This window comes from Mytilus galloprovincialis, chromosome 3, assembly GCF_965363235.1.
Source record: "Mytilus galloprovincialis chromosome 3, xbMytGall1.hap1.1, whole genome shotgun sequence".
In the NCBI taxonomy this organism is placed as follows: Eukaryota; Metazoa; Mollusca; class Bivalvia; order Mytilida; family Mytilidae; genus Mytilus; species Mytilus galloprovincialis.
In genome coordinates, this window is record NC_134840.1 from 111,895,022 (window position 1) to 112,039,200 (window position 144,179).

At 34.4% G+C, this 144,179-nt stretch overlaps 2 protein-coding genes and 2 long non-coding RNA genes across 6 annotated transcripts in view; 3 read left to right on the top strand and 1 right to left on the bottom strand.

Moving 5' to 3' along the window:
* Nucleotides 1-13,090, top strand: part of LOC143066720 (uncharacterized) — a 14,351-nt gene extending 1,261 nt beyond the window's left edge. The window contains exons 2-4 of the long non-coding RNA XR_012975764.1: nt 7,005-7,076; nt 11,271-11,416; nt 12,510-13,090. This is a non-coding gene — a long non-coding RNA (uncharacterized LOC143066720). The remainder of the gene's footprint in view (nt 1-7,004; nt 7,077-11,270; nt 11,417-12,509) is intronic.
* Nucleotides 13,091-34,622: 21,532 nt separating this feature from the next.
* Nucleotides 34,623-52,813, top strand: LOC143069803 (uncharacterized). 2 transcript variants are annotated; one of them, XR_012976498.1, is made up of 10 exons: nt 34,623-34,796; nt 35,822-35,893; nt 37,186-37,257; nt 38,766-38,837; nt 39,608-39,679; nt 41,710-41,781; nt 43,871-48,205; nt 48,480-49,558; nt 51,943-52,032; nt 52,476-52,813. It is a non-coding gene; the product is annotated as an uncharacterized LOC143069803 (long non-coding RNA). The 2 variants fall into 2 exon arrangements; XR_012976497.1 differs by lacking the exon at nt 48,480-49,558.
* An 11,782-nt stretch (nt 52,814-64,595) lies between these two features.
* LOC143069804 (uncharacterized) lies at nt 64,596-77,154 on the bottom strand. The gene is made up of 5 exons (XM_076244610.1): nt 77,060-77,154; nt 72,664-72,703; nt 70,399-70,515; nt 66,447-67,154; nt 64,596-65,654 (listed from the first exon to the last, which is right to left on the bottom strand). Exons 2-5 carry the CDS (start codon nt 72,692-72,694, stop codon nt 64,738-64,740), a joined length of 1,773 nt encoding a protein of 590 aa, XP_076100725.1. The 5' UTR covers nt 72,695-72,703; nt 77,060-77,154; the 3' UTR covers nt 64,596-64,737.
* Nucleotides 77,155-77,349: 195 nt separating this feature from the next.
* Nucleotides 77,350-95,627, top strand: LOC143069805 (thiosulfate sulfurtransferase-like). 2 transcript variants are annotated; one of them, XM_076244611.1, is made up of 8 exons: nt 77,350-77,477; nt 88,275-88,449; nt 89,351-89,546; nt 91,323-91,418; nt 92,249-92,390; nt 93,039-93,137; nt 93,799-93,923; nt 95,335-95,627. In XM_076244611.1, the coding sequence occupies exons 2-8, from the start codon at nt 88,286-88,288 to the stop codon at nt 95,371-95,373; spliced, it is 861 nt and encodes a 286-aa protein (XP_076100726.1). In that variant the 5' UTR covers nt 77,350-77,477; nt 88,275-88,285; the 3' UTR covers nt 95,374-95,627. The 2 variants fall into 2 exon arrangements, with proteins under 2 accessions (XP_076100726.1, XP_076100727.1); XM_076244612.1 differs by lacking the exon at nt 77,350-77,477 and adding an exon at nt 83,793-84,014.
* Nucleotides 95,628-144,179: the final 48,552 nt, after the last annotated feature.

Below are 144,179 nucleotides of genomic sequence, written 5' to 3' on the forward strand. Positions count from 1 at the left end.
TGTTCCAAACTTGATTCAAAAACTTACTTATTTTTTTTAGTACTATAAAAAAAAACATTATTTATTCAAAAGTGAGTGTTGAATTTCACAATTTTTCATCAAAACAAAATATTTGTGTTAATTCACTCCTGATTTATTTCTCAAGATATCAATTACGTAATTAAAATGATTATTTTCATTTTCATCTATCAACACACTTTTTAGCTCACCTGGCCCGCAGGGCCAAGTGAGCTATTCCCATCACTTTGCATCCGGCGTCCGGCGTCCGGCGTCCGGCGTCGTTAACTTTTACAAAAATCTTCTCCTCTGAAACTACTGAGCCAAATTTAACCAAACTTGGCCACAATCATCATTGGGGTATCGAGTTTCAAAAATGTGTCCGGTGACTCGGCCAACCAACCAAGATGGCCGCCATGGCAAAAAATAGAACATAGGGGTAAAATGCAGTTTTTGGCTTATAACTCAAAAACCAAAGCATTTAGAGCAAATCTGACGTGGGGTAAACATGTTTATCAGGTCAAGATCTGGGACAACATCCCTAATGCGCCTCGAAATGAGGAACTCAAAAGTCACGTGTAAAGAAAAACTCTCTGTGTAGTGATATTGGACATGTTTCTATTTTTAACAAATGACTGAACTTAATTATTTGTGGTGATTAGGAATGTAGAGGAACATAGAATAAATGTGTTAAAACTATGGAGCTATTGAATGTGTTCAAAGTATTAAATTTTCAAATAACTTATTGTGTTAAAAAGGGGATAATTTACCACAAGGAGCCGCATCACAAAAGGATGTTCGGGGTTTGCTAATTTACGGAAAAAGTAATCTCACTTCGTACCCCGAAAATTTAACCACATATGTGAAAATGTCACAGCTTCGAAACGAGCTATCATACATATTCAAGTTAACGATATGGACTGAGCTACAGGAAAAAACGTTACCATTACCGCCTATGTAAAAACAATTAAAGATATTGACCCATCTATCTGCCCTTAAATTTCAGATGAATCAGACAACCCATTGTTGGGTTGCTGCCCCCAAAGTGGTAATTTTAAAGAAATTTTAATATTTTTGGTTATTATAGATAGAGATAAACTGTAAACAGCAATAATGTTCAGCAAAGTAAGATTTACAAATAAGTCAACATGACCGAAATGGTCAGTTGACCCTTTGAGGAGTTATTGCCCTTACTAGTCAATTTATAACCATTTTTCGTAAATCTTAGTAATCTTTTACAAATATCTTCTCCTCTGAAACTACTGGGCCAAATTATTCCAAACTTGGCCATAATCATCATTGGGGTATCGAGTTTAAAAAATGTGTGTTATGATCCTGCTAACCAACCAAGATGGCCGCCATGGCTAAAAATAGTAAATAGGGGTAAAATGTAGATTTTGGCTTATAACTCTAAAACCAAAGCATTTGGAGCAAATCTGACATCGGGTAAAATAATCTTTTAGGTCAAGATCTATCTGCCCTGAAATTTTGAGACAAATCTGACTACCCGTTGTTGGGTTGCTGCCCCTGAATTAGTAATTTTAAGGAAATTTTGCAGTTTTTGCTTATTATCTTGAATATTATCATAGATAGAGATAAACTGTAAATAGCAATAATGTTCAGCAAAGTAAGATCTACAAATAAGTCACATGATCAAAATTGTCAGTTTACCCATTAAGGAGTATTGCCCTTTATAGTCAATCATTAACCATTTTTCTAAAATTTTAGTATTCTTTTTAAAAAAAATTTCCTCTAAAACTACTGGGCAAAATTTTACCAGACATAGCCACAATCATTATTTAGGTATCTAGTTTTAAAAATGTGTGGCATGACCCTGGCAACCAACCAAGGTGGCCGCCATGGCTAAAAATAGTACATAGGGGCGAAATGTAGATTTTGGCTCATATCTCTGAAACCAAAGCATTTAGAGCAAGTCTGACAGGGGATAAAATGTTTATCAGATCAAGATCTATCTGCCCTGAAATTGTCAGACAAAACAGACAACCTGTTGTTGGGTTGCTGCCTCAGAATTAGTAATTTTAAGGAAATTTTGCTGTTCTTGGTTATTATCTTGAATATTATAATAGATAGAGATAAACTATAAACAGCAATAATGTTCAGCAAAGTAAGATCTACAAATAGGTCAAGATGACCAAAATTGTCAGTTTACCCGTTAAGAAGTTATTGCCCTTTATAGTCATTTTTTACAATTTTCATAAATATATGTAAATTTTTGTAAATTTTTTAGAATATATTTTCCACTGTAATTACTGGGCCAAGTTCATTGTAGTTAAAGATAATTGTAGCAAGAAGAATGTCAAGTAAAGTAAGATCTAAAACACATCATGGTCACCAAAACACAATTCTGTCATGAATGTATCTGTGTCCATTGTTTAATATGCACATAGACCAAGGTGAGCGACACAGGCTCTCGAGAGCCTCTAGTTAAATTGTAGTAGCATGCTCAGTTAACTGATAAGGTGCATGGCTGATAACAGGTAAAGCAGTAATTTTCAATATAACAGTTGGGTATACCCTGGGAGTTGAATACCTTAATTTTATGGGGAACATCCTGTCAAGGTGTAATACTTATTATAAAAAATATATATTGCAACAGATGACATTACACAAAGTTTCTTCTGTTTAATCAAGGATTTGTATAGTAGGACTATACATATCCTTAAAAGAATAAGGATACCATAATACTTTGCTATTGATAAAAACCTCATTTTGGTACTATAAATCACCATATTAACATTGAATATTATGCATGTAGAATGAAATATGTCTACAGTATAATTTTAAAAGATTTAGCAATAATTTATAAGATTTAGGAATAAATGTTTGTAATTATTTAAAAATCAACATTTTGATTGTTTTTCCAACATATCTATAATATTATTGTTTATACTTTAGATTTCATAGCCATAAGTGTATTTGTAAAAATATTTAAATAACAAAATTTTCAATTATCTAACATGCCCAAATTTTGTTGTTTTTCATATAAAGAGAAATAAAAATTAAGTTATATCATGTATATCTGTAATGATTTGTAAAACTGAGAATTTTCGAGTAAATTAAATAGACAATTCATAATGTTCAGAATATGTTAAGCTAAAAAAAAGAATGTCAAGAATCTTTCGAGAAATTTTAAGACAGTATTCAAATGTCAAGAATATGACGACACATTTTAAGACCATACTCAGAATGACGAGAATTTGTCGAGTAAATTTCATACAAATTTATTATAAATCAGAATTTGTCAAGAAAAATTAAAACACAAGTCATACTTTTGGAGAATGTCGCGAAAAAATTCATGCTAATAAAGACAAAAATTGGCCTTTTCAGACTTTTAGACTTTTGTAGTGTTGGCTGGTGTTACCCTTGGGGAATTTAAAATCCACCATTTAAGCACAACAAATTGACTAGTGTAAAACAACTTATACAGGAAAACCAACGGTCTAGTCTATTAAAAAAAACGAGAAACGAGACACTAAGTCTTATAAACCACATCGACAAACAACAACAAATGAACAACAGGTTCCTGCCTTACGACAGGCGCAAACAAATGCAGCCAATTTAAACGTCTTAACAGGCATCAACCTTCACCCTAACCTACAACAACAGTAGTGTTACATTACAACATAAAAAGACACACTTTGAATAATAATGAAAATGGCTTTACTCAATTCAGAAGACATATTAACAATAACAATATATTACAATTTAGTTTATTGATCAATATCTACATCTTTCTGGGGTTCAGCTCTTAAAACTAAATAACACGTGATACGCTTTTCGTTTGACTTAACTGGATTGAACGATGTGGAATGTTATAGTCAGATAGATTTATAGATGCATATATAGTTTATTCTCTTAAAACCATACAATTTATAGATGCATATATAGTTTATTCTCTTAAAACCATACAACAAACCATAAAACCATAAAACCGTTGGTTTTCCCGTTTGAATGGTTTTACACTAGTAATTTTGGGGCCCTTTATAGCTTGTTGTTCGGTGTGAGCTAAGGCTCCAGGTTGAAGGCCGTACTTTAACCTATAATGGTTTACTTTTTAAATTGTTATTTGTATGGAGAGTTGTCTCATTGGCACTCACACCACATCTTCCTATATCTAAGTACAAATGTTACCGGGAAGTTAAAAGATAATATACACATACATGGAAAAGTATGACAATAGATTATATTGTTTTATTATAACTATAAGATACTTTGTCTTAACATAATATGTTTTAACTTGTTGTTGAAATAATACTCAATATGCTTTAGACTTAACTGATTGATATTTTGATATTACATGATATGGTTGTGCAATGAATTGATATGGTTCTGGCGTTACTTAATATGATTCAATTATTTAAAGTGGATGTGCATTAGGCAGTGTGGTTTTAAACTGATCTATTTAAAACCGATTTTAATGTAATTTGTTGTATAATCCGCGGATGGAGGTGCTATCCATCGAATTTTATGTTTTCGCTACAAATAGAGTTAAAGTTCGAGTAAGAATTAAGTTTACAGTTACCATTCGAGTAAAATATCAAGTTTTAGTCACATTTTAAGGTAGAGTTCTTGTTACAGTTTTTCGAGTAACATTTCACTGTATTTAAAATGAATGCGTATTTTTAAATCTTGTCATAGATTCATGTTAAAGGTTGGTTTTCCTACGAGGACATGAGGGCAATTCGTCAATTAAAATCTGAAAACGAATTTTATAACAAAATTAAAATTAAACAAACTATTATTGTTATATACATATACACATTCATGGATTTAAAATCTGTCGATACCAGTATCTTGTCATTGCACAAGGTCAAGGTTTTCTCTGACTGTCTATGACGTCTTTACGCTAACTCAATTGGATGTTGGGTGTGTTCTGATTGATGATTTATTCTTAGATGCATTGGTTTGATGTTGGGATATACAAGTACCCAACCACGTCCACTCTGTGTTTTGTTATATGTATTTCTATTTGTATATATCTAATGAGTTAGCCTTTTTCAACTGATTTCTATAGTTCATTCTTATTCTTATGTTGTACTGTTATACAACTGTCCCAGGTAAGGAGGAGGGTTGTGATCCTGCTTACATATTTAACCTCGCAACGTTCTGTATGTATGTGCCTGTCCCAATCAGGAGAATGTAATTCAGTGGTTGTCGTTTGTTAGTGTGTTACATATATATTCATTAACAACACAATTATCATGATAATGGAAACAACAAAGATGAAAATTGGACACAAGTTCAACCGAAAAAAAAACTGACTCAACCAAAACAAAGGCTTCTTTTAACAAACCTCAAGTCCTACTTATAGGTTACTCAACACAAAAGGTATTCAGCCTGGTAAATTCTCTAGCTCTTACATCTTGCAAAAAAAGGCCATGACATTGGCTGATTCTTAAAAAAACAATAAGCCAGATTGGAGATCCATTAAATATGCTGGTGCTGCATTCGCTAAACGATGCTCTAAGGGAATCTACACCAGTATGTGTAAGTCATATGAAGAACTTAATATATCATATGCATGAGTCAATGCCAAGGACTAAAGTTTTTGTTTCATAAGCCACTCCAATGGTAGATAATAATAGATATCCTACTAATTTCGCACTTGTCAATGCAATGCTAAAATTTGAATATATGGAATATGCTATTGTTACCACTTGTGATAATGGTAACTTGTCATTTTAAAAGAAACCAGTTCCCAATTATTAAGCAAGGGAACATTATCGCTTAGTTAAAAGATGGCACCGTCGTCTTTGCTAGTATTCTTAGAAGGACCTTGACTCGTTATCGGATATTAATCAATCAAGGCGTCGTAGTTTTCTAAAAACTGAGAATGGGAGAGAACAATGTAATATCAACCAACCCACATACGACCAAGAAAATAAACATATTTTATGAATAACATTTATTGACATATTGTTAATTAATCAGTTCTCGTAGTTGTTTACTTTATTTGGTTTTCTTTTTTTTCTTTTGAATACATGTACTATTGGTATAAAAAAAAAGCTATAGTAACATATATGTGTTACAATGAATAAAGAACAGAATAGAAATACCTATTTTATTTAAGGTAAAACAAATAGAACATTTATATCTTACATAATAATTTGCACATGGAACATCTGTGGCCCAATGTCAGCAATTATTTTTATTTTACGTGCACACGAATACAAATTACGGTTTTTATCCAACGTTCTCATATGTTTGGACGTTGTTTTCAATTTAACCTGTAAATATATATATAACAACTTGTTTTAGAATAAATGTGTCTATTTATGATGCAAAGACCCATGACTAAACCAACATTCATACCAAAATATGCGATCTTTTATACCTCTCAACATGTGACAACTTTAGCTAAGCCGTCGGATAACCAGTAGTTACGCAGGTCTATCACCATAATAAATAAACTATTCCTCTCAAATTTAAGACGAGAATGTATGATCTGCGGCGATATTTGAATCCCCGCTTTTGTTTCATATCGGCAGCACTAACTGTTTGGTCTCATACTTGGTACATGTCATATCTACTTCAAGGCAGAACAATATAACTTTGTATCGAATGAACACGAAAACAGATTTGTTTTGGCGGAACAAATCTTCGATTTTTTAAACAATATACCTATAATAGTTATTTAATCTATATATCTCACTGATATTGAAATATAAAGTTCTTGATATAGGAAGATGTGTTCTGTAGTATTTTGTACGTGCTGATTTTACATGTTATATGGATAAGAAAATGCCAAACTGAATTGTTTACATAATGAACTGTTTATTTGGGTCAAATTAATTTAAAGATATAAAAAATGTATCATTGTACTATTACTTGTTAATCGGTAATTATTCAATGTGATGGCAGTTTGTCTTAAATGTAGTGCACATACAATTACCTGATAAAATTATAAATGTTTATTATATTGTACCTTGATTTTGCAACTATTTATCGATTCACGAGATAAAGGGTTTTGCTTAATTTTTTTTCAGAGATCTGAGTGGAAACAATCTGACATTTGTCAAGAATAACACTTTTGAATATAACATCAACTTACAAAATCTGTAAGTAAATATATGTTTATTGAACGATTGATAGTCTTATGATGTTAACAACCGACGTTTTAATACAGTATTATATTATCTAGTTTCTAATTCATTGTGAGACTTTGTGAGATTTAGCAATTGAGAAAAGAACCTAAACATGTAGTTGAATCTAATCTTACCTGTTGACAAGGTGAATTGCCGTACATAACATTTGATCATTAATTAATATAAAAAGTTAAGATGATAAAGAATATAAACATAACAGTATTTGATATAAGTCTAGCAAAACATCTCAAAGTTTCAGAAAATTTCAATAAAATGTTGTTACGCAAAGTTTTTTAACATGCAAATCAGCAAGTGTAGTTATAAATAGGGGTACTGTAACAAATCATTTGAACGTTTGCAAATGTATCACAGGGATGCATATATCATACATTAATGAAACAAAGTCTCAAATCAAATTATTCTTACGTGTTTTAATGCAGAAGCATATGTAACAGTTTGCTAGTTGTTGCACAAGCCTGTAAAAGTTTGTATTTGTTGGAATTGTAATAGCTATATAAGATATAAGAGAAAAAGCAGTGACCAGTATAAACGTAAATGTCTGCATAATGTCCTCATTTGTTAATTCATTTATTATGAAGCCTATTGTAAGAAGCAGCGACATTTTTTTGATTTCCTTTTTTATGCCCAAAAAGAAAACAAATAATACTGTCAGTCAATTGTTTAATATCCATATCAAAATTCAAATAATAAATTACATTTTGCTGTATGACATGTTATGTACCTCTATCACCTGTTTTGTGTTGTGTTCGAATTCACAATCTTAATGATGTCAAACAGATCATTCCTTGCATTTAATTAAATTACAAAGATCTTAAAAGAAATTAAAACACATGAATCAGGCAATTAAAACAAAAAATGGGAAATATAATTCATGATTTATGTTTCAAAGGGTATTAAACATATTCGGATTGCAACAAACGACATTCTAAATGAACTGATTCAAACAAATTTAATACATTCTTGAAAAAAGGGGAAAGGGGGTATCAACGTAAAGATCATTAAAATATGTTGATTGCAAAATTCTTAAATTATTTACATTTATAACATAATTAAAAGCACATACTTTCTATTTTGAACATTGACAAACGTTCCGTTGCTTACTTACAATTCATTAATTGTCTAATATAAGGAACTTACCTGTGCAATTTGAATGTAAAAGAGGAAGGTCGTAGATTATATATTTATATATATTGCTGTATTTAGACCCTTCTACATGCGGTTTTTATCCAACGCAATCATAGGTTTTAACGTAGTTTTCAATTTAGACTCGTTTATATTTTTTCGTTTGGGCTTGTATCATATTTTCCCTCCGGTTTATATGATCCGTTCATCCTATATTGACTCTTAAAATTCAAGAGTCTATCTAAAAATTAGGGTACATTTTATGTGGCCTTCCAAATACCGTTTCGCTCTCTAACATCACTGAAGTGACATTTATTGTCGAAATCCGGATCTGGTGTACCAAAAAAACATTGACACCTTGATTTCGTTGGATAAAAACCGCAATTTTTATACGTGTGCATGTAAAACAAATTTCGTTGTAGAAGGGTCTAAATACAGCACAAACAACATTTTCCAAAAGAGCAAAAAAGTGAAAAAGTATATTTAAACAAAACGCATTTGACTAACAGGTCGAACAACTGATGTTCTTTAACCCTGCTGACTGCCAGTGGCAATTGCTAAATAAAATTGATCACAAGATTTAACAAAATGGATCTTAATATAAATTTAATACTAAACAGAAAACAATCAACCTGGGCCACGATTTTATGCCACAAACATAAGGTGTCAATATTTTTTTTTATTTTTTTTGTACACCAGATCCGGTTTCGATATATATATATAAACAAGTCTAAATTGGAAACTACGTTCAAACCTTTGATTGCGTTGGATAAAAACCGCAATTTTTATACGTGTGCATGTAAAACAAATTTCGTTGTAGAAGGGTCTAAATACAGCATAAACAACATTTTCCAAAAGACCAAATAAGTGAAAAAGTATATTTAAACAAAACGCATTTGACTAGCAGGATGAACAACGGATGTTCTTTAACCCTGCTGACTGCCATTGGCAATTGCCCAAAAAAATTGATCACGAGATGTAACAAAATGGATCTTAATATAAATTTAATACTAAACAGAAAACATTTAACCTAGGCCACGATGTTATGCCACAAACATAAGGTGTCAATATTTTTTTATTTTTTTTTGTACAGCAGATCCGGTTTCGATATATATATATACTAGAACACACCCATGATATCGCGGGTCCGTGACTGAATTAAACATGTTAAAGTATATAACTATGCGCAAACCTTATTTTAGTATTAGTATTGTCATCTGATAAAGTCATGCCGATTATAAGATACACAGTTTTCTCTGCTTTCAAATCTTTCTGTTTATACCCGTCGAACTGGAACTTATTAATTATTGGTAATATTAATTATTTGGAAAACAAAAGGTCCTGGAATGGAGTATTTTTTAATCAACAGCATTGTCCTATATTAGTTATAAATAAAGTTGAATTATTGTTTTACGTCATGGCTGCTAACAAATTGAAAACTGTACGCTTTTTAGTCCAGATTTTTAGTATTCGTATTGTAATCTTAGAAAGTCTTACTGATTAAAATACTACAATAGGTAACAATTTGACAATTTAGTAGTGTCAACCCTGTGATTATGACCCGTGTATATAGCATATTAATTAATCCTAAATACACCGTTTGGTGGTGCGTCTGTCAGATGCGAAACGTACAGATAAGGAAGAGAGTCTTACTGATTAAAATACTACAATAGGTAACAATTTGACTATTGAGTATTGTCAACCCGGTGATTATGACCCGTGTATATAGCATATTAATCCTGAATACACCGTTTGGTGGTGCGCCTGTCAGATGTGGAACGTACAGATAAGCTAATAGGTAACAGGTGAATATACTATTGGTATCGGTATCGGACTCGACCCGGAACTTCTTAATTTTTGGCAATATTAATTACGTGGAAAACGAAATGGCCTGGAGTGGTGTAATTTTTAAACTTCACCTTTGTGCTATAATAGTTATATATAAAGTTGATTTTTTTTAAATTCGTCGTTTTTACGTGATGACGGCTGACAAATTGGACCTCGTCATTTTAGTATTATAGATATATATATATAAACAAGTCTAAATTGAAAACTACGTTCAAACCTATGATTGCGTTGGATAAAAATCAATATGTCAATTATTTATTTTTTTTGTACACAAGATCTAGATTTCGACAAAAGAGGGACGAAAGATACCAAAGGGACAGTCAAACTCATATAAGTCTCTTCAGTGATGTTACGTATCGAAACGGTATTTGGAAGGCCATATAATTTACCCTCAATTTAAGATAGACTCTTGAATTTTAAGAGTCAATATAGGATGAACGGATTATATAAACCGGATATATATACAACTCGTCTAAACATCAACCCAACAATGTTAGATCAAATCGACTGCACTGTAGCCGTCCCGCTAGACCACACGACCACCTGGGCTTCATAAAAATTAACCTTTCGGTGGCCGGGTGTTACATTTCTACGTCAGTTTTAATCGAGCGTCGTACTACAGTACATGATAACTAATAAAGGCATTGACATGTTATTTAACAGATCAGCTGAATTATCTATAGTAAAGAATCCTACAAAAAAATAATTATATTTATAAGTACGTCTGAGCCAGTGACAAGTCTACAACAGATTAATCCACCGGATCACCAACAGTGATGGTTATACATGGCTGTGTATATTATGTGTATACAACTCGTCTAAACATATATACATGTGTACAGTGGCGGATCTAGGGGGATGCGGGAGGATAGTATCCCCTTTTTTTGGACGATCAATGCATTTAAATGGGATATGTGGTTGGACCCCCTCCCTTTTGTCCTGGGTTGAGAACCCCCCCCCCCTTTTAAAAATGGCTGGATCCGCCCCAGGTGTATAGTTTTAATCAATGTTAATAACCATGTCTATTCGTGATTTCATCCTTTTATCAGTTCTATAATATTTGTTCGATCGTGTTATATTTTGTGTTTTTGATTAGAAATGTGATATCATACAAAGCTAGACTGTAATCAAGATTACATAACATACACTAAATGCATTCACTTCAATTTCAAACAGGCATCTTGATCTAGTATGTGATTGTAACTTTCCCTTTTGGTCCTGGCTTAAATCAAAATCTTTGCTAAATGATCAAGTCATCTGTTTGGATCGGGATAATATTATGATGTCAAGTCTTCAAGAAAGTGATTTCGATAATTGTACCTGTAAGTATTGTATGATAGCATATAATTATAAAGAGAAAAAACAATTGTAATAATACATTTTCGCTGATCATCGCAACGAGATATATTTTCTTACTTGAACCGTAACGGCGAAAGGAAGAAAAGCAATCGAATTGTGATGACCAATGATAATCTATTTATCGCTATTTTACCTATGACGACAATGTCAATGTCATGTCAATGTCATTGACAAAGCCACAATCCCCGAAGATTTCAGCGAAAAAAATGCATATCAATCTACTGTACTGAGAAAGGAAATTATCCGGAAGTAAGATTAAAAGAACACTTCATAAAATAGCTATAATTCAAAATCCATCGATTAAATGGAATAGTATGTGTTATTAAAGCGTTTTGAATATTTTGACTCAAATACAAAAGACGTTATAACGAAAACTGTTTTTACTTTAAATTTATGAAAAAAAATGATACTAGTAAGTTTTAACCATACATTTGGATGAATCGTTAACCTGTCCAAATGCATACAAGAACAGAAATAAAAGTTAATATTCTTATACTTGATATGAATCATTTTTTATGAAAGATCACTCTTCTAAGATTTTAGTTTTTGTTGGATAAATAAAACTTTCCATAGATTTTTTCGTTGGAAAAAATATTGTTGCTTGCTTCATTTCTTTTAAATTTAGTAGATAAATATGGGATCTAACATCTGCCTTTCCTTCTCGTCTATGTGTTTCTTATTCTCTAACTACAATTGATGATTACAGATTTTAAGGTTTACACTGTGATTGACTAGAATGTTAATTTGAAGAGAAGACGCATCCGTCTATCGTATATTAAATTAACAATTAGTATACAGATTTTTGTAATAAATGGTTGGTAACACAAAAGCCAGTAAATAACTAACACGACGCGAGAAACAGAACAGTGCATTTTTTTTCGACAAAAGGGATAGGAATACAATTGACCTAATTACCCTAAGCACCCATTACTAATTTGAATGCTTTTTTTTTATTATTCCTTTATATTTGTTCCTTTTTTTATCATTCCTTACCTTAATTAAATCCTTAGAATTGTATATTCCAATTCAAGTTGTTTATTTTTGCACTAACCACAGACGATTCATGTTTTCCTGACTATTGTTCAAATGGTGGATCTTGTAGTCAAAACAGCTATGGTGACTTGGTTTGCTCATGCGTCGGTGGATGGACCGGTACTACATGTACAGGTAAATGGAAAATAATTACATGTCGTAAAGATTTTATAAATTTGAGAAAGAAATAGGAAAAGCCTCAAAGAGACAACAAACCCGACCAAAGAGGAGAAAATAGCCGAAGGTCACAAATGGCTATTCCACACAGATAAAAAACAAATCCCGCCCCCGGAGTCAGGCTTCAGCTTGCTCCATAACAAAACTATGAACTAGGTCAGTGATGATGGACGTCACACTAAACTTCAAAGCATAAAATGAACTAAAATTTAAAACGAACAAGACTTACAAAGGCCAGAGGCTCCTGAAATGCGACAGGATTAAACATGTTGTTATCTCAACCCTTCCACTAAACCTCTAGCCAATGTAGAATGTTATACCACGTTTCTATGTCAATACATATTAAACTACAAAAATAAAAAATATAACTTCAATCATTTAAACAAAACTACTATTTGGTAAATGCAAACAAAGAACTGAATTTTCTAGCTGATACTGATATGATTTATTTATAAATAAAACAGACAATCTATTAACTTTATATAATATGGTATGGTCAATGTTTAGTGTATACTATAATGTTAACTTTAAAAGCAATTTGTATTTTAAAGAGAACGCAAAGTTTTACATGCATACCTTATTTATTTAATTACTTTCTATTATCATAATTTTAACGTTTGTTTTGCACACCTGTGTTTGTTATTATATAGACAAGATATATATTGCTTGTACAATTTGGATGAGAATGAAATAAAATAATTAAAAGATTTTTGCTAGACACATGTATATAATGTATTATTAAACGTTGTTTTGGTAAAGAGAGGCCATTAGCCCTATCGTTAAAATCAGTAAGATTTTAAAACGAAAATAAAAAATTAAAGTTAATCTTTATCTAGTATGTTAAAAGTTCCCATTTGTTGCTTCTTTACTATATAACTATCATAATGCTTTATACAGTCTAAAATGTTAATGTTTGCAAATTGCTTTGTTATTATATACGCATTTACTAACTTTACCTTTATAGAAACAGAGTATCAAATTTAATGTTCTCGAAACTATCAATCCATGAAAAATAACTGCTATTTATTTAAACACTGATTTTGTATTTCAAGTGAATATATCGCTTAGTTCATGATATTCTAGAACTTAAACTTCTTTTTATTACATCTAGGTTAATGTAACAATTAATAACTGTAAATACTTTCATCATCAGTAAAGCAAATTTAAACAATGCAACAAGATTATATCATTACTATCTTTGCAAATATCTTGTAGGCTATTTTTTGTTACTGTAAACAGATATATGAAAATGTGTTATGCATGAGGTCCAATGAGACAATTCTCCATCCAAGTCACAATTTGTACAAGTGAATCATTATAGGTCAATGTGCGGTCTTCAACACGGAAACAGCAAGCTATATATAAAGGGCTAAAAAAATGGCAGTTGTAAACCCATTCAAACCGGAAAACCAATGGTCTAATTTATATACAAAAAAAAAGAAACACATGTGAACCACATCAACATACGACAACCAGTGAATATCAAGTTCCTGATCGTCTTCAACTTCGCTAGCCAAGGGTTACTATCCACTCCCGTTCTCTCCACCCTTGGCAGATTAAGCCAACATTTGTGATAACAATGTTGCGCCTTCTATGGGATGATTGAAATCACGCCCATTCCGAGTACATTATTCTTGACCAATGGTAGCACTTAAACTCTTCAAATTGGATGTAAAACACGGTAGCGTCTAGATTCTACACGCTTGGTAAAGCCGGAAACGAAAACATACGCAACATTCATGCATTTGCAAGATTGATCGACTTAGAACATGTGTAAACAAATGCAGCGGGTTTCAATTTTTTTATAGGTACCAACATTCTCATTTTCCTGAAACAATACCGTAGCATCACAACATATAAAGAAACACAATGAAATATCAATTGAAATTGCTGAATTCAATCAAAAGATATTTTTTTACAAAAACAAGTGAAATAAACTCAACGAATTATTTTGATCTATGACACTATGTAAATACAATTTAAATGAAAGATTAGTGTGTTTGTATTTCAACAGTATAAATATGGTTGTGATTATTTGAAGAAGAAAAAAAAACAATATTTCATATATTATAACTGTTATTCAAAGTAATTTCTGTTTTACAAACTACAATTCTAATATGATTTATAAAAAAACTATCTACACCAAACGTGGAAATGATAAAGACAACATCACTGTCATTTCAAGCATGATCAATAAAACAAAACTCTAATTTGATGAGCATGAGTCCTCGAAATTCATGCGCGCCAAACCTGTAAGAAGTCCCTCCTGCACTGACACAAAAAGTTTGTGATAAGTCGCATTCTGTGACGTCACAACCTAGAAAACGTTTACGGAATTGTTGCTATGACATTGAACATGTCCGTAATCATCTTTTTAAAACTCAATCTTAATCGGTTAAAGAAATTCGCTATCGAGATAAGCAGTTTGTGAATATTACTATCATAAGCTCGTTGTGTGTTTATTACGCTCTGTTTGAGTGTAGTTTGTTGGGTTTTTTTATTATCTTTTCAGCTGTATTGAAATCGTAAAGACATTTGTTTGTTCATATGTATGTGGTATAATGGCTAATGAGACAACTCTCTACAAGAAACCAAAATGACACAGAAATTAACAACTATAAGTAACCGTAGTTAACTTTAATATTTTGAAGTCTTCAGACCAAAGGTGAATTAACAATATAAAAAGTTTTGATTATTTTCGACAATATCCTCTGAACTACGTTTTAACAAAATATATTTAGATCAATAACATATAGCTTCGAATAAAAAGAACATATTTTAACGTCATGTAAGATGTTCACCATAGCTGCAATAAGTAGGTACTCTTTTTATTTACAATGATATATTCTGAGTTATTATCGTACCTTGTTAAGTTGATGATAATTGATAATTGATGGGAAACCATTAAATCAACATATAATTGATAGTTGCTCTTGAATAGTGTAGGTTATGTTTCTTCATCTTGGTCATTCTACATTTTTGTTCAATTACTTTCCTGTTAGATAAGTTGCAGGTGAAACTGCTAAACAGTTGTTTTTTATCTTTACATTTCAATTCTTCTTGTTAAAATACACCAAAATATTGAGAAAAAAAGAATGGGTGTGTGTGTGGGGGGGAGGGATAACATATTGAATTTTAGATACAAGCTGTTGAAAGTAGATGAATGATATGACAATAATACAAAGAATATATAGGGGGAAAAGGTAAGTATTGTTTAATAAGATATATAGGGGAAAACGGTAGATATATGGTTTAATCAGTAGCAATAAGTCCACATATTGATTGTTTTTTTTTTTATTATTATTGATTTCCGTTTACAATGAATATGCGATCATTGGTGCAAATGGAATCCTTAGCAAACTTATCGGTTTTTAAGCTATATCATGTGAAAGTGTCAGCTTAAGCAGAAAATTAAAACAAAAACAAATAACGACCAGCATAGTTATTAATATTTTCGTTGTAAATATCAGAACTTATAAAGGTATAGATTTTTGTGTGTTTCTGTATATTTCTTTTAACAATACAAACCTTGAAATGTACTCAAATGAAAGGAACATATACTCACTAATTGTCAAATAGTTATCAAAGGTACCAGGATTATAATTACAAAAGCATCCTTTAAGACACAAATTCACCAACAGCAAAATAACTGTACTGTTACCAACATACATGCCTATCAATATCGAATTCGAGTTGAATTTAGTCACGTTAAACAACTTTGACAGACTAATGACATTTTTTATCGTCCTTCCCTACGCCAATATCACCCTGCTCTGTCGCTACGTAATTCTCGTATCAATACTTCAAAACGAGACCAGGCATTATCAGCGACGTCACAATGTGAGAGGAGAAGTTATCAAGCTTGCTTTTTCGTCAAGCTAAAAACTGTCTTAGGGAGAAAGAAAAGACCAGTAATACAACGATAAAAAGATAACTGGGTTTTCTTCGTAAAGATATCGTAAAATATCAACCGCTCGACACAATGTGAAACTTTTTAACTCGTTCGCTGCGCTCAGTCGCCAACAAGGTTCACATTGTGGCTCACGGCTGATATTTTACTGTATCAATGTGTAGAAAACCCGATAATCTATACTTAATCGGTTTTGAAAGGGGAACACAATGTGGCTTATAAACTACTTTTTTTAATTTTTACATCTATGTATGTATTCATTCTTAAAGGTAACCATCATCTTCTGAATCTCATCTTCTCAATTTCCGTTGATTTAAATTACAGTGTTGTCTACGCCAAATTCCTTTTTACGTTTTTTGCATACACGAACGCATCCAACTCGGCAATTCTTTATCAACAAATGATCTGTTTTGAACGTTTTCAGTTAATGACAAAGCAGACAGTATAACGTTTATTGATTGAACGGAGCTTTAGTACAGACGAAAATAATTCTGAACTTCTTCTTTTCTATTTTTTGCTACTGGAAGACTAGCTATTTACTTTTATGGGTTAACAGACCATCAATACTTGAACAAGGTGAAGGTTCATAAACGGATATTAACGGGCTTGTTAGCTGAGATGATATGAGAACAACAATACGTAAAATACAAACATTATACAATGAAAATTGTATACAGGACTAACTTCGAAATAAATGCATTTTGCCTTTCTATTTTGCAACAAATACATCATCAAAAGAATTATATTGTGTACGCTAGACATGCATTTTTTCTGCAAAAACTAATCGGTTACACTCGAATCAAAATATTGAATAGGCAAAATCAAGTTTTGGTTATATTCTTTAGATTTTTTTTTACATGTTTCACTCTCATAATTTACTCTTACTCGTATGGAGGGCATTATCTAAATAATAGTTTATTTCATTTCCAGATAGTTTGATACATTACCAGAAACTCTCATCGAAATATCAACTTGATGTAAATTTCTGGAAAAGGAGTTGTGCTTATTCCTTTTTTTTTACATCCAAGGTAAAATTATTAAAGGAAAGTCCCTTTCGGGATAAGTTGATTGTTGATGTGCTTATTCGTTGTTTTTTTTTTACATCCAATGTAATTATTATAAAAGGAAAGTCCCGTAAAAATGCACTTAAATTGACGACAATCTTCCCTGAACCAATCAAAAATAAATGCAATGATAGGAATATATTTAAGATGTGTATTGTTAACAGTAACACGAACCAACACGTCTTTCTCTTTTTTTTTTCTTACTACGAAAAAAATCCACTGCATGTAGACTGCAAATATATTTTGTTATTTTCCTTCAGTAAATGATACGACAAGGTTCATTTCACATTGTTATAAAGGATGTTTATGTTGGAGAAGTCTAACAATTTTCTAAACATTACGCTTGTAAGCGCCGAACAGGAAATTAAACTATTCCTGTCTGCTCCTAAATACATATATAATTCAAATCTCAACGTCTAAACAGAAAGGATGAGGTTCTATTTTCACTTTCGAATCCCAGCATGAACAATTATTTATCAATCCATACAGTTATCTAAAACTTGTGTTGTCGCCTTTATGCAGACCTGATAAATATGTAACCACGTCAGATTCCTACGCAAATCACAATGGCGTATGCTCATATTTCGATGACTTCAACTTTATCTTTCGGAACCCTTAGACAATAATGATTAAATCGCAAAATCTACAATATATATGGTTCTGGGCGTCCTATTTTCTTCGTGTTATAGGCAACATTTCATAGTTTTTTAACTCTCATAACTTTTAAGAATTTCAAGCATTACCTTTGTCATTGTTTTTTAGTTTGTTTTGCTGTTTACACAGCTCTAGATGTCTACAATGTAGTTTACTTTACCATTAATCTCATGTTAAAGTGATGTTTCTTTTAATTCATTCGCGTCAAATACTTTTTGGGGGTTTCAGTCACCATTTGAGCCAGAAAGAAAACTTTGTTTTAAATGAAATCATCTGTTTATACGGTAGATGAGAGGACCAGTAATAAGAATTGCAGATTAACTTGATGTTACCGTTGAAGAGAAGAACTTGATTCTGAGTGATGATGCTGATACAAAATCGTTGCATTTAATGAAGCGAATATTTTAGTCGCATTTTAGATAATATTCGACATAAATCTTTTATTAATTATATGCTTAGTATATGTATTAATACGACCTATACTGAACCCAACCTTGAGTAACAATTAAAATAGTAAAAAACAATTGAGCAGCCTTAAGGTGAACATCATGATATACAGTAAATATATTATCATGAAATAACCAAAGCTTACGTTAATTAAAGGCTTATTCTATAATCCTATTCAACGCAATTGTGATACTCAATATCTTTTACAGAAATTGTAAGACAAAGTTGGATAAAATTTGAATTGCTGTTTTAAAGGACTGAGGAAACAAGACGTATTTAACAAAAAGTACCAGCGCTACAACCTTGGCAGATTTTAAATGAACGTCGAACATTTTACACAATCAAAGTTTCAAACATCTGACAAAAATGAATCAACGTCCTGAAAAACATCATCAGAACCGTGTGACCTTTAAGTTAGTACTTTGGAATGTTATACTTTCATTATCTGTTATACTTTCATTATATGTTATACTTTCATTATCTATTATACTTTCATTATCTGTTATACTTTTATTATCTGTTATACTTTCATTATCTATTATACTTTCATTATCTGTTATACTTTCATTATCTGTTATACTTTCATTTCATTATCTGTTGTCCATTCGTTTGATGTGTTTTATCATTTGATTTTGCCATTTGATAAGGGAATTTTCCTCGGAGTTTAGCATTTTTGTGATTTTACCTTTTGTTAAACGTAGTTATATCATTTGAAAAAGTATAAAATAAAAAAATAAATAAAAAAAGGTTAAAAATGTTTTCAAAAAACTGAAAAAAAAAGTAGAAAAAAAAGAAAAAGAAAAAAGAGAAGAAAAGAAAAGAAAAGAAAAGAAAAAGACAAAAAAAGACAAAAAGAAAAAAGTAAAAGAGAAAAGGAAAAAAAGAACGGCTTAAATATTGATATACGGGAGGGAGGTGGGTAATGCAGCCAAGATTTTCTTGCAAGTCGCCAGCCTGGATGAATGCAGAGTGACCACCTTAGTGTGAAAGTCCAGTATTTATAAGGCTATGAAAAATGTCTTTTAATCCTATAATCTTGTTTATTAATTCACAATTACAAATTCTACTATTATCTAAAATATTTCAATCCAAAATGTGATGAATGTATCATGAATCGGAGTACCCTTCAGATAACAGGGGGAAGATGATATAAACGTCTACAGTCACCATGAATAACAACAACTCAATGCTCAGAAGTGAATTGTGTACAAGTCCTTACTATAATCAGGTGCTAATGGAAGGCAACAGTAAACACATTTTTAAGTCTGCTAGATATTTTTAGTATTGTATAAAGTGATTGACAACCACTGTGATGAAATATCCGATCAACAAATCCTTTGTGTCATAGTCATGAAATTTCATATTTGATTTCTCTGACTTTATACTGATATAAAATTACAATAAACACATTAACTAGAAGTATCTTTATCTTTTGCTTATTATCATCATTGGTTTTTTTTTTCAAAATGTTAATTTTTTTATTTACAGTTTGGAGTCGAGGTATGGTTTGAAATAGTTGACTGTCGGGGTTTTTTTTTGTGTTATATATTTGTTGTTCGTTGATTTTTTTGTATAAAAATAAGCCTGTTAATTTTCTCGTGTAAATTTTTTTTCACATTGTCATTTCGGGACCTTTTATAGCTCACTATGCAGTGGCCTATAGTTGTTAACTTCTCTGTCATTGGTCCTTTGTGAAGAGATGTCTCATAGAAATAATACCGCATCTTCTTGTTTTTTATATTAAGGTTAATTGTTGAGTTAAAGTAAAGGTAAGGGCATAAGTGAGAAGTTTTGATTTTCAAGTGCGATGTTTGCATGCATCACTTGTCGAAATGTGAACCTTGTGTAGTAGTATCAGTTCTACAATGATCATTCAGAAAAATCATCAGGGTTCCGCTTAACCCAGTGTGTCGTCTACTTTCGATGTTAGTCGCATGCTAAACAAAAATGGAAAAAGCTGCTATCCAGGATTATTAAGAAAGTTATTCAAGTTTCAAAATGGTAATTGCAAAAAAAGGCCATTTCATTTTCTCTCATAAATCGTGTTATTTTGTCATGCCGAATCTTTTAAAGTGTATTAAATAATATTAAATTTCCTAACCTGTAAAGTTAATGCTTCATGGTAATCACAAAAGCTTTCGTCTCTTTCTTTTTCTTTTTTGTATATGGTTAACTATATCAATTCCTCGTGTTCCTATTTTGTTCGTTTACTTATTAATTATTAGAATAAATACGTTTTATGATTTTGAAAGTGACTTAAAGACCCAAGGGGTCGCATGTATTTTTATTGTTTATGTAATATATTTGTATTTTATAAAACTGTTATTACACATGTCAATATAATAAAAATTTACTTACTTACTATTAATACAACTGTATATGTCTGTGATAAATTCATGTTCCCTTATTTTAAGAATCCTCTGTAAAAAATGTAGAATATGTCGATAATAGAACAAATATTTATGTTTTAATACTGATAAACAGACAAACTCATGTGCATGTCCAAAGCAAAAGCCTGTAATTCAGTCGATGTCTTTGGTTCATGACTATCATATTGGGTTTTCGTAAATTGTCCTGTTAAGTTAGGCCGTTTTTTCGATGAATTTAGTTATATTCATTATGTTGGGGGCTTTTTAAATTGGTCATACGGTATAAGGGAATCTAATAGTTGATAGCTACTTGCCTAATTCAGCTTCAATTGAACTTTGGTGGATATATGTCTTGTATTCAATCATACATCATTTCCTTATTCACATTTTTTAAGTCGGATTTGTGTGATTCTCTGCTGGATTAGGACCTGTGGCATTGCAGGGCTAGCCTATTCAGCTATGAATCTTAAATGCGTGCAGATATTCCATTGCAATGTATAACATTAGATACAAAGGGCAGAAAAAAAACCTAGATTATTTTAGATCTTCTTCAATGGCAATCAAAATATTGATTTTGTAAAAACTTACATACGATGACTACAGTAGTTTGGAGGATTTATATTTCAACAGACAGTCGGTATTCCAATGGGTACTAATTGTGCACCCCTGCTGGCTGATTTGTTTTTGTATTCGTATGAAGCAGAATTTATTCAGAACCTTCTAAAAGACAAAAAGAAAAAGCACCTTGCGAAATTCTTTAATTTTACTTTCCGATATATTGATGATGTTTTATCATTGAACAACCCATACTTCAGCCAATACTTTCATCTCATATATCCCAGTGAACTTGAAATTAAGGATACTACTGATACTAGAAGGACTGCTTCATACCTTGATCTTTTCCTCAATATTGACGTAGATGGACGACTTCACACGAAAATCTATGATAAACGGGACGATTTCAACTTCCCAATTATCAATTTCCCATTTCTCAGCAGTAACATACCCTCTGCCCCTTCGTATGGTGTTTACATATCACAATTGATACGTTATTCACGTGCTTGTTCACACTATACGGACTTCATATACAGGAGTGTGCTCCTTACGCAGAAACTGCTTCAACAAAGTTATGAGGAGGACAGATTAAGATTGACACTCCGTAAATTTTATGGACACCATCACGAATTGGTGGATCCATATGATGTCTCTTTAACCAAACTAGCTAAGGACATTTTTATCACATGGTAGATTGTGGTTTGTCATTATGTCGTCTAACCTTTAAATTACCAAACGTGACTTATTCCCGATTGTGACTGTTTTGCTGAATGTGAATTCGCATTACTATAAGACGTGTTTCTGTACTTGTTGATCCCAAATTCATGTATTTAGTTTACATGTTTAATGTTATATTTGTAATTCTCATCGGATTTTGTCAAATGTGTTGACGTCTTTTTATTATATTTAGGTGTTACGGATAGAAAAATTAATCACCGCCTTTATTAATTATATTAAATTTTGTACGATTATTTACGTTTGAAGTTGGATTCATAACAAACTGGACATATATATATTACAGTTAATTGTTATTAATAAGTATTGCAATATGCATTTTGTTTAAATGAATTATCAGTATTTAGTTCTAATATAATCTTAAATCAATCCTAATTCTATCTCACTTTGATAGTTTTTTATATGTGACGTCATGCTGTTTCTAAATTTCATAAATTCAAATGTGGCATAACGTTTGTGCCTTTTCGCCATCGTATGTGACGTCACATTTTTTTAATTACGTTGACGCCTGGACTGATTCGGGTGTGTCTATTCTGTGTTAAACTTTAATAGCATTATGTATTCGGGTTTAGTTTTCTGTAATTAGTTAATACTTCAGTTTCATTATGTATATCTCTTTCATATTCATTTGTTAAAATTTACTGTTTGCAATAGCATGAATTGTTCTATATAATAAGGATGTTCTTATCCCGGGCATAAAAACAATGCCGTATTTGGCAAAACCTTTTCAACTTTTTATCTTCAGTGCTGTACAACTTTGTACCTTTTTCACTTTCGATCTTTTATGTCTGGGCGTTATGTATTCGGGTTTAGTTTTCTGTAATTAGTTAATACTTCAGTTTCTTTATGTATATCTCTTTCATATTCATTTGATAAAATTTACTGTTTGCAATAGCATGAATTGTTCTATATAATAAGAATGTTCTTATCCCGGGCATAAAAACAATGCCGTATTTGGCGAAACCTTTTCAACTTTTGATCTTCAGTGTTGTACAACTTTGTACTTTTTTCACTTTCGATCTTTTATATCTGGGCGTCACTTGTAAGGCTTGTGTGGACAAGGCGCGTTTTTGGCGTATTGAATTTTAAACCTGATGCTTTTTGTTATCTATTAATCATGTTTTTTTTTTGTCTAATATGTTCTATTAATTTGTATTGTAGTCCTGTAATATTATGTTGTCATTTCAATGTTATATTTAACTTTGCCATTAAAGTGCGAGGTTTGGCATGCCACAAAACCAGGTTCAACCCACCACTTTTATTCCCCTTTAAAAGTGTCCTGTACCAAGTCAGGAAGATGGCCATTGTTATATTATTGTTCGTTTCTGTGTGTGTTGCATTTTAACGTTGAGTCGTTTGTGTTTTCTCTTATTTTTGAGAAATTGAGATAAGACGTGGCACGGTACTTGTCTATCCCAAATTCATGTATTTGGTTTTCATGTTATATTTGTTATTCTCGTGGTGTTTTGTCTGATGCTTGGTCCGTTTCTGTGTGTGTTACGTTTCGATGTTATGTCGTTGTTCTCCTCTTATATTTAATGCGTTTCCCTCGGTTTTAGTTTGTTACCCCGATTTTGTTTTTTGTCCATGGATTTATGAGTTTTTAACAGCGGTATACTACTGTTGCCTTTATTTATCACCACCGGACCGGAATCTCTGCTGGTGGACAATCTGTCCCCGAGGATTCTACCAGTCCGGTAGTCTAACAGCATGAAAACTAGTAGAACAAATAATATTATACTGGATGACACGACGCCCAGGATAAAAAGGTGTCAATCGGCTGTTGTCAAGGACACAACAACACCGATTTTATCAGGTGTCCCCAGGATCATCTTAAATGATGTTATGAAAATGACACATGTGCAGTCTTCTGAATCCTCATTGTACTATAAAAATTCAGACAAGTTTGAATATATTCGGCCGTGTACTGTTCAACTTTCAGATATTTTAGATTTCAATGACAACCATCAATATTGCTCTATTTCCAAATGTAACCGTAAAAATTGTAAAACCTGTGATATTCTTATAACTGATACCCACTTTCAAAGTAATTTAACCACCAAAAATTACAATACACATAGCCATGAGGATTTGAATTGCACTGCCTCCAATATTGTTTACGGTATTGAATGTACTCTTTGTGGATTGATCTACGTCGGGGAAACTCGACAAAGACTCAATTTTAGGATGAATGATCATCGGTCTAATGTTAATGATCCTAATAACAACAAATTTCTCTATAAACATTTTAATCAGTCTGACCATTCTATTGTTTCAATGAAAGTCTGGATTATAGAGAAAATATATCATCCAACAAATGACCCCATATTGAGTACACCATATCGTTTACAAAGAGAAGACTTTTGGATTAGAGAGTTGGGAACAGCCATTCCCTATGGATGCAATGACAAAATTGATGGTGTAGGTATTTTATCTAGTCCCAGGTGTAGTACTGTCAATACATTAAAATTATTTAATACTTCTGCTAGACGAAATAGAAGTCATGGTCACAGAAAATATATACCACCTGCTGTACACACCGTGACAATTGATAGTCTATTAACGTCTGTTCAAAAACCTTTAGGAATTCATCATATTAGAACTAAATTATACTCCATTCCATTGTCAAAACTTTCTTTACTATTTCAAGATGCCAAAAATACTTCCGTTACTGATTCTCGTTCTGTTTTGTATAGATTAGTTGCAATTATCATGGACATTGCTAACCATAGACTATTCAAACCCGTATTGACTACATCCAATAGTGAGGAAAAACGTTACTTTTTTAAGGTAGAATTCGCCAATAAAGGTTTAGATGCTGTAAATATTGGCAATATTTTCCATCAAAAATCTGTACAAAAAACTATACCTGATTACTTCAAAAATAAAGCTACACCTATTATTTCTTATACTTACACCAAGTCTATTGCATCAAAGATTTTCAACCACAAAAGAGTTTTAGAGGCTTTTAACCTCAAAGATACAAAATCCAAGCCTCCGGATTGCTCATGTACATCTTCTCAATACAATTATAGTCCAGCTGGTCATATTATTACTGGTGACCTTGGTATTGTTACCAATGAACAACTAAGAGAGTTGCTAGCCAAGGGACCAAAGTATAGAATCCCTAGGCCATCAACTGGAAAAAGAATTTCAAGTTACTGATGGATGCAGTTGAGGACTATGCAAGAAAATGGATAAAGCGCGAACCAGACGAACCCGACCTGGACACTCTGTCTGAATGGATCAAAGCTATTCGATCATGCATTCAGAGGCGCATACAAAAACTAAGATGTAATATGAGTACTAGAGTTTCTAACCCTTTCAAGAATCCGGAGGTTGTGGATGCTTTATCCTCTTTGCATGACAAATATGTCGTTGTTCCGGCAGATAAAGCCTCCAATAATATTGTCTTCATATGTAAAAAAACATTATTTGCAATGTCTCACTACAGAGCTTGGAATTGATAAAACTACTGGTAATCCTACATATCTTTAACAGCATTTACCAAGGATGAAATTTTACAAAATCATAAATGTCCTTCTTTCTTTTGGTATCGACATCAAAGAAAACGAAGAAAACTTGCCCTCATTATACTGGATACCTAAATTACACAAAACTCCATATAAAGAACGATACATAGCTGGGTGTTCAAAATGTTCGACTAAACATCTTTCTAAAGTATTGACTACTATTCTTTCTACAGTTAAAGATGGGCTTCAAAAATATTGTGAGGAGATATATTCTACAAGTGGTGTTAACCAGATGTGGATTTTCAAAAATTCGAAAGATCTACTGCTTAACCTTCGATCACAATCATTGCAATTTTGCAGCAACATAAAAACTTTTGATTTTTCTACGCTATATACTACTATTCCCCATGCTCAGTTGAAAGATCGACTTCACCATCTCATAAAACAGAGCTTTTTCTATAAAAATGGGAATCGTAGATACAAATTTCTTGTTTTGGGATACAATAATTCATATTTTGTTAAGAATTACACTGAATCTTCCAGAAAATATACTGAAGATGATATTATTAAAATGCTGGACTTTTTGATCGACTATATATTTGTTGAGTTTGGAGGATTTATATTTCAACAGACAGTCGGTATTCCAATGGGTACTAATTGTGCACCCCTGCTGGCTGATTTGTTTTTGTATTCGTATGAAGCAGAATTTATTCAGAACCTTCTAAAAGACAAAAAGAAAAAGCACCTTGCGAAATTCTTTAATTTTACTTTCTGATATATTGATGATGTTTTATCATTTAACAACCCATACTTCAGCCAATACTTACATCTCATATATCCCAGTGAACTTGAAATTAAGGATACTACTGATACTAGAAGGACTGCTTCATACCTTGATCTTTTCCTCAATATTGACGTAGATGGACGACTTCACACGAAAATCTATGATAAACGGGACGATTTCGACTTCCCAATTATCAATTTCACATTTCTCAGCAGTAACATACCCTCTGCCCCTTCGTATGGTGTTTACATATCACAATTGATACGTTATTCACGTGCTTGTTCACACTATACGGACTTCATATACAGGAGTGTGCTCCTTACGCAGAAACTGCCCGAACAAAGTTATGAGGAGGACAGATTAAAATTGACACTCCGTAAATTTTATGGACACCATCACGAATTGGTGGATCCATATGATGTCTCTTTAACCAAACTAGCTAAGGACATTTTTATCACATGGTAGATTGTGGTTTGTCATTATGTCGTCTAATCTTTTAATTACCAAACGTGACTTATTCCCGATTGTGACTGTTTTGCTGAATGTGAATTCGCATTACTATAAGACGTGTTTCTGTACTTGTTGATCCCAAATTCATGTATTTAGTTTACATGTTTAGTGTTATATTTGTAATTCTCATCGGATTTTATCAAATATATCAAATGTGTTGACGTCTTTTTATTATATTTAGGTGTTACGGATAGAAAAATTAATCACCGCCTTTATTAATGATATTAAATTTTGTACGATTATTTACGTTTGAAGTTGGATTCATAACAAACTGGACATATATATATTACAGTTAATTGTTATTAATAAGTATTGCAATATGCATTTTGTTTAAATGAATTATCAGTATTTAGTTCTAATATAATCTTAAATCAATCCTAATTCTATCTCACTTTGATAGTTTTTCATATGTGACGTCATGCTGTTTCTAAATTTCATAAATTCAAATGTGGCATAACGTTTGTGCCTTTTCGCCATCGTATGTGACGTCACATTTTTTTAATTACGTTGACGCCTGGACTGATTCGGGTGTGTCTATTCTGTGTTAAACTTTAATAGCATTATGTATTCGGGTTTAGTTTTCTGTTATTAGTTAATACTTCAGTTTCATTATGTATATCTCTTTCATATTCATTTGTTAAAATTTACTGTTTGCAATAGCATGAGTTGTTCTATATAATAAGGATGTTCTTATCCCGGGCATAAAAACAATGCCGTATTTGGCAAAACCTTTTCAACTTTTTATCTTCAGTGCTGTACAACTTTGTACCTTTTTCACTTTCGATCTTTTATATCTGGGCGTTATGTATTCGGGTTTAGTTTTCTGTAATTAGTTAATACTTTAGTTTCTTTATGTATATCTCTTTCATATTCATTTGATAAAATTTACTGTTTGCAATAGCATGAATTGTTCTATATAATAAGAATGTTCTTATCCTGGGCATAAAAACAATGCCGTATTTGGCGAAACCTTTTCAACTTTTGATCTTCAGTGTTGTACAACTTTTTACTTTTTTCACTTTCGATCTTTTATATCTGGGCGTCACTTGTAAGTCTTGTGTGGACAAGGCGCGTTTTTGGCGTATTGAATTTTAAACCTGATGCTTTTTGTTATCTATTAATCATGTTTTTCTTTGTCTAATATGTTCTATTAATTTGTATTGTAGTCCTGTAATATTATGTTGTCATTTCAATGTTATATTTAACTTTGCCATTAAAGTGCGGGGTTTGGCATGCCACAAAACCAGGTTCAACCCACCACTTTTATTCCCCTTTAAAAGTGTCCTGTACCAAGTCAGGCAGATGGCCATTGTTATATTATTGTTCGTTTCTGTGTGTGTTGCATTTTAACGTTGAGTCGTTTGTGTTTTCTCTTATTTTTAAGAAATTGAGATAAGACGTGGCACGGTACTTGTCTATCCCAAATTCATGTATTTGGTTTTCATGTTATATTTGTTATTCTCGTGGTGTTTTGTCTGATGCTTGGTCCGTTTCTGTGTGTGTTACGTTTCGGTGTTATGTCGTTGTTCTCCTCTTATATTTAATGCGTTTCCTTCGATTTTAGTTTGTTACCCCGATTTTGTTTTTTGTCCATGGATTTATGAGTTTTGAACAGCGGTATACTACTGTTGCCTTTATTTACAGAAGGGACAAATGAGATTATTGCGTCGTAACGATATTAGACCTGTAATCATAAAACAACTTGTAGGGGTTACACATCACTAAAGATTAAAAAGATTGTCATACAATGATTTATGATATCTTTTGTGGAATTAAAATTCAGAAACATTATTTAGTTGTTTGTGGTATTTGTTTTTTTATTAAAAATATATATATACACCTGGAAAAAAAGTATTGCAACACTGCCATTGAAAACATTATAAATGACATAATTGTAGAATGTGTATGCATTTTGTAATATGATTTTTAACAAATAAATTGAATCCGTTTGTGGTTTAAAGTTGAATTCGTGTCATTAACTTACATTTTAGGCAAAATTAAGACTAGAGAGACGCATCATCAGGACTGTACTAAGAAAAGTTATTCAAGTTTTCAGTATTTAGATCTATTATAATCTTTAATCAATTCTTATTCTATCTTACTTTTGAGATATAGTTTTTCAAATGTGACGTCATTTTTGTGCTGTTTCAGAAATTTCTGAAATTCAAATGTGACGTAATTTTTGTGCCTTTTCACCACTTCGTATTTGACGTCATTTTTATAATTTTTTGCGTTGAGGCCTGGACTAAGTCTATTTTTCTGTGTTAGTCTTTGCATTATGTATTCGGGTTTTGTTTTCTGTAATTAGTTAATACTTCAGTTTTATTATGTATATCTTTTATATTCATTTGATAAAATTTACTGTTGGCAATAGAATAAATTGTTCTAAATAATAAGGATGTTCTTATCCCAAGCATAAACACATAGCCGTATTTGACCCAACCTTTTTCAACTTATGATCTTCAGTGCTGTACAATTTTGTACCTTTTTTTACACTTACGATCTTTTATATCTGGACGTCACTGGTGAGTCTTGTGTGGACGTGGCGCGTTTTTGGCGTATTGAATTTTAAATCGATGCCTTTTGTTATCTATTAATCACGTGTTTCTTTGTCTAATACGTTGTCCTATTTATTTGTATTGTAGTCCTGTAATATTATGTTGACATATTTAACATTGCCATTAAAGTGCGAGGTATGTCATGGCTAAAATATTAATCTTTTGTCAAGACTCTCATTCAAAAGATTTATTCTTCATTTTATTTTTATATAAAACAATTATCACAGCGAACGAGAGTTAATGGTAGTTTATTGAATAAAATATGATTACTGTACTTAAATGTTTTTGTACAGTGCATACCCCATAAAGTAAAAACCTTAATATTCCTATCTGTAATTGTTTTAGATCGCATGAAAACAAATATTTAATTATGATTACATCTGCAAACAATACATTTTGCATAATTCTATCCGGTGTTTTATCACATATTCTTCCCGATATTCATAATTTTTGCATTATACTTTCATACATCGAGCGTTTTCAGTAGATTTTTTTACAAATAAGTTTTTATGTTTGAGCTACGTCAAACAATAGTACGTAGAATATAAAGTCCATTTAACAATTCCAAACTACCACTTATTTTCTCTAAAGCAAGGTCACATACCTCGTAACATGATGAATTTTACTTCGCAATACGGGTGAATTCACTGATAGATAGTATGTCATTTAAAGAACATTAATTCATGTCTGGTTAAGCAACGAAACGTCCCACCCATCTTTGATTACTATGATCACAATGTGATGAGTAAACGTGAGACAGTAAGGAAGTTTTATGTTTTGGCTTAAAAATCACCTCCTTACATTTGTTTATTTCATAATGAGAGATGAAGCTACTGATAAAAATATAAAATGTTTTCCAAAAAAAAGAAAGAAATATCCCGATAAAGAGAAGGTTAAACTATTGTTCAAATACACTGTGTAACTTATGCTATTTAGGTTTGTGGAAAAAATTACAAAAAGCATTCACTCCATTTCACAAATTAAGTGTGATTTTTGTTTTAATTTCGATTTGTATCTTATACTTATTGCAACTATAGACGAATGTATATAAATGTATGTTTAATTATGATCATGCAGAGATTAATATATGACACTCATAATACCCTCGTCTTCTACTAGTCGTCGTTGTTTGAAACCTATGATAAATTAAATATTCCGAAATGAATTATTTTAATCAGTTAAAGTTATGTTTAAAGGGTGGTATGTGAAATGCCAGTCGTTGTTGCTGTAGAAGTGACCCGAACAAAATATGCTTTCAGGTATGAGTTCACAAGGACAACTTGTATCTGTCATTCCACACAGGCATATAAACCCTAACGGGAAGGATTGTGCCTGATGTTCATATGATGAAATCATAATCTTTCAGTCAGTTTAATTGAAGTCTGGAGCTGGCATGTCAGTTAACTGCTAGTAGTCTGTTGTTAGTTATGTATTATTGTCATTTTGTTTATTTTCTTTGGTTACATCTTCTGACATCAGACTCAGACTTCTCTTGAACTGAATTTTAATGTGCGTATTGTTATGCGTTTACTTTTCTACATTGGCTAGAGGTATAGGAGGAGGGTTGAGATCTCAAAAACATGTTTAACCCCGCCGCATTTTTGCGCCTGTTCCAAGTCAGGAGCCTCTGGCCTTTGTTAGTCTTGTATTATTTTAATTTTAGTTTCTTGTGTACAATTTGGAAATTAGTATGGCGTTCATTATCACTGAACTAGTATATATTTGTTATGGGGCCAGTTGAAGGACGCCTCCGGGTGCGGGAATTTCTCGCTACATTGAAGACTTGTTGGTGACCTGCTGTTGTTTTTTTCTATGGTCGGGTTGTTGTCTCTTTGGCACATTTCCCATTTCCATTCTCAATTTTATATATATGCATGTTTTTTTCTCTCAGTTTATCTATCCGTTTTCTTTCAATTCATCCTTCCATGTCAATGATAATTCTTTTTAGCACAATACAACTCTTTATGTAAAGCTGTGGAAATTTTAAGAAGATATAAATAAAGGGAAGTTTATACAAGCAAATGCACTACGATATAATGACCAACTATTCAATGTTTTGTTGTGTCTTATGTTACTTATTTCACTAAGCACGATAGGCTGTTTGATCAGCGGACAATGTTAATCTAATAAGTTGATGCATTTGAGTGACATCTAGCATGTCTATTGTTAAATCAAATGTTCACACTACATTTTCTTCCTTTCGTTCATATATAACTACCACGATACAGAAAACTGCATACAATTGCAAAATAAAATATATATATATATCGGGAAATACATCCTGTTCAAAGAAAGATAAAGTCTCTCTTATTTATATAAAAGCATAAAATGTACAACATCTTTTGTTTAAAGTGTATGCAAATAAATTCCAAACAATAGCCTTTAATTTGAAGCTAAGTATATTGTTTCAGTCTTGCAGTTTGATAACATCGTCGCGTCTCTATATTTATACGTAGGAAATTTCTTAAGTTTATGAGTTCTGTTTCGTGGAAAAATATGAACAAACCATATTTGGGATTCTGTATTTTAAAATCTTTTTTTTTTTGACGCGTTGAATTGTTACCTATGACTGCATTTTCGTGTGAAAACAATTCTGCTACTTTACTGTTTAAAATTGACTTTCACTTGCTTTCTATTGTTTTGTGTTCTTTTATACTGTATGAAACAAACAGAAATGGTATTTCTCATATCATGCATGTCTTACAGTTTTTATTGAGTTCCCCGAATTACAAATAGAAAAACTATAGATGTATAAATGACATATACACAACACCTACCTGACTGAACTAAAAAGACAACACAGTGTTATCGTTCCTTGATCAGATGTAGGGGTCGTTTCATTACTATATATACGAAGCTGTATGAAACTTTTAAATGCATTGCACGAAATAATATTGAGAGATAGAAGTTACAAAGGTATGTAAGATTTTTTGTCTTTGAAAATAAAAAGAAATCATTAACGAACTTAAATACTTTAGATTGAATTTTAATGAATTAAATACTTTTTTTTAAACACACAATATTTTATTTTCTATTAAGCTAATACGTATTTACTGTAACTGTGAGATATTTTAAGTGGAAATTTATATCTTTGCGACCATTGCATTAAAACAATTATCACATATAAAACAAGAAATCTGTCATATAACTGATGATTTGAACACAAAAGACAAGTAAATCTTTATGAAATGCTAAGTAGAAAATACGGGTACACCATTGATTAAAAATAATTTCGAAACTAAAACGTTCGATAATCTAAAACGTGTATATGTATAAAAATAATGAATAAAACTGATGCCTTTTCTGTACATAAATCTTCACACCTTAGCATTGTGCAATGTACTGAAATATACGAAATTAAATGAACTGATTTTTTAAAGCATTGTTTGAAATATGTTTTTCTTTAAATGATTTTCCTACTGTCATGATATTTTCAAAACATTATTTTTTCACTTTTGTTTACGTATTTCTTATATTTCACCAAAACATAAATCCATCGCGAGGTTAGTTCTATAAGAATATATTCGTATTTTAACCACAAGTAAATCTTTTTGATTTGAAACGGTCGTTGATATTTGCACTAACCAGTCGTTATGCCACTTATTAAGATATTTTTTGACGGACCGAAACATGCAATCAATATGTGTGCAGTAAGTTGACGCTCTAACACATACTTTCAACGTAAATAACGTTATAAGTCGGTGTGTGTCCTTATATTAGTTCCCAATCACTAAGATGTATTAGTACTTAGTAGATTCAGTACGACTGTATATTATGTTTGAAACGCACTCGATACATTTACATAGTTACATGTGTCTTTGTTCTTTTCATTTGTTTTTGTGTGTGTTCCGATCTGATACGTTAATCCCTGTGTAGCCTATCTTCTGCAATTGTTTTAATGATTCGCTGCTTTCACATTAGTCCAACAACGATCATTTGTACCATAGAAATTTTTGCATGTGCCTGTCTACACCTAATTATCTTGTGTGTTGTCTGTCGTAGTATTGTTTGTTTTTCGTTGTTTGGCTTACATACACATTCGTGTAAATTTAAACTTTTGCAGCTCAATTCCGAATTTACGAAAAGGGTTTTGTCTATTGTTGAAAACCAAATGTTGATCTGTAATTGGTTGTATTTATTCTGTTGCATTTGATATTTTCTGGAAAGTTGTCTCACTGGCAACCACATCATCTTTTATTTAAATCAATTTACATACGATCTGAATGAATCTATCGAGTATGTAAATAAACTGATTTTAACAGGTTACCCGCACAACAATATTTTTTGAAATCCGTATACATTATAACGTTTAATACATTATACACCAACTAAGCGTTATTGTTATGTTCATATTCTTAATTTATGGTCTTACAAAACTTCTTTTTGTATATTGAACAAGATTTCTCTGACTTTAATTAATGTTTTTAAAGCTATTGGATTTGGATGTGTAGTGATTGATATTTTACTCTATAAATATTTTTTATGTCATTACCTGTTTTGTAATATGTATCAATCTGATCAAGTTGAGCCTTTTGCAGCTGTTTCGTTATATCGTACTGTTACATCACTGTAATGCAGTGGATTTTGTAATTGCTTTTTATCATATTTTTTTTCATCAATCATCTTGTCTCAAAAATTAGATCGTCAGTACTTTTATCGAAATTTGTTTTTCATGTATTTAGAGGCCTTTAATATATACCATGTGGTATGAATATTGCTTATTACCAAAGGGTCTACGAATCTTTATTATATTCCATTATTTTTCTTTTCTTATTTTCTTCGTTATGACAATTCATCTTTTCTTGATAAAATCTTTGATAAGTGCATAAATTGATCTATGATTTATATGCCTATCCTGTATTGAACATAACGCAGATCACTGATATATTTTAGAATAAAGAGATGTGCTTTAGAACAGCAGTTGGTCTAATCATCCTTGCAGTGTCTTCTTATTTGGTATTATCTTGTCCGAACAGCTGTTTATGTATCACACAATATGAAGGAGTTATTGTACATTGCAATGGCACAGGACTGACTGATATTCCAAGAAACATCCCAAATGACGCATACGCTATGTAAGATGTTTTGTTTAGTCTGATATGGATTAGAATTTGTTGATAAGGCACGCTTATTTATTAATAAAGTATTAATCCTCAGGAAATCTAACACGATATGTTTAACCTAAGCCATCAAAAGGAGTTGTGTTTTCAATATGTAGGGTGTATGTGTTAACAATACGTTTTATTGAATGCATACATACATGTACTGTTAAATAACTGAATACGTATCCCATCGAGGGGTATATATCTGTTTTTTTATTTCAGTCAACGTTTTCGCATAAGTAATTTTTTATTTATCTTAATGGGGTGAAGTTTCTTTTGATTTTCGATTATTATACTTTTTCGTTATGGCATGATCACATTTTCATAATACGAAGGAGGAATACCTCATTAATAAAAAAAATATATCAACATGACCAAAAAAGGGGGGACTCAATAATCAAACTTCATCAATCAATGGACCAAGAGGAAAAAACTTCCATAAACCTCTTATTTTCCATTTTTATTTTTAATTTTGGAAAATTTTGAAATTTCTGCATAGGTCTAATGGATCCGGATATATTCAATAAAACGACAGTTCTTTCATTTAATACATTAAATGTGGATAAGATCATAGTAAGCAGACTGAAGGAGCATCTTTTTTATCAGATCTTTTTAGATATTATAAAATTACCACATATATGTAACAAATGGAGAAGCAAAATAGATGATCAATTAATGCAATCGCTTTCTCTCAAACAAGCAAGAAACATAAATAATCATAAAGTCCGACTTTGTAAGCATCACTTTTCAAGATCAAAAGCTACGAAAAGAAGACAACTACCCGAAAAGAAACCATACCGTCACAATGTCACCTAAGTAACGACGATATATAACGTACTAAAATAGCCTAGACATTCCAATTTGAATTAGCAACCAGTTAAGATCAATAATTAAAAGATTATTTTTAACCAATGATTATTACAGAAAGTACAATATGTACCAACAATTTTCATAATCTTATATTATATAAAATTACATGTAGCTTTTACGCATTTCAGACATATGGATAAAAACCCCATTACCATAATTGAAAATGGAACATTTCAAAATATGACATCATTGTATACACTGTAGGTATCAGTAAGTTTTTTAATTGAACAGTAATTGATTGTGTGTTCTCTTTTTGTGTGTGTGATAAGTAAAGAGAATAATAATCATGATAACATACATGGAAAAGAAGGGAAAAAAAGATACATACCGATTTTTTTAATTAACTCATGTTTCCAACGGCATGCATATGTCTACAATATATACAAAATAAAATCAGTAGTGGTCTTACTTTTAAATAATGTTAATCAGATACTAGTACACGTATTATATTGCACGTATCATAATAACAGAAATGATATGATTTTTGTTTACTTTTTCCCCCCTCATTTTTTACATTTTGTTTTTATATTTTATCATAGATTTATGTTTACTAGTTTTTGATTATTATGTCTTTTGATTGAGGTAAGAAGCCATTTTAATTGATGCTTCATAGTACTGTGTGTCTTTCTATATTGTCATGTTACACTATTATATCAGGTTAGGTTGAAAACTTGTGTGTTTTAAAACGTTTAAATCCGCTCCATTTGTTTGCACATGTCGTAAGTCATGAACCTGTTGTTCATCAGTTGTCGTTTGTTGTTGTGGTTCTCCTTTTTCGTTTTTTATATAGATAAATAAGTAGTATTCTGCTGTTCAAAAGTCATAAATCGATTTAGAGAAAACGAATCCGGATTACCGACTAAAATTAAAGGGAAACACGTTAAATATAAAAGGAGAACAACGGAACAACAAAAACACTGAGATGCAGCAAAAAACACTGTTGAGCAACATACATAGAAACGAACTATTTGACAACAACTTCCGTTGATAAGGCCGTTGGTTTTCCTGTTTGAATCGTTTCACACAAGTCATTTTTGGGGATCTTTATAGCTTGCTGTTCGGTGTGGTCCAAGGTTCCATGTTGAAGGCATAACTTTGACCTATGATGGTTACTTATACAAATTGTGACTTGGAAGGAGAGTTACCTCATTGGCACTCATATCACATCTTCTTATATCTATGTCAGACTTTGCATCTGGTGATACTTTTTTATATATTTTATTTAGTGATGAAATAACATTCGTGAATAATTTGGTCCGCTCTCCAGAAGAATAGCATCAATCTATAAGTTAGTACTTTGGAACCGGAATCAAAATGAGGAAAACTGCTTTATAGACATTTACTGGTAAGCGTTTTCAAAATGCCCACCTAGTACAGTAAGATCAGATTGTTAATGCTATAGGTGATTGACTGAATTGTACAATATTGTTTTCTGTTTTATAACAAAGCCATCATAATACATGTCATATGTTGTTCAATTTGATGTTTTTAGAAATTTGTATTGGTGTAACATATCAACCATTGAGACGAATGCATTTATAAATTTGCCAAATCTTCAGAATTTGTAAGTATTACTCAATTAAATATTTTGCTTATTTCTTTTATAGGGAAAAACATACTCGTACTTTAAAACAAATTTTGGACAGAGAATCATTTTATTTTGTCTTACAAATAAGTTTGGTTGCAACTGACAAACGCTGTAAATATATGGAAAAAAACTTTTTAAGCTAAATTATTTAGTTAAACGACATTACGTTTGAAAAACTAAATTTATACTGGGAAAGCTACTGACTGCTTTCAGCAAAGCAACCTTATTCGTTTTTGTTTGATTGCCGTTATAAAATACTAAAATAGCAAACGCAGAAATAGCAAACTCAAGAACTTTGCATACCTAGAACCTTTATTGAAAACAGTATCGAGATAATAAAAAGACTGAGATAAAACTTCAGCAGAAACCACATGGCTCCAACAATAAACGACCTTTATAAATTAGAGAAAACCTTTCACATTGTTGTTAATATATTGGAATTTGATGCGACTGTAATACAAATGAGAGTTTAAACCACCATTTTCCACATAAGAAAATGCCTGTACCAAGTTAGGAATATGTCAGTTGTTATCCATTCGTTTGATGTGTTTATTTTGCCATTTGATAAAGGACTTTCCGTTTTGAATTTTCCACGGAGTCAAGTATTTTTGTGATTTAACTTTTTTTATAGATTTCATCGTTTTTCGTCTGTAACAGTGAAATATTAACTACATGTTTTAATCGTGCCTTTTGTAGCACATGTTATGCGCGTTTGAAACTAATAACATCTTTCTATGTGAGGGCTAACTGCCTTTGTACCTTCTGGTCTACTCGCATTGCCAAAAAAAGACAAACACACTGATTTTTCCGAAAGATCGAGGACTACTACCTAAAACACATATAACTTCGTTTGTATTCAGCAAATCATTTTGGAAAAGTTGTTTCTTACAGCTCTTCAATTTCGTACGTAATTGTCAATTGATAACTGGTTTAATTCGATAGTGACTGAAGATTCTTTTGTTGACCGACTGGGCGTGGCGTATATATTTTAAAAAATTAGTTTTGTCTTAATTTTTATTGTAGCGATTAAACGACAATTTAGTGGATTTATATCTCTGTTCCTATGATACATAGTGTTCTGTTGCATATAATCTTTTGAGGCATAAGAAGATTACTTTTAGAATTTATATGCCACCAGAACGTTTTGATAGTGTTTTGTTTCAAAATGTGACTGCAACATCTTATAACAGTAACTAAATTTAAACTTAAACTATGCAGTTATCATGTAAATCTAGTTCTATATAAATCAACAAACAGACCATCAACGCCCTTTTCAACTCGCGATATATTAGGGGGTAAACAATTCAAGTACGTCTTCTATGCCGTGAAGTTAATTGTAACACTCCAATCAGGGTTTAGGAAAACATAAAAGCTGTCGCTAAAATAGAAAATATACAGACGATGTAAGGATACTGATGAATTGTAAACCTTCATTGATAACAGTACTTCAAGGACTATTTTGCCTTACTTTAATTTTGTTTCAGATATTTGGGCAACAATAGTATAACTTATCTACATCAAGCAACGTTTAAAGAACTATCAGCACTCATAAAACTGTATGTTAACATTATAACATTATATTATCTCAAAGCAACAGCCTATAGCTAATCAGTGTCCAAGTAATATACTCAAAGGCAAATTTAAAACTTCAATCGATTAGGCTATTATCATTTTTTCACGAAATTTTATCGATAAGTTAGCTTCTGTATATGTTGGTCTTTGGGGTTTTTTTTTGTAGCAGTTTAATTGGTGGTTTGTTTTTTTCTTTAACAGCTGATGTGTTTTCATCGGTTATATAACCTTTTTGCCTAATCGATTTATGACTTATGAACATACATCTCTTCAACAGTTCAGGTTCTTATACATTCTTTGCTTTCGAATACTCAACATTGAGCGTTCCTGATGAAAGTAATTTTTGTGCAGAACTTAGGACGCATTATGTATTGAATGTTTTTTTGTGTCTAACATCTGTCTGGTCATTCAACTGTATGACTATTTGACGACTATAATTAACGCATCTGTAAGACAATGTTGATTGTAAATTTTGATTCAGCGAATATATGAAGAGTACAAATTGTCTATGGCCTACATAACTGTCTCAAATATACTGTTTTGAACATGTTGAAGATTAAAGTCAGACTCTACCCACTGCCATAACTAACGCAGTAAAAACATATGTAATCCCTTGCACGAAGCTACGATTTTTTTTTGCAGTTTGTGCTGAGTGGTTAAATTATAAATACAATCGAGGAATTATTATCCTACGGCGGTAACAAGATAATAAAACAATGATTTTTGTAAGATTCTAACTATTATTTTGTTTTAGTGATTTGCGCAACAATAGAATAACTACGCTGCAGAACGGAATATTCCAAGACAATCAAGCACTCCAAGACCTGTAGGTTTAAATTGTTATAATATTTTTTCTAGAAAGGAAGCTAAGGATACAGACGAGACATTCTAACTCATTAGTGTCTGTACATGCAAAGTGTTGCATACAATGTTGTACTATAAATATTGTCTTTTACTTGAGACGGTTTACTTTTTTTTCTGTAAACTGTACATTCACCCATATACTCCGATGAATATCAATTAAGAAAAGTTACAAACAAGTACCGATATTTCATTGTTTCTCTTCAGTATAAATCATCTATCTTGTGTTGATTTTTGAGTTATTCTTCATGTTATGCAATACAATACAAATATTACTTGGAGGAACTTCTCCGAGATTTATCTTAAGTTTATTAATTTTTACTTTTTCAAGAAAAATGAACCTTAAATTCCTGGAAGGTCTTTAATTTTTCTGAAATAACATATTTTGATTTTGTATCATGTTTCCGTAATGCCGTAAACTTTTTTTTATTTTATTTTTACTGTCTTTATGTACACGAATATCTGTAGTCAGAATAATATAGAGGTCCAAAAATGACCAAAAATAACCACATATAAAAAAAATGTTTTGATGATTATTTAAAGGTGACATATTGATGCTGTTTAAACGCACGTCAAATTCCAGAAATTCGTCTTACTTTTATAAACGTACCATCATTTAAATCATTTAAATACAGGCAATCTGTTTTTCTATTTCTGTTTATTTTAGAATCCAATCTTACAGAGTATTACTATGTTCTTACCATTCATTGTATACGTTTTTGGTCGTTACTTTTACTGCTGAACTAAATGTCTCAAATTCTCTGTAAACATTTAGAAACATTAAGAAATATTTAAAAAAAAAAAAATGTTGTATGATTGCCAATGAGACAAATCTTCACAAGAGGCAAAATGACACAGAAATTAACAACTATATGTCATCGTACGTCCTTAACAATGAGTAAAGCCCGAACCACATAATCAGATATAAAAGAAAACTAACGGCCTTATTTACAGAGTAATATAACAGAGAAACAAACAGCAATCACTCCTGACTCTGGACATATATTATGTTGGGGGTTAAACAGGTTAGCGAGCGCTAAGTCCTCCCTAACCTGGAATAATAGTGTAACAGTATAACATATTAACAGACTATCAAAATAAAGTAAAAAACTCATTAGATAGATACAAATGAAAATGCATCTTACAAAACGAACAAGGGAGAGTACTTGTACGGCCCATCAACAAAACGACACTTAATACATATCTGAGATAGACCAGGTTTGGTAAAATTCTGAACTTTTTTTCATCAACATTAGATTTTGCAGTTCTATAAATATCGAAAATGCTGTTTTCCATTGGAACTCCTTTTACGGCTAAAATATACAATTTTAACTAAAAGTATGAGGTGTTTTTTTTTTATCATAGAATGGAAAATTCGTATGCACTACTATTTTTTCAAGATGAAATAAATATAGAGCTGTGCAGCATATTTTCAATGTTTATATTGCCCGAAATTCTAAGAGTTTTGAAAAAGAGGCTTGGTTTGAGAAATAGCAGTATTTACAAAGTGCAACCTTTATCTGTTGTGAAGGTTTTACACCTGTCAAATGGAAACAGAATTCCTCAAAAACTTTTTTAATGCAATTAAATTATTTTAGATAAATCGAAAAACGAAAAAGAAAGATTATATCATGTATGTGGAATTTTAATCATCACAATTTTTAGGAATACAATTTCTGAAAGTGACCCAATAATCCGTTACAAGTACTCTTTTCAAATTCGTTTGTTTGTGGCAACAAAAGGTCAAGGAAAAATTAGAATTTAATACGATGTTCTATTATGGAATTATTGGTTGCTGAACGCAACAAAAACAAATCAATACATTCGATCACAATACAGAACGCTCTACAAGGTTATAGGTTTTTTTGTTGTATGTGTATATTTGGGGGGAACGGCTTAAAGAACGATACATACATTTTGTCTAGATGGATCATCAATATTAGGTACTTTGGAGAGAAAATGATATCAAAAGATTGTTCACATTTTTTTCTACAGATCTTTGAGGGGAAACAATTTGACTTTTGTCAGGAATGACACATTTGAACATAACATCAACTTGCAATTTCTGTAAGTACATTTTCATATTGTATGATTTATAACCATATTGTCAAATACGTGTTAATGCAGTATTAGGTGAGATTTATTTTTCATTTTCTACTCTAGGCTGTAATGGCATCCATTTATGTTTACTTTCAAATACTCCGTCCATAAAATGCAAAACTAATTAACATGAAAACTAAATATTTCAAACGAGAAAACAAAATATAATCCAATGCATATCACAAGATTGAACAGCTCTTTCAATTACAGAAGGATTGTCAAAAAAAGATCTATGTGTTTCCTTTAAAATTGATGTAGTTTAGAACCTTATAATTGCGTAAAATTTCACCATGAAGAACACTGTATTATCGTTACATAACAGAAGGTAAACAACAAACTTTATTCACCACTTATAAGTGTACTCAAACTTACACAGCAGGTACGTGTTCCATTTATTCATTTAAAAACAAATGATACGAGACACAAAGAGGGTGATGTTAAAGAGCTGGATTTTCAAACTTATGTTTGATAGGTTTCTGATATATACAACGAAAACAAGTTTGGACATGTCATTCACATCCTTGTTGCTTTCTCAAAAACTTCTAAAAAAATCAAGCAAAATCAATCTGTTACAATGAAATACCTCTTTATTGTTTTATATATGTTATCAGGTATTGTATCGTATAGTTTTTACGCTTTTAAATTTCACCCTGCTTAGCCGAACCATTTTCTTTGTAAGAGTTATCTCTCTTTTCACTGTTTATCATCTATGTGCATATTCTTCATTACAAAATAAAGATTTCGACAAAATTATTAAATTTTTCGATACATCCTGAGAATTTTTTGGCTAATTTTTATTAACTTATAAACCGTTACCCGTATAACCCTGGAATGTTTATATTTGAGATCCCTATGTCCTAACGTAGAAAATGAGGTCAAGTTCAAAGGTCAAGGTCAAGTTCTAAATTTTGACAGTTCCATGTTTTTTGTATTTTCTCCAACACTTTATAAGATATGTATAAAAGAACAACATGATAACTATATGGTAATAAAGATATGTTACATTTGTTCTGATACCATCTACATGATCTAATGACATCTTATAGGAGTTAATGCCCCTTAAATGTTCGATTAAAGGTTATTTGAATACAACTTTAACTTGGTTCTTATAAAGCCATATGACCTTGAACAAAATGTAAGGTGATATATGACCTTGAAAAAATACAACCGGAGGTGACCTTGAGAAAACCGGTAGTACATATTTTTGCACTTTTCCATGTAAAAGTACTCTGAAATCCATATATTTTGTAATATAGATACATAAATTATCACTCAAGACTAGAAATAACTTTCGATAAACCGGTTGTGGCCAATTATCTCCCGTTGTACACATAAAAGTATATAGAAACTATATATTTTTGGAATCAGAGTGAAATAAGCTATCATATGAGATTGGAAGTAGCATATTATCTCCTTTAGTTCACTTTTAAGCATATCAAAACCATTTATTTAAAGCATCAGTTTGAGAAACTATCTTCTTTTCAAAATTTCCTTTAATTGTTCTCTAAACAATTGGTTTTTAATTGTTTGTTGCAATTCTTTATAGAACAAAATTAACAAAAATATCGAACTCCGAGGTAAATCTAAACGGAAATTTAAAGTCAAAATCAAAACCTCAAACATATAAAATGAATAGATAATAAATGTCATATTTCTGACCTTGTACAGGCATTTTTTAATGTAGAAAATTGTGAAATAACCTGGTTTTATAACTAGCTATACATCTCGCATTATGTACTGCGTAAGAAAGTGTCTTCCTGCTGTCTACATTTTTTTAATTCGACATCGGAATAACAAACAAAAAATGCATTCGAAAATATAGTGATCGGTATAAATAAAAGGATTAGTGCAATAACAAACAATAAATTTGCATTTTTCGTATAAAGATTTGCATTTAAAACTCAATTCAGGTGTTGCTATTAAAATATACTTATGTACACCGCAGTTTCATTTCATCATATCATTGTTTATATTGCCTTAACAAAACTGTAACCTACAATTAAATAAGTACACGAATCAGAATGTAAGCACGTTTAAAACACTCAATTTTAAACAGGTTTCTTGACTTAGTATGTGATTGTAACGTTGCCTTTTGGTTCTGGCTAAAAACGTTGGAGACAAAGGGGTATTTGTATGGAGTCATAAAATGTTTGGATCGGAATGGTATTGATCTGTCAAGTCTTCAAGCAAGTGATTTTGATAATTGTGACGGTAAGCTTTTACATTATTTCTGATTTAAAAAAAAAACCAATAATGCTAAAAGGTTGTAGTCTGCATCAATCTACTTAATTCATTCATTATCGCTAATTTGGATTGTGATATAAACACGTAATTTTACAGTCGTTTTTATATTTATAATGGAGCGGGGAACACTACAAAAAGATAAACAACCACACTGACTACTTTTTTCTCCTGAATGACCAAATTATTAGAAAATCGTACAGTTCCGTTCCCACACTGTGGTTAAGGTATCAATATAAATGATTTTATTTTTCACTTTTTCCCCTGAAATAATATTAATAAGTAAGAGTAATACAATTGAGAAATGCATGACTTCTCTTATGGTTTTTCTAAATAATGTTCGAAAGCATGACTCTTTTTATTTATTATCTGTATGTTTTCTGTAGCCAAGCTACGATTAAGGACTGAATAATTCGAGTTTGTGAACTCAATGAACATATCTGGAAAAAAATAACATCTTTTTGTAATCACTTCAAAAGTTAAATATCCGATAAAAGTGATAATGCTAGAGGGGAAACCGCCAACAAATGCAAGAGTTACTTTATTTTATAAATGAACTAATGGTTTTGATAACTGCCAATATAAAGTAGAAAATGCAGATTGTTAATAGCGGGTAATACTTCAAGTCTTTATCCATAATAAGGAAATAGTGGAGACAGATAAGTCCTTAATATTGTCGAATCGTCCAGTCAGATAAACAACTCCACACTTAAATATTTGAAATAGCATATCGGGGACCCTACGATGTGTCAACGGTGTCAGTTGAAAAGATGTGTACCATAGGGTGCAGTAAGTTGATTCTTCACATTCACTTACAAACCTTGTTTCGAGTCTAAGATAAACTATTTATTTCTGTAAATTGACTGCTCCCTTTTCCATCTCTAGCTAAACCATATAAGAGATTGGGGAAATTGGGATTGCCGTAGATTTAAAACAACTAGCTACACGCTCGGTATCTTTGTCTATTCGTTTTTTTAAAGACAAACAGCAGGCTTCATATAAGCATTGTTAATTTTCTGTGATAAACGACGATATGATAATTCTTAAAGAAAACTAAATTTGAAGACAATTAAGCCGATGCACTTGATAAAAGTGGGTAATCAATGCAAGTTAATATATTTTTTTTATATCAGTTAAGTGACACAGGGTGAAAATTTGCCGGAATTTAGACATTTCAATGTGGTTTAAAATTTGAAATGGAATCACCTTCGTTTAGGTAGTCTGGTTCGCATGTACTTTTGGTTGAAAGATTTGCTGTCCTGAAGACCAACAAAAGGGATTGAAACCATTTTATTAGAATAACTATATAACGTTTACTATTATCTCGTGTATCTGTTGTAAGGTGAAACGACTTTAAGGATTTGATTGTAACACCCCAATATGATTGGAGTCGTTGTGCTGTTCATCAAACGTTCAACGTCTATTGATATTCTCTCAAACTTATCTTAGAGTCTACGTTGTAATGAATAAACACTTAACATTTACTATTTATCACTTGGAATTGATCCCTCATTTAAGGTGTAGGTATACATTGAAGGGTTACTCCCTTTCGAGGGGTTGTTCCCAATCCTTTGCAAAGATTTCTTGATAACGACAGTTTTCTTTTAGTCTAGACCATCGTAAATGAAAAAAAAGTTGAGACGTAGAAACATGCTTGAAACATGTCGTGTCACACAAACGACTTTAAATCACTCCTTAAAATCAATTATCTATATCAAAGTCAAAGGATAAAGTTTTAAATAGGGCGATTTTTCTTTCTTTTATTTTTTTTTTTTTCGTCATAACAACAGTTTTCGTTTCTGGACTATCATTAAAAGAAAGAGAGACGTCAAAAGTTTGCTTCGAACAAGTGCGTCGCAGAGTAGTTAATAAATGATCATTTTGTGACATGTGTCGGACGCCATTTAACCATATCATTTTGTTAAACAATACAATCAACACCTTTATTGATTAGTCCTTTGTTGTCGATATCACAAAATGCAATCAGCTGATTATTGATTATCTGTCAAAATTTAAACGAGTTTAAATTGAATTCCGAGTATATTGTCTGATCCGTTAAAATCCGAGAAACCCCAAAAAATGTAAATAAACAAGATGACTGAAAATAAATCGTAAAATATATTTCTTTCGCCAAATTCTTTCGCCAATGATGAATTTTAATCGCTCCAATTATTATTTGTGGCAAATTACGAAAATGGCGACCGCCAGTGGAAACCCTGGAAGTTCGAGCACGATGTCAGAATAGGTTACAAGATAAAGAAAGCAAAATGACAATGACATAAATTAACTAAGGAGTACTAGTGGTTACTGACCCGCACTTTCAAATGTACAATATTTTGTTATAACAGATATTGGGACAGTCAGCGATAAATAAAATATTAATTATGCAATTTAATTGATTTATTACTTAAATAATGGTATATTTATAGGCACCACAAATGTTATATACAATACCTAAACTTTGGATGATACTTCCTAATGAAAAGATTAGCGAGTTCAATATGATTAGCTATCAAAGTATTGTGCACATTGAAGATAAAACAAAATATAATTTTACAATGACTATCATTATATCAGTAACGTGTGTAATTGTGACAAAATAGTTGTTTGCACATCTTCAGTAAAAGAAAACATTTATTTAGAAAACGAATGGGTTCCTGGTATAGTATTATCAAAAGTGGGTTAAATATTTTTTAAAGTTCTCATTATATTGTTTTCTTTTTATAATGTAGTATAATCCTAAACATTGTACTTTGTGTGAACTTTGCTTTTTACTAATATACGCAGTTATAAGCCTTAATCTTCATATAACTTCTTCTGTTTAACAAATAATAGTGTTCTATTTTTATATATTGTATAAATATATTATATAATTTTAAAAATACTTGTTAATTAATAATAATAATCAACACATTATGAATTTCAGTGAATTCATACAATATAAATGTCAAATTTCACTTTATTACACTATTTCAGTAAATTACATTTTAATCTCATCTTCAGTTAATCAAGTTATATGATAAAACAAGGTTATGTCTTTTTGACATCTTGTATGTTACTTTTAATGTTACCTTCACTAACACTTTATTTATTTTCCAGGTATTGATCATGTTAATAAAATTCCGGAATTATCACCATTGTCAAATAAAATTGAGAATGGAAATGGGTAATTTGTCAAAGAAACAACAACCCGACCATAGAGCTGACAACAGCAGAAGATCACCAACAGGTCTTCAATGCAACGAGAAAGTCTCGCACCCGTAGGCGTCCTTCAGCTAAACGCTGAATATATAAATATACATTTAAACAAAAAAGTGAGAAGAGGTACAGGAGTCTATTCAACATCTAATGCAAAAATAGCTAACTCAAAGAAAAACTTCGAACAAAACAAAACACCACACAGAGATTGAAATATACGTAATTCATAAAACCCGGTGAAACCTACGTTGCTTCGAATTCCAAACATACCATAAATGTGGTTAGTAATTAAACTAAATTGTATTGTAACGCAAACAAAGTTTGCTAAGAGTATTCGCTTATTCTTGATTACTGCATTTGTACATTCATTCTTAAGTGGCACAATCTGTGACGTAATTCCAAGTGAAAATTGCAGATGAGCCGAATTCAAAAATCAACTCACAATGGAGAAAACGAGGATGGATTATCGTTCTACGACAACTCGATCATGTCCATATACAAATGTAACAAATATATGACATCACGTGCCAATTTTAAACACCGTGTCATAACGTACTGTATTATTTTCTTTATGAATTTTTAAAGTAATTTGATTCATTTACTCTGTGCATATTATAGAGTGTTAAAGATGGCACAAAATGATACGTATATATGATGCACTGGGTAATGCACCCATCATTTTTAGCTTTGCAAATTTCCTTTTCTATTTTTTAGACTTCATTTTCTTATTTTCTGCCATTTACAATGATTAAGAGGACGAATTCATGTTGTATTTTATTAATTACCAAATTAAAAGTATCTGTTATTTTTGTCTTCAGACTTATAATTGTGAAATGAACTTTGCAGTTTGGAGCGCTTTTGTTCTTTAGTTTTTCCAGGTAGGAAATGCAGCATGTTGGAGTGATGAGCTGTTTGCTCTGGTGAGAGATTCTAATAATAAAATTGAAAGATGGTAAGACTGTTATGCCTGTTGTGTGCGTTGTTGACATTAAAATGATACCGATCAATTATCTCCTTAAAATATGATATTGCCAGGAAAAATGTAAATGTACATTTATCAATAGTTTACCCATAGCTTTAGATAGTTTAATTATAATGTCTCTGATATTATTAATTGATTTTTCTTTCTTTTACATACATTGAAATTTGGATTAAAATATAATAATGTTAAATATTTACCAATATTGATAGTGTACAGCTTACTTCGCTTTTATTTTCTCTAATAGAATATATCATCTTGGAACAGAGAATGGAAACTAGGAATATGTCAAAGAGACAACAACTGGACCAAAGAGCCCCCTTACCAAAAAAAGTCAAAATCACCAATGGTTCTGCAACGTAGCAAGAAAACTCCGCATCTAGATGCGGGCTTAAAAGAGGGACGAAAGATACCAGAGGGACAGTCAAACTCATAAATCGAAAATAAAAGAATAAACAACACGAACCCCACAAAAAACTAGGGGTGATCTCAGTTGCTCCGGAAGGGTAAGCAGATCCTGTTCCACGTGTGGCACCCGTCGTGTTGCTTATGAGATAAAAAAAATCCGGTAAATAGTCTAATTCGGTAGGTCACATTTAGGAAAGGGAAGGGGATTGTAGTTACGCCGTAAGCAACATATCCGTTATCATTTGTGAAACGGTTATTCCATAACGGTCAACTAACTCGTGATGGCGTCCGTAAAATTTACGAAGAGATGATTTCAACTTCACCATTTGGAACTCTTGATTTAATAGCTTCCTTATCAGCAACAACCCTCTATCAAGAAAATCATGATAGGAAATGCAAGCACGGGAATATCGTATCAATTGGGAGATATATACACCGTATGCAGGTGCTGCTGGAATGTTGATACTTAAAAATGGAAAGTTCACAATTGGGAAGCTGAAATCATCTCTTTTGTCGTAAAGTTTTGTTTTCAATCGACCCTCATTGTCAATTTCTAGATGTGAGTCAACTGTCTTTAGTAGGCTTTGTCTCAATGATATGATATATGGAGAGTAAGACAAAGCAAAATAGAATAAAATATGTATATGAAACATCTCCCCAAAAGAGGCGTGTTTGTAAATCAGTTGTTTACAAAATGCAACTTTTAAAATGTGATTTGGATTACCGGAGAGAAAATTTCAGAGTCTGAATTTTCAGTTCTCCTTGACACCATTTTCGATGATATTCCGTCAGATACCGACGATAAATGGTTAACCCGTGCAAAGAGAAATCATATCTTTTGAACGTAAAAGACACCGTTGTAGGTTTCGAAAAAGAGCAGATTAAGCCGCTACAAGGCAACACTCGCACCCGCAAAAGGTAATAGGGATTAATATAAGTTGCAATAACTTGTTTCCCAATCCACTTTTAATAAATTTAGCATGACCACTAAAACTCAGTATGTCAAGTTTAATATTGAAACAGTGAAGCAGACAATGGGCATGATGTCAGAAGAATTGCATTCTTTAGTTTGGAAGAGTTGCGTTCTCTATTTTAACAAATAATTATAGTTAATCTAGAACTGAAAAGATATCATTCTGGCAAGCAGCATTTAAAATCACGAAAGAAATAACTAAAACAAATATTAATAAAGGAATATATATATATTTCAATATCAATTCCTTTAAAAATCATGCGAATTTCACTAAGAGGCTGCCACATCAATAACTTTAAAGGTGCTGGAAGAAGCGTTATACTACTTCTTATGCTCTTTCGATTGGAAGCTTTTTGAATGTCAAACCCTGTGTAACTCTTGACGCTTTTTTCAACATTCTTCAGCATCAATTTTAAGACATGATAGACAATTATCAGACCCATAGTGCCACCTTTTTCTACGAAAGTGAGCTGGCAATGTAATAAAATTAGTTATACATTTTGTCAAATAAGCGATATATTAAGACCAAGAGTTTCTAAAAAGTAAATTTCTAAAAAGTAAAGTTTCTAAAATCACAAAATACTGAACTTCGAGGAAAATTCAATCGGAAAGTCTATAATCGCATTGCAAAATTAAATGACAAAACACATCAAACGAATAGACAACAACTGTCATATTCCTGACTTGTTACTTGGACCATTTCCTAACTGAATGGTTCTTTGTGTAGAATGATAACATATATTGAGTATCAACATTTTCTGGATCATTTGTACCAACTTTACACATCTTACATGCAACCGTCTGTGCAAACGGGAAAAATATATCTGCACTAATCCTTGCTGCGCTTTATTACAAATGTTCGACTCATTTCAGTCATTGTTTTACAAAAAAGTACAAATTGTTAATATGGGAAAAGCTGAGTTGTCCGAGTGACCGTCTTGTGTAGAAAGATAGACAACTTTGGTAATTATTATCGGTAAAGAAGTAGAACGGAGTGCTTTCATATCTGTTTAGCATAAAATTTGCGCTACACCTAAATCAGATATTGGTTATGTCCTAGATTACGTTTAGGACAAACATTGTATATAAAAATATATATATGTCCTATATTTAAATCAGATATCGGTTATGTCCTAGATTATGTTTAGGACTAACATTGTAAATAAAAACTGTGTTTGTGTCGCAAAACACAGGAAGTTTGTATTTCTATCAGATTGTATGAACTACATTTTTAGCTCACTTGGCCCAAGTGAGCTTTTCTCATCACTTGGCGTCCGTCGTCCGTCCGTTAGCTTTTACAAAAATCTTCTCTTCTGAAACTACTGGGCCAAATGTATTCAAACTTGACCACAATCATGCTTGGGGTATTGAGTTTGACAAAACTGTGCCCGACGACCCGTTCAATCAACCAAGAGGGCCATCATGGCTGAATAAAGAACATAGTGGTAAATTGTAGATTGTGGCTTATATCTCTGAAACCGAAGCAAGACGAGCAAATCTGACATGGATAAAATTGTTTATCAGATCAACATCAGCAAAGAAAACGCTACAAATAAGTCATCATGACCAAACTGGTCAATTGATCCCTTAAGGAGTTTTTGTCCTTTATAGTAAATTTTTAACAAATTTATGTAATTTTTTGTAATCTTTGTAATAGAACGTAGGGGTAAAATGCAGAATTTGGTTTATATCTCTGAAACCAAAGCATTTAAAGTAAATTCGACGATTGGTTAATATGTTCATCAGGTAAAGATCTATCTGTCCTGAAATTTTCAAACGAATTTTAAGGAAATTTTGCAGTTTTGAGTTACTGTATTGAATATTATTATAGATAGAGATAAACTGTAAACAGCAGTAATACTCAGCAAAGTATTATCTACAAATACGGCAACATGACCAAAATGGCCATAGGAGTTATTGCCCTTTACAGTCAAATTTAACAATTTTTCGTAAATTTTTGTAATCTTTACAAAAGTCTTTTCCTGAAACAATTGAGACAAATTTAACTAAACTTGGCCACAACCACATTGTGTTATCTAGTTTAAAAGGAAAATGCAGTTTTTGACTATATCTCTTAAACTACAGCAAAAATATTTATAACGGTTGCATTATTTCATGCATCAATTGTAATTAAAAAATATCAGGTAAGCCACACAGGCTCCTTTGAGCCTCTAGTTATTTTCTCTGCTGGATCAAATACACTATTTTTTTAAATACTATTGGAACTGCATAAATATATCATTCCTATTGTAAACGCCAATATTTGACAGGACAAATTATTGAAAGATACATTGTATTTTTATCTCATTTATGCACGGTTTAATTTCAGAAAAAGAAAATCAAAGGGATCAAATTGGTCACTTAGCTTCAACATGTCATTGATGTGAAATATATCTTTAAAACAGCACTAGTATCATTGGTATGTTATCTATATGAGTTAAGGCCCTGCATTTAAGATTCTACCTAGATGTTTTAAATGCTTTGTAAAATACATAAACAATGAGTTATAACTTCAATTTCAACGAAAAAAATTCTAAAACATATCATCATCAGCTTGAACATTTACGAAAATTCAAATCTATTGAATATTTCATTCCTTTTTTGTGAAGACCAATTATTTGTTTATATGATTCCCGAACAAAATCCAAGCATTGCCCTTCTTGACATTATCTGTTTAGTAGTTCCTTCAGTAATTGTAACACTGATTGATCAAAATTCGTTAATCGTTCTAGGGAAACAATATTTGTGTTAACAGATGCTGCATGCGGTTTTTTTTTAATACACATGAATTTTTCTTATAAAAATGTGTGTCTTTGATTTATCATATTAAGTCTATATTGACCCTGTTTTACCTTCTTTCAGATGGTGCTTATTTAAAGACCAGCAAGATCTTAGTCGAAAGTGGCCGTGGATCATTCGAACTTTCAATTACCCGACTACGTCTTAAAAAACTCTTTTGGAATCATGGGATTTTTATACGAGGTTTCATTGAAAATATAAACTATAGTTACATTTTTTGACTATGTAAACATTTTTGTTTTTTTTATCCTATGACAATTGCAAACAATTCGATGAGGAAATTTGCAAAAATTATATATATCAACAATTATGATTGGCTTTATTTAAGAGACTATTATCTATATTTGATAAATAAACGACGAATCAGGTTGCTTTACAGCCAATAAAGATGTCAGCTGTTATTTTGTGGTTTATATCTTGTAATGTACTATTATTTTGTGTTTATCTTTTTATTTGATTTTTTGTGTGTAAGCGCCATTATTAAGCAGCGCTTTTGGGCTATTTCGTGGCGGCAAGTTTTTATTTTTTTAGAAAAAAACCCTCGACCTTCAATAGGAAAACTGACAATCCTAGCTAATTGAGATAGGAGTCGTGTGCAGCCGCACGAGCGGGGTTCGAACTCACAACCTCAGTGTTGACTGGCTAGTGATTAGATAAGTAGCCACTTAGACCACTCGTCCGAGGCCCTTGTAATGTACTTCTATATCAATTATCTATGAATTGCTCTGTCGTGTAGCATGTATTTGTTCTGTATTCCTGTCACGTAATGTTGTTATTTTAGTGGTAGCTTCAACATTGTCATATAAACGAGAGGTTTGGTTAGCCATAAAAACCAGGTTCAACCCACCAATTAGTTTGTAATGTCTTGCACTAAGTCAGGAATACTGCGTACGTTGTTATCTATACTAGTTCAGTTTCTATGTACGTTTGCATTTCTATTTGTTGCATCTCAAGTGTTTCTGTTCCTTCGTTTTTTTTCCTGTTATATTTGATGTTTCCCTCGATTTTGTTTTGTGACCCAGATTTGCTTCGCTCAATCGATTTATGACTATTGAACGGTATACTTGTTTTGCCTATATTAAAAGAAAAGAAATTAGCCCAGTCTTTTGATTTCTCCTTTCGGTATATTGATGATGTATACTGTCTCATAATAATAATAGATTCAGTGCTCACTTACATTTAATATATCCACGTGAACTTAAAATTAAAGATACTACCGACACATATAAATCTGCTTCATATTTAGACCTTTTTCTCGAAATGACTACTGGTGGTAGGTTGAATACCAAAATTTATGACAAACGCGATGATTTTAATTTTCCTACAGTCAACTTTCCATTTCTGAGTAGCAACATCCCAGAGGCACCAGCATATGGAGTATATGTGTCTCAATTGATACGTTACTCTAGAGCTAGCTCAAAGTACGTTGATTTTGTTGAACGAGGAATACTGCTTTCTCAAAAGTTGCTAAGACAGGGCTATGAATCAATCAAATTAAGGTCATCACTCAAGAATTTTTACGGTCGCCATCATGAGCTGATTGACCATTGTGACAAAAGTGTGTACGAAATCATATCTGATATTCTTCCTCAGTCATAATAACCTTCCATCATTACCGAACTGAACAAAGAAATAATACGACGGGTGCCGTATACGGTGCAGGAAATGCTTACCCTTCCGGGACACCTGATTTCACTCCCGGTTTTTAGTGGAGTTCGTGTTGTTTCTTATTTATTATTTATAACTGATGATGTAAATGTCCTTTGGTTTTTTGAGTCTTTGTAATCCTTGGTTTTGATTGTTATTGTCTTAATCCACTATTCTCCATATAAGGAAATGTATCTACCATGTCATGGATATAGCAGTGGTTTTCCAATTGTTTGATGTGTTGGAGCTTTTGATTTTGCAATTTCGGAAGGGACTTTTCGCTTAACTTTTCCTTGGTGTTAGGTATTTTGTTTATTTTACTTTTTGTCATAACATTGGTAGAATAAAAATGGTTAATTGAACTACGTATTATTGGAACAATCACACAAGCTATAAGAGATTTCGTATATGTAAGAGAATGATGAATTAGATATTTTGGATTACAGGCAGATATCCTTATTTCTTAAATTTCGAACTTTGAAACATGAAATTTCCAATAGAAACTGGAAGATGGTAAAACATAGAAAGAGAAAACAGAAAATGTGTATTGTGTAATTCAGATGCCATTGGTGATGAATACCATTACATTTTTAATTGTTCAGCTTTTGATAACTGTAGAAAACAAGGTATTGCATTTTACTATAGAAATAGACCAAACACATTGAAGTTTTATGACTTAGTGATTCCAAAAAATGTACTGAACTGAACGAACTATGTAAACTTATTAATTGAACTTTTCTGGGTGAACAATTGTGAATGCCTCTATCTACTTTCGTACATTATTTATTTATGTAATTGTTTAGAAATATGTTTAAATATCTCTATACCTTTGTAATTTGGTTTGTGAGAATAAAGATATATAATAAATACACAAGCTTAGAATATTGTAAAGTGTAAGGATACAATCATCTCTTGAATGGTTGTATTTAATCAAAGTGCTGGATAGCACCTCTGGAAAGTTTGCAACTGTAGCTGCGTATTATTCCAAAAAGGTTATAGACGTGTATTATTTCAAAAATGTATTTCATCACAGCTTGGATGTTTTAAACTAAACCATTGTCTCGTCAGTAATTATCAAAAATATTTTTTTTCATGTTTGTCACAAAAAGTTTTGATATTTTCTATTGCAACCTAAAACTGTAGATCTAAAATATTGAAATATACAGAAAGCTCTGTTAATTTCTTTTTAAGTACCCATGCCATGTCAACATCAAGGGCCTGTGAATTAGTATTTTTCAATTGGTTTATAAATCCTTCATATTTGTTTTTAGTAAATTAACACGTAAGTTTTTTTGTTTGATAAGTGCTGCACATATTTCCTATCGGGGCCTTTTATAGCTTTCTACATGTATATGGTACAAATATTTCTCATTATTGACGACCATATGGTGGCCTATAGTTATTAATACATTTTCCTCCTTTGAACTCTTTTGGATAGCATTGGTTCTTTGCAAAAAATACCGCATCCTTTTTTATAAATAAGACAGTAACAGTAACTTAAATCAATACAACTGTAATGAAAGTGAATTTATATTAAAGGCTTTTATCAAAAATAGGGAACGTGTCCATGGGACACAAATGATGCCCCCGCTAGCATTAATGTTATAAAGGGTCACAACTCAAGAACTGTAAATGTGACGCTACCAAAATGTGCACTTGATCTGAGTTATGGGGTAATAAGCATTGTGTATACATTCTAATTACACAGTATTGTGCAATAGATTTGTAAGATCTTGACATTTGTTTTGTGTCAGAAACCTATATATTAAGTCAAAAATTTGATCGCAATCCAAATTCAGAGCTATATCAAGCTCGAATGTTGTGTCCATACTTGCTCCAACTGTTACTGTTCAGGGTCTCGACCTCTGCGGTCGTATAAAGATGTGACAAGCAGAGCATCTGGTTCCATTTGTAACAAGGCACAACCCTAGAGCAGTTAAAATTGACTCCACCAAAAATCAAACTTGATCATTGTTTTATTGTTAAAAGTATTACAATGTATAAGTTTCATAACATTTGGTTGAGCGAACTAAAGTTAGATAGCTGGAACGAAAATATTCAGCAATTTTTTTACATATGTAAAGGGGCATAACTCTAAAATGGTATAACTATCGCCACCAAAATTCAAACTTGATCAGTGTTTGTGGTAATGAGCATTCTGTATAAGATTCATAGCATTTGGTTAAGACAAACTAAAGTTAGAGAACAGAAACTGATATTTCCAGCATCTTTCCTATTTGTAAAGTAGCATAAAACGCTAGAATGGTAAAAGTGACGCAACTAAAATTCAAACTTTACTTGTGAATTGTGGTTATAATCATTGCGTATAAGTTTCATGCAATTTTGGTTCAGGCAAACTAAAGTACGAGAACAGAATTTGAGAAACGAATTTTGGGATGTACGGAGGTACATGTACATACAAGTAAGGGCAGGAGGTACATACTTACAGCAGAACAAGGATAAAACTCAATACGGTGGGAGCATAACAACAGCAGTATGACCACAGGAATAAAAAGTTTATAATCACTAGATTCATAGAGGTGCTTACTGTATAACCTGTAACACATTTTAATTGCTGTTGTGAAATTAAGCATTGTCTTATGAGTAAATAACATTTGAGAATTTTTGTTTTAAGCCATTCATTTGATATATTACGGTAATCATTGCCTCTGTGTTTGGATGACAAAGCAATTGAAAACTATTTATATAGGGCATGGTTTGCCTTAAAACTTTTCCAGATGCACAGGTTTGTCTGGCATCTATCTAAATTTTGAGGTGAAATTGATGCAGCCATTTTAGCCAAAGGGTACACATCATCAACCTTAATCATTTCTACAGAACTTGTCTTGATACCCTGAGCTATAATATTCGAAGAAGTAGATGCTAACTCGGTTGCTTTTAATACGGATGCTATATGATACAAATTTACAATAATACACCAGAAGTGGTATAATGTAAATTATTGGAAGAAGACTGAAGAAGAACTGACGTTGGGTCAAAGTTTTTCTGCTGTAAGTTTGATCCACTTGAGCATGATGAACGAGTAAAGTTCCTTATATCCACATTGGAATGTGAAACAATTAGTAATTAAATAACGGAATTAAGTTTTCAAATGATTTTTGGCATCAAAATTTTCCGATCGATGTTTTGACAAAAACAATACATTTTTTTAATTTTTTTTAATCAAAGCGAGTATTTACCTTTACTCGTCCTTGGCGTGAGACGTTAGACATATTATATAATTATCGAGTATTTTATATTCTTTCACCTGTGTTTTGTTTAAACAAACCGTTATCATTTTTCAATTATCCGACGGCTTGGTCAAAATGTCAACTTGTTCTCGCATTTTAATCAGTCATTCCCGATTTTTTCGATACACTCGGGATTTTACCACGTTTACGTACGTACATATAGTAAACAGGTAAAAGTAGAGCGGGAAAATGTTCATTCATGAAATATTCATGAATGAATGAAAACGTAATCTCGCGTAGATTTCTTGTGATTTTCTCTTCAGCGCATGGCAGATCCGCGAAGTAGTGTTTGTGATACTCATTTTAAAAAATGAAGTTAAATTCATCTGAATCGTCGGTGAACATTCATTTCTTTTTTATTCAAGCTGTAATCTTTTCATTCAAAACAGTAGTAACTCAAAATTTTAAAAGAATCTTCCAAGAATCAGAACTCAAACACTAGTACTACACCATCTCGGAGCAGAATATATTGCGATAATCTGTCAACCGGAAGTTTGAAGCCGACGCCTAAGGAAAGTAGCAATAGCAAGCTATAGCAAACTTTCCAAAAATTAGTTTCATTGTCAGTGCATGTTTGCAATAAATGCATTTAATTTAGCTTAATTAATAATAGCTTCCTTTAATAGCTATTTCATTTATGGATTAGTTTAGTGATGCAAGGACTTTCTTTCAATTTTGCAAAATATAGAAATTGTGATTTAGACATTAGATGACACAACAGTACAATGAAATCGTAAGAAAAGTTTCCTGATTGTGATTATGAATGTAAATCATGTTATATTTTAGCGAGGAAGTATTTTTTTACTTATGTTCAGTTGAAATCATTAAATTCAAAATTCGACTACAACTAAATTACATTTTACAGCCGTTGAGATTTAGGGAAGCAACATGCCGCCACCTCAAGGTGTTATTGTTCAAATACCTAAAACTAGAGGCTTCCAAGAGCCTGTGTCGCTCACCTGTATCTCCTGTGGTTTGGAAATCATGTAAAGATAAGGTTAAAATCAAAATAGATAGTATAAGATACCCCAATAATGATTGAGACCAAGTTTGGTTTAAATTGTCCCAGTAGTTAAATTAAAAGCAGGTCATCCTAGTGTAGTCTTACAATAGTTACAGAAGACCCCCTTATCATTATTTAAATTCGTGTTCAAGTTGTGACCATTTAAAATTGGGTTTTAATCAGAATCAAGAATTTTTTCATAGAAACAATCCAAACATTATTTCTGCAATTTTGGCCCAGTGGTTTCAGAGAAGATGATGTATAATCAGACAAACAAAGACGAATGAAAAATAATGAGTGTTCACCAGATCCTGTACGGCCTATATGCCAAGTAAGCTAAAATGGTCCAATTATACCTCAGCTCCCGTAAATTAAACATTGCCAAATTACTGCCATTATTATTCAGTCAAGAAAATATAAGGACAAATAATCTAACAGAGTATGCAAGAAATCTGTCAAAAAAATCTCAGACCATTACCATTTCACCTTCAACGGGAGAGTGGCTTGGGAATGTTATAACTTGAAGTCATTGCTGTATGTTTGACAGATATATATCCATTTCATAGGATTAAATAGAACTTCAAATTATATAGACTGAGTTTTATTCATGAAAAAAAAATATTCAAATCATAACAATATACATTTTCACAACAATGAAATAAATAAAAACAAATAACGATGTCATATATTTATGCATATCAATAGCAATACAAAATGTTATCTTTCAAAAAAGCTGAAATAACATCCATTCAAGTTCGCAATGCAAAACAACAACATCAATTATCCATTGCTTACATCTCAACATCAAAACTTAATTAACACATTTAAGCTTAACATTCAAATCCGATAGCTAATATTTCATATTAAATTTAAAAAAAAAAACATATTTTGGCCAAATCACGGAATAAAATAGTTTTTTTTAACATGTCTTTTCTTGCATATGGTCGATTAAGTTACTATCTATCTCAACAAATAAATTTTCAAACTGAAGTCACTTCACTCATCATTTTTAATCTGTCACCTGTAAATGATCATTATTGAATGATTCATTGATGTTTGCTTAATATCTAGTCCCAATATTGCATGCATATTCAAGACAAGAAGAATAACAATTGATACTATAGGAAGGTTTTGGAAGGTTGGGTTTGATTGCGACTAAGGCAGGAAATTTATCTATCACTCGAAAATGAGCTTATGTTGGAAAGGCACCATATTTTCCCAACAGAGGGTTATCGAAAGCTGTGTGTTTGATTGCGAAAAAGGTAGGAAATTTATCTTGACACAATGGCTAAAAATGGATCAGATTTAAAGTCCCCATTCTGACTGCAGATAGCTGTAGAGTTATACATCCAGGGCACTCAAGAAGATGACCAAATTTAAAATTGCTTTTTCTGTCAATTTTTTCAACTAGAACAGAGGTAGTAAAAGTGACCATATTTTTATACCCCAATCATTCCTTGCATTTCAAAATCCCAGGCAATGCACAAGTATTGAATTCACTTACAAATAACTTTCAACCTATCATGCATAATTATTAATTACACAGTAAATTATTAAAAAATTTGTAAGGGTTCCGCGGAACCCAGTGTCTCGCCTACTTTTGCTGTAAATCGCAGACTCAACAAAAATGAGGAAAAAACTCAATAAAAATATTCCTCTTGATACAATCTTCTTATTGTAAGAAGCTTCTGTCCAAGTTTGGTTAAAATCCAGGATAGTTTATGAATCTAATAAATGTTTTAAAAACAACTGTAGACTGCACATGTATGTATGGTTAACTGGAAGAAAATCTAAGTCCATTTATAAGTAAAATTCGGAAAAAATGGAATTTTATTTTTACAAAATTTCCTTCTGGATACTATCTTATTATCATAAACAAGCTTCTGTCCAAGTTTGGTAGAAATCCAGTATAGTTTAAGAAAGTAATTAAAATTTCAAAAACTTTAACCACAGAGTGAATATTTGTGGACGTCGAAGGCTCAACAAAAACGATGTATTGGCCATGTCTGGCAAGAAATTAGCATACTGTAGAATCATTTATTTTTGTCTGTACCTATTTTCGTGGATTGAGGAATATTTGCACGTTCATTGATGTTCGTGTATATTTAATTCTGTGGATTTGCCCAAACCTGCATACACTTTACACAAAATTTGTCATTTTTGAACATTTTATTTCGTGGTTTACCTGTACCCACGAAATCAACGAAAATTGGTATCCAAGAAAAATAATAAATCCACGCTATCAAATACTAATCAGATTACTGGAAGGACAAAAACTATGATGTCATTTTATTAAATGCAAAAATTTGGGAATCAAAGTAGCAATTTCTTCATAAAATTTAGCAGTTTTGTCTGAAATATTAGAAACTGCTCGGCAACTATGAAATTTTGCATTAATTCTAAAAATAGCTGATGCATGAACTTACTCCCTTCGAAAGTTTCATGATAGAATTTAAATCCCAAGAATTACAACCTACATAATTTTCAAGAAAATAAATTGTCAAGATTTTTTTTCAGATTATAACATCAACTTTGAATCAAAGCTTGAATATTTCTTTCATTGAAAACTAGTGTGTCAAGAATTTTACATTAAACATGTTAAAATGGATCTTTTAAATAACTCCTCCCACATTGTAGATGGTGATGCCATGAAACAAAACAGATAAATGTATTGAACAAGATGATTGAAAACAAATAAGTGTATAAAACATGTACATGTATCTGGAATCTTCAGACACATACATAAGGAAAGGGCACTTTTAATAATATATATATGTGTTTAAATGAATCTATTATCTCACTATAAAATAGGGTAATCATGATAGCTTTAAGTCATTGTGAAAAGATACACTTGTATACTTTTTTGTTAAAATATATGAACCAAATGCTCCGCAGGGCGTACGTAGCTTTATACGACCGCAGAGGTTGAACCCTGAACGGTTGGGGCAAGTATGGACACAACATTCAAGCTGGATTCAGCTCTAAATTTGGATTGTGATTAAATAGTTGACACAGCATAGGTTTCCGACACAGAATGAATGTGTTCTAATGAACTTAAAATTTTTGTTTTCTCTTAGAGCAATTCACTATGCTGTTGAATATTAATCCTCTCAAAAAAATGTTTGAAGAAATTTTCTTTTTTATTTATGAAATTTCAAATGAGAAAAATTGAACCCAATTTTTTTAATCACATCCCCCTTTCCCTTATTTCAAAACTAATCTCAATTAAAATTTCTAATGGAGTTTGCAACAATAACTACTCATTCAAATACATCATAAAATATTAAGATGTAAAAAAAACTGCTTGTTATCACTGAATGGTAAAGATTATTTTAATTTATCAGTTGGTAGTAAAAAGTGAATATACATTGTATATTGTATATAACAAAGATTTAAGTTGATTTTGGACAAAGAAAGATAACTCCAATTAAAAAAAAATCTTGCTATTGCACAATATTTTGCAATTAGATATTTTTTGCTTACTATTCTGGACAAAGAAAGATAACTCTAATTAAAAAAAAATTGCTATTTCACAATATTGTGCAATTAGATATTTCTTGCCATTGCGCAATACTGTGCAATTGAAAAGACTTGCTATTGCACAATACTTAATATAATAATTTTAGATCCTGATTTGGACCAACTTGAAAACTGGGCCCATAATAAAAAATCTAACTACATTTTTGGATTCAGCATATCAAAGAACCCCAAGATTTCAATTTTTGTTAAAATCAGACTAAGTTTAATTTTGGACCCTTTGGACTTTAGTGTAGACCAATTTGAAAACAGGACCAAAAATGAAGAATCTACATACACAGTTAGATTTGGTATATCAAAGAACCTCATTTATTCAATTTTTGATGAAATCAAACAAAGTTTAATTTTGGACCCCGATTTGGACCAACTTGAAAACTGGGCCAATAATCAAGAATCTAAGTACATTTTTAGATTCAGCATATCAAAGAACCTAACTGATTCATTTTTTGTCAAAATCAAACTAAGTTTAATTTTGAACCCTTTGGACCTTAATGTAGACCAATTTGAAAACGGGACCAAAAGTTAAGAATCTACATACACAGTCATGACAGTTAGATTCGGCATATCAAAGAACCCCAATTATTCAATTTTGATGAAATCAAACAAAGTTTAATTTTGGACCCTTTGGGCCCCTTATTCTGTTGGGACCAAAACTCCCAAAATCAATACCAACCTTCCTTTTATGGTCATAAACCTTGTGTTTAAATTTCATAGATTTCTATTTACTTATACTAACGTTATGGTGCGAAAACCAAGAAAAATGCTTATTTGGGTCCCTTTTTGGCCCCTAATTCATAAACTGTTGGGACCTAAACTCCCAAAATCAATACCAACCTTCCTTTTGTAGTCATTAACATTGTGTTAAAATTTCATTGATTTCTATTTACTTAAACTAAAGTTATTGTGCGAAAACCAAGAATAATGCTTATTTGGGCCCTTTTTTGGCCCCTAATTTCTAAAACTGTTGAAATCAAAACTCCCAAAATCAATCCCAACCGTTCTTTTGTGGTCATAAACCTTGTGTCAAAATTTCATAGATTTCTATTACCAAGAAAATGCTTATTTGGGCCCTTTTTGGCCCCTAATTCCTAAAATGTTGGGACCAAAACTCCCAAAATCAATACCAACCTTCCTTTTGTGGTCATAAACCTTGTGTTAAAATTTCATAGATTTCCATTCACTTTTACTAAAGTTAGAGTGCGAAAACTAAAAGTATTCGGACGACGACGACGACGACGACGCAGACGACGACGCCAACGTGATAGCAATATACGACGAAAAAATTTTCAAATTTTGCGGTCGTATAAAAAGTAAGTGAATAGAAACTATTTTCTTATACACACATGCACAACATGCATTGGGTATGGATGTACATTAAGATGAACTTTGATCAAACTTAAAGCCCAGACTTGGGCATAACAATACATTTTTGAAGTAAAATGAAAAAAAGTTCTACAATGACTTTTAGTAACTCTTTTGATTTATACTATTTTCACAATTATTTTTACACCCAGATACCACATAAACATGATTAACAAAAAACGATCCATGTTCATGGCTGATAATACATGTAATAATGAAATATGTAAATGTTATGTTCGTGCTGTTGTATGGTCGATGCTATAGATTTTTTTGAAATGACATGATTATACCTATACATTATCCATCCAAATTCTAATATGCCACAGAACTTTAAGTAATGTTCAATGTTTAAAATGAAAATAATATATTACACATGTATATATAGTTCAGATTAAAGTTATGAAACAAGTGTTTGGTGAAAAATAATATTATCCAATTTTTTAATCATTATTTGTATATATCATAAACTCAGTCTTCTGTGCACACAATTTTATCATTTTTAACACATCCATATCATATAATCGTCAATTTTTATTTCTCCGTCTGTTATGATGTGAAAATATTGCAGCTAATTAATTGTCGTGTTTTGAATCTGTAGTTTACCAATTGTCACCTAGGTAAACAATCAACATAATTTGAAGATTTATATGACTATAACGTACTTTACACAAAACAAAACAAAAATATCTGAAAACATCAATTTTGGGTCTATAACTAACAATTCTGAATTGACAATTGATTATTTGTATCCTGAATATTAATAAACAATTTATATTCAAATGCAAGATGCCAATTTCAATGTGATTGACAAAGGGTTCAAAATAACCTTCATCAAGGAGCAAAAAATAAAAAATTCAAACACTTAAAGATAAAGAGTATAAAAATTTAGTAAATGGGTGCATGTTGGACATTTAAGTGAAAAATTGTATAAATGTGTAAAGGGTTTCACTGCTGTCAGAGAAAAAGTGAAATGTTTACTGCCAAAAAATAATTTAATTTTTTTAGAAAAATACTGAAACTACATGTAAACATTCTCAGTACCTTTTTTTTTCAGATCCTATTTCATGATCTTGAATAATCTTCTGTCGAAGTTGTATAACATTCATTTTATCAGTAAAATAAAGGGGAAAAAATTTGTCCAAAGGACACAGGGTATCATGCCCCATTCCCACTATAACATTTTCTGGTTCAATGAACTTCACAAAGTCTTGGTCCAAATTCTACTTTAGCATATATATTTAAAAGTTTAATTAATGACATGAGTTCTGATCTTTAACTTTTATCGGATCGGCTCCACATTTAAGTTGTTTTGACCATTAGCATTATTTCACAACAAATTTCCATACATAAAAATGTTAACCTGTTAGAGAATGATCAAATGAATGAAAGCACACATAGACCTATAAACATAATACCCATCTTCTATAGAATAGTGGGCTTAAACAAAGTTCCCTTAGAGCCCATGTATCACAGCAACATTTAATATATTTAATCACAGAAAGTAGGGAACATATAAACAGAACAATCAACTTAGTACATCTCCTAATATCAAATAATTCTTCAAAGTCACTGGGAGTTCTAAATGTTGAACTTTATTGTGAATCTGCTGACCAAAAGACCTTCTGAAAAAGTTCCTACACACTGCTATCAGACGTGGAGGTTCTGAGGCGAACTTTTTCAATAACGCTTGCATGTTCAAATCACGATTTTCTTTAGGATACATATCGTCACAAAATACCCAAGCCTCACTATGAAGATTGTAACCAGCTGCTATCAGTAACAACATAATTTCAAAACATCCTCGGTCAACAGCAACATACAGAGGCGAGCACGGCTTGGGATAAATCTGTACTGCTGTGTCACTTTGGGAATGTTGGTTAATACCTACGCTTGCTACTTCCATTTCTACATTAGCAGTAAGAAGTAGTTTTACAATGTCTTTGTGTTTCATGTACACTGCATTCCAAAGAGGAGTGGCTTTGTAGCTGTTTTGGCAATTTGGATCGGCTCCACATTCCAGAAGTTTTCGGACTCCTTCGACCATATTGTTGTATGCCGCATAATGTAAAGCAGTGTCCTTGTCCTTATCGGCATTGTTTACATTACAACCTAGTGGCAATAAAATATCAATAACACTCTGATGGCCCCCATGTGCTGCCAAGGCAATGGGCGTGTTACCGTCTCGTGTGGGCGTGTCATGGTGCATTCCAGCCTTGAGCAGAATGTTGACTATCTGATAGTATCCATTCCACGCAGCAATGTGGATAGAGGAATATCTCTGAGGATTACTGACATTAATGTCCGATTTATGATTGACTAAAATCTGAACAATTTTTGTTGATCCTTGATAACAGGCTGTTAAAAGAGCAGTGGTTCCATCACTTGAGGTCAGATTGGGGTCGGCACCAGCCTGGAGTAACATCTGTACAATCTCTTCATTTTCTGTAAAAATATATTTATAATTTTTTTAATACAAATTCTCAAATCCTGTTAATGATTGCAAATAATAAAAGAAGAATGTGTCAAATACACAAGCATCATGATAGTAATAATTCAAACAATTGATGTTTGATCAGCAAGTTTTCCATTTATAAACTCTCGTATAAAGGGACAAAGCCCGTCCATGGTGAAAGTTTTGCCACTCAAATCAAACTCAATCAGTATTTGGTGGTAATAAACATTATGTTTAGAACTAAAGGTTTCATAGCATTTGGTTGATGGAAACTAACATTAAGGGTGTGGAAAAGCCAAATTCAGCAATTTTTTCCATATATCATGTTAATAAAAGAAAATAACTAAAGATGGGTGAAAGTGACACTATAAAAATTAAATCTTAAGTAGTGTTTGCTGTTATAAATAAGCATTGTCATGATTGTGTATAAGTTTCATTACATTTGGTTGCGCCAAACCATAGATAGAAAAGGCAAACCAACTTTGGGAAGTACAAACCTAAGGAATAAAGGATGGATAGACAAGGGTAACTAGTTGAACAGTCTAAATCTACCATAACCATGTCATGCATGCATGTTCATACATGTCATAGCTTTATCAGTAAATATTCTATTCCAGGAGCATTACAAACTGATTTACATTTCTTCTTATTTTTAAACCTGCTTTTCAAAAATATTCAACATGGTAATGATGATTTTTTTTTAATTTTGCACTTTATAAGTAGAATTTAACAGTGCATACACAGATTTTATTTAAACAACTCTAATACATGTTTATACATACCAACATAAGTAGCAAAGAACAATGCTGATTCATGTCTCCTGTTCCTAGCATTTAGATTGACTCCTTTTGATATTAACTTTTTAACATAACAAGCTCCCCTGACGGTACCTAACATCAATGCTGAATTCCCCCGATCGTCCGTCACATTTGGACTGGCCCCAGCATCCAGTAACATCCCAAACATCTCTTCATCCACCAAATGCATTGCCAAGATTACTGGACCTTCATTACTACTGTTCCGAATATCTAAGTCAATATTCTTCACTTTCAACAACTTTTCTACAATGTCTTTAAAACGACTGACCATTGCTAAGGCCAGAGGGGATACTTTATCTGGATTACTCTGGACATTCACATCAACGTTTTGTGATAATAAAAAGTCGACAACATCAATTTGATGTTTCTTCACAGCAAAATGAAGCGCTGTCCTTTCATATATACTTGTTCTCACGTTAAGATTACAACCATACTGTTTCAACAGTCGGACAATGTTCTGTAATCCCAGCCCAGAGGCTATGTGTATCAAACTTAGTGATGGTTTGCAATCCCTGAGTCTACTTTCATCACTGGAATGACAATGGCAAATTCCGCTTCGAATATCGTCCAATAAAACATCTAACAAAGCCTCCACTTGACTTGTGCTGTCTGGCAGTGAGGCGTAAGGGAAGGATTCGTATATTTTGGCACATGTACATGTTTGATCAGTTTCTATAAAATATGGAAACAGTTAAATATGCAGCATTACAAAAAGTTCATATCAATTTTGATACATACCGATACACGTTTTATAAGAACATTATTGCAGAAAACTAAAAAAAAAATATTTGTCATGTTTATTTTATTTTTACTTTACAGTTTGAGTTTTGCTCAAGCTAAAGTGAGTCCCCTGTTATTTTGCACATGTTTGTTCCTTTGGTCTTCATGAATTGATGTCTCATATGCTCATTGGGAATGATATCACACTTCATTTTTTAGCATTTTGATATTACATTTATATGTTTCCTCAAATTTATATGAAAAAAAAAAAAAAATAATTCAATTATTTTCCAGGTAGAAAACTAAAATAAATATGTAATAAAATTATGTAGAAAAAAAAGAAGGGGTTAGTGGCCATAATTCTATAATGGCAACCTATGGATAAAACTAGAGAATTTCAAATATTTGGCAAAGAGTCAACAACAAAATGAGTGAAGCTGCTTCAGTTCTAATAGGACATTTAAGATGTTCAAAGCAATAGCAGATATATCCTCCTGTCATGGCTTTTAGTGCTATTGAGAATGCTTTTAAATTTGTGACGTCACAATTTCTATTGAAAAAGCATGCATAGTACTAATTCATATGACATTCAAAAACATAAGATCTGACCATATAGCAAATATACATTAACTCACAGACCAGTCACAATCCTTATAACTATATCATGTATACACTGCTTACTTAAAAAAAACCATGGATAACCAAATGCTCCACAGGGCGCAGCTTTATACGACCGCATAGGTTGAACCCTGAACGGTTGGGGCAAGTATGGACACAACATTCAAGCTGGATTCAGCTCTAAATTTGGATTGCGATTAAATAGTTGACACAGCATAGGTTTTGGACACAGAATGAATGTGGTCTAATGAACTTAAAATAATTTTTTTGTCTTCGAGCAATCACTATGCTGTTGAATATTAATCCTCTCAAAAAAATGCTTGAAGAAATTTTCTTTTTATTTATGAAATCTGAAATGAGAAAAATTAAACCCCCCCCCCCCCCCCCACCATTTTTTTTTCACATCCCCCTTTCCCTTTTTTCAAAACTGATCTCAATTCGAATTTCTAATGGAGTTTGCAACAATAACTACTCATTTAAATACATCATAAAATATTAAAATGTAACAAAAAGTGCTTGTTATCACTGAATGGTAAAGATTGTTTTAATTTATCAGTTGGTAGTAAAAGTGAATATACATTGTGTATTGTATAAAACAATGATTTAAGTTGATTCAACTACTATTCTGGACAAAGAAAGATAACTCCAATCAATTGAAAATTTCTTGCTATTGCACAATATTGTGCAATTAGATATTTCTTGCTATTGCGCAATACTGTACAATTGAAAATATTTGCTATTGCACAATACTGTGCAATTGAAGATTTCTTGCTATTGCACAATACTGTGCAATTGAACATTTTTTGCTATTGCACAATACTGTGCAATTGAAGATTTCTTGTTATTGCTAAATACTGTGCAATTGAAAATTTCTTGCTATTGCACAATACTTAATATAATAATTTTGGATCCTGATTTGAACCAACTTGAAAACTGGGCCCATAATCAAAAATCTAAGTACATGATTAAATTCAGCATATCAAAAAAGCCAAAGAATTCAATTTTTATTAAAATCAAACTTAATTTAATTTTGGACCCTTTGTTATTTAATGTAGACCAATTTGAAAACTGGACTAAAAATTAAGAATCTACATACACAGTAAGATTTGGCATATCAAAGAGCCCCAATTATTCAATTTTTGATGAAATCAAACAAAGTTTAATTTTGGACCCCGATTTGGACCAACTTGAAAACTGGGCCAATAATCAAAAATCTAAGTACATTTTTAGATTCAGCATATCAAAGAACCCCAAGGATTCAATTTTTGTTAAAATCAAACTAAGTTTAATTTTGGACCCTTTGGACTTTAATAGACCAATTGGAAAACGGGACCAAAAATTAAGAATCGACATACACAGTTAGATCCGGGCATATCAAAGAACCCCAATTATTCAATTTTTGATGAAATCAAACAAAGTTCAATTTTGGACCCTTTGGGCCCCTTATTCCTAAAAACCTGTTGGGACCAAAACTCCCAAAATCAATCCCAACCTTCCTTTTATGGTCATAAACCTTGTGAAAAGATTTCTATTTACTTATACTAAAGTTATGGTGCGAAAACCAAGAATAATGCTTATTTGGGCCCCTTTTTGGCCCCTAATTCCTAAACTGTTCAGACCTCAACTCCCAAAATCAATCCCAACCTTCCTTTTGTGGTCATAAACCTTGTGTTTTAATTTCATTGATTTCTATTTACTTATACTTAAGTTATTGTGCGAAAACCAAGAATAATGCTTATTTGGGCCCTTTTTTGGCCCCTAATTCCTAAACTGTTTGAACTAAAACTCCCAAAATCAATCCCAACCTTCCTTTTGTGGTCATAAACCTTGTGTCAAAATTTCATAGATTTCTATTTACTTAAACTAAAGTTATAGTGCGAAAACCAAGAAAATGCTTATTTGGGCCCTTTTTGGCCCCTAATTCCTAAAATTTTGGGACCAAAACTCCCAAAAGCAATCCCAACATTCCTTTTGTGGTTATAAACCTTGTGTTAAAATTTCATAGATTTCTATTCACTTTTATTAAAGTTAGAGTGCGAAAACTAAAAGTATTCGGACGACGACGACGCCAACGTGATAGCAATATACGACGAAAAATAAAAATTTTTGCAGTCGTATAATAAAAAGGATACCTCTCTCCAAATGAGATGGAAGAATAATCATGATAATGATGAATTTATAACGGTAGAATATATAGCATATATGCGAAAAACACATAATTAAAAGATGGCAGAATATATATATAACAGTGTATAATAGAGGGTTGAAATGGAGGTACCTTCATGATGGAAAAAGGTAAAAATTCTTGCCAAATGACGTTAACAGTAATTTTTGGTGTATGTCGATAAAATGTACACTTTCATTTAGATGATTGAAAAAAAAAACAGATTTTGGCAAATCATGTTGATTTTTTTCCAAAAATAATGGTATCCATAATTATTTGAGACCTCTGATGAATTACCACTAGGATATTTTGATGAATCACAGTATAATTTCAACCAATTTGACATCTACTTTAGCTGAAAATGCCCATTTGACAGCCTTACAGTAAAGGGCATTCATACCTCATAATACCTACCAATAAATATTTCCAAGTCTAAGATATCTTTGTGTTTGTCCAATAACTTCACTGTGTCTTCGCTTTCACCGTCCATAACAATCTGTTCAAATAGCAGAGCCTGTATGTGTCTGATATCTATAAATAGATTAAAAAAACAAGGTTAACTTCATATCTATAAATAAATTCAGATAAACTGGGTTAATTTCAGTACACTACTCTTTTCTAGTAATTGAATGTAAGTATTGTGGATATTCTATCGACTTTCAGTAACTTTGCACCATGTAATAGTTTAAAGTCTGAGAGAACATGATTTATCTATTATTTTATATTGGCTTTAAACTAGTTTATGCTAACTGTGAGTTCTCTTAGATCAGTACTTGAGTCTTTTAGGTGTATGTTAGTTGTTTTTGGTGCTTTAAAATTTGAATTCATGCTGATATTGTATAATTCAGAAAATATTTTGTGCATTTATCATTACAATTTTTTTTAATATACACTGAACAATATAAAATTGAGAATGGAAATGGGGAATGTGCCAAAGAGACAACAACCCGACCATAGAAAAAAACAACAGCAGAAGGTCACAAACAGGTCTTCAATGTAGCGAGAAATTCCCGCACCCGGAGGCGTCCTTCAACTGGCCCCTAAACAAATATATACTAGTTCAGTGATAATGAACGCCATACTAATTTCCAAATTGTACACAAGAAACTAAAATTAAAATAATACAAGGCTAACAAAGGCCAGAGGCTCCTGACTTGGGACAGGCGCAAAAATGCGGCGGGGTTAAACCTGTTTGTGAGATCTCAACCCTCCCCCTATACCTCTAGCCAATGTAGAAAAGTAAACGCAGAACAATACGCACATTAAAATTCAGTTCAAGAGAAGTCTGAGTCTGAACAATATGCATGACTAATTATTGCGATTTCAGGAAATTGTCAGAATACGAGTTCTTGATTATGCATTTTTTGTATTAATAAAAATTCTTAAGGGTTCCACGGAACCCAGTGTCTCGCCTACTTTAATATGCTGTTAATCGCAGGCTCAACAAAAGAGGAATAAAATCAATGAAAATATTCCTCTTGATACTATCTTATGATTCTAAGAAGCTTCTGTCCAAGTTTGGTAAAAATACAGTATGTTTTAAAAACTTTAACTGCAGACTGTCTGTTATGTAAACTGGAAGATTTATAACCATTTATAAGTAAAATACAGATACACAGGTAAAATTTTCTTATAGATACTAGCTTTTGATCCTAAACAAGCTTCTGTCCAAGTTTGGTACAGGTCCAAAATAGTATAAGAAAGTTATTAGAATTTTAAAAACTTTAACCACAGAGTGAATGCGTTGTTTCCTGGCAGAAAATCTAAGTCCATATAAAAGTAAAATGCACAAAAAAATGGATTTTTTTGTTAACAAAATTTACTTCTGGATACTATGTTTTGATCGTAAACAAGCTATTGTCTAAGTTTGGTACAAACCCAGGATAATTTAAGAAAGTTATTAAAATTTCAAAAACTTTAACCACAGAGTGAATGTTATGTTTCCTGGCAGAAAAACTAAGTCCATTTATAAGTAAAATACGGAAAAAATGGAATTTTATTTTTCCAAAATTTCCTTCTGGATACTATCTTATGATCATAAACAAGCTTCTGTATAAGTTTGGTACAAATACAGTATAGTTTAAGAAAGTTATTAAAATTTCAAAAACTTTAACCACAGAGTGAATGTTATGTTTCCTGGCAGAAAAACTAAGTCCATTTATAAGTAAAATACGGAAAAAATGGAATTTTATTTTTACAAAATTTACTTCTGCATACTATCTTATGAACATAAACAAGCTTCTGTCCAAGTTTGGTAGAAATCCAGTTTAGTTTAAGAAAGTTATTAAAATTTCAAAAACTTTAACCACAGAGTGAATATTTGTTGACGCCGCCGACGACGCCGACGCCGACGGAATGTAGGATCGCTATGTCTCGCTTTTTCGACTAAAGTCGAAGGCTCGACAAAAATGACCTGAAAGTGCCAGCAACATACATATCAGTATAATACATGCACTTAATTCAGTAAAATTAGAAGCTGCTTCTTTATTTGACAAAAAAAATAAGACTTTTCACATTACCAAATGTAATGAATGTGTAAAACAAGAATTTTTCACAAAGAGTTTACTCAGTTTCTTTTGAAAATTGCTGAAATGGCATGGTATAAATGCTATATATACTTTTCATGCTTCAAAGAATGAATATATTAAGGTACAAATGTAAAAGATATATATTATTCACCTGTATCAGACCTTTTTGATTCTTCATCCATCTCGTCTTTCTGAAAAAGATTAATATGATAATCAGTTAATTACATTTCTTTAAAAACATTTTCTTATATTTTTTTATTTTCCCCGGAAAATGAACACAGCTGTGTTTATAAATTTCCTGTAATCTTCTCCAAAAGTATACTTCAACCATGTCAACAAGTAATTCTTACAGCACCTTTAAACATTGTACATGTTGTAAAATGCTTAAATTCTCTGGTTTATATAATCAGAGTTCAACCTTAAAGCTTTTACAAAAATGTAACTCAAAAACTGACCAAAGAAATCTATTGTGAAAAAGCGTTAGCAACTGCTCAAGGCCTTCAAAAATTGCTTTCATATCTAGACAAAGGAGATTTGCATTGTCCATGAAATTATGCTTAAATTAAGTAAAAATATTTTTGACACACAATCAGCATGATCAGTTATTGGAATTTTATCAATTAACTGGAAAATTGAAATCACAGATCCACTTCTCATGAAATAATCTCTTTTATTGTATAGCAATATAATATTTCTCACAGAAAGTAACCAAAAGTTAGCGTGCAATAAATTCCAATATTGCACTAGTGCAATAAATCTTCAAAATTCATGACGTCATCAACGACAAAATCTTAGTTTAAACCAATTTTCACTTTCAAATATTATATTGCTATACAATAAAAGGGTTATTGCATGAATATTGGGCAATATTGTCCCTCGTAGAACATATATTGCACTCGCAAGCTCGTGCAATATAAAATTATACTCGGGACAATATTCCCCAATATTCATGCAATAACCCTACATTATTAAATCTATCCAAAAACACCATGGAATAAAAAATAATTTTGAATGAACCCCAGGACATGCAGATGTCAAAAGAAATAAAATAGCTGACAAACTAGCTAAAGAAGCAGCTAAAGAGGCAAATCAAATTGAAAAAGAAGCTCATATTACAGGTACTAAACATGATATTAAAACAGCAGCAAGGATTTTAGTCAATGCTAGTAAATAAAAAGTGGCAACATCGATGGGACAATTCTGATACAGGAAGGTTTTATTACAATTTCCACCAAAATGTCAACAAAAATCAACACTTGAATTATCCAGATCATATAAAACAGCAAAAAATATTTGAAATTTAAGATCAGGATACTACTTAAGAAATTATCAAAACAAAATCAAGTTAAACATAGATCCCAAGTGTGAATGTGGTCAATTAGAAACTGTGGAACATTATTTACTATTTTGTGAAAATTATGAAGAGGCTAGATAGAAACTTTTATCCCCGGCTTAGTATATCTAGGATTTTGATTGGTTAACACACATCGTTAAAAAACCCATAGCCCCTGGGTGTTGCTAACCCATCTCCCCGGACGTTGCTAACCATTATCCTGGGGAACTTCACGCAAGTTTTCCTTAGTTCCATGATTGCTCCTAGTGAAATATTGAAATCTGTAGATTATCCATGATGTTTGCAATTAAATATTTAATTCATTAATGATTTTGTCCTATTATGCCGATCATTTACACTCATTTCATTAAATGCATCACTTGACTGTCACATTTTCAAGGTATGGGACTACTGACCTAGCTATGCAAATTACCAACGTTGACGTCACACCATCTACATGTATGGTGTAACGCTCACAACATTGAGCGACAAATTTGACTTAATCCAGTTTCTCTGTCTCCGTATTAAAAACGTCTTTGGTTGACTACCTGTAGGGTTCTACCAAAGGTAGTACCCTACACCCCGTAAAAAATATGTAAAATTTCCAAATTTCAATAAAACTTTTTAGATAATGAAAAAAACGTTGTTTTCGCGTTACACTTTGTACCCGAATTTCCATAAAACTCGCCCGATTCGGACTAAGACCGGGGATAAATTAGTTATCTACGTTCATATCCGTAGATATGGATATTTTAACACCCTTCAGTACCCTGTACACCCTTCGACTATGTCTCATGGTGTACTGGGGTACTTCAGGGTGTTAAAATATACATATCTACAGATATGAACGTAGATAACTTATAATACATAAGATATTCTTTAACCATGTTAACACAGGATTGATATTATTGATTTAGAGCTTTTATTGTCATAAGAAAAAACAACAACTACTCCGTCTCTAATGAAACACTATAGCAATTGTTGGGTGACTTTATTTGCGAGTCACACAGTTTTGATTAAGATCGCAACATAATTTTTTTTTTTTATTTTTCTTGTTAAATGATAAACATGATATATATAAATGTATATTTTTAAGTACAGTTGCCACAGGTCTATAAGTAAATATTTGAAGTACATGCGAGTTGTTTACCAGAGTGAAAATTGTACATGTGAGACTTTAGTATTGATGTAACAGCAACTATGTTCCATCATTTACTTTGTTCCAGTGGAACTTTTCAACTAGTTATTTCATTCCGATGGAACTTTCCAACTAGTTGTGTTATTCCGAGTGCAGTCCAAAAGTTCTGGAATAAAGTATCTAGTTGAAAAGTCCTGGAACAATGTTGCTAGTTGTATAGTTCTGGCGGAACAGAAAAACTAGTTTACCATACTTTTGTCCTTTTTGTTGAAAGAGGGGGAAGATAAGTATTAGTTTATATAAGAGCAAATCATTAATTTACAAGAATATCCAACGAACTGAAAGGGGTTTCTTTTGGGACAAATATGAAAAAAGGGGCATGGAACTTTATTTTTGGGGAAATAATGAAAATGTATTTAAATTTTGATGTACTGAGGGGGGACAACAAACTCTCCCAGCAAAATTGAAGTTGTATTTCATAGCTCACGGTAAACGGAATAAGTTGCATTATCATACAAATTTAGTATTCATAGTGCCTTCAAGAGAGGGAAAAATACCCCCTCCTCATGTGGGTTTTTGAATCAATTCTCCAAATGGAACTTTGTGACTGGTTGATTTAGTTCTGTTGGAACTTTTGGGCTAGTTTGTAAGTTCCGGTTTTGACTTATTTGCTATGGCTAGTTGATTTTCTTGATATAAGTTCCTTTTGACTTTTGTAATCAGTATCTTTGTTTCACTTTGAAAGGTTCAAATATAATATGTTACTTTGCATCAATTCTCCAAATAGAACTTTCTGCCTGGTTGATAAGTTCTGTTGGAACTTTTGTGCTGTTCCTTATTAACTTTTCAACTAGTCACTTTGTTACGGTGGATTTTTTAAACCAGAGGAAGAACAAAGTAACTAGTTGAGAAGTTCCTCCAGAACTTTTCGGCTAGTTTAAGTTCTTTCCGCCAGAAACTTTCCAACGTCAGAACAAAAGAGCATTTGCATTTACAAGGGAGACAATCCAGTGTCAACAGCGACACCTACAGATCACAAAATACAGAAAAGCTTAGAAATGCAGGTTTTTGTTCTGAAAAAAAAAACTTTTCTTTTCATCATCATCATGATCATCATCATGATCATGTTCAATCTGTATGAATACAATGTACGTCGTAGTTACCAAATTATTCTGGCTTTTATACAATGGGAGTGATGGGGCCGTCGATTTACTGATGTTTCTCGAGAGCAGATTTAAAGCTCTCTACACAATAACACTTGTTCCGCAAACTATAGTGTCATTCTCTAATAATTTCCCCAAAACAGATAACAAAAACAAGTAAACGAATCCGGGTCTGTTCGCGCCCAATCACGTTCGCACCCATTAATGTTCGCGCCCTTTCACTTTGCACCCTACACGTTCCCACCCAAAGTCCGTTCACACCCCATACGTTTGAGCACAATTTTCATTGGTATTATTTATATAATTTGGAATCGTATTGCTATATATATAATTTTTTTTTTCATTTTTCTCTACATATAATTAGATTCTGACAACATTTTTTAATGTGTTGAATAAATCTTAATGATGTTTAGGCAAGTGTACTGCTCTATATAAATATATTTTTTTCATTGTTTCTAAATAAAGTGAGATGTTAATCATGTTTAGGCAAGTGTACTGCTCTATATAGAAATATATTTTTTTCATTGTTTCTAAATCAAGTGAGATTCTGACGTTTTTTTATGTGTTGATAAAATCTAAAGTGTAGGGTGCGAAAGTGTATTGGGCGCGAACGACCTGATACCCAAGTAAACAAAGTGACATCTGTCACATATTATGTCTCTTCGTGTATAATTGGAGACATAAGTTATCATCACTGACACTTGACTTTTACAATGTAAAATTATGCAGTACTTTTGGCCAGAACAACAGACGTGACAGAAGTCTGAGAAACATGAGATTAATTTAGAACAAAACAGGAATGAATCATTAGATTTCATGTCTATGTTGATCTTTTAAAGCTTTTCGTTTTACAATTCTGAAAAATATGTGATACATCGGTTAATATTTCTTGTCTTTATCTGAAAACAATTACCACTGTTTGTTAACAACTAAGTTATATATGGTGATCAAAGAGAAAATCTATTCCTTGTCCGAAGTTTGTCTGGTTTCCTACTTAGGAGAAAAGGGGATAACCGGGACCCAGTAAATAAAAAAGAGCTCGAAAGGGGAAATAATTATGATAAAAAAAATCAGAACTTTATGATTTGTATGACTTTTATTTTACTTTGTTTTTATGTCGACTGGACATTACAATATTTTGTCAAAAACAATGAAAATTAACGATTTAAGTGATGAACAAAAAAGTTATCTACTTTCTTGAAGTAATTTATTTGTTGGATTTTGAGATGGTCCCTTCTTGTGGCACTAATTTCTAGTTATCTCCCATGAGTGTCAACCCAGTGGAGCAGAAGTTTTTACCTGTGTTGAAAAGTTTAATGGGGAAATTGAAAGTAAGGAAACTATTTATACAGTTTTATGATTGAACGAATTGAAAACTTCAAGTTGATCTTATGAAACAACTGTCAAAGGTCAATAGTTGTTTAAACCCATTTCACCTCACATTTACAAAGTACAAATACAAAAAAAAAAAACAACAAAAAAATAACGAGAGATATATTTTTTCAATGATAAGAGGCACAATTTCTCAATGATAGGTTATCTTCACTGTTTCTGTATAATACCAGGTGAAATTATATGCAATACTTGACAGAAGTCAGAACAAATAATTTTATATATATATCATATTATATGAACCTGTATATATATAGAGGGTAGTCCAAATAATTATGACGTCTGGCAGGCTACTCCCTTGACAGCCGTCATTATTTTTTAGACTAGATAGAGGGTACGTAAAGCGTAATTTTCGAGCACATGGTGCAGCATGTCACACTGTTTAGTTCACATGTTTTCGTGTTTTGATGTTTTATTTCTCGTTTTCTTGTGTTTGGTTTGATGGGCATGCATTGTGTTTCCTCTTACATTTTGTATTTATTTTCAGTGTTTGGTGTTAATTGGTACTCTTAATTTTCGTGCTTGTCCAGCATTTAATCAAGGATTTGTATAGTGTCACCATACAACATGTACAAATCATTGATTTAATTAAAAACTAAATCTGAGGACTAAATTCAAAGTTAGTCTGGAGAATGATTTAAATTATCTGTGGCCAAGGATCACATTAAGTGCTATTAAATTACTATAAATTACTATGAATATATACTGAAATGCAGTCGACTTTAGCGTTTGATAGTTCATTGATAACATTCTGGCGTATCACAAACAAACAACTTGTTTCGTTTCATTTCATTGGCTGAAAGATTTAAATACAACAACAATGTAATAAGTGTGCACGTGAATTGACACAGGTGACCGACAATGGAATTTACTATGTTACTAAGAACGTAAAAACAATGATTTGTATAGTTTACAAACCTTTGGTCAAAATAAATAAATAAATGTTTTATTAACTTCAAATATTGGGGTCGAAATATACTGATAGTTATTAACTTCAAATAGTGGGGTCAAAATATTATACTGATAGTTTGTTTTAAGTAATATTTAGTTCTTTGCATGCAGCAACTCAATTATTTTGTATCCGGCATGATGAGAAATATAAGGATAAAATAAAATACATGTGCCGCTTTTATACAGATGAATATATGAACCGCTTTTAATTTCTTTCATACTGACAATAGGTTATAATCCTTACAATGTCGTAGTCACTTATAATAAGTATCTCATAATACTGATCCATTACAATCATTAATCAGTGGTTGCACTGACATTCCTCTTTTATTATTTTCATGCTATAAAACATATACACAGTACAAAAATGTAGCTATAAGCGTACCATAAACGGAGGAAATTGTCCCCCAAAGATAGAAACAAAATAACTTTAATCATATCATTGGTGCACCTGAATGAATTCAGTGAAGGCATGTTGTTGTAATAAATTGAAATGTTACATCGGCGAAGATTATTTCTTATGCATGTGTGGAACTAAATAATAAATTAATACTTGTGAGAAATCGTAGTTTATAAGGAACAATTCTCTTGTTTGAATTCGGGGCCTTTTATAGCTGACTATGCGGTATGGGCTTTGCTCATTATTGAAAGCCGTAAGGTGACCTATGGTTGTTAATTTCTGTGTCATTTTGGTCTCTTGTGGATAGTTGTCTCATTGGCAATCATACCACATCTTCCTTTTTTAAATATAAATGTACTGTTTTCGATTTTAAATGGATGAACATTTATCTTTCAATTTTATACTGTAAGAATAGAGCTGCACAACATTGTTGAACTATCTGCTAAAGTATATGTAGTATGTATTCGTATTTAAAATGAAATACAAAACGAAACGTGTATGATTTATATAAACTGATAAACAAAATATCAAGAAATTAAGGATGACTAAATGCATGCACAAGAAGAAACTCACCTTTCTATCGATACATTTGAATGATTTAATGAATAAACACTTTTTTAAAAACTGTTTGTGTCTATTTACATAGATATAGGAGGATGTGGTGTGAGTGCCAATGAGACAACTCCCCATCCATATAACAATTTATAAAAGTAAACCATGATAGGTCAATGTACGCCCTTCAACACGGAGCCACTGAACAACAAGCTATAAAGGTCCCCAAAATTACTTGTGTAAAACCATCTAAACGGGAAAACCAACGGTCTATAAATATTTACAATATTTAATTAGGGCCGCGCCTTTAGGCGGGTAGCCTATAGTGATCAGTCTGTCTGTCCGTCCGAATCTAGAGAACCATTAGTATTTCATACTTTATACTTTACATGTTTATTAACCACCACCAGAGGGCGTGTCATGATGTATGTACAACTTTCTAGGTCAAAGGCGGGTCGCCCTATAGTGATCAGTCTGTCCGTCCGTCCGTCCGTCCGTAACACTTTAACTTTGTGTCCCCTCCATATCTAGAGAACCATTATGATTTCATACTTTGTACTTTACATGTTTATGAACCACCACCAGAGGGCGTGTCATGATGTATGTACAACTTCCTAGTTCAAAGGTCAAGGTAATACACTTTGGTTTCAGTTGACATCCCTGTGTCCTGTGGTGAAGATCGTGTCCGCTCTATATCTTGAGAACCGTTATGATTTCAAAGTTTATACTTGACATGTATATGAACCAACACCAGAGGGTGTGTCATGATGTATGTACAACTTCCTAGGTCAAAGGTCAAGGTAAAAAAACTTTGGTTTCAGTCGACAACCCTGTGTCCTGTGGTGAAGATCGTGTCCGCTCTATATCTTGAGAACCGTTATGATTTCAAAGTTTATACTTGACATGTATATGAACCAACACCAGAGGGTTTGTCATAATTTATGAACGATGTACAACTTCCTAGGTCAAAGGCGGGTCGCCCTATAGTGATCAGTCTGTCCGTCCGTCCGTCCGTAACACTTTAACTTTGTGTCCGCTCCATATCTAGAGAACCATTATCATAAGTTATACTTTATATGTTTATTAACCACCACCAGAGGGCGTGTCATGATGTATGTACAACTTCCTAGGTCAAAGGTCAAGGTCAAAAAACTTTGGTTTCAGTTGACAACCCTGTGTCCTGTGGTGAAGATCGTGTCCGCTCTATATCTTGAGAACCGTTATGATTTCAAAGTTTATACTTGACATGTATATGAACCAACACCAGAGGGTGTGTCATGATGTATGTACAACTTCCTAGGTCAAAGGGGGGTCGCCCTATAGTGATCAGTCTGTCCGTCCGTTCGTCCGTCCGTTACACTTTAACTTTGTGTCTGCTCCATATCTAGAGAACCATTATGATTGCATACTTTATACTTTACATGTTTATTAACCACCACCAGAGGGCATGTCACGATGTACAATGTATGTACAACTTCCTAGGTCAAAGGTCAAGGTAAAAAAACTTTGGTTTCAGTTGACAACCCTGTGTCCTGTGGTGAAGATCGTGTCCTCTCTATATCTTGAGAACCGTTATGATTTCAAAGTTTATACTTGACATGTATATGAACCAACACCAGAGGGTGTGTCATGATGTATGTACAACTTCCTAGGTCAAAGGTCAAGGTAAAAAAACTTTGGTTTCAGTTGACAACCCTGTGTCCTGTGGTGAAGATCGTGTCCGCTCTATATCTTGAGAACCGTTATGATTTCAAAGTTTATACTTGACATGTATATGAATCAACACCAGAGGGTGTGTCATATTTTATGAACGACTGCCTAGGGCAAAGTTAAAGGTCAAAAACTTTGGTTTCAGTTGACAACCCCATGTCCTATGGTAAAGATCGTGTCCGCTCTATATCTTGAGAACCGTTATGATTTCAAAGTTTATACTAGACATGTATATAAACCAACACCAAAGGGTGTGTCATAATTTATTTACAACTTCCTAGGTCAAAGGTCAAGGTCAAAAACTTTGATTTCAGTTGACAAACCTATGTCCTATGGTAAAGATACAATTTTTAATGCACATTATTCACAGCGGGGCCCACAGAGATGGCTCCCATCTCAATGATATTTAGTTTACGTTCGTTTTTCAACCGAGAATAGCAAAACCTAATAAAGTATATCGTTGGAGTTTATAAACTACATTTAATCATCCTCTGTGCCATGATTGGCCATCTCCGTTTTTTCTTAACAAAGCATGTTTGGTTACATGTTATGAATTTACTTACAATTTCGGGATTTTTTTTTCTTCAAGTAAACAGAATCAGAAAAAAATCGCTATCCTATGTCGAATACATAAAACTCAGAAAAGAATATGAAGTGTTTGTAGAAAAGTACGGTTTCATTTTTCAAGTACAACGTTAATTTATCGAGTCCATTGAGTAAAAGAAAATGCAGGATTAGCAAGGGGGGGGGGAGGAATAAATGAAAAAATATGTGAATTGAGTCTTTTTTTATCCTACATTGAACTTTTGATGTTGTCCCTTGATCTAGAGGAGACATTTAAATTGAATATTTAGATGTGAAAACTGTTAAGATTTTAAAGTTTAAACTTTACTACCAATTGCAGAAAACTATAAAACCAATGAATTTCACATGCACATTTATAAAAGCTAGAATTGTGATTGGAATCATGTATGAGAATATGTCGATGGAAGCTTTAAACGACCTTGACCAGATACTTGAATATTAATCAGTCCATTCAACGTTATAGTATGTGTGTTCTATTTTCGAAGGTGTGAGGTCGAAAGTTTGAATTGACCAATGGAAACGATCGTTCCTTAGAGAGTTAATCTAATAAAGTTTGCATTACCTTTCGCTAAGCTAAGCCGCATACGTCAGTGTATATTTTTTTAAACATTTGCAACTAGCGAACTTCTAGTACCTTTTAATTACCTATTTATTTATAATATAAACTAGAATATTTAGGATTATATTTTTATGCTTCTCTTTCTTGATTTTTATAATTTACCATGCAATGTGTTTTTGCAATTTTAATTTCACTTGTTTCTGTGTTCAGAACCCCCAATTACCTCCCTCTTGAGAGGCTAGGTAGGTGTCAAAGAAAGATTAGAAAAATGAAATAGCCGTTCAAGACATCCTAATTATTTGGACCATTATAAGCCTGCATGGTATAATTGATGGGGTTTTGTAGAGCAAGTTCTTAAGATCAGGAATATCCTATTCTAGCTTAGAAAGCGTGATCAGTCTACATGATAATTGTATAAAAAACACAAGTGGATTCCTTATTTCATATGTCAATGTACATGATGTAGAGATGTATGTTATTAACATTAATTTTATTTTAGTCCTATGATTATTATGAGGCTCAAGGGTACAAAAATTTTAGCAAAAATTTAAACCTTTTTTTTCATTAGAAATTATATTTATCATGTTTATTACTTTATTAGTTGTTACTTTTAATATCATATGGTAAAAAAATCACCCAAAAGAATCAATTAGTTTTGTCCCCAGATCTAGATGACTTTTAAAATGGGTATATCATTGAAAAAACTCCAAATGATCTTCCCATGGTACATAAATGCCATTTTTTTATCATTTTATCAATGTTTTAATTTCATGGATTTCAATGATTGAGGTTCAAATTACCCTGTACATTTTATTAGTACACAATTTTGTTGGTTTTAACTAATTCTGTATACATGGTACATATATAGAATTCTATCTGAAATTCCTAATTTGTTGAACACTGAGTGAAATTGTATGTCACTTCAGTTTTAAACCCATAAACAAATTAACAATAATCATGAAATAAAATACCCCATGAATGATTATAATCCAGCTAATTATTAGAAAATTGAAGTTGCCATAATTCTTTCAAAGTCAATAGAAAACATTGTTATGTTGAAAAGGACCATATAAAAATATGGATTTTGGTTATCAAATACAACATGTACATTAATGTTGTCCAAATGTCATTATCAGGGTTATATAAAGTTAAATAGTATAACAAAAAATACCAAACTCCAAGACAAATTAAAAAAATAGAAAGTCCACAAAAACTGATAAATTCCAACATTATGAATGAAAGGAACATGAGAAAAAAACTGTCACATTGCTGACTTTGAACAGACATTTTCTGAAGAAATAACTGGTTAAACATGGTTTTATAGCTAGTCAAACCTCCTGATTGTGTGACAGCTGTATTTCTAAAATAATGTTTGCAACCAAGACAGACATCCTTAGTAGGTAAATGTGACTTAGAATTGAAGACGTGACTTTTGAGGTCGTTGACATGTAAAAAAATTATTACATCATTTCCTACTGATTGATATTGCAAGTTTGGCCTTGTTTTTAGATCAAGGTCAACTTCAGGATGCACGTTCTGCATATGATTATATAATGTGTTAAAAAACAAGAAAACATTGCATATATATAAACAGATTATTATCATTATTATTTTCATTTTATTTGATGTGAATGGGACATATGTGTGATGAATTGTTGTTAAAAAGATATTTAAATGTGATTTATTTGAGCTTTATATATACTTATCAGTAATCTAAAGGTTTGAATAGATATAAATTATATATATATTTTTTTAATGTAATATACATCATGTACATGTAATGAAATTTTATGCTGTGAATTCAATGCTTTATGAGATAGAGTTATTACAAATATTGCTACCATGTATATATATACATTGAAATATATATAACAGGCTATTATTTGAACTTGGAATTATTTTTAATTATGGAAATTGCATAATTCTTGTGCTGGAATTTTTTAATAAATTTCAATTGTTTTCAATCCAGATAGGGCCAGAATTTTTGTTTAAGGCAAACATCAGAGTCAGATGTTTTTCTCTCAAATATCTCAGACTGCCTCCTCAAATTAAATGGTTCGTTCCTTAGGCTCTTATTGCGAACCCTATCGTAGTTTTCCATAGATTCACCTGCAAGTTACCTGTCCATTTAAACTTTTGGCAGTTCTATTGTCCCATCTAACAAATACAACAGGTATTGTTCTCTGTGTAGTTTATTCACTCAGACCTTTAAATTTCTTCTAGGAGAAATATATCACTCATTGATTAATCTACCTGAGTAAAAAATTGAACTGTCAATGAAGAAAAAATACTTATACCAATACTAAGTAAGGACTCACAAAACTGCATGTGGTGTTGTATTTATTCGATACCTGGAGTAACTCGTTTTTAATGTGTTCAATATTACATTTGTAATACTGATTCAAAAATTAAAAGTTGATTTCTGATCAAATATTCAATATTTTTGTGTGTTTGATAAATACAAAATTGAATATTATTATTTTTAAATTAAGGTCTTCATTAACATAAGTCTATAAATGAACAACAACAAAAACATGTAAATTCATTGGAAAATACTAAAAAATGTGTCTGAAATAAACTTTTTAGTATTAAACCAGATTTTATATTGAACAGATTGAAAATATATTAATGATAATATTGAATAAATACAATATTGCATACAGTTTATGTGAGTTATTAGAAGTATTTCAATAAAAAAGAAGATAATTTTTTGGTCAGGTAAATTAATCAATGAGTGATATATTTCTCCTAGAAGAAATTTAAAGGTCCCAGTGAATAAACTACACAGAGAACAATACCTGTTGTATTTGTTAGATGGGACAATAGGACTTACAAAAGTTTAAATGGACAGGTAACTTGCAGGTGAATCTATGGAAAACTAAGATAGGGTTCGCAATAAATCTATCTAGAGCTTATACTGACTGGGGATCATTGTTCAACTATGTTATTTTAAAATATGTTTTCGTATGTAAATAATATCATGAATATTGCTGTGGAACTTTTTATGCCCCACCTACGATAGTAGAGGGGCATTATGTTTTCTGGTCTGTGCGTCCGTTCGTCCGTCTGTTCGTTCGTCCGTTCGTCCGTCTGTCCCATGTCAGGTTAAAGTTTTTGGTCGAAGTAGTTTTTGATGAAGTTGAAGTCCAATCAACTTGAAACTTAGTACACATGTTCCTTATGATATGATCTTTCTAATTTAAATGCCAAATTAGAGTTTTGACCCCAATTTTACGGTTCACTGATAGAAAATGATAGTGCAAATTTCAGGTTAAAGTTTTTGGCTTCAGGTTAAAGTTTTTGGTCAAGGTAGTTTTTGATGAAGTTGAAGTCCAATCAACTTGAAACTTAGTATACATGTGCCCTATGATATGATCTTTCTAATTTAAATGCCAAATTAGAGTTTTGACCCCAATTTTACGGTTCACTGAACATAGAAAATGATAGTGCAAATTTCAGGTTAAAGTTTTTGGCTTCAGGTTAAAGTTTTTGGTCAAGGTAGTTTTTGATGAAGTTGAAGTCCAATCAACTTGAAACTTAGTATACATGTGCCCTATGATATGATCTTTCTAATTTAAATGCCAAATTAGAGTTTTGACCCCAATTTTACGGTTCACTGAACATAGAAAATGATAGTGCAAATTTCAGGTTAAAGTTTTTGGTCGAAGTAGTTTTTGATGAAGTTGAAGTCCAATCAACTTGAAACTTAGTACACATGTTCCTTATGATATGATCTTTCTAATTTAAATGCCAAATTAGAGTTTTGACCCCAATTTTACGGTTCACTGATAGAAAATGATAGTGCAAATTTCAGGTTAAAGTTTTTGGCTTCAGGTTAAAGTTTTTGGTCAAGGTAGTTTTTGATGAAGTTGAAGTCCAATCAACTTGAAACTTAGTATACATGTGCCCTATGATATGATCTTTCTAATTTAAATGCCAAATTAGAGTTTTGACCCCAATTTTACGGTTCACTGAACATAGAAAATGATAGTGCAAATTTCAGGTTAAAGTTTTTGGCTTCAGGTTAAAGTTTTTGGTCAAGGTAGTTTTTGATGAAGTTGAAGTCCAATCAACTTGAAACTTAGTATACATGTGCCCTATGATATGATCTTTCTAATTTAAATGCCAAATTAGAGTTTTGACCCCAATTTTACGGTTCACTGAACATAGAAAATGATAGTGCAAATTTCAGGTTAAAGTTTTTGGCTTCAGGTTAAAGTTTTTGGTCAAGGTAGTTTTTGATGAAGTTGAAGTCCAATCAACTTGAAACTTAGTATACATGTGCCCTATGATATGATCTTTCTAATTTAAATGCCAAATTAGAGTTTTGACCCCAATTTTACGGTTCACTGAACATAGAAAATGATAGTGCAAATTTCAGGTTAAAGTTTTTGGTCAAGGTAGTTTTTGATGAAGTTGAAGTCCAATCAACTTGAAACTTAGTATACATGTGCCCTATGATATGATCTTTCTAATTTAAATGCCAAATTAGAGTTTTGACCCCAATTTTACGGTTCACTGAACATAGAAAATGATAGTGCAAATTTCAGGTTAAAGTTTTTGGCTTCAGGTTAAAGTTTTTGGTCAAGGTAGTTTTTGATGAAGTTGAAGTCCAATCAACTTGAAACTTAGTATACATGTGCCCTATGATATGATCTTTCTAATTTAAATGCCAAATTAGAGTTTTGACCCCAATTTTACGGTTCACTGAACATAGAAAATGATAGTGCAAATTTCAGGTTAAAGTTTTTGGTCAAGGTAGTTTTTGATAAAGTAGAAGTCCAATCAACTTGAAACTTAGTATATATGTTCCCTTTGATAAGATCATTCTAATTTTAATGCCAAATTAGAGAATTTATTCCAATTTCACAGTCCTTTAAACATAGAAAATGATAGTGTGAGTGGGGCATCCGTGTACTGTGGACACATTCTTGTTTTTTCATGAGATTGTAATAGAGTATTACTTTCACTGTTTATGAGTGCAACAATTTACTGATTTTAGCAACAAAAAGATTGAGAAGAAAATTTGAAATCTACCCAAGTATGTTCATGATGTTAACTCTAATTATACTGACTGAAAGTGTGGTATGGTCATACTACTACTATTAGATGAAAGAATTAAATAAGATATATTTTTTTTTAACTTTTTTACAAGAAATCTCAAAGAAGTCACTCGACTGCATATGTTTTTTACATGTTTAAAAACCCAAACATACCACAATTTTAAAAATGAAAGGTGTGCATTAGACAATTTCATTTAATTTAATTTTCATTAAAGTTTTTTAGTTATATTCATAAAATTGCTGAACTAAAATAATAGATACTCTATATATATATAAGCTAAGAGTTAAATATGTATCACAATTAAGGTGGTACCTAACACTACAGGGAGATAACTCTGTAAAATCAACTAAAAAGTTTTAATTACTTTGTGTTGTTAAGGGAATATTAAGCTTCTCAACGATCAAAGTTAGTGTTTGTCAAACTGCTATTATCATGATTATAACCAGTGTAATTTTTCTGATAAAATGGTTGGTTTAAAATTTTTGAAATTTTTATATTTTTTGTCAAAGGGTCAAAGTAAATACTTTGTTAAAATTTTATGAAAATTAAAGGAGCCAAATTAATTTTAGTGAAGGTGTTAAAAATTGGAGGGTTTGGATGGGTTTTATAGAATAGATAATAGTGGTAAATTTAAGGGACAGAACAATTAAAAAAAAAAAGAGAAAAATTTTAGGCTTAAAAATATGAATAATGAATAGAGAATAATTGGAAGCTAAAATATAATGAATAGAGAATAAAAGGCAAACATAATAATTATAAGAGATAAATGGTTTGAAATTTAAAAAAAAACCACCCATCCTCACCCCATAGACTGCCCCATACATGCCATACACAACATTCTGTTCTGTCGTGAGGCTGGAAACAATTATATATTTATTGTGGCCTAATTAGAACTGGTTATAACTTTTTTTTAAGAATAAGAAGACATGACCATTAAAAGGGTTGGTTTATTGGTCTCTACTAACCATCTGAGGGAAAAGCTAGCATCTGTATGGAGAGGAAACAGACTTGGTAAAGATTTCAGAGTCCTTGATTCATCGTATGATTTTGATGATGACAAAACTGACGGATATAAAGATTTCTATCAACAGTATGTATATATATTATCTTATTATCTGTCACATAGAGGCCTCAGTGACAGAGTTGTTTATGTTAATGTTGTTCTACAGTATATTAAACACTAGCCTGTAAATACTGAGGTTGTTAGTATGAAACCTGCAATTACATAAATTAAGGTGCATTTGTCTCCAATTTTGATTCACAAAGATTTTCTGTTTCCTGAGCTGAATGTTCTCTCTGTGTAGTGACATGTACTCTAGCTTAATGAATAAGAATGGACTGCCACAAGAAGTATGAAAAGTGGCATTAACCACCAAAAATTTATCTTTGTTATCACCATGTGGTGATATATTTTCTTCCTTTTACAATTACATTATTTCTTTTTTTTTCACACATATTTACTTTTTAGAGCAACTTACTATAGTACTTTCAGTAAAATTTCTAAATTAAGTTTATGTTATTTGAGGTAAAAAAACATGAAAAATAAAAAGGTGCAAATGATAAGATTTAATTTCAGTTCTTATTTTGGTCAGTTTCTTTCCACAGAACTTGAAATATTTTTTATTTTTTTATTTTTAAACAAATCAAGTCAAAATTCAAAATTGTGATAGAACAAAAATTGCATGAAAATTTATATGACATGTGGAAGTCAGGTTTTTTTTTTTAAACAAAAAGGATGGGAGATAACTCATGATAACAAACTTTCTGACTTGTCAGAAAAGTTGTAATTTATGTCATATAACTCTGACTGCTTGTGTGAAGATAGTTTTAATTGGCAAATTCAATTTTAATCATATTCCATAATGAACAGTTTTAATTTTTTAAGAGGGGCCATATAAACCATATTCCATAATGATCCTGTTTATTTTTCTACATTGGCAATACATATATGATATTCCGTGATACACATATTTATTTTTTATTTATAACAGGGGCCACATACCATCCTCAGTGTATTTTAATCCACAGAATTGTTCAAAGAGCACTCCACTAATTCCGTTTGACTTGCCGGACCCCCATTGCTTCACCGATTATGTACAGAGTCTTGGTGTTTCAACAGATACGCATGTTGTATTATATGATAGAATGAATTCTGATGCTGCGCTCAGAGCTTGGTGGCTTCTTAGGGTAAGGTATCATAATTATTAATCTGTTACAGAGCTTTCATTTTTTAATCATGTTAATGTGATAGAGAAAGTTACAATTGGAGATTTTTAGGTTAAATAGTAAAAAAGTATTCTCAAAATTTCCAAAATCCAAGGTAAAATTAAATAAGTAGAAGCAGCGAACATATAACAATACAACAGTAGTCAAAACAATTTACATCAGACGAAAGTAGTCAAAAGAACTAGAAATATGACATATATATATACATGTAGCTACAATATGTACTTACTAGTTGCTTTATTAAAATGGACTTCTCTTGTATATATATATTGTACAAATTTTGCCTTAATGACAAACAGTTGATAGCATGTGGAATAATAATACAGGATGTTCTGATGTGATCAAAGCTTTACTTTTAGAAACAATGTCTTAGTTGATATAAACAGATATGTTAGGCTAATTAAAATTAATTGATAGATTTTCATCCCCGCCCGCCCCTCTGAAATCGTCCCGCCCCGATTTTTTTTTTTTTGCAAAATTTACGATTTCCGGATTTTGTTCACTTCCGTTACTGGTAACCGTCAATAATTTCGTTTCATTCGAACTTCCTGTTTATAAAATTTCCGTTTTCATATTTCTTGTTTCGAGTACTTTAAAACGATTATGTTGACAAAATCTGCTGCTCAATGATGACAGTATCATCTACGGAGAATATAGAAAGATTACCAGAAGGGCATGAAATATTCGGGTTACGAGTATTAAATACGTTGTGTCCAACGCAAATCGCGGTATGTCACAAATTGGAAATTTCTTTCATCAGAAAATTGTGGATTTATTTAATAATACATTGACTTTGTGTAAGCAAATTTGGGCTGTGAATGATTTCCAAAGTGCAAGAATCATGGAACAAATTGGTAGAAAAAAAAGAGTTCAAAAAGTCGGCAAACATACACATTGTGTACTAGAAAACCCTTAGATTTACCTATGGCTATTGTTTTTGTTTAAAAACACAAAATACCATTTACAATGTAATTATATATGCGTCACTTCTTGCATAACTTGAGAATCTTAAAAGCGCCAACTTTACTATTCCTGGCAACACTTGTTTGAGTGTTCATTTTATTCATAATACTTGTGCTGCATACCATTGCATTTGCATAAGTTTATGGGGACTACAAACCATCGCTTAGAGAGCAAAATAAATTTGGAGTTGGTAGTCAAATGAGTAGAGAATTTCTCCATGGTTTTACTGTTTGCTGAAAATATGTTTCTAAAGTAGCAATTGCATGTAGAACAGTCTGCGTTGCAAATCAGAGATGTTTATTCAAGAATTATGTATGATTCTTTATACATGTTTAAACATTTACATGGTATTTAAGCTAAATTTTTAAATTATAACACTTGCATATATATGAAGTTCACGCCACAAGAAGGTTTCAAATTGAATAAAATTTAAAAAATAAAATTCTCCCACCCGCCCCATTTTTTTCAAAACTTTGGATGAAAATCTACTAATTAATTTTAGTTGGCCTTATATTTCTAAGATCTGTAATCATTAAAAATATATATATGCAATATTTTGAATTTTTTATAGAAATAAAAGCAAACTGTGACAGACCACATTGTCCGTCTTGACTGTAGGAAGCAAGCCTATCTTATAATCCAAGCATTCAATTTTATCATGTTTATAAGATTTTTTTATCTGTTTTATTTTTTAGATGAACATTTTTTTTTTTGTCTACAATCACAAACCTTCAACTGTCTTTCTTCAATAAAAATAGTGTGTGTATGTTATAGTTGTATGGCCACAGAAACACATCAGTATTAGATGGTGGACTAAGGAAATGGGTGAGAGATGGTTATCCAGTTACTACAGAGGAACCAGATGTAGAGGTATACAGCTGAAAATATTTTAATACAGGTTATTTTTGTTACCTTTGTCTGAAGGGTAAAATTTCAACAAACAAGATGTTGAAGTGCTTCCAATATCAAGGGTTAAAAAAACTGAAAAAACAACTTTGTAGGTGTTCTAGACTTGTATGATTTAAGACATACAGCACTGCATGGGCCAAGTTTTCATGCTGCAAATGCGTGAGATTTGGTTAAAATTATAAAGATCAAAGAGGAAAAACCAATAGATCAAGGGAAAGGCTGCCTAGTTTAGTACACATTATTTTTTGGTGGATACCTCATTTCATGGTTCTGCAAAATTCTGCATACAAATCTATAGAAAATTTGAATTTCTGAAATTTCATGAACATTTAAATTAGTGGTATTACATGTATTACCATGATTACCAATGTTATTTCAACTGATCAGCCAGAGCTTACGTTTTAATTTGCATAATGACAGTCTATTTGAAGATGTGTGTGATAAGGATGATTGCCGTTCTAATTATTACTGATTTCTCATCACCTATCAGTGTCATCAAAGAAATTTACCAAAGAATGACTGGACACTTCATAGATGAGTTTATCCTAAAACACCTATCTATAGATGGACTGGTTTATTATGAGTGGATCGGTTAAACTCCACCCAGTCAAGTGAAATAAATCGAGTAATATAATAACCTAAACCCACAAAATCTACAGAAATGCATATTCCATGAATAATGTCTAATCCACAGTATTTGATTTCACAGTTTTGCCAAAGTCTACATACATTTCTAAAAACTTTAGATAATTTTGGTTAATAACATGTCATCTTCCTTTGTTATTTATCAGAGAGGTGATTTCAAATCAAGACTAGATCAATCATTGATGAAGAATTACCACCATATGAAGGATAGTGTTAATTCAAAGAAAGAGCAAATCATAGATGCTCGTGGTCCAGGTGCATTTAATAAAGTAATACAGACAAGTATAGGTAACATTATAGATGAGATTTTTGTGCCCCATTTATGGGCATTATGTTTTCTGGTCTGTGCGTCCGTCCGTCTGTCCGGCTTCAGGTTAAAGTTTTTGGTCAAGGTAGTTTTGGACGAAGCTGAAGTCCAATTAACTTGAAACTTAGTACACATGTGTACCACTCCAAATGTTTCCTAGGTTTAGGGGCCCAGAGCCCCATTTTGTTAAATTCCTATATGTGCATCTGATTTAATCATCAATTTCACATCTGACAGCAGTTATTTTATGAAAAATGTTTTTAGTATTTAAGCAAGCAAAGTGATCTTATGACAAAGGTTGAAGTATGTTAGGGCTTTATTTGGTATTAAATGAAGAAACTTTGCTTTGAAACAAGTAGACTACTCATAACCATTTGAAAATCTACCAAAATCTATGAACTTCACCGAAATCTTAATTTGACCTTTCTATGATGTGATAACTACTTTTCGTCAGGACATGTTTCTTGGCACATTTGTTTTTGTTTTTTTATTTTTAATTTTTAACTTTTTTAAATACAGGAAATTGTAAATTAGAATAAAATTTAAGAAACAAATATCTTTTGAAATCAGACCACTTATAAAAACACTAGCTTTCAAGTCTTTTATTTATATATTTTTTTCTATTTTAGGTGATATAAAGAACTTTATTCCTGGTGCTAAGAATATACCATATAGATCATTGTTTAATGACGATGGAACTTTTAAAGCTGTAGATGAAATTAAGGAATGTAAGAATATAGTTATATGAATAGCTCGAAGTTAAATGTTTCTTTTAGACATAGTTATTAGAAGATCTTAGTGCAAATGATATTTGCACTTTGTATTTTGCTTATAGTGGTATAATTACCTATGAGACAACTTCAGTCCTTCAATCAGCTACAATATGGCACTAAAAAACATGAAATAAGATAAAAGGAAACAAAAAATGAACGAGATTCTCTTTAGTTCTTTGCTAAATTACGTTCAAGATATTACGTTGATATACATGTTATAAACAGACACCTATTGAAAAATTAATTCAGAAGTTAACAAAGATGCTGTTAATTGCTTTTTACCAACTGCCAATCCCTACACACATACTTATCAAAACCTTTAGCAAAGGATTAGCCCTTCATTGCTGTTCTTTATCACAAGCCTTTCAGCAATAAAATTAAACTAAATATTGTGTCTAACTGCATATTCAAGATGGTCACAGTACCAGATTAAGTCAAATCATTTCATTTTTTTTTATGTTTATAGTGATTCAATTCTGTATTTGGTGTGAAAATTCATGATAATATTTTAACAGTAATGCCTATAAAACGTTTGTTCTGATTTGATGAATACAGATATTATAAAAATGTTTGTAAATTTATTGTGTTAATATCTGTATTTGTACATTTTTTTCAGTATTTAACCAACAAAATGTTGATTTAAGTCGTCCATTGATAGCCATGTGTTACAGAGGAATAACTGGCTGTGCTTTGTCTGCAGCAGCTGAACTTCTAGGCAAACATGATACACCTTTATATTATGTAAGTTTAACTCCATGGTTAAAAATAGAACAATGGAGTAAATTGCAAGTTTTGTCTATTATTTAGAAAATTGCTATACATAGAGATTTCAAATCTGACAGGGAGGAAATTTCAAAATGATGAGCACTATCCTAATTTTTCATATGTACACATCCAAATTGTCATGAGTTTTAGCCTTTAAATGACCGATTTTACCATTTTTGTTAATTTTTGCCTATTATCTCAAAAACTATAATAGAATGGGAAACTTTAAATTGCAAAATTTATTTGCATGACTTCTACAAATTAATCTGCAAAGTCGAAATCCTCAGCCCACTTCTTATTACTCTATTGCACTTTGATGATGATTTGTACAATTTTTTTGCGATTTGACTTGTATCTTAAAAGTTATAATAGATAGATGGAAACTTAAATAAGAAAAAATTATAAGCAAGACAAGATCTACAAAAAAGACAAAAGGAGGTAATATTCAATACATCCTTATTGGAGTTATTGCCATTTAATGGCAATATTTACCCTTTTTTATGCCCCACCAACGATAGTAGAGGGGCATTATGTTTTATGGTCTGTTGGTCTGTCCGTTTGTTTATCTGTTCATCTGTCCGTCTGTCCCTCTACAAGTTCAAGTCAAATCAAATTGAAACTTAGTACAAATGTTCCTTATGATATGATATTCTTTAAATTTTAAAGCCAAATTAGATTTTTGACTCCAATTTCACGGTCCACTAAACATAGAAAATAAAAGTGTGAGTTTCAGGTAAAAGTTTTTGGTCAAGGTAGTTTTTGATGAAGTTGAAGTCCAATCAACTTGAAAAACTTAGTACACTTTTTCCCTATGGTATGATGTAAACAATCTAAATTTAATGCAAAATTAGATTGTTTACCCAATTTCACGGTCCAATAAACAGAGAAAATGATAGTGTGAGTGGGGCATCTGTGTACTTTGGACACATTCTTGTTTGTGTTTGCCTTAAATGTTAAAATTATGATAGATAAATAGACAGTTTTAATCACAAAACAAGTCAATTTCTTGATATTGTTAGTATATCTTTTATTTCTTTATATTAGTATTATTTCACCCTCTTTTGTGTTTTGATCAAAAACTAAAAATGATAGAGAGACAATTCAACAAACAGACTATATGATCAACAATACAAGATGAACAAAATGAGATATTTTTCAAAAATTTTTTTCTCATCTACAAGGTGAGGGACATCTATAGGCTCTTAAGAGCCTCTAGTTCATGTTGTAAGGGCTTTGCATTCCCCTAATTGTAACAAGGAATATAACATTTAAAATTAAAAAGAACAAGTCAGATGATTTATATGTGTACTGTAATATACATCAGAACCTTGAAAATTTTATGCAAAGGTTGAAAACTTCTTTTTTTAATGGTTGTAGTATTTTTCAGGGTTCCTGGAAAGAATGGAGTGGGAGAATGACTGAGTAACATAGACATAACTGTACTTTAATTGAATCCTATGACTATATTGTTGACCCATAGTATTGTTACCATATAAACCACATGATTTTAAGGCATATCATACATGTACCTTGACAAAAAATGCTTTTCACTACATATAATTATATGAACTTCATATTAGCCTAGAAATAAATTTTTATTTTGTGTAAATTTGTTATAATTTGCAGATTACATTTTATATTTGGAGATATATTTGATTATTAAACTTTAAAAGCAAGGCCTTTATGTCTTAATTTTATTTGGCTGAACTGTTAAAAAAAATGTAAAAATATGATCATTTTGGTTGTCTCTTGTTTGCCTTGAGTGCAGGAGGTTGTGTGTTCAACCCAGGTGGAGTGAAACCAAAGACTATAAAATTAGTATTTATTGCCTTCCTGCTTAGCACTCAGCAGATTTTTTTGGAAGTGTGCTTGTTAACAGGATTTTGATTTTTAAATTATTCTTAAACTAAAAGATAGAACATCATATTAAGCATTTGTTAAGTGTTAAATTTATAATTTCTTATGGTCAGGTGAGGGCATCATTTGTGTCTTTTAAAAAAGGCAATGTAACACTTTCAAGTTGTACTTTATTGTTTGTCAAATCTAATATATGTAGAACTACATTGAGCCGAGTGAGGCATCATCCATATCTTGTCTGAAATTGATTTTTTGGGTCTTAAAGTGAATAATGTTGAATGTTTATAAATGCATAACTTCTTTTGGCATCAATCATGAAATTTATGAAACTTTAATACTGACAGATGGAAAAAAATGCAAGCAGTGAAAATGATCAGCAAATTAAGATCTTTTATTGAAAACTATAGTGGATAGAGAGAAACTTTATCAGCATACAAGTTCTACAAATACAGTTAAACATGAGCCAAATTATCCATCAACTCTTGTGAGCAGTAATTGCCCTTGCATCACCATTTTTGTCTAGTATCACTTTTTTTGGCAATTAAATTATAATTGATAGATAGAAACTGAAAGAGCAATTGTGTCCACAATTTAAACCAAACAATTAATTTTACAATGGCTACAGGCTTGTAAAAGTATGAATAAGCCAAAAAAAAAACCATTAAATTATATTTGAAAGCCCCCTTGTTGGTTTTGTAAGTCTATAAGAACCATCTTGCATGTAAAACCCCCATGGGTATTTTGAAAAGTTGGCAGGTACTGTTTAAATGTTAAAACAAGTGCCAACCTTCACCCTAACAGACTGAAATTATAGTGAAACATAGAAAGACACTATAAAATATCAATATAAAATTAACTAAAACAAAAAAACATACCAAACCAATAAATTTGATCTGTTACACAATATGAATACAATATTAATTTATTTTAAAGGGGGAGATGAAAAACAATGTCAAAAAGTCTATAAGACAAAATGGTGTTAAACAAAAAAACATACACAGGTAAATTTAAACATAAAAATTTTGTTGTAAGGAGTATGGATTTTTTTTCACAAAATAATTAAATTTGTTGTTCATACTATTCAAAGTTGGTACATTTTGAAAAGGCACTGGCTACCGTTACATGGAAATGTAACAGTAATACAAAAAATCATTATTACATTGCTGACTAATTGCGGGAATGGAGGGTTGGGTAAAGAACTGATTAATAACCAATGTCACAATAATGTGTCTATGGTTATATTGCGTTATTGTTACATTGGAGACTGCAATATACGCCAGATTTATTAAAACTTAAACATTCTATAATTTTTGTTGATTAATTCTTCGATATGTACTAGATAATATAAGTAATTAAAGGATAATGATAAAAATATTATTTAACAAAAAGTGTTTAATCTGATTTAAGTATTTATTGTTTAAAAGATGTTCTTAAAGAAATTACTACAGTTTAGGGTTATAGACAGCGCCACGATTATTCTTATAGAAAGTATAAGGGTAAGGGTTATAGAGAGCATAAAGACTAGGGTTACAGACAGCACTAGGGTAAGGGTTAAAGAGAGTAGTAGGATTAAGGTTATAGAGAGTATTAGGGTTAGGGTTATAGACAGCACTATGGTTAGGGTTATAGACAGCATTAGGGTTAGGGTTATAGACAGCATTAGGGTTAGGGTTATAGAGAGTATTAGGGCTAGGGTTATAGACAGCATTAGTGTTAGGGTTATAGACCTCATTAGGGTTAGGGTTATAGACAGCATTACGGTTAAGGTTATAGACAGCACTAGGGTTAGGGTTATAGACAGCATTAGGGTTAGGGTTATAAACAGCACTAGTTAGGGTCATAGACAGCATTAGGTTTAAGGTTTCAGACAGCATTAGGGTTAGGGTTATAGACAGCACTAGAGTTAGGGTTATAGACAGGGTTAGGGTTTCAGACAGCATTAGGGTTAGGGTTATAGACAGCACTAGAGTTAGGGTTATAGACAGCATTAGGGTTAGGGTTATAGACAGCATTTGGGTTAGGGTTATAGAGAGTATTAGGGTAAGGGTTATAGACACCATTAGGGTTAGGGTTATAGACAGCACTAGGGTTAGGGTTATAGACAGCATTAGGGTTAGGGTTATAAACAGCATTAGGGTTAGAATTATAGACAGCATTAGGGTTAGGGTTATAGACAGCACTAGGGTTAGGGTTATAGACAGCATTAGGGTTAGGGTTATAGACAGCACTAGGGTTAGGGTTATAGACAGCATTAGGGTTAGGGTTATAGATAGCACTAGAGTTAGGATTATAGACATCATTAGGGTTAGGGTTATAGAGTGTATTAAGGTTAGGTTTATAGACAGCATTAGGGTTAGGGTTATAGACAGCACTAGGGTTAGGGTTATAGACAGCATTAGGGTTAGGGTTATAGACAGCACTAGGGTTAGGGTTATAGACAGCACTAGGGTTAGGGTTATAGACAGCATTATGGTTAGGGTTATAAACAGCACTAGGGTTAGGGTTATAGACAGCATTAGGGTTAGGATTATAGACAGCACTAATGCTAGGGTTATAGACAGCACTAGGGTTAGGGTTATAGACAACATTAGGGTAAGGGGTATAGACAGCATTAGAGTTAGGGTTATAAACAGCATTTGGGGTAGAATTATAGACAGCATTAGGCTTAGGGTTGTAGACAGCACTAGGGTAAGGGTTATAGACAGCATTCGGCTTAGGGTTATAGACAGCATTCAGGTTAGAGTTATAGACAGCATTAGGGTTAGGGTTATAGATAGCACTAGGGTTAGGGTTATAGACAGCATTAGGGTAAGGGTTATAGAGTGTATTAAGGTTAGGGTTGTAGACAGCATTAGGGTTAGGGTTATAGACAGTATTAAGGTTAGGGTTATAGACAGCATTAGGGTTAGGGTTATAGACAGTATTAGGGTTAGGGTTATAGACATCATTAGGGTTATAGACAGGGTTAAGGTTATAGACAGCACTAGGGTTAGGGTTATAGAGAGAATTAGGGTTAGAGTTATAGACAGCATTATGGTTAGGGTTATAGACAGCATTAGGGTTAAGGTTATAGACAGTATTAGGGTTAGGGTTATAGACAGCATTAGGGTTAGGGTTATAGACAGCATTAGGGTTAGGGTTATAGACAGCACTAGGGTTAGGGTTATAGACAGCACTAGGGTTAGGGTTATTGACAGCACTAGGGTTAGGGTTATAGACAGCACTAGGGTTACGGTTATAGACATCATTAGAGTTAGGGTTATAGACAGCATTAGGCTTAGGCTTATAGACAGCATTAGGATTAGGGTTATAGACAGCAATAGGGTTAGGGTTATAGACAGCAGTAGGGTTAGGGTTATAGACAGCATTATGAATAGGGTTATAGACAGCATTAGAGTTAGAATTATAGACAGCATTAGGGTTAGGGTTATAAACAGCATTAGGGTTAGGGTTATAGAGATTAACAGGGTTAGGGATATAGACAGCATTAGGGTTAGGGTTATAGACAACACTAGGGTTAGGGTTATAGACAGCATTAGGGTAAGCGTTACAGACAGCATTAGGGTTAGGGTTATAGACAGCATTAGGGTTAGGGTTATAGACAGCATTAGGGTTAGCTTTACAGACAGCATTAAGGTTACAGTTACAGACAGCACTAGGGTTAGGGTTATAGACAGCATTCTGGTCAGGGTTATAGACCGCATTAGGGTTAGGGTTATAGATAGCACTAGAGTTAGGGTTATCGACAGCATTAGGGTTAGGGTTATAGAGTGTATTAGGGTTAGGGATATAGACAGCATTAGGGTTAGGGTTATAGACAGCACTAGGGTTAGGGTTATAGACAGCACTAGGGTTAGGGTTATAGACAGCACTAGGGTTGGGTTATAGACAGCATTATGATTAGGGGAATAGACAGCACTATGGTTAGGGTTAGGGTTAGGGTTAGGGTTATAGACAGTATTAGGGTTAGGGTTATACACAGCATTAGGGTTAGGGTTAAAGACAGCATTAGGGTTAGGGTTATAGAGTGTATTAGGGTTAGGGATATAGACAGCACTAGGGTTTGGGTTGTAGGCAGCATTAGGGTTAGGGTTATAGAGAGTATTAAGGTTACGGTTATAGACAGCATTAGGGTTAGGGTTATAGACAGTATTAGGGTTAGGGTTATAGACAGCATTAGGGTTAGGGTTATAGACAGCATTAGGGTTAGGGTTATAGACAGCACTAGGATTAGGTTTATAGACAGTACTAGAGTTAGGGTTATAGACAGCATTATGGTTAGGGTTATAGACAGGATTAGGGTTAGGGTTATAGACAGCACTAGGATTAGATCTATAGACAGCACTAGAGTTAAAATTATAGACAGCATTAGGGTTAAAGTTACAGACAGCATTAAGGTTAGGGTGATAGACAGCATTAGGGTTAGGGTTATAGAGAGAATTAGGGTTAGGGTTATAGACAGCATTAGGGTTAGGGTTATAGACAGCACAAGGGTTAGGGTTATAGACAGCATTAGGGTTAGGGGTATAGACAGCACTAAGGTTAGGGTTATAGACATCATTAAGGTTCGGGTTATAGACAGCATTAGGGTTAGGGTTATAGACAGCATTAGGGTTAGAATTATAAACAGAATTAGGGTTAGGGTTATAGACAGCACTAGGGTTAGGGTTATAGACAGCATTCTGGTAGGGGTTATAGACCGCATTAGGGTTAGGATTATAGACAGAATTAGGGTTAGGGTTATAGACAGCACTAGGGTTAGGGTTATAGACATCATTAGGGTTAGGGTTTCAGACAGCATTAGGGTTAGGGTTATAGACAGCATTTGGGTTAGAGTTATAGAGAGTATTAGGGTTAGAATTATAGACAGCATTAGGGTCAGGGTTATAGACAGCACTAGGGTTAGGGTTATAGACAGCATTAGGGTTAGGGTTATTAACAGCATTAGGGTTAGAATTATAGACAGCATTAGGGTAAGGGTTATAGACAGCACTAGGGTTAGGGTTATAGACAGCATTAGGGTTAGGGTTATAGACAGCACTAGGGTTAGGGTTATAGACAGCATTAGGGTTAGGGTTATAGATAGCACTAGAGTTAGGGTTATAGACATCATTAGGGTTAGGGTTATAGAGTGTATTAAGGTTAGGTTTATAGACAGCATTAGGGTTAGGGTTATAGACAGCACTAGGGTTAGGGTTATAGACAGCATTAGGGTTAGGGTTATAGACAGCACTAGGGTTAGGGTTATAGACAGCACTAGGGTTAGGGTTATAGACAGCATTATGGTTAGGGTTATAAACAGCACTAGGGTTAGGGTTATAGACAGCATTAGGGTTAGGGTTATAGACAGCACTAATGCTAGGGTTATAGACAGCACTAGGGTTAGGGTTATAGACAACATTAGGGTAAGGGGTATAGACAGCATTAGAGTTAGGGTTATAAACAGCATTAGGGTTAGAATTATAGACAGCATTAGGCTTAGGGTAATAGACAGCACTAGGGTAAGGGTTATAGACAGCATTCGGCTTAGGGTTATAGACAGCATTAGGGTTAGGGTTATAGACAGCATTAGGGTTAGGGTTATAGATAGCACTAGGGTTAGGGTTATAGACAGCATTAGGGTTAGGGTTATAGAGTGTAGTAAGGTTAGGGTTGTAGACAGCATTAGGGTTAGGGTTATAGACAGCATTAAGGTTAAGGTTATAGACAGCATTAGGGTTAGGGTTATAGACAGTATTAGGGTTAGGGTTATAGACATCATTAGGGTTATAGACAGGGTTAGGGTTATAGACAGCACTAGGGTTAGGGTTATAGAGAGAATTAGGGTTAGAGTTATAGACAGCATTATGGTGAGGGTTATAGACAGCATTAGGGTTAAGGTTATAGACAGTATTAGGGTTAGGGTTATAGACAGCATTAGGGTTAGGGTTATAGACAGCATTAGGGTTAGGGTTATAGACAGCACTAGGGTTAGGGTTATAGACAGCACTAGGGTTAGGGTTATTGACAGCACTAGGGTTAGGGTTATAGACAGCACTAGGGTTACGGTTATAGACATCATTAGAGTTAGGGTTATAGACAGCATTAGGCTTAGGCTTATAGACAGCATTAGGGTTAGGGTTATAGACAGCATTAGGGTTAGGGGACAGCATTATGAATAGGGTTATAGACAGCATTAGAGTTAGAATTATAGACAGCATTAGGGTTAGGGTTATAGACAGCATTAGGGTTAGGGTTATAGAGAGTATCAGGGTTAGGGTTATAGACAGCATTAGGGTTAGGGTTATAGACAACACTAGGGTTAGGGTTATAGACAGCATTAGGGTAAGCGTTACAGACAGCATTAGGGTTAGGGTTATAGACAGCATTAGGGTTAGGGTTATACACAGCATTAGGGTTAGGTTTACAGACAGCATTAAGGTTACAGTTACAGACAGCACTAGGGTTAGGGTTATAGACAGCATTCTGGTCAGGGTTATAGACCGCATTAGGGTTAGGGTTATAGATAGCACTAGAGTTAGTGTTATCGACAGCATTAGGGTTAGGGTTATAGAGTGTATTTGGGTTAGGGATATAGACAGCATTAGGGTTAGGGTTATAGACAGCACTAGGGTTAGGGTTATGGACAGCATTATGATTAGGGGAATAGACAGCACTATGGTTAGGGTTAGGGTTAGGGTTAGGGTTATAGACAGTATTAGGGTTAGGGTTATAGACAGCATTAGGGTTAGGGTTAAAGACAGCATTAGGGTTAGGGTTATAGAGTGTACTAGGGTTAGGGATATATAGACAGCACTAGGGTTTGGGTTGTAGGCAGCATTAGGGTAAGGGTTATAGAGAGTATTAAGGTTACGGTTATAGACAGCATTAGGGTTAGGGTTATAGACAGTATTAGGGTTAGGGTTATAGACAGCATTAGGGTTAGGGTTATAGACAGCATTAGGGTTAGGGTTATAGACAGCACTAGGATTAGGTTTATAGACAGTACTAGAGTTAGGGTTATAGACAGCATTATGGTTAGGGTTATAGACAGGATTAGGGTTAGGGTTATAGACAGCACTAGGATTAGATTTATAGACAGTACTAGAGTTAAGATTATAGACAGCATTAGGGTTAGAGTTACAGACAGCATTAGGGTTAGGGTTATAGACAGCATTAGGGTTAGGGTTATAGAGAGCATTAGGGTTAGGGTTATAGACAGCATTAGGGCTAGGGTTATAGACAGCACAATGGGTTAGGGTTATAGACAGCATTAGGGTTAGGGGTATAGACAGCACTAAGGTTAGGGTTATAGACATCATTAGGGTTAGAGTTATAGACAGCATTAGGGTTAGGGTTATAGACAGCATTAGGGTTAGAATTATAAACAGAATTAGGGTTAGGGTTATAGACAGCATTAGGGTTAGGGTTATAGACAGCATTAGGGTTAGAATTATAAACAGAATTAGGGTTAGGGATATAGACAGCATTAGGGTTAGGGTTATAGATAGCACTAGGGTTAGGGTTATGGACAGCATTATGATTAGGGGAATATACAGCACTATGGTTAGGGTTAGGGTTAGGGTTAGGGTTATAGACAGTATTAGGGTTAGGGTTATAGACAGCATTAGGGTTAGGGTTAAAGACAGCATTAGGGTTAGGGTTATAGAGTGTACTAGGGTTAGGGATATATAGACAGCACTAGGGTTTGGGTTGTAGGCAGCATTAGGGTTAGGGTTATAGAGAGTATTAAGGTTACGGTTATAGACAGCATTAGGGTTAGGGTTATAGACAGTATTAGGGTTAGAGTTATAGACAGCATTAGGGTTAGGGTTATAGACAGCATTAGGGTTAGGGTTATAGACAGCATTAGGATTAGGTTTATAGACAGTACTAGAGTTAGGGTTATAGACAGCATTATGGTTAGGGTTATAGACAGGATTAGGGTTAGGGTTATAGACAGCACTAGGATTAGATTTATAGACAGTACTAGAGTTAAGATTATAGACAGCATTAGGGTTAGAGTTACAGACAGCATTAGGGTTAGGGTAATAGACAGCATTAGGGTTAGGGTTATAGAGAGCATTAGGGTTAGGGTTATAGACAGCATTAGGGCTAGGGTTATAGACAGCACAAGGGTTAGGTTATAGACAGCATTAGGGTTAGGGGTATAGACAGCACTAAGGTTAGGGTTATAGACATCATTAGGGTTAGAGTTATAGACAGCATTAGGGTTAGGGTTATAGACAGCATTAGGGTTAGAATTATAAACAGAATTAGGGTTAGGGTTATAGACAGCACTAGGGTTAGGGTTATAGACAGCATTTTGGTAGGGGTAATAGACCGCATTAGGGTTAGGATTATAGACAGAATTAGGGTTAGGGTTATAGACAGCACTAGGGTTAGGGTTATAGACAGCATTAGGATTAGGGTTATAGAGAGTATTAGGGTTAAGGTTATAGAAAGCATTAGGGTTAGGATTATAGACAGTATTAGGATTCGGGTTATAGACAGCATTAGGGTTAGGGTTATAGATAGCACTAGAGTTAGTGTTATCGACAGCATTAGGGTTAGGGTTATAGAGTGTACTGTAAAAGTACTTTTATTCGTGGGGTACCTATTTTCGTGGTTTTCGTGGATGACTCTATCCACGAATTTAAGTGTCCAACGAAATGAAACAACCATTGTCCAAATCAAGACAAGAAAGATCCCCATTTAGGTTTGACTACTGATATGATTGAAAGAATGTATTGAATGACGCCTTATCGGAGAATACTTTAAAAGCAGTCACAGAACTATACCTGCATGCAAGATAATACTCATTTAATCTTTAATAATCTAAACTGTACAACTTTTGATCTTTTAATTCTCATAAAAAAGTATTTTTGACGATGAAAGTCAGATTTCCGGTATTGGTATGCTAGTATGACAAAGTGTTCATTTTATATCCTCATAGTTTTCGTACATATGGGAAATAATAATTTCATGCTGGGCTTGATGATGATAAAAATCATTTGACAATTTAAGATACATTTAAAGTATTTGTTTATGTTGCTTTTTTCTTTAGGTGACATGTGTATGGCCTAATTAACACCTTTGATGGTCTTTAATCTGTTGATCACTTTAACTTGGGTTAATAAGTGTTGTCACTAGGATTTACACGGGTCAATGTTTACTTTGCAATTTCCTTCAATCCAGACTATTTGTTACCTTCTTGTCTAAAGGCTTTAATTTTTTAAAATTTTTTTTTTTAGAAAACTAAAATCCACGAATTTAAAAACCCACGAACATGTAAATATTGCTCAAACCACGAAAATTGATACCCACGAATTAAAGTACTTTCACAGTATTAGGGTTAGGGATATAGACAGCATTAGGGTTAGGGTTATAGACAGCAGTAGGGTTAGGGTTATGGACAGCATTATGATTAGGGGAATAGACAGCACTATGGTTAGGCTTAGGGTTAGGGTTAGGGTTATAGACAGTATTAGGGTTTAGGTTATAGACGGTATTAGGGTTAGGGTTAAAGACAGCATTAGGGTTAGGGTTATAGAGTGTATTAAGGTTAGGGATATAGACAGCACTAGGGTTTGGGTTGTAGGCAGCATTAGGGTTAGGGTTATAGAGAGTATTAAGGTTAGGGTTATAGACAGCATTAGGGTTAGGGTTAGGGTTAGGGTTAGGGTTAGGGTTAGGGTTAGGTTAGGGTTAGGGTTAGGGTTAGGGTTAGGGTTAGGGTTAGGGTTAGGGTTAGGTTTAGGGTTAGGGTTAGGGTTAGGAGGTTTTTACTAGACTGCAACTGAGTTGCACTAAGGGAGATAATTTGTTTTTAGTATAAACCTGGGTGATATGAAATGAACCCAGAAAATAAAATTCAAGTGACTTTGTTGTATTTCCGCATGTGCTTAAGGTTAATTTTTCGTTTAACCGGTTACTGGTTAAAGGTTAAGGTTAAGGTTAAGGTTAACTTTCCATTTAACCTTATTTATTTCTTAAGCATTTGTAGGCTATTTTTTAAGTTTAAGGTTAAAGTTAAGGTTAAGGTTGACGTTTACTCAACCTTAATCTTAATTTCGGCATATGTTGGCTCTTATTAAAGATTAGGATTGAGGTTACGCATAAGGGTAATATTAAGGTAAATTTTTTTGTTTAACCGGTTACTGGTTAAAGGTTAAGGTAAAGGTTAAGGTTAATTTTCCATTTAACCTTAGGGTTAGGGTTAGGGTTAGGGTTAGGGTTAGGGTTAGGGTTAGGAGGTTTTGGGTTAGGGTTAGGGTTAGGGTTAGGGTTAGGAGGTTTTTACTAGACTGCAACTGAGTTGCACTAAGGGAGATAATTTGTTTTTAGTATAAACCTGGGTGATATGAAATGAACCCAGAAAATAAAATTCAAGTGACTTTGTTGTATTTCCGCATGTGCTTAAGGTTAATTTTTCGTTTAACCGGTTACTGGTTAAAGGTTAAGGTTAAGGTTATGGTTAACTTTCCATTTAACCTTATTTATTTCTTAAGCATTTGTAGGCTATTTTTTAAGATTAAGGTTAAAGTTAACGTTAAGGTTGACGTTTACTCAACCTTAATCTTAATTTCGGCATATGTTGGCTCTTATTAAAGATTAGGATTGAGGTTAAGCATAAGGGTAATATTAAGGTAATTTTTTTTGTTTAACCGGTTACTGGTTAAAGGTTAAGGTAAAGGTTAAGGTTAATTTTCCATTTAACCTTAGGGTTAGGGTTAGGGTTAGGGTTAGGAGGTTTTTACTAGACTGCAACTGAGTTGCCCTTAGGGAGATAATTTGTTTTTAGTATTAACCTGGGTGATATGAAATGAACCCAGAAAATAAAATTCAAGTGACTTTGTTGTATTTCCGCATGTGCTTAAGGTTAATTTTTCGTTTAACCGGTTACTGGTTAAAGGTTAAGGTTAAGGTTAAGGTTAACTTTCCATTTAACCTTATTTATTTCTTAAGCATTTGTAGGCTATTTTTTAAGTTTAAGGTTAAAGTTAAGGTTAAGGTTGACGTTTACTCAACCTTAATCTTAATTTCGGCATATGTTGGCTCTTATTAAAGATTAGGATTGAGGTTAAGCATAAGGGTAATATTAAGGTAAATTTTTTTGTTTAACCGGTTACTGGTTAAAGGTTAAGGTAAAGGTTAAGGTTAATTTTCCATTTAACCTTAGGGTTAGGGTTAGGGTTAGGGTTAGGAGGTTTTTACTAGACTGCAACTGAGTTGCCCTTAGGGAGATAATTTGTTTTTAGTATAAACCTGGGTGATATGAAATGAACCCAGAAAATAAAATTCAAGTGACTTTGTTGTATTTCCGCATGTGCTTAAGGTTAATTTTTCGTTTAACCGGTTACTGGTTAAAGGTTAAGGTTAAGGTTAACTTTCCATTTAACCTTATTTATTTCTTGAGCATTTGTAGGCTATTTTTTAAGTTTAAGGTTAAAGTTAAGGTTAAGGTTGACATTTACTCAACCTTAATCTTAATTTCGGCATATGTTGGCTCTTATTAAAGATTAGGATTGAGGTTAAGCATAAGGGTAATATTAAGGTAAATTTTTTTGTTTAACTGGTTACTGGTTAAAGGTTGAGGTAAAGGTTAAGGTTAATTTTCCATTTAACCTTAGGGTTAGGGTTAGGGTTAGGGTTAGGGTTAGGGTTAGGAGGTTTTTACTAGACTGCAACTGAGTTGCCCTTAGGGAGATAATTTGTTTTTAGTATAAACCTGGGTGATATGAAATGAACCCAGAAAATAAAATTCAAGTGACTTTGTTGTATTTCCGCATGTGCTTAAGGTTAATTTTTCGTTTAACCGGTTACTGGTTAAAGGTTAAGGTTAAGGTTAAGGTTAACTTTCCATTTAACCTTATTTATTTCTTAAGCATTTGTAGGCTATTTTTTAAGTTTAAGGTTAAAGTTAAGGTTAAGGTTGACGTTTACTCAACCTTAATCTTAATTTCGGCATATGTTGGCTCTTATTAAAGATTAGGATTGAGGTTAAGCATAAGGGTAATATTAAGGTAAATTTTTTTGTTTAACCGGTTACTGGTTAAAGGTTAAGGTAAAGGTTAAGGTTAATTTTCCATTTAACCTTAGGGTTAGGGTTAGGGTTAGGGTTAGGAGGTTTTTACTAGACTGCAACTGAGTTGCCCTTAGGGAGATAATTTGTTCTTAGTATAAACCTGGGTGATATGAAATGAACCCAGAAAATAAAATTCAAGTGACTTTGTTGTATTTCCGCATGTGCTTAAGGTTAATTTTTCGTTTAACCGGTTAAAGGTTAAGGTTAAGGTTAAGGTTAACTTTCCATTTAACCTTATTTATTTCTTAAGCATTTGTAGGCTATTTTTTAAGTTTAAGGTTAAAGTTAAGGTTAAGGTTGACGTTTACTCAACCTTAATCTTAATTTCGGCATATGTTGGCTCTTATTAAAGATTAGGATTGAGGTTAAGCATAAGGGTAATATTAAGGTAAATTTTTTTGTTTAACCGGTTACTGGTTAAAGGTTAAGGTAAAGGTTAAGGTTAATTTTCCATTTAACCTTAGGGTTAGGGTTAGGGTTAGGGTTAGGGTTAGGAGGTTTTTACTAGACTGCAACTGAGTTGCACTAAGGGTTAGGGTTAGGGTTAGGGTTAGGGTTAGGGTTAGGGTTAGGTTAGGGTTAGGGTTAGGGTTAGGGTTAGGAGGTTTTTACTAGACTGCAACTGAGTTGCACTAAGGGAGATAATTTGTTTCTAGTATAAACCTGGGTGATATGAAATGAACCCAGAAAATAAAATTCAAGTGACTTTATTGTATTTCCGCATGTGCTTAAGGTTAATTTTTCGTTTAACCGGTTACTGGTTAAAGATTAAGGTTAAGGTTAAGGTTAACTTTCCATTTAACCTTATTTATTTCTTAAGCATTTGTAGGCTATTTTTTAGGGTTAGGGTTAGGGTTAGGGTTAGGGTTAGGGTTAGGGTTAGGGTTAGGGTTAGGGTTAGGGTTAGGGTTAGGAGGTTTTTACTAGACTGCAACTGAGTTGCACTAAGGGAGATAATTTGTTTCTAGTATAAACCTGGGTGATATGAAATGAACCCAGAAAATAAAATTCAAGTGACTTTGTTGTATTTCCGCATGTGCTTAAGGTTAATTTTTCGTTTAACCGGTTACTGGTTAAAGGTTAAGGTTAAGGTTAAGGTTAACTTTCCATTTAACCTTATTTATTTCTTAAGCATTTGTAGGCTATTTTTTAGGGTTAGGGTTAGGGTTAGGGTTAGGGTTGGGGTTAGGGTTAGGGTTAGGGTTAGGGTTAGGGTTAGGAGGTTTTTACTAGACTGCAACTGAGTTGCACTAAGGGAGATAATTTGTTTCTAGTATAAACCTGGGTGATATGAAATGAACCCAGAAAATAAAATTCAAGTGACTTTGTTGTATTTCCGCATGTGCTTAAGGTTAATTTTTCGTTTAACCGGTTACTGGTTAAAGGTTAAGGTTAAGGTTAAGGTTAACTTTCCATTTAACCTTATTTATTTCTTAAGCATTTGTAGGCTATTTTTTAGGGTTAGGGTTAGGGTTAGGGTTAGGGTTAGGGTTAGGGTTAGGGTTAGGGTTAGGGTTAGGGTTAGGGTTAGGGTTAGGTTAGGGTTAGGGTTAGGGTTAGGGTTAGGGTTAGGGTTAGGGTTAGGGTTAGGGTTAGGGTTAGGGTTAGGGTTAGGGTTAGGGTTAGGGGTTAGGGTTAGGGGTTAGGGTTAGGGTTAGGGTTAGGGTTAGGGTTAGGGTTAGGGTTAGGGTTAGGGTTAGGGTTAGGGTTAGGGTAGTGTACTTTGACGAGGGTTAGTGAGGTGCCCATTGTCACTTCTGCGCATGTCTGCCCTTTTTTGTGACTGCGCATGCGTCAGAAATTTCCAAAAATATTTCTAAGTACAGAGTATGAAAAGTGCCTTTGACCTCAATCTTCAAACAGATGTAGAATGGATTTGAATAGAGATATTTTCATAAAGTTAACTGTTCCTAAAAGATGGAAAGGCGATCTAAAGGATGAAAACTTATTGGTATCACTGAAGTGTACGACCGCACTTTCCGACCTCACTGAAGAAACGTTTGTGCGAGAGTAAAGCCTAACCCCGAAATTAACACCAACTCCCAAACTACAAAAGATAAAGACTTGCGGTCTTCACCAGGGGCTTAATTGTCGAAAAGTACTACCCCTATAGGGGCCGATTTTTTAACATCAAGCCGAACGAAGCATAGGATCATGTTGAAATATTGAAAAGATCGACTATGAAAAGTACCAAAAACCATAACCTGACCCCCCATCCCTCCAAAACTCTGATTTTTGAGAAGTTCGTGAAAAAACTTAATACGAAAATCCAATCGGTTACCCTCCTAGACTTATCCTTTCCGAGATAAAGCTAGGCCTCCAAAACAACAATTTTAACACATTTGGGGTTTGGGTTAGGGTTAGTGTTTGGGTTAAGGTCAGGGTTAGGGTTAGGGTTAGGGTAAAGGTTAGGGTTAGGGTTAGGGTAAGGGTTAGGGTTAGGGTCATGGTTAGTGTTTGGGTTAGGGTCAGGGTTAGGGTTAGGGTAAGGGTCAGGGTTTGGGTCAGGGTTAGGGTCAGGGTTAGGGTTAGGGTACGGATTAGGGTCATGATTGGGACAGGGTAGTGTACTTTGACGAGGGTTAGTGAGGTGCCCATTGTCACTTCTGCGCATGTCTGCCCTTTTTTGTGACTGCGCATGCGTCAGAAATTTCCAAAAATATTTCTAAGTACAGAGTATGAAAAGTGCCTTTGACCTCAATCTTCAAACAGATGTAGAATGGATTTGAATAGAGATATTTTCATAAAGTTAACTGTTCCTAAAAGATGGAAAGGCGATCTAAAGGATGAAAACTTATTGGTATCACTGAAGTGTACGACCGCACTTTCCGACCTCACTGAAGAAACGTTTGTGCGAGAGTAAAGCCTAACCCCGAAATTAACACCAACTCCCAAACTACAAAAGATAAAGACTTGCGGTCTTCACCAGATGCTTAATTGTCGAAAAGTACTACCCCTAAGGGACCGATTTTTTAACATCAAGCCGAACGAAGCATAGGATCATGTTGAAATATTGAAAAGATCGACTATGAAAAGTACCAAAAACCATAACCTGACCCCCCATCCCTCCAAAACTCTGATTTTTGAGAAGTTCGTGAAAAAACTTAATACGAAAATCCAATCGGTTACCCTCCTAGACTTATCCTTTCCGAGATAAAGCTAGGCCTCCAAAACAACAATTTTAACACATTTGGGGTTTGGGTTAGGGTTAGTGTTTGGGTTAAGGTCAGGGTTAGGGTTAGGGTTAGGGTAAAGGTTAGGGTTAGGGTTAGGGTAAGGGTTAGGGTTAGGGTCATGGTTAGTGTTTGGGTTAGGGTCAGGGTTAGGGTTAGGGTAAGGGTCAGGGTTTGGGTCAGGGTTAGGGTCAGGGTTAGGGTTAGGGTACGGATTAGGGTCATGATTGGGACAGGGTAGTGTACTTTGACGAGGGTTAGTGAGGTGCCCATTGTCACTTCTGCGCATGTCTGCCCTTTTTTGTGACTGCGCATGCGTCAGAAATTTCCAAAAATATTTCTAAGTACAGAGTATGAAAAGTGCCTTTGACCTCAATCTTCAAACAGATGTAGAATGGATTTGAATAGAGATATTTTCATAAAGTTAACTGTTCCTAAAAGATGGAAAGGCGATCTAAAGGATGAAAACTTATTGGTATCACTGAAGTGTACGACCGCACTTTCCGACCTCACTGAAGAAACGTTTGTGCGAGAGTAAAGCCTAACCCCGAAATTAACACCAACTCCCAAACTACAAAAGATAAAGACTTGCGGTCTTCACCAGGGGCTTAATTGTCGAAAAGTACTACCCCTTAGGGGCCGATTTTTTAACATCAAGCCGAACGAAGCATAGGATCATGTTGAAATATTGAAAAGATCGACTATGAAAAGTACCAAAAACCATAACCTGACCCCCCATCCCTCCAAAACTCTGATTTTTGAGAAGTTCGTGAAAAAACTTAATACGAAAATCCAATCGGTTACCCTCCTAGACTTATCCTTTCCGAGATAAAGCTAGGCCTCCAAAACAACAATTTTAACACATTTGGGGTTTGGGTTAGGGTTAGTGTTTGGGTTAAGGTCAGGGTTAGGGTTAGGGTTAGGGTAAAGGTTAGGGTTAGGGTTAGGGTAAGGGTTAGGGTTAGGGTCATGGTTAGTGTTTGGGTTAGGGTCAGGGTTAGGGTTAGGGTAAGGGTCAGGGTTTGGGTCAGGGTTAGGGTCAGGGTTAGGGTTAGGGTACGGATTAGGGTCATGATTGGGACAGGGTAGTGTACTTTGACGAGGGTTAGTGAGGTGCCCATTGTCACTTCTGCGCATGTCTGCCCTTTTTTGTGACTGCGCATGCGTCAGAAATTTCCAAAAATATTTCTAAGTACAGAGTATGAAAAGTGCCTTTGACCTCAATCTTCAAACAGATGTAGAATGGATTTGAATAGAGATATTTTCATAAAGTTAACTGTTCCTAAAAGATGGAAAGGCGATCTAAAGGATGAAAACTTATTGGTATCACTGAAGTGTACGACCGCACTTTCCGACCTCACTGAAGAAACGTTTGTGCGAGAGTAAAGCCTAACCCCGAAATTAACACCAACTCCCAAACTACAAAAGATAAAGACTTGCGGTCTTCACCAGGGGCTTAATTGTCGAAAAGTACTACCCCTATAGGGGCCGATTTTTTAACATCAAGCCGAACGAAGCATAGGATCATGTTGAAATATTGAAAAGATCGACTATGAAAAGTACCAAAAACCATAACCTGACCCCCCATCCCTCCAAAACTCTGATTTTTGAGAAGTTCGTGAAAAAACTTAATACGAAAATCCAATCGGTTACCCTCCTAGACTTATCCTTTCCGAGATAAAGCTAGGCCTCCAAAACAACAATTTTAACACATTTGGGGTTTGGGTTAGGGTTAGTGTTTGGGTTAAGGTCAGGGTTAGGGTTAGGGTTAGGGTAAAGGTTAGGGTTAGGGTTAGGGTAAGGGTTAGGGTTAGGGTCATGGTTAGTGTTTGGGTTAGGGTCAGGGTTAGGGTTAGGGTAAGGGTCAGGGTTTGGGTCAGGGTTAGGGTCAGGGTTAGGGTTAGGGTACGGATTAGGGTCATGATTGGGACAGGGTAGTGTACTTTGACGAGGGTTAGTGAGGTGCCCATTGTCACTTCTGCGCATGTCTGACCTTTTTTGTGACTGCGCATGCGTCAGAAATTTCCAAAAATATTTCTAAGTACAGAGTATGAAAAGTGCCTTTGACCTCAATCTTCAAACAGATGTAGAATGGATTTGAATAGAGATATTTTCATAAAGTTAACTGTTCCTAAAAGATGGAAAGGCGATCTAAAGGATGAAAACTTATTGGTATCACTGAAGTGTACGACCGCACTTTCCGACCTCACTGAAGAAACGTTTGTGCGAGAGTAAAGCCTAACCCCGAAATTAACACCAACTCCCAAACTACAAAAGATAAAGACTTGCGGTCTTCACCAGGGGCTTAATTGTCGAAAAGTACTACCCCTACAGGGGCCGATTTTTTAACATCAAGCCGAACGAAGCATAGGATCATGTTGAAATATTGAAAAGATCGACTATGAAAAGTACCAAAAACCATAACCTGACCCCCCATCCCTCCAAAACTCTGATTTTTGAGAAGTTCGTGAAAAAACTTAATACGAAAATCCAATCGGTTACCCTCCTAGACTTATCCTTTCCGAGATAAAGCTAGGCCTCCAAAACAACAATTTTAACACATTTGGGGTTTGGGTTAGGGTTAGTGTTTGGGTTAAGGTCAGGGTTAGGGTTAGGGTTAGGGTAAAGGTTAGGGTTAGGGTTAGGGTAAGGGTTAGGGTTAGGGTCATGGTTAGTGTTTGGGTTAGGGTCAGGGTTAGGGTTAGGGTAAGGGTCAGGGTTTGGGTCAGGGTTAGGGTCAGGGTTAGGGTTAGGGTACGGATTAGGGTCATGATTGGGACAGGGTAGTGTACTTTGACGAGGGTTAGTGAGGTGCCCATTGTCACTTCTGCGCATGTCTGCCCTTTTTTGTGACTGCGCATGCGTCAGAAATTTCCAAAAATATTTCTAAGTACAGAGTATGAAAAGTGCCTTTGACCTCAATCTTCAAACAGATGTAGAATGGATTTGAATAGAGATATTTTCATAAAGTTAACTGTTCCTAAAAGATGGAAAGGCGATCTAAAGGATGAAAACTTATTGGTATCACTGAAGTGTACGACCGCACTTTCCGACCTCACTGAAGAAACGTTTGTGCGAGAGTAAAGCCTAACCCCGAAATTAACACCAACTCCCAAACTACAAAAGATAAAGACTTGCGGTCTTCACCAGGGGCTTAATTGTCGAAAAGTACTACCCCTTAGGGGCCGATTTTTTAACATCAAGCCGAACGAAGCATAGGATCATGTTGAAATATTGAAAAGATCGACTATGAAAAGTACCAAAAACCATAACCTGACCCCCCATCCCTCCAAAACTCTGATTTTTGAGAAGTTCGTGAAAAAACTTAATACGAAAATCCAATCGGTTACCCTCCTAGACTTATCCTTTCCGAGATAAAGCTAGGCCTCCAAAACAACAATTTTAACACATTTGGGGTTTGGGTTAGGGTTAGTGTTTGGGTTAAGGTCAGGGTTAGGGTTAGGGTTAGGGTAAAGGTTAGGGTTAGGGTTAGGGTAAGGGTTAGGGTTAGGGTCATGGTTAGTGTTTGGGTTAGGGTCAGGGTTAGGGTTAGGGTAAGGGTCAGGGTTTGGGTCAGGGTTAGGGTCAGGGTTAGGGTTAGGGTACGGATTAGGGTCATGATTGGGACAGGGTAGTGTACTTTGACGAGGGTTAGTGAGGTGCCCATTGTCACTTCTGCGCATGTCTGCCCTTTTTTGTGACTGCGCATGCGTCAGAAATTTCCAAAAATATTTCTAAGTACAGAGTATGAAAAGTGCCTTTGACCTCAATCTTCAAACAGATGTAGAATGGATTTGAATAGAGATATTTTCATAAAGTTAACTGTTCCTAAAAGATGGAAAGGCGATCTAAAGGATGAAAACTTATTGGTATCACTGAAGTGTACGACCGCACTTTCCGACCTCACTGAAGAAACGTTTGTGCGAGAGTAAAGCCTAACCCCGAAATTAACACCAACTCCCAAACTACAAAAGATAAAGACTTGCGGTCTTCACCAGGGGCTTAATTGTCGAAAAGTACTACCCCTATAGGGGCCGATTTTTTAACATCAAGCCGAACGAAGCATAGGATCATGTTGAAATATTGAAAAGATCGACTATGAAAAGTACCAAAAACCATAACCTGACCCCCCATCCCTCCAAAACTCTGATTTTTGAGAAGTTCGTGAAAAAACTTAATACGAAAATCCAATCGGTTACCCTCCTAGACTTATCCTTTCCGAGATAAAGCTAGGCCTCCAAAACAACAATTTTAACACATTTGGGGTTTGGGTTAGGGTTAGTGTTTGGGTTAAGGTCAGGGTTAGGGTTAGGGTTAGGGTAAAGGTTAGGGTTAGGGTTAGGGTAAGGGTTAGGGTTAGGGTCATGGTTAGTGTTTGGGTTAGGGTCAGGGTTAGGGTTAGGGTAAGGGTCAGGGTTTGGGTCAGGGTTAGGGTCAGGGTTAGGGTTAGGGTACGGATTAGGGTCATGATTGGGACAGGGTAGTGTACTTTGACGAGGGTTAGTGAGGTGCCCATTGTCACTTCTGCGCATGTCTGACCTTTTTTGTGACTGCGCATGCGTCAGAAATTTCCAAAAATATTTCTAAGTACAGAGTATGAAAAGTGCCTTTGACCTCAATCTTCAAACAGATGTAGAATGGATTTGAATAGAGATATTTTCATAAAGTTAACTGTTCCTAAAAGATGGAAAGGCGATCTAAAGGATGAAAACTTATTGGTATCACTGAAGTGTACGACCGCACTTTCCGACCTCACTGAAGAAACGTTTGTGCGAGAGTAAAGCCTAACCCCGAAATTAACACCAACTCCCAAACTACAAAAGATAAAGACTTGCGGTCTTCACCAGGGGCTTAATTGTCGAAAAGTACTACCCCTATAGGGGCCGATTTTTTAACATCAAGCCGAACGAAGCATAGGATCATGTTGAAATATTGAAAAGATCGACTATGAAAAGTACCAAAAACCATAACCTGACCCCCCATCCCTCCAAAACTCTGATTTTTGAGAAGTTCGTGAAAAAACTTAATACGAAAATCCAATCGGTTACCCTCCTAGACTTATCCTTTCCGAGATAAAGCTAGGCCTCCAAAACAACAATTTTAACACATTTGGGGTTTGGGTTAGGGTTAGTGTTTGGGTTAAGGTCAGGGTTAGGGTTAGGGTTAGGGTAAAGGTTAGGGTTAGGGTTAGGGTAAGGGTTAGGGTTAGGGTCATGGTTAGTGTTTGGGTTAGGGTCAGGGTTAGGGTTAGGGTAAGGGTCAGGGTTTGGGTCAGGGTTAGGGTCAGGGTTAGGGTTAGGGTACGGATTAGGGTCATGATTGGGACAGGGTAGTGTACTTTGACGAGGGTTAGTGAGGTGCCCATTGTCACTTCTGCGCATGTCTGCCCTTTTTTGTGACTGCGCATGCGTCAGAAATTTCCAAAAATATTTCTAAGTACAGAGTATGAAAAGTGCCTTTGACCTCAATCTTCAAACAGATGTAGAATGGATTTGAATAGAGATATTTTCATAAAGTTAACTGTTCCTAAAAGATGGAAAGGCGATCTAAAGGATGAAAAGTTATTGGTATCACTGAAGTGTATGACCGCACTTTCCGACCTCACTGAAGAAACGTTTGTGCGAGAGTAAAGCCTAACCCCGAAATTAACACCAACTCCCAAACTACAAAAGATAAAGACTTGCGGTCTTCACCAGGGGCTTAATTGTCGAAAAGTACTACCCCTAACGGGGCCGATTTTTTAACATCAAGTCGAACGAAGCATAGGATCATGTTGAAATATTGAAAAGATCGACTATGAAAAGTACCAAAAACCATAACCTGACCCCCCATCCCTCCAAAACTCTGATTTTTGAGAAGTTCGTGAAAAAACTTAATACGAAAATCCAATCGGTTACCCTCCTAGACTTATCCTTTCCGAGATAAAGCTAGGCCTCCAAAACAACAATTTTAACACATTTGGGGTTTGGGTTAGGGTTAGTGTTTGGGTTAAGGTCAGGGTTAGGGTTAGGGTTAGGGTAAAGGTTAGGGTTAGGGTTAGGGTAAGGGTTAGGGTTAGGGTCATGGTTAGTGTTTGGGTTAGGGTCAGGGTTAGGGTTAGGGTAAGGGTCAGGGTTTGGGTCAGGGTTAGGGTCAGGGTTAGGGTTAGGGTACGGATTAGGGTCATGATTGGGACAGGGTAGTGTACTTTGACGAGGGTTAGTGAGGTGCCCATTGTCACTTCTGCGCATGTCTGCCCTTTTTTGTGACTGCGCATGCGTCAGAAATTTCCAAAAATATTTCTAAGTACAGAGTATGAAAAGTGCCTTTGACCTCAATCTTCAAACAGATGTAGAATGGATTTGAATAGAGATATTTTCATAAAGTTAACTGTTCCTAAAAGATGGAAAGGCGATCTAAAGGATGAAAACTTATTGGTATCACTGAAGTGTACGACCGCACTTTCCGACCTCACTGAAGAAACGTTTGTGCGAGAGTAAAGCCTAACCCCGAAATTAACACCAACTCCCAAACTACAAAAGATAAAGACTTGCGGTCTTCACCAGGGGCTTAATTGTCGAAAAGTACTATCCCTATAGGGGCCGATTTTTTAACATCAAGCCGAACGAAGCATAGGATCATGTTGAAATATTGAAAAGATCGACTATGAAAAGTACCAAAAACCATAACCTGACCCCCCATTCCTCCAAAACTCTGATTTTTGAGAAGTTCGTGAAAAAACTTAATACGAAAATCCAATCGGTTACCCTCCTAGACTTATCCTTTCCGAGATAAAGCTAGGCCTCCAAAACAACAATTTTAACACATTTGGGGTTTGGGTTAGGGTTATTGTTTGGGTTAAGGGTTAGGGTTAGGGTTAGGGTTAGGGTTAGGGTTAGGGTTAGGTTAGGGTTAGGGTTAGGGTTAGGGTTAGGGTTAGGGTTAGGGTTAGGGTTAGGGTTAGGGTTAGGGTTAGGGTTAGGGTTAGGGTTAGGGTTAGGGTTAGGGTTAGGGTTAGGGTTAGGGTTAGGGTTAGGGTTAGGGTTAGGGTTAGGGTTAGGGTTTAGGGTTAGGGTTAGGGTTAGGGTTAGGGTTAGGGTTTAGGGTTAGGGTTAGGGTTAGGGTTAGGGTTAGGGTTAGGGTTAGGGTTAGGGTTAGGGTTAGGGTTAGGGTTAGGGTTAGGGTTAGGGTTAGGGTTAGGGTTGGGTTAGGGTTTAGGGTTATTAGTGCGGCCCAAAAATGTACCCATATTTTCCCAAACCGCGGTATTGCCTACAAAATGGGTACCTATGAGCGTGAATTGACTACTTTTTACTGGAATTGGTTACATTTGGGTACATTTTGACGGGAATCGGGTACATTTTGCGTAAAAATGGGTACAAAGTAAAGGAAAAATTTCTAAGTCCAATTTTTACCTCTTTTTTTTGTATGTTCTTTAGAGTTAATTTTTTTTTCTGTTTTATATCATTAGCAGTCGATTAACACCAATTTGTTCGAACATATTTTTTTCCAAAAAATGCCTCTAAAATTGTGATTTGGACGTATGGATATATAATTTGTCGTGATAAAAACTGCCTATTGGTGTGTTTGAGTGTATTGATGTATGACACGTATATACCGTGGTTCTTATACATATAATATACTTTACAAAAGCATTATTTTTGTATTGAAGTATGGATGTCCGGATGGATTGATTGATGTATGTATATATATGTTTGTATATATTTTTGTATGTGTGTATGTATGTATGCTTGTATGTGTGTATGTATATATTGCTCTATGACACGTATATACTGCGGTTTTAATATATAATATACTTTACAAAAGCGTGATTTAAATGACGGTTTAATCATGAGATAAGATGCACCTACCTTTGTTTTCCAGTCTATCGGCAAATCAGTTTGACTCGTTTGTTAGAGTTAGGGTTAGGGTTAGGGTTAGGGTTAGGGTTAGGGTTAGGGTTAGGGTTAGGGTTAGGGTTAGGGTTAGGGTTAGGGTTAGGGTTAGGGTTAGGGTTAGGGTTAGGGTTAGGGTTAGGGTTAGGGTTAGGGTTTAGGGTTAGGGTTAGGTTAGGTTAGGGTTAGGGTTAGGGTTAGGGTTAGGGTTAGGAGGTTTTTACTAGACTGCAACTGAGTTGCACTAAGGGAGATAATTTGTTTTTAGTATAAACCTGGGTGATATGAAATGAACCCAGAAAATAAAATTCAAGTGACTTTGTTGTATTTCCGCATGTGCTTAAGGTTAATTTTTCGTTTAACCGGTTACTGGTTAAAGGTTAAGGTTAAGGTTAAGGTTAACTTTCCATTTAACCTTATTTATTTCTTAAGCATTTGTAGGCTATTTTTTAAGTTTAAGGTTAAAGTTAAGGTTAAGGTTGACGTTTACTCAACCTTAATCTTAATTTCGGCATATGTTGGCTCTTATTAAAGATTAGGATTGAGGTTACGCATAAGGGTAATATTAAGGTAAATTTTTTTGTTTAACCGGTTACTGGTTAAAGGTTAAGGTAAAGGTTAAGGTTAATTTTCCATTTAACCTTAGGGTTAGGGTTAGGGTTAGGGTTAGGGTTAGGGTTAGGGTTAGGAGGTTTTGGGTTAGGGTTAGGGTTAGGGTTAGGGTTAGGAGGTTTTTACTAGACTGCAACTGAGTTGCCCTTAGGGAGATAATTTGTTTTTAGTATTAACCTGGGTGATATGAAATGAACCCAGAAAATAAAATTCAAGTGACTTTGTTGTATTTCCGCATGTGCTTAAGGTTAATTTTTCGTTTAACCGGTTACTGGTTAAAGGTTAAGGTTAAGGTTAAGGTTAACTTTCCATTTAACCTTATTTATTTCTTAAGCATTTGTAGGCTATTTTTTAAGTTTAAGGTTAAAGTTAAGGTTAAGGTTGACGTTTACTCAACCTTAATCTTAATTTCGGCATATGTTGGCTCTTATTAAAGATTAGGATTGAGGTTAAGCATAAGGGTAATATTAAGGTAAATTTTTTTGTTTAACCGGTTACTGGTTAAAGGTTAAGGTAAAGGTTAAGGTTAATTTTCCATTTAACCTTAGGGTTAGGGTTAGGGTTAGGGTTAGGAGGTTTTTACTAGACTGCAACTGAGTTGCCCTTAGGGAGATAATTTGTTTTTAGTATAAACCTGGGTGATATGAAATGAACCCAGAAAATAAAATTCAAGTGACTTTGTTGTATTTCCGCATGTGCTTAAGGTTAATTTTTCGTTTAACCGGTTACTGGTTAAAGGTTAAGGTTAAGGTTAACTTTCCATTTAACCTTATTTATTTCTTGAGCATTTGTAGGCTATTTTTTAAGTTTAGGGTTAGGGTTAGGGTTAGGGTTAGGGTTAGGGTTAGGGTTAGGGTTAGGGTTAGGGTTAGGGTTAGGGTTAGGGTTAGGGTTAGGGTTAGGGTTAGGGTTAGGGTTAGGGTTAGGGTTAGGGTTAGGGTTAGGGTTAGGGTTAGGGTTAGGGTTAGGGTTTAGGGTTAGGGTTAGGGTTAGGGTTAGGGTTAGGGTTAGGGTTAGGGTTAGGGTTAGGGTTAGGGTTAGGGTTAGGGTTAGGGTTAGGGTTAGGGTTAGGGTTAGGGTTAGGGTTAGGGTTAGGGTTAGGGTTAGGGTTAGGGTTAGGGTTAGGGTTAGGGTTAGGGTTAGGGTTAGGGTTAGGGTTAGGGTTAGGGTTAGGGTTAGGGTTAGGGTTAGGGTTAGGGTTAGGGTTAGGGTTAGGGTTAGGGTTAGGGTTAGGGTTAGGGTTAGGGTTAGGGTTAGGGTTAGGGTTAGGGTTAGGGTTAGGGTTAGGGTTAGGGTTAGGGTTAGGGTTAGGGTTAGGGTTAGGGTTAGGGTTAGGGTTAGGGTTAGGGTTAGGGTTAGGGTTAGGGTTAGGGTTAGGGTTAGGGTTAGGGTTAGGGTTAGGGTTAGGGTTAGGGTTAGGGTTAGGGTTAGGGTTAGGGTTAGGGTTAGGGTTAGGGTTAGGGTTAGGGTTAGGGTTAGGGTTAGGGTTAGGGTTAGGGTTAGGGTTAGGGTTAGGGTTAGGGTTAGGGTTAGGGTTAGGGTTAGGGTTAGGGTTAGGGTTAGGGTTAGGGTTAGGGTTAGGGTTAGGGTTAGGGTTAGGGTTAGGGTTAGGGTTAGGGTTAGGGTTAGGGTTAGGGTTAGGGTTAGGGTTAGGGTTAGGGTTAGGGTTAGGGTTAGGTTAGGGTTTAGGGTTAGGGTTAGGGTTAGGGTTAGGGTTAGGGTTAGGGTTAGGGTAGTGTACTTTGACGAGGGTTAGTGAGGTGCCCATTGTCACTTCTGCGCATGTCTGCCCTTTTTTGTGACTGCGCATGCGTCAGAAATTTCCAAAAATATTTCTAAGTACAGAGTATGAAAAGTGCCTTTGACCTCAATCTTCAAACAGATGTAGAATGGATTTGAATAGAGATATTTTCATAAAGTTAACTGTTCCTAAAAGATGGAAAGGCGATCTAAAGGATGAAAACTTATTGGTATCACTGAAGTGTACGACCGCACTTTCCGACCTCACTGAAGAAACGTTTGTGCGAGAGTAAAGCCTAACCCCGAAATTAACACCAACTCCCAAACTACAAAAGATAAAGACTTGCGGTCTTCACCAGATGCTTAATTGTCGAAAAGTACTACCCCTAAGGGACCGATTTTTTAACATCAAGCCGAACGAAGCATAGGATCATGTTGAAATATTGAAAAGATCGACTATGAAAAGTACCAAAAACCATAACCTGACCCCCCATCCCTCCAAAACTCTGATTTTTGAGAAGTTCGTGAAAAAACTTAATACGAAAATCCAATCGGTTACCCTCCTAGACTTATCCTTTCCGAGATAAAGCTAGGCCTCCAAAACAACAATTTTAACACATTTGGGGTTTGGGTTAGGGTTAGTGTTTGGGTTAAGGTCAGGGTTAGGGTTAGGGTTAGGGTAAAGGTTAGGGTTAGGGTTAGGGTAAGGGTTAGGGTTAGGGTCATGGTTAGTGTTTGGGTTAGGGTCAGGGTTAGGGTTAGGGTAAGGGTCAGGGTTTGGGTCAGGGTTAGGGTCAGGGTTAGGGTTAGGGTACGGATTAGGGTCATGATTGGGACAGGGTAGTGTACTTTGACGAGGGTTAGTGAGGTGCCCATTGTCACTTCTGCGCATGTCTGCCCTTTTTTGTGACTGCGCATGCGTCAGAAATTTCCAAAAATATTTCTAAGTACAGAGTATGAAAAGTGCCTTTGACCTCAATCTTCAAACAGATGTAGAATGGATTTGAATAGAGATATTTTCATAAAGTTAACTGTTCCTAAAAGATGGAAAGGCGATCTAAAGGATGAAAACTTATTGGTATCACTGAAGTGTACGACCGCACTTTCCGACCTCACTGAAGAAACGTTTGTGCGAGAGTAAAGCCTAACCCCGAAATTAACACCAACTCCCAAACTACAAAAGATAAAGACTTGCGGTCTTCACCAGGGGCTTAATTGTCGAAAAGTACTACCCCTTAGGGGCCGATTTTTTAACATCAAGCCGAACGAAGCATAGGATCATGTTGAAATATTGAAAAGATCGACTATGAAAAGTACCAAAAACCATAACCTGACCCCCCATCCCTCCAAAACTCTGATTTTTGAGAAGTTCGTGAAAAAACTTAATACGAAAATCCAATCGGTTACCCTCCTAGACTTATCCTTTCCGAGATAAAGCTAGGCCTCCAAAACAACAATTTTAACACATTTGGGGTTTGGGTTAGGGTTAGTGTTTGGGTTAAGGTCAGGGTTAGGGTTAGGGTTAGGGTAAAGGTTAGGGTTAGGGTTAGGGTAAGGGTTAGGGTTAGGGTCATGGTTAGTGTTTGGGTTAGGGTCAGGGTTAGGGTTAGGGTAAGGGTCAGGGTTTGGGTCAGGGTTAGGGTCAGGGTTAGGGTTAGGGTACGGATTAGGGTCATGATTGGGACAGGGTAGTGTACTTTGACGAGGGTTAGTGAGGTGCCCATTGTCACTTCTGCGCATGTCTGCCCTTTTTTGTGACTGCGCATGCGTCAGAAATTTCCAAAAATATTTCTAAGTACAGAGTATGAAAAGTGCCTTTGACCTCAATCTTCAAACAGATGTAGAATGGATTTGAATAGAGATATTTTCATAAAGTTAACTGTTCCTAAAAGATGGAAAGGCGATCTAAAGGATGAAAACTTATTGGTATCACTGAAGTGTACGACCGCACTTTCCGACCTCACTGAAGAAACGTTTGTGCGAGAGTAAAGCCTAACCCCGAAATTAACACCAACTCCCAAACTACAAAAGATAAAGACTTGCGGTCTTCACCAGGGGCTTAATTGTCGAAAAGTACTACCCCTATAGGGGCCGATTTTTTAACATCAAGCCGAACGAAGCATAGGATCATGTTGAAATATTGAAAAGATCGACTATGAAAAGTACCAAAAACCATAACCTGACCCCCCATCCCTCCAAAACTCTGATTTTTGAGAAGTTCGTGAAAAAACTTAATACGAAAATCCAATCGGTTACCCTCCTAGACTTATCCTTTCCGAGATAAAGCTAGGCCTCCAAAACAACAATTTTAACACATTTGGGGTTTGGGTTAGGGTTAGTGTTTGGGTTAAGGTCAGGGTTAGGGTTAGGGTTAGGGTAAAGGTTAGGGTTAGGGTTAGGGTAAGGGTTAGGGTTAGGGTCATGGTTAGTGTTTGGGTTAGGGTCAGGGTTAGGGTTAGGGTAAGGGTCAGGGTTTGGGTCAGGGTTAGGGTCAGGGTTAGGGTTAGGGTACGGATTAGGGTCATGATTGGGACAGGGTAGTGTACTTTGACGAGGGTTAGTGAGGTGCCCATTGTCACTTCTGCGCATGTCTGACCTTTTTTGTGACTGCGCATGCGTCAGAAATTTCCAAAAATATTTCTAAGTACAGAGTATGAAAAGTGCCTTTGACCTCAATCTTCAAACAGATGTAGAATGGATTTGAATAGAGATATTTTCATAAAGTTAACTGTTCCTAAAAGATGGAAAGGCGATCTAAAGGATGAAAACTTATTGGTATCACTGAAGTGTACGACCGCACTTTCCGACCTCACTGAAGAAACGTTTGTGCGAGAGTAAAGCCTAACCCCGAAATTAACACCAACTCCCAAACTACAAAAGATAAAGACTTGCGGTCTTCACCAGGGGCTTAATTGTCGAAAAGTACTACCCCTACAGGGGCCGATTTTTTAACATCAAGCCGAACGAAGCATAGGATCATGTTGAAATATTGAAAAGATCGACTATGAAAAGTACCAAAAACCATAACCTGACCCCCCATCCCTCCAAAACTCTGATTTTTGAGAAGTTCGTGAAAAAACTTAATACGAAAATCCAATCGGTTACCCTCCTAGACTTATCCTTTCCGAGATAAAGCTAGGCCTCCAAAACAACAATTTTAACACATTTGGGGTTTGGGTTAGGGTTAGTGTTTGGGTTAAGGTCAGGGTTAGGGTTAGGGTTAGGGTAAAGGTTAGGGTTAGGGTTAGGGTAAGGGTTAGGGTTAGGGTCATGGTTAGTGTTTGGGTTAGGGTCAGGGTTAGGGTTAGGGTAAGGGTCAGGGTTTGGGTCAGGGTTAGGGTCAGGGTTAGGGTTAGGGTACGGATTAGGGTCATGATTGGGACAGGGTAGTGTACTTTGACGAGGGTTAGTGAGGTGCCCATTGTCACTTCTGCGCATGTCTGCCCTTTTTTGTGACTGCGCATGCGTCAGAAATTTCCAAAAATATTTCTAAGTACAGAGTATGAAAAGTGCCTTTGACCTCAATCTTCAAACAGATGTAGAATGGATTTGAATAGAGATATTTTCATAAAGTTAACTGTTCCTAAAAGATGGAAAGGCGATCTAAAGGATGAAAACTTATTGGTATCACTGAAGTGTACGACCGCACTTTCCGACCTCACTGAAGAAACGTTTGTGCGAGAGTAAAGCCTAACCCCGAAATTAACACCAACTCCCAAACTACAAAAGATAAAGACTTGCGGTCTTCACCAGGGGCTTAATTGTCGAAAAGTACTACCCCTTAGGGGCCGATTTTTTAACATCAAGCCGAACGAAGCATAGGATCATGTTGAAATATTGAAAAGATCGACTATGAAAAGTACCAAAAACCATAACCTGACCCCCCATCCCTCCAAAACTCTGATTTTTGAGAAGTTCGTGAAAAAACTTAATACGAAAATCCAATCGGTTACCCTCCTAGACTTATCCTTTCCGAGATAAAGCTAGGCCTCCAAAACAACAATTTTAACACATTTGGGGTTTGGGTTAGGGTTAGTGTTTGGGTTAAGGTCAGGGTTAGGGTTAGGGTTAGGGTAAAGGTTAGGGTTAGGGTTAGGGTAAGGGTTAGGGTTAGGGTCATGGTTAGTGTTTGGGTTAGGGTCAGGGTTAGGGTTAGGGTAAGGGTCAGGGTTTGGGTCAGGGTTAGGGTCAGGGTTAGGGTTAGGGTACGGATTAGGGTCATGATTGGGACAGGGTAGTGTACTTTGACGAGGGTTAGTGAGGTGCCCATTGTCACTTCTGCGCATGTCTGCCCTTTTTTGTGACTGCGCATGCGTCAGAAATTTCCAAAAATATTTCTAAGTACAGAGTATGAAAAGTGCCTTTGACCTCAATCTTCAAACAGATGTAGAATGGATTTGAATAGAGATATTTTCATAAAGTTAACTGTTCCTAAAAGATGGAAAGGCGATCTAAAGGATGAAAACTTATTGGTATCACTGAAGTGTACGACCGCACTTTCCGACCTCACTGAAGAAACGTTTGTGCGAGAGTAAAGCCTAACCCCGAAATTAACACCAACTCCCAAACTACAAAAGATAAAGACTTGCGGTCTTCACCAGGGGCTTAATTGTCGAAAAGTACTACCCCTATAGGGGCCGATTTTTTAACATCAAGCCGAACGAAGCATAGGATCATGTTGAAATATTGAAAAGATCGACTATGAAAAGTACCAAAAACCATAACCTGACCCCCCATCCCTCCAAAACTCTGATTTTTGAGAAGTTCGTGAAAAAACTTAATACGAAAATCCAATCGGTTACCCTCCTAGACTTATCCTTTCCGAGATAAAGCTAGGCCTCCAAAACAACAATTTTAACACATTTGGGGTTTGGGTTAGGGTTAGTGTTTGGGTTAAGGTCAGGGTTAGGGTTAGGGTTAGGGTAAAGGTTAGGGTTAGGGTTAGGGTAAGGGTTAGGGTTAGGGTCATGGTTAGTGTTTGGGTTAGGGTCAGGGTTAGGGTTAGGGTAAGGGTCAGGGTTTGGGTCAGGGTTAGGGTCAGGGTTAGGGTTAGGGTACGGATTAGGGTCATGATTGGGACAGGGTAGTGTACTTTGACGAGGGTTAGTGAGGTGCCCATTGTCACTTCTGCGCATGTCTGACCTTTTTTGTGACTGCGCATGCGTCAGAAATTTCCAAAAATATTTCTAAGTACAGAGTATGAAAAGTGCCTTTGACCTCAATCTTCAAACAGATGTAGAATGGATTTGAATAGAGATATTTTCATAAAGTTAACTGTTCCTAAAAGATGGAAAGGCGATCTAAAGGATGAAAACTTATTGGTATCACTGAAGTGTACGACCGCACTTTCCGACCTCACTGAAGAAACGTTTGTGCGAGAGTAAAGCCTAACCCCGAAATTAACACCAACTCCCAAACTACAAAAGATAAAGACTTGCGGTCTTCACCAGGGGCTTAATTGTCGAAAAGTACTACCCCTATAGGGGCCGATTTTTTAACATCAAGCCGAACGAAGCATAGGATCATGTTGAAATATTGAAAAGATCGACTATGAAAAGTACCAAAAACCATAACCTGACCCCCCATCCCTCCAAAACTCTGATTTTTGAGAAGTTCGTGAAAAAACTTAATACGAAAATCCAATCGGTTACCCTCCTAGACTTATCCTTTCCGAGATAAAGCTAGGCCTCCAAAACAACAATTTTAACACATTTGGGGTTTGGGTTAGGGTTAGTGTTTGGGTTAAGGTCAGGGTTAGGGTTAGGGTTAGGGTAAAGGTTAGGGTTAGGGTTAGGGTAAGGGTTAGGGTTAGGGTCATGGTTAGTGTTTGGGTTAGGGTCAGGGTTAGGGTTAGGGTAAGGGTCAGGGTTTGGGTCAGGGTTAGGGTCAGGGTTAGGGTTAGGGTACGGATTAGGGTCATGATTGGGACAGGGTAGTGTACTTTGACGAGGGTTAGTGAGGTGCCCATTGTCACTTCTGCGCATGTCTGCCCTTTTTTGTGACTGCGCATGCGTCAGAAATTTCCAAAAATATTTCTAAGTACAGAGTATGAAAAGTGCCTTTGACCTCAATCTTCAAACAGATGTAGAATGGATTTGAATAGAGATATTTTCATAAAGTTAACTGTTCCTAAAAGATGGAAAGGCGATCTAAAGGATGAAAAGTTATTGGTATCACTGAAGTGTATGACCGCACTTTCCGACCTCACTGAAGAAACGTTTGTGCGAGAGTAAAGCCTAACCCCGAAATTAACACCAACTCCCAAACTACAAAAGATAAAGACTTGCGGTCTTCACCAGGGGCTTAATTGTCGAAAAGTACTACCCCTAACGGGGCCGATTTTTTAACATCAAGTCGAACGAAGCATAGGATCATGTTGAAATATTGAAAAGATCGACTATGAAAAGTACCAAAAACCATAACCTGACCCCCCATCCCTCCAAAACTCTGATTTTTGAGAAGTTCGTGAAAAAACTTAATACGAAAATCCAATCGGTTACCCTCCTAGACTTATCCTTTCCGAGATAAAGCTAGGCCTCCAAAACAACAATTTTAACACATTTGGGGTTTGGGTTAGGGTTAGTGTTTGGGTTAAGGTCAGGGTTAGGGTTAGGGTTAGGGTAAAGGTTAGGGTTAGGGTTAGGGTAAGGGTTAGGGTTAGGGTCATGGTTAGTGTTTGGGTTAGGGTCAGGGTTAGGGTTAGGGTAAGGGTCAGGGTTTGGGTCAGGGTTAGGGTCAGGGTTAGGGTTAGGGTACGGATTAGGGTCATGATTGGGACAGGGTAGTGTACTTTGACGAGGGTTAGTGAGGTGCCCATTGTCACTTCTGCGCATGTCTGCCCTTTTTTGTGACTGCGCATGCGTCAGAAATTTCCAAAAATATTTCTAAGTACAGAGTATGAAAAGTGCCTTTGACCTCAATCTTCAAACAGATGTAGAATGGATTTGAATAGAGATATTTTCATAAAGTTAACTGTTCCTAAAAGATGGAAAGGCGATCTAAAGGATGAAAACTTATTGGTATCACTGAAGTGTACGACCGCACTTTCCGACCTCACTGAAGAAACGTTTGTGCGAGAGTAAAGCCTAACCCCGAAATTAACACCAACTCCCAAACTACAAAAGATAAAGACTTGCGGTCTTCACCAGGGGCTTAATTGTCGAAAAGTACTATCCCTATAGGGGCCGATTTTTTAACATCAAGCCGAACGAAGCATAGGATCATGTTGAAATATTGAAAAGATCGACTATGAAAAGTACCAAAAACCATAACCTGACCCCCCATTCCTCCAAAACTCTGATTTTTGAGAAGTTCGTGAAAAAACTTAATACGAAAATCCAATCGGTTACCCTCCTAGACTTATCCTTTCCGAGATAAAGCTAGGCCTCCAAAACAACAATTTTAACACATTTGGGGTTTGGGTTAGGGTTATTGTTTGGGTTAAGGGTTAGGGTTAGGGTTAGGGTTAGGGTTAGGGTTAGGGTTAGGTTAGGGTTAGGGTTAGGGTTAGGGTTAGGGTTAGGGTTAGGGTTAGGGTTAGGGTTAGGGTTAGGGTTAGGGTTAGGGTTAGGGTTAGGGTTAGGGTTAGGGTTAGGGTTAGGGTTAGGGTTAGGGTTAGGGTTAGGGTTAGGGTTAGGGTTAGGGTTTAGGGTTAGGGTTAGGGTTAGGGTTAGGGTTAGGGTTTAGGGTTAGGGTTAGGGTTAGGGTTAGGGTTAGGGTTAGGGTTAGGGTTAGGGTTAGGGTTAGGGTTAGGGTTAGGGTTAGGGTTAGGGTTAGGGTTAGGGTTGGGTTAGGGTTTAGGGTTATTAGTGCGGCCCAAAAATGTACCCATATTTTCCCAAACCGCGGTATTGCCTACAAAATGGGTACCTATGAGCGTGAATTGACTACTTTTTACTGGAATTGGTTACATTTGGGTACATTTTGACGGGAATCGGGTACATTTTGCGTAAAAATGGGTACAAAGTAAAGGAAAAATTTCTAAGTCCAATTTTTACCTCTTTTTTTTGTATGTTCTTTAGAGTTAATTTTTTTTTCTGTTTTATATCATTAGCAGTCGATTAACACCAATTTGTTCGAACATATTTTTTTCCAAAAAATGCCTCTAAAATTGTGATTTGGACGTATGGATATATAATTTGTCGTGATAAAAACTGCCTATTGGTGTGTTTGAGTGTATTGATGTATGACACGTATATACCGTGGTTCTTATACATATAATATACTTTACAAAAGCATTATTTTTGTATTGAAGTATGGATGTCCGGATGGATTGATTGATGTATGTATATATATGTTTGTATATATTTTTGTATGTGTGTATGTATGTATGCTTGTATGTGTGTATGTATATATTGCTCTATGACACGTATATACTGCGGTTTTAATATATAATATACTTTACAAAAGCGTGATTTAAATGACGGTTTAATCATGAGATAAGATGCACCTACCTTTGTTTTCCAGTCTATCGGCAAATCAGTTTGACTCGTTTGTTAGAGTTAGGGTTAGGGTTAGGGTTAGGGTTAGGGTTAGGGTTAGGGTTAGGGTTAGGGTTAGGGTTAGGGTTAGGGTTAGGGTTAGGGTTAGGGTTAGGGTTAGGGTTAGGGTTAGGGTTAGGGTTAGGGTTAGGGTTTAGGGTTAGGGTTAGGTTAGGTTAGGGTTAGGGTTAGGGTTAGGGTTAGGGTTAGGAGGTTTTTACTAGACTGCAACTGAGTTGCACTAAGGGAGATAATTTGTTTTTAGTATAAACCTGGGTGATATGAAATGAACCCAGAAAATAAAATTCAAGTGACTTTGTTGTATTTCCGCATGTGCTTAAGGTTAATTTTTCGTTTAACCGGTTACTGGTTAAAGGTTAAGGTTAAGGTTAAGGTTAACTTTCCATTTAACCTTATTTATTTCTTAAGCATTTGTAGGCTATTTTTTAAGTTTAAGGTTAAAGTTAAGGTTAAGGTTGACGTTTACTCAACCTTAATCTTAATTTCGGCATATGTTGGCTCTTATTAAAGATTAGGATTGAGGTTACGCATAAGGGTAATATTAAGGTAAATTTTTTTGTTTAACCGGTTACTGGTTAAAGGTTAAGGTAAAGGTTAAGGTTAATTTTCCATTTAACCTTAGGGTTAGGGTTAGGGTTAGGGTTAGGGTTAGGGTTAGGGTTAGGAGGTTTTGGGTTAGGGTTAGGGTTAGGGTTAGGGTTAGGAGGTTTTTACTAGACTGCAACTGAGTTGCCCTTAGGGAGATAATTTGTTTTTAGTATTAACCTGGGTGATATGAAATGAACCCAGAAAATAAAATTCAAGTGACTTTGTTGTATTTCCGCATGTGCTTAAGGTTAATTTTTCGTTTAACCGGTTACTGGTTAAAGGTTAAGGTTAAGGTTAAGGTTAACTTTCCATTTAACCTTATTTATTTCTTAAGCATTTGTAGGCTATTTTTTAAGTTTAAGGTTAAAGTTAAGGTTAAGGTTGACGTTTACTCAACCTTAATCTTAATTTCGGCATATGTTGGCTCTTATTAAAGATTAGGATTGAGGTTAAGCATAAGGGTAATATTAAGGTAAATTTTTTTGTTTAACCGGTTACTGGTTAAAGGTTAAGGTAAAGGTTAAGGTTAATTTTCCATTTAACCTTAGGGTTAGGGTTAGGGTTAGGGTTAGGAGGTTTTTACTAGACTGCAACTGAGTTGCCCTTAGGGAGATAATTTGTTTTTAGTATAAACCTGGGTGATATGAAATGAACCCAGAAAATAAAATTCAAGTGACTTTGTTGTATTTCCGCATGTGCTTAAGGTTAATTTTTCGTTTAACCGGTTACTGGTTAAAGGTTAAGGTTAAGGTTAACTTTCCATTTAACCTTATTTATTTCTTGAGCATTTGTAGGCTATTTTTTAAGTTTAGGGTTAGGGTTAGGGTTAGGGTTAGGGTTAGGGTTAGGGTTAGGGTTAGGGTTAGGGTTAGGGTTAGGGTTAGGGTTAGGGTTAGGGTTAGGGTTAGGGTTAGGGTTAGGGTTAGGGTTAGGGTTAGGGTTAGGGTTAGGGTTAGGGTTAGGGTTAGGGTTTAGGGTTAGGGTTAGGGTTAGGGTTAGGGTTAGGGTTAGGGTTAGGGTTAGGGTTAGGGTTAGGGTTAGGGTTAGGGTTAGGGTTAGGGTTAGGGTTAGGGTTAGGGTTAGGGTTAGGGTTAGGGTTAGGGTTAGGGTTAGGGTTAGGGTTAGGGTTAGGGTTAGGGTTAGGGTTAGGGTTAGGGTTAGGGTTAGGGTTAGGGTTAGGGTTAGGGTTAGGGTTAGGGTTAGGGTTAGGGTTAGGGTTAGGGTTAGGGTTAGGGTTAGGGTTAGGGTTAGGGTTAGGGTTAGGGTTAGGGTTAGGGTTAGGGTTAGGGTTAGGGTTAGGGTTAGGGTTAGGGTTAGGGTTAGGGTTAGGGTTAGGGTTAGGGTTAGGGTTAGGGTTAGGGTTAGGGTTAGGGTTAGGGTTAGGGTTAGGGTTAGGGTTAGGGTTAGGGTTAGGGTTAGGGTTAGGGTTAGGGTTAGGGTTAGGGTTAGGGTTAGGGTTAGGGTTAGGGTTAGGGTTAGGGTTAGGGTTAGGGTTAGGGTTAGGGTTAGGGTTAGGGTTAGGGTTAGGGTTAGGGTTAGGGTTAGGGTTAGGGTTAGGGTTAGGGTTAGGGTTAGGGTTAGGGTTAGGGTTAGGGTTAGGTTAGGGTTAGGGTTAGGGTTAGGGTTAGGGTTAGGGTTAGGGTTAGGGTTAGGGTTAGGGTTAGGGTTAGGGTAGTGTACTTTGACGAGGGTTAGTGAGGTGCCCATTGTCACTTCTGCGCATGTCTGCCCTTTTTTGTGACTGCGCATGCGTCAGAAATTTCCAAAAATATTTCTAAGTACAGAGTATGAAAAGTGCCTTTGACCTCAATCTTCAAACAGATGTAGAATGGATTTGAATAGAGATATTTTCATAAAGTTAACTGTTCCTAAAAGATGGAAAGGCGATCTAAAGGATGAAAACTTATTGGTATCACTGAAGTGTACGACCGCACTTTCCGACCTCACTGAAGAAACGTTTGTGCGAGAGTAAAGCCTAACCCCGAAATTAACACCAACTCCCAAACTACAAAAGATAAAGACTTGCGGTCTTCACCAGGGGCTTAATTGTCGAAAAGTACTATCCCTATAGGGGCCGATTTTTTAACATCAAGCCGAACGAAGCATAGGATCATGTTGAAATATTGAAAAGATCGACTATGAAAAGTACCAAAAACCATAACCTGACCCCCCATTCCTCCAAAACTCTGATTTTTGAGAAGTTCGTGAAAAAACTTAATACGAAAATCCAATCGGTTACCCTCCTAGACTTATCCTTTCCGAGATAAAGCTAGGCCTCCAAAACAACAATTTTAACACATTTGGGGTTTGGGTTAGGGTTATTGTTTGGGTTAAGGGTTAGGGTTAGGGTTAGGGTTAGGGTTAGGGTTAGGGTTAGGTTAGGGTTAGGGTTAGGGTTAGGGTTAGGGTTAGGGTTAGGGTTAGGGTTAGGGTTAGGGTTAGGGTTAGGGTTAGGGTTAGGGTTAGGGTTAGGGTTAGGGTTAGGGTTAGGGTTAGGGTTAGGGTTAGGGTTAGGGTTAGGGTTAGGGTTAGGGTTTAGGGTTAGGGTTAGGGTTAGGGTTAGGGTTAGGGTTTAGGGTTAGGGTTAGGGTTAGGGTTAGGGTTAGGGTTAGGGTTAGGGTTAGGGTTAGGGTTAGGGTTAGGGTTAGGGTTAGGGTTAGGGTTAGGGTTAGGGTTGGGTTAGGGTTTAGGGTTATTAGTGCGGCCCAAAAATGTACCCATATTTTCCCAAACCGCGGTATTGCCTACAAAATGGGTACCTATGAGCGTGAATTGACTACTTTTTACTGGAATTGGTTACATTTGGGTACATTTTGACGGGAATCGGGTACATTTTGCGTAAAAATGGGTACAAAGTAAAGGAAAAATTTCTAAGTCCAATTTTTACCTCTTTTTTTTGTATGTTCTTTAGAGTTAATTTTTTTTTCTGTTTTATATCATTAGCAGTCGATTAACACCAATTTGTTCGAACATATTTTTTTCCAAAAAATGCCTCTAAAATTGTGATTTGGACGTATGGATATATAATTTGTCGTGATAAAAACTGCCTATTGGTGTGTTTGAGTGTATTGATGTATGACACGTATATACCGTGGTTCTTATACATATAATATACTTTACAAAAGCATTATTTTTGTATTGAAGTATGGATGTCCGGATGGATTGATTGATGTATGTATATATATGTTTGTATATATTTTTGTATGTGTGTATGTATGTATGCTTGTATGTGTGTATGTATATATTGCTCTATGACACGTATATACTGCGGTTTTAATATATAATATACTTTACAAAAGCGTGATTTAAATGACGGTTTAATCATGAGATAAGATGCACCTACCTTTGTTTTCCAGTCTATCGGCAAATCAGTTTGACTCGTTTGTTAGAGTTAGGGTTAGGGTTAGGGTTAGGGTTAGGGTTAGGGTTAGGGTTAGGGTTAGGGTTAGGGTTAGGGTTAGGGTTAGGGTTAGGGTTAGGGTTAGGGTTAGGGTTAGGGTTAGGGTTAGGGTTAGGGTTAGGGTTTAGGGTTAGGGTTAGGTTAGGTTAGGGTTAGGGTTAGGGTTAGGGTTAGGGTTAGGAGGTTTTTACTAGACTGCAACTGAGTTGCACTAAGGGAGATAATTTGTTTTTAGTATAAACCTGGGTGATATGAAATGAACCCAGAAAATAAAATTCAAGTGACTTTGTTGTATTTCCGCATGTGCTTAAGGTTAATTTTTCGTTTAACCGGTTACTGGTTAAAGGTTAAGGTTAAGGTTAAGGTTAACTTTCCATTTAACCTTATTTATTTCTTAAGCATTTGTAGGCTATTTTTTAAGTTTAAGGTTAAAGTTAAGGTTAAGGTTGACGTTTACTCAACCTTAATCTTAATTTCGGCATATGTTGGCTCTTATTAAAGATTAGGATTGAGGTTACGCATAAGGGTAATATTAAGGTAAATTTTTTTGTTTAACCGGTTACTGGTTAAAGGTTAAGGTAAAGGTTAAGGTTAATTTTCCATTTAACCTTAGGGTTAGGGTTAGGGTTAGGGTTAGGGTTAGGGTTAGGGTTAGGAGGTTTTGGGTTAGGGTTAGGGTTAGGGTTAGGGTTAGGAGGTTTTTACTAGACTGCAACTGAGTTGCCCTTAGGGAGATAATTTGTTTTTAGTATTAACCTGGGTGATATGAAATGAACCCAGAAAATAAAATTCAAGTGACTTTGTTGTATTTCCGCATGTGCTTAAGGTTAATTTTTCGTTTAACCGGTTACTGGTTAAAGGTTAAGGTTAAGGTTAAGGTTAACTTTCCATTTAACCTTATTTATTTCTTAAGCATTTGTAGGCTATTTTTTAAGTTTAAGGTTAAAGTTAAGGTTAAGGTTGACGTTTACTCAACCTTAATCTTAATTTCGGCATATGTTGGCTCTTATTAAAGATTAGGATTGAGGTTAAGCATAAGGGTAATATTAAGGTAAATTTTTTTGTTTAACCGGTTACTGGTTAAAGGTTAAGGTAAAGGTTAAGGTTAATTTTCCATTTAACCTTAGGGTTAGGGTTAGGGTTAGGGTTAGGAGGTTTTTACTAGACTGCAACTGAGTTGCCCTTAGGGAGATAATTTGTTTTTAGTATAAACCTGGGTGATATGAAATGAACCCAGAAAATAAAATTCAAGTGACTTTGTTGTATTTCCGCATGTGCTTAAGGTTAATTTTTCGTTTAACCGGTTACTGGTTAAAGGTTAAGGTTAAGGTTAACTTTCCATTTAACCTTATTTATTTCTTGAGCATTTGTAGGCTATTTTTTAAGTTTAGGGTTAGGGTTAGGGTTAGGGTTAGGGTTAGGGTTAGGGTTAGGGTTAGGGTTAGGGTTAGGGTTAGGGTTAGGGTTAGGGTTAGGGTTAGGGTTAGGGTTAGGGTTAGGGTTAGGGTTAGGGTTAGGGTTAGGGTTAGGGTTAGGGTTAGGGTTAGGGTTTAGGGTTAGGGTTAGGGTTAGGGTTAGGGTTAGGGTTAGGGTTAGGGTTAGGGTTAGGGTTAGGGTTAGGGTTAGGGTTAGGGTTAGGGTTAGGGTTAGGGTTAGGGTTAGGGTTAGGGTTAGGGTTAGGGTTAGGGTTAGGGTTAGGGTTAGGGTTAGGGTTAGGGTTAGGGTTAGGGTTAGGGTTAGGGTTAGGGTTAGGGTTAGGGTTAGGGTTAGGGTTAGGGTTAGGGTTAGGGTTAGGGTTAGGGTTAGGGTTAGGGTTAGGGTTAGGGTTAGGGTTAGGGTTAGGGTTAGGGTTAGGGTTAGGGTTAGGGTTAGGGTTAGGGTTAGGGTTAGGGTTAGGGTTAGGGTTAGGGTTAGGGTTAGGGTTAGGGTTAGGGTTAGGGTTAGGGTTAGGGTTAGGGTTAGGGTTAGGGTTAGGGTTAGGGTTAGGGTTAGGGTTAGGGTTAGGGTTAGGGTTAGGGTTAGGGTTAGGGTTAGGGTTAGGGTTAGGGTTAGGGTTAGGGTTAGGGTTAGGGTTAGGGTTAGGGTTAGGGTTAGGGTTAGGGTTAGGGTTAGGGTTAGGGTTAGGGTTAGGGTTAGGGTTAGGGTTAGGGTTAGGGTTAGGGTTAGGGTTAGGTTAGGGTTAGGGTTAGGGTTAGGGTTAGGGTTAGGGTTAGGGTTAGGGTTAGGGTTAGGGTTAGGGTTAGGGTAGTGTACTTTGACGAGGGTTAGTGAGGTGCCCATTGTCACTTCTGCGCATGTCTGCCCTTTTTTGTGACTGCGCATGCGTCAGAAATTTCCAAAAATATTTCTAAGTACAGAGTATGAAAAGTGCCTTTGACCTCAATCTTCAAACAGATGTAGAATGGATTTGAATAGAGATATTTTCATAAAGTTAACTGTTCCTAAAAGATGGAAAGGCGATCTAAAGGATGAAAACTTATTGGTATCACTGAAGTGTACGACCGCACTTTCCGACCTCACTGAAGAAACGTTTGTGCGAGAGTAAAGCCTAACCCCGAAATTAACACCAACTCCCAAACTACAAAAGATAAAGACTTGCGGTCTTCACCAGGGGCTTAATTGTCGAAAAGTACTATCCCTATAGGGGCCGATTTTTTAACATCAAGCCGAACGAAGCATAGGATCATGTTGAAATATTGAAAAGATCGACTATGAAAAGTACCAAAAACCATAACCTGACCCCCCATTCCTCCAAAACTCTGATTTTTGAGAAGTTCGTGAAAAAACTTAATACGAAAATCCAATCGGTTACCCTCCTAGACTTATCCTTTCCGAGATAAAGCTAGGCCTCCAAAACAACAATTTTAACACATTTGGGGTTTGGGTTAGGGTTATTGTTTGGGTTAAGGGTTAGGGTTAGGGTTAGGGTTAGGGTTAGGGTTAGGGTTAGGTTAGGGTTAGGGTTAGGGTTAGGGTTAGGGTTAGGGTTAGGGTTAGGGTTAGGGTTAGGGTTAGGGTTAGGGTTAGGGTTAGGGTTAGGGTTAGGGTTAGGGTTAGGGTTAGGGTTAGGGTTAGGGTTAGGGTTAGGGTTAGGGTTAGGGTTAGGGTTTAGGGTTAGGGTTAGGGTTAGGGTTAGGGTTAGGGTTTAGGGTTAGGGTTAGGGTTAGGGTTAGGGTTAGGGTTAGGGTTAGGGTTAGGGTTAGGGTTAGGGTTAGGGTTAGGGTTAGGGTTAGGGTTAGGGTTAGGGTTGGGTTAGGGTTTAGGGTTATTAGTGCGGCCCAAAAATGTACCCATATTTTCCCAAACCGCGGTATTGCCTACAAAATGGGTACCTATGAGCGTGAATTGACTACTTTTTACTGGAATTGGTTACATTTGGGTACATTTTGACGGGAATCGGGTACATTTTGCGTAAAAATGGGTACAAAGTAAAGGAAAAATTTCTAAGTCCAATTTTTACCTCTTTTTTTTGTATGTTCTTTAGAGTTAATTTTTTTTTCTGTTTTATATCATTAGCAGTCGATTAACACCAATTTGTTCGAACATATTTTTTTCCAAAAAATGCCTCTAAAATTGTGATTTGGACGTATGGATATATAATTTGTCGTGATAAAAACTGCCTATTGGTGTGTTTGAGTGTATTGATGTATGACACGTATATACCGTGGTTCTTATACATATAATATACTTTACAAAAGCATTATTTTTGTATTGAAGTATGGATGTCCGGATGGATTGATTGATGTATGTATATATATGTTTGTATATATTTTTGTATGTGTGTATGTATGTATGCTTGTATGTGTGTATGTATAACACGTATATACTGCGGTTTTAATATATAATATACTTTACAAAAGCGTGATTTAAATGACGGTTTAATCATGAGATAAGATGCACCTACCTTTGTTTTCCAGTCTATCGGCAAATCAGTTTGACTCGTTTGTTAGAGTTAGGGTTAGGGTTAGGGTTAGGGTTAGGGTTAGGGTTAGGGTTAGGGTTAGGGTTAGGGTTAGGGTTAGGGTTAGGGTTAGGGTTAGGGTTAGGGTTAGGGTTAGGGTTAGGGTTAGGGTTAGGGTTAGGGTTTAGGGTTAGGGTTAGGTTAGGTTAGGGTTAGGGTTAGGGTTAGGGTTAGGGTTAGGAGGTTTTTACTAGACTGCAACTGAGTTGCACTAAGGGAGATAATTTGTTTTTAGTATAAACCTGGGTGATATGAAATGAACCCAGAAAATAAAATTCAAGTGACTTTGTTGTATTTCCGCATGTGCTTAAGGTTAATTTTTCGTTTAACCGGTTACTGGTTAAAGGTTAAGGTTAAGGTTAAGGTTAACTTTCCATTTAACCTTATTTATTTCTTAAGCATTTGTAGGCTATTTTTTAAGTTTAAGGTTAAAGTTAAGGTTAAGGTTGACGTTTACTCAACCTTAATCTTAATTTCGGCATATGTTGGCTCTTATTAAAGATTAGGATTGAGGTTACGCATAAGGGTAATATTAAGGTAAATTTTTTTGTTTAACCGGTTACTGGTTAAAGGTTAAGGTAAAGGTTAAGGTTAATTTTCCATTTAACCTTAGGGTTAGGGTTAGGGTTAGGGTTAGGGTTAGGGTTAGGGTTAGGAGGTTTTGGGTTAGGGTTAGGGTTAGGGTTAGGGTTAGGAGGTTTTTACTAGACTGCAACTGAGTTGCCCTTAGGGAGATAATTTGTTTTTAGTATTAACCTGGGTGATATGAAATGAACCCAGAAAATAAAATTCAAGTGACTTTGTTGTATTTCCGCATGTGCTTAAGGTTAATTTTTCGTTTAACCGGTTACTGGTTAAAGGTTAAGGTTAAGGTTAAGGTTAACTTTCCATTTAACCTTATTTATTTCTTAAGCATTTGTAGGCTATTTTTTAAGTTTAAGGTTAAAGTTAAGGTTAAGGTTGACGTTTACTCAACCTTAATCTTAATTTCGGCATATGTTGGCTCTTATTAAAGATTAGGATTGAGGTTAAGCATAAGGGTAATATTAAGGTAAATTTTTTTGTTTAACCGGTTACTGGTTAAAGGTTAAGGTAAAGGTTAAGGTTAATTTTCCATTTAACCTTAGGGTTAGGGTTAGGGTTAGGGTTAGGAGGTTTTTACTAGACTGCAACTGAGTTGCCCTTAGGGAGATAATTTGTTTTTAGTATAAACCTGGGTGATATGAAATGAACCCAGAAAATAAAATTCAAGTGACTTTGTTGTATTTCCGCATGTGCTTAAGGTTAATTTTTCGTTTAACCGGTTACTGGTTAAAGGTTAAGGTTAAGGTTAACTTTCCATTTAACCTTATTTATTTCTTGAGCATTTGTAGGCTATTTTTTAAGTTTAGGGTTAGGGTTAGGGTTAGGGTTAGGGTTAGGGTTAGGGTTAGGGTTAGGGTTAGGGTTAGGGTTAGGGTTAGGGTTAGGGTTAGGGTTAGGGTTAGGGTTAGGGTTAGGGTTAGGGTTAGGGTTAGGGTTAGGGTTAGGGTTAGGGTTAGGGTTAGGGTTTAGGGTTAGGGTTAGGGTTAGGGTTAGGGTTAGGGTTAGGGTTAGGGTTAGGGTTAGGGTTAGGGTTAGGGTTAGGGTTAGGGTTAGGGTTAGGGTTAGGGTTAGGGTTAGGGTTAGGGTTAGGGTTAGGGTTAGGGTTAGGGTTAGGGTTAGGGTTAGGGTTAGGGTTAGGGTTAGGGTTAGGGTTAGGGTTAGGGTTAGGGTTAGGGTTAGGGTTAGGGTTAGGGTTAGGGTTAGGGTTAGGGTTAGGGTTAGGGTTAGGGTTAGGGTTAGGGTTAGGGTTAGGGTTAGGGTTAGGGTTAGGGTTAGGGTTAGGGTTAGGGTTAGGGTTAGGGTTAGGGTTAGGGTTAGGGTTAGGGTTAGGGTTAGGGTTAGGGTTAGGGTTAGGGTTAGGGTTAGGGTTAGGGTTAGGGTTAGGGTTAGGGTTAGGGTTAGGGTTAGGGTTAGGGTTAGGGTTAGGGTTAGGGTTAGGGTTAGGGTTAGGGTTAGGGTTAGGGTTAGGGTTAGGGTTAGGGTTAGGGTTAGGGTTAGGGTTAGGGTTAGGGTTAGGGTTAGGGTTAGGGTTAGGGTTAGGGTTAGGGTTAGGGTTAGGGTTAGGGTTAGGGTTAGGGTTAGGGTTAGGTTAGGGTTAGGGTTAGGGTTAGGGTTAGGGTTAGGGTTAGGGTTAGGGTTAGGGTTAGGGTTAGGGTTAGGGTAGTGTACTTTGACGAGGGTTAGTGAGGTGCCCATTGTCACTTCTGCGCATGTCTGCCCTTTTTTGTGACTGCGCATGCGTCAGAAATTTCCAAAAATATTTCTAAGTACAGAGTATGAAAAGTGCCTTTGACCTCAATCTTCAAACAGATGTAGAATGGATTTGAATAGAGATATTTTCATAAAGTTAACTGTTCCTAAAAGATGGAAAGGCGATCTAAAGGATGAAAACTTATTGGTATCACTGAAGTGTACGACCGCACTTTCCGACCTCACTGAAGAAACGTTTGTGCGAGAGTAAAGCCTAACCCCGAAATTAACACCAACTCCCAAACTACAAAAGATAAAGACTTGCGGTCTTCACCAGGGGCTTAATTGTCGAAAAGTACTATCCCTATAGGGGCCGATTTTTTAACATCAAGCCGAACGAAGCATAGGATCATGTTGAAATATTGAAAAGATCGACTATGAAAAGTACCAAAAACCATAACCTGACCCCCCATTCCTCCAAAACTCTGATTTTTGAGAAGTTCGTGAAAAAACTTAATACGAAAATCCAATCGGTTACCCTCCTAGACTTATCCTTTCCGAGATAAAGCTAGGCCTCCAAAACAACAATTTTAACACATTTGGGGTTTGGGTTAGGGTTATTGTTTGGGTTAAGGGTTAGGGTTAGGGTTAGGGTTAGGGTTAGGGTTAGGGTTAGGTTAGGGTTAGGGTTAGGGTTAGGGTTAGGGTTAGGGTTAGGGTTAGGGTTAGGGTTAGGGTTAGGGTTAGGGTTAGGGTTAGGGTTAGGGTTAGGGTTAGGGTTAGGGTTAGGGTTAGGGTTAGGGTTAGGGTTAGGGTTAGGGTTAGGGTTAGGGTTTAGGGTTAGGGTTAGGGTTAGGGTTAGGGTTAGGGTTTAGGGTTAGGGTTAGGGTTAGGGTTAGGGTTAGGGTTAGGGTTAGGGTTAGGGTTAGGGTTAGGGTTAGGGTTAGGGTTAGGGTTAGGGTTAGGGTTAGGGTTGGGTTAGGGTTTAGGGTTATTAGTGCGGCCCAAAAATGTACCCATATTTTCCCAAACCGCGGTATTGCCTACAAAATGGGTACCTATGAGCGTGAATTGACTACTTTTTACTGGAATTGGTTACATTTGGGTACATTTTGACGGGAATCGGGTACATTTTGCGTAAAAATGGGTACAAAGTAAAGGAAAAATTTCTAAGTCCAATTTTTACCTCTTTTTTTTGTATGTTCTTTAGAGTTAATTTTTTTTTCTGTTTTATATCATTAGCAGTCGATTAACACCAATTTGTTCGAACATATTTTTTTCCAAAAAATGCCTCTAAAATTGTGATTTGGACGTATGGATATATAATTTGTCGTGATAAAAACTGCCTATTGGTGTGTTTGAGTGTATTGATGTATGACACGTATATACCGTGGTTCTTATACATATAATATACTTTACAAAAGCATTATTTTTGTATTGAAGTATGGATGTCCGGATGGATTGATTGATGTATGTATATATATGTTTGTATATATTTTTGTATGTGTGTATGTATGTATGCTTGTATGTGTGTATGTATATATTGCTCTATGACACGTATATACTGCGGTTTTAATATATAATATACTTTACAAAAGCGTGATTTAAATGACGGTTTAATCATGAGATAAGATGCACCTACCTTTGTTTTCCAGTCTATCGGCAAATCAGTTTGACTCGTTTGTTAGAGTTAGGGTTAGGGTTAGGGTTAGGGTTAGGGTTAGGGTTAGGGTTAGGGTTAGGGTTAGGGTTAGGGTTAGGGTTAGGGTTAGGGTTAGGGTTAGGGTTAGGGTTAGGGTTAGGGTTAGGGTTAGGGTTAGGGTTTAGGGTTAGGGTTAGGTTAGGTTAGGGTTAGGGTTAGGGTTAGGGTTAGGGTTAGGAGGTTTTTACTAGACTGCAACTGAGTTGCACTAAGGGAGATAATTTGTTTTTAGTATAAACCTGGGTGATATGAAATGAACCCAGAAAATAAAATTCAAGTGACTTTGTTGTATTTCCGCATGTGCTTAAGGTTAATTTTTCGTTTAACCGGTTACTGGTTAAAGGTTAAGGTTAAGGTTAAGGTTAACTTTCCATTTAACCTTATTTATTTCTTAAGCATTTGTAGGCTATTTTTTAAGTTTAAGGTTAAAGTTAAGGTTAAGGTTGACGTTTACTCAACCTTAATCTTAATTTCGGCATATGTTGGCTCTTATTAAAGATTAGGATTGAGGTTACGCATAAGGGTAATATTAAGGTAAATTTTTTTGTTTAACCGGTTACTGGTTAAAGGTTAAGGTAAAGGTTAAGGTTAATTTTCCATTTAACCTTAGGGTTAGGGTTAGGGTTAGGGTTAGGGTTAGGGTTAGGGTTAGGAGGTTTTGGGTTAGGGTTAGGGTTAGGGTTAGGGTTAGGAGGTTTTTACTAGACTGCAACTGAGTTGCCCTTAGGGAGATAATTTGTTTTTAGTATTAACCTGGGTGATATGAAATGAACCCAGAAAATAAAATTCAAGTGACTTTGTTGTATTTCCGCATGTGCTTAAGGTTAATTTTTCGTTTAACCGGTTACTGGTTAAAGGTTAAGGTTAAGGTTAAGGTTAACTTTCCATTTAACCTTATTTATTTCTTAAGCATTTGTAGGCTATTTTTTAAGTTTAAGGTTAAAGTTAAGGTTAAGGTTGACGTTTACTCAACCTTAATCTTAATTTCGGCATATGTTGGCTCTTATTAAAGATTAGGATTGAGGTTAAGCATAAGGGTAATATTAAGGTAAATTTTTTTGTTTAACCGGTTACTGGTTAAAGGTTAAGGTAAAGGTTAAGGTTAATTTTCCATTTAACCTTAGGGTTAGGGTTAGGGTTAGGGTTAGGAGGTTTTTACTAGACTGCAACTGAGTTGCCCTTAGGGAGATAATTTGTTTTTAGTATAAACCTGGGTGATATGAAATGAACCCAGAAAATAAAATTCAAGTGACTTTGTTGTATTTCCGCATGTGCTTAAGGTTAATTTTTCGTTTAACCGGTTACTGGTTAAAGGTTAAGGTTAAGGTTAACTTTCCATTTAACCTTATTTATTTCTTGAGCATTTGTAGGCTATTTTTTAAGTTTAGGGTTAGGGTTAGGGTTAGGGTTAGGGTTAGGGTTAGGGTTAGGGTTAGGGTTAGGGTTAGGGTTAGGGTTAGGGTTAGGGTTAGGGTTAGGGTTAGGGTTAGGGTTAGGGTTAGGGTTAGGGTTAGGGTTAGGGTTAGGGTTAGGGTTAGGGTTAGGGTTTAGGGTTAGGGTTAGGGTTAGGGTTAGGGTTAGGGTTAGGGTTAGGGTTAGGGTTAGGGTTAGGGTTAGGGTTAGGGTTAGGGTTAGGGTTAGGGTTAGGGTTAGGGTTAGGGTTAGGGTTAGGGTTAGGGTTAGGGTTAGGGTTAGGGTTAGGGTTAGGGTTAGGGTTAGGGTTAGGGTTAGGGTTAGGGTTAGGGTTAGGGTTAGGGTTAGGGTTAGGGTTAGGGTTAGGGTTAGGGTTAGGGTTAGGGTTAGGGTTAGGGTTAGGGTTAGGGTTAGGGTTAGGGTTAGGGTTAGGGTTAGGGTTAGGGTTAGGGTTAGGGTTAGGGTTAGGGTTAGGGTTAGGGTTAGGGTTAGGGTTAGGGTTAGGGTTAGGGTTAGGGTTAGGGTTAGGGTTAGGGTTAGGGTTAGGGTTAGGGTTAGGGTTAGGGTTAGGGTTAGGGTTAGGGTTAGGGTTAGGGTTAGGGTTAGGGTTAGGGTTAGGGTTAGGGTTAGGGTTAGGGTTAGGGTTAGGGTTAGGGTTAGGGTTAGGGTTAGGGTTAGGGTTAGGGTTAGGGTTAGGGTTAGGGTTAGGTTAGGGTTAGGGTTAGGGTTAGGGTTAGGGTTAGGGTTAGGGTTAGGGTTAGGGTTAGGGTTAGGGTTAGGGTAGTGTACTTTGACGAGGGTTAGTGAGGTGCCCATTGTCACTTCTGCGCATGTCTGCCCTTTTTTGTGACTGCGCATGCGTCAGAAATTTCCAAAAATATTTCTAAGTACAGAGTATGAAAAGTGCCTTTGACCTCAATCTTCAAACAGATGTAGAATGGATTTGAATAGAGATATTTTCATAAAGTTAACTGTTCCTAAAAGATGGAAAGGCGATCTAAAGGATGAAAACTTATTGGTATCACTGAAGTGTACGACCGCACTTTCCGACCTCACTGAAGAAACGTTTG

Bases quoted from the DNA above. Each gene is read 5' to 3' on its own strand.
- LOC143069804 (XM_076244610.1), bottom strand. From the start codon at position 72,694: ATGGATGAAGAATCAAAAAGGTCTGATACAG. The intron at 70,516-72,663 runs GTGAATAATATA...ATCTATTTATAG, and splicing joins ATCAAAAAGGTCTGATACAG to ATATCAGACACATACAGGCT. The intron at 67,155-70,398 runs GTAGGTATTATG...CATATTTTATAG, and splicing joins AGACTTGGAAATATTTATTG to AAACTGATCAAACATGTACA.
- LOC143069805 (XM_076244611.1), top strand. From the start codon at position 88,286: ATGACCATTAAAAGGGTTGGTTTATTGGTCTCTACTAACCATCTGAGG. The intron at 92,391-93,038 runs GTAACATTATAG...TTTCTATTTTAG, and splicing joins AGTAATACAGACAAGTATAG to GTGATATAAAGAACTTTATT. The intron at 93,138-93,798 runs GTAAGAATATAG...CATTTTTTTCAG, and splicing joins TGTAGATGAAATTAAGGAAT to TATTTAACCAACAAAATGTT.